The sequence below is a fragment of the Humulus lupulus genome, chromosome 3, assembly GCF_963169125.1.
Source record: "Humulus lupulus chromosome 3, drHumLupu1.1, whole genome shotgun sequence".
NCBI lineage: Eukaryota > Viridiplantae > Streptophyta > Magnoliopsida > Rosales > Cannabaceae > Humulus > Humulus lupulus.
Genome location: NC_084795.1, coordinates 38,238,822 through 38,374,515, shown reverse-complemented (window position 1 = coordinate 38,374,515; position 135,694 = coordinate 38,238,822). Strand labels below are relative to the sequence as shown.

Genomic DNA, 135,694 nt, shown 5'->3' with positions numbered 1-135,694 from the left:
GTATGCTCTTGGACTAGTTTATATGTTTTTATATAGATTTAAAATTTTTGGGATAGGTTAGATTACAGCCATTATGTTGCCAAATTTTTTGTAGATTTAGAAAAACTAAATATTACAACATAGTTTTAAAGTTAGTGTGATTAAATTTTTTAATTAATAAATTTTCAATCAATTAATAAAAATTAATTAAAAATTTGTAAAGTGTAAATTAAAATAATAATTTTATAATTATAAAACATTATCAATATTTTTTTATAAAATACGTAGAAATTAAAATAATAAACTTTAATGGTAAATTAATAAATTTGTAATTATATATTTATTTATTTATTTACTTTTATAATATATCTTTATAAAATTTGATAATATATAGATAAAATAGGTAATTAAGTTAACTTTATTCTTAAAATTAAGTTAAGATTAAAATATTAATTTTAAAATAATAAAATTTTATTGTTTTTAAAAAAAAAAAAAAAGTGAAAATTATATTAAGAATTTGATAATTATTAAATAACATAAAAATAATTATAATTAAATATTTGATTATTTAATAAAACTTTATAATACTTTCATAACTAACAATAATATATATTCTTAAAATTTGATAATATATATTCATAAAATTTAATAATTTATTCATAAGATTTCATAAAATTATTAGCAAATAAAGGTATTATTTTATGATTGTCACATTGTGATAATTTATTTTCCACTTGAATCAGTTATGACGATTGACAAGTGTTAGATAACTAATAGACGACATAACTCTGATGAGTTTTGGAATGGTCTTCAAGCATTTATACAAATGGCCAAAAATCATGTGAATGCTTCGGGAGAAGTCAGATGCCCATGCGTTCAGTGTGTCAATACGCTGAATCAGAAACTGGATGTGGTGGAGGCTCACATACACATGTATGAGTTTCTGCAGCGATACGTGAAGTAGACCTACCACGGTGAAGTTGATATGCCTCCAATAGTGGACGACGGGGCTCCAGTGACTGATGAGATTATTGACATCATCAATGATGTTATTGGTGAACAAGACACTCACGAAGAAGGCGTAAATAAAGGAATTTCATATGGTGGTGGCAATAGTGCGGAGAATCAATTTGATGACCTGTTTCAAGAGGTCGAAGCTGAGTTATACCCTGGTTGTACATGGTTGTCTTCCTTGAAATTCTTGGCGAAGATGATGCACATGAAGGTTATGAATAAATGGAAAAATAATTCCTTTGATGAACTTTTGAAGTTTATGAAATTTTCATTCCCGAAGGAGAATAAGATTCCTGCTTCATTCTATGAGTCTACGAAAAAAATGAGGAAGTTAGGGTTAGGTTATCAATCAATTCATGCTTGCAAGTACGACTGTTGTTTGTTCTGGAAGGAGAATTCCCAAAAACAGAGTTGTCCTGTATGTGGTGAGAGCCGATGGGTTGACAAAGACACAAAGGGGAAAAAAGTCTCCCACAAAGTGTTGTGGTATTTCCTTTTGTCTCCTAGGCTGAAGTTTCTTTATGGTTCAAGGCATACAACAAATGATATGACCTAGCATAGTATGAGACAGTCGAAAGAAGATGGTGTGATGCACCATCCTGTTGATGGGGGTGCTTGGAAACAATTTGATTCCAGATATCCTGATTTTTCCAAAGAACCCAGAAACGTTCGATTGGGTTTGGCTGCTGATGGTTTTAATCCATTTGGCAACATGAGTCTATCTTACAGCATGTGGCCGATAATATTCTGCACGTACAATATGCCTCCTTGGTTGTGCATGAAAGAGTCATCATTCATGCTGACCTTATTGATTCCCGGTCTGAAATCACCTGGGAAGGACATGGATGTCTTTTTGAGGCCTATGGTAGACGAATTGAAGGAGTTGTGGGATGAAGGATTTCAAACCAGAGATGCTGCAACGAATAGTGTATTCAGAATGTGTGCAGCACTATTATGGACTATCAATGATTTTCCAGCCCGTAGTAGTTTATCTGGTTGGAGTGGCTAAGGATTATGGCATGTCCTTCATGCAATGAAGACACTCCTTCATGTCGGGTAATTGGGAAGACGACTTATGTCGGTCATAGAAGATTCTTATCTTCTATGCATAAGTGGAGGAAGAGTCGCTTGTTTGATGGGAATTATGAAAAAGGATGTCCTCCAAGAAAATTCAGTAGTCAAGACATACTCGAACAATTAGCGCATGTTCCAGATCGTTTGCCGGGTAAACATGTTAGTTTCACTGGTGTGAAAATAAAGCGAGATCCAAAAGAGCTTAATTGGAGTAAAAATAGTATTTTCTTTGAAATTGATTACTGGTCTGAACTTGAACTGAAGCAAAATTTAGATGTGATGCATGTAGAGAAAATTTTTTGCGACAGTTTACTCGGTACTTTTCTTATGAATGAGAAATCTAAAGAAACCACCAACACACGAGTAAACTTGAAGAATTGGGGTATCCAAGAATAGTTTCACCTCAAGGAAGACGATATGAAGTTGATCAAACCACATCCTATGTACTCTTTCACACCGGATGATAGATGATTTTTTTGTCAGTTCGTAAAAGGAGTTAGACTTTCTGATGGCTTCAGTTCAAATTTCTCTAAGAAAGTAACTGACAATGATGGCAACATTGTTGGGTTGAAATCCCATGATTGTCACATGTTAGGGTTTTATGCCCTAATTAAAACCCAAATTCTTTGTAATATCATTTTATTATCAACAAAATAATAGAAATCATTTTTTGACTTGGTCAATCACTTTGCTCACAAGTTTTATTTTCATGATTATTTGTTTATTATAAACTTCTATTAAATCCCGAGCATATAGCTAATCATATTTATAGTGACGTAATCACAGTGGAATATAAATATGATTATATGTTCAAAATAAGTTAGTCCTAAGATTAGTCAGTGCACAGGATTTACACTGACTTGCCAATCTACGATATGATCTACTTACACATTGTGGTGTTATGTTCTTTCCAGAACATTACAAAAGTAGATAAGATTGGATGTATTTGTTACATCGGACTGGACCGATATTGACAGTTGATAGGATAAGTAATTATACTGTTATTTTCTATTCTAGTCATATCATATAGTTGAGCATAGGTCAATTCAATCTCAATTATGAGTGGTTAGTATTCTAACTAATTGTATTATTTGAGTTCTTTGACTTGTTCGTTACCATCTTACCCTACGGACTAGCCCATACTTACATCTTGGGAACTCGGTAGTATAATTGCGTGGGAGTGTTAATCATAGATATGAACATTTATAGCTTCTGATGAAGAAGTGAACTGATGGTTTTCTTTTAGTTTGGTCCAATGTGCTAAATGATAGAGATCTCATTTCAGTAATTAATATTAGTTTACTGAAATATCATTTACAAGGAACTAAGTGTTTTAAGGATAAAATACAATGAGGGGTAAAACGGTATTTTAGTCCCATCTCATTGTAGACCGTCTATAGAGGATTGAGTGACAATCATGGCTGTAACAATGGATAATTAATAGCGTATCTATATTTGTTATAGAGTGTTCTATGAATTCAAGAGTGCAATTATGAGTCTTTAGTGGAGTCACGAGGAATTAATACGTTTGTAAATTTATTTGTTAGATTTATGATAACTTATTGGAGCTTGATTTCATAGGCCCATGGTCCCCACTATACCTTGGATAAAATCATCTAGATAGTCTCAATTAATTGATTTAATTATCAATTAGAATTATCAAAGTTGACCAGGTCAATTTTGGATAGTTTCACAGAGTTATGTAATTTTGAGAAGAAAAGAGAAATTATGACAGATTTATTAATTAAGATGAATTGGTATCTAAATTAATAAATAAGTTTAAATCAAGGTTCAAATTATAAATAATTAATTTGACAAAGGATTTAAATAATAATTTAATTAATTAAATCAATAGAAAATAATGTAGGCCTTGATTTTAAGTCAAATTGGCTTATAATCAAATCAAAAATTTCACAGGCCTAAAGCTCATGATAATTTCGACCTAGGGCTGTTTATTGGCTATTATTTTATTGATTTTTTAATTAAATAAATGACCTAAATGAGTCTATAAAAGGAATGTGAAGAGAGTGTTGAAATCAGAAGTCACACAAGTCACAAATCAGATTTTCTGATAGGTTTTAGATTATCTCTAAACAAAAGTAATTTTCTAAGCCTCTTTGTTCTTTTCTCTTCTTCTTCTCTTTGTACCTATCTCATGTGTTGAGAATTTCCCACTCTAGTCTAGGTGATTCTAAGGATACTTTGGAAGAATGTGAAGAAAATTGAAGATCGACTCAGTTTCTTGGTTATACTCTGCGACAGAAAGGATACAAGGGTTAGAGAAACTGAAGGAATGACTCATTCATTCCGCTGCGTATAATGTAAGTATTCTTATCATTGTTTCTCTTTGAATTCAATTTTAGAAACATGTTCTAGGTTATCTCATATTAATTTGTTTAATATTAGATCTACATGAAAATAAATAAAGATCATGTATAAGTTTTCCAACATCATATTCTTATGCAACGTCTGTTGCCAGTTGGAGTTCGAGGCTACTTGGATAAGTCTATTTTGAAGACCATCATTGAGCTTTGCAATTTCTTTAAGCGAATTTGTGCTCGTACATTGGTTGTTAAGGACATGGAGAATGCAGAAGATTAAGTGATAGAAATTTTGTGCAAGATCAAGTGATACAATGTCGTCCAAGTAGCAAAAAGAAAATCATATCCCTTGACTATCTTCATCAGAAAGAAGCAGAGTGGTTTGTAATCAACAATTGCCTTGAAATCCAACCATATATGGTGTAAGTAGCTCAAGACATATATGAATTCATTAAATTTAATTCATGGAAAACTGTTATCTTACCTTAATTGTGCTATACAGTGAATGCTTTCAAGAAAATTCAAACATAAATCTTCAAAAAGATTTCCTTATCTAGTTTAAATTGAAGGTAAATTATTGAAACTGTAGAATTCTTACGAAATTCGTATCGATTAATACTCATCTCATTTTGTTTTATTTTTTGTGTGTCATACTCTATAGATGGGTCATTTGCGGCAAGTACAGTCAATTGAGTGTACTGATAAATTATTTTCTTTACTAAACGAGTCCAATCAGAATGCATACTCCTACACGACTTGCATTGTTAACAGTGTGAAGTTTTTGGTCCATAGTCATGAAGAAAGACGTACAACTCAAAATAGTGGAGTTTCGGTGCCAGCAACTGATGGTTTCACTTTCTATGGTCAACTTGAGGAGATTGTAAAGTTATGTTATTCCTATGGTTACTCGGTAGTATTGTTTCGATGCAAATGGTTCAACACCAATGCAAGCAAGGGTCGAAATGTGACTGAGAATAACATAACTAGTATCATGATTAATTCTAAATGGTACAAGAATAATCAGTTTATTCTTGCCACTCAAGCAAAACAAGCTTTCTTCTTGGAAGATCCTTCAAGAAACAAAAATTGGAAGGCATTAGAAGAAGTCAATCATTGAAAGATATGGGATTATCCAAGTATCAATGATGATAGCAAGGTTGATGTCGTGCATGATAGTACTTCATCAAATTTTGTACTCATTGTGGAATTAGGAGAGTTGGAGATTATGCATTTGGATCGACCTGGTCACACTAGCATAATTAGGGAAATGTCTCGATCTGTTCCGGATGTGGATGATGATTTCATCAATGACGATGATGAAATTAGTGAAGATTATTTAGAATGTACAGATGATGATGTAGGCATCGTCATTGATGAGGAATACTATTTTCTTATGCATATTCATATTTGTATGTTTAATATGTATGTTTTAATTTCAAGACTTTTCAGTCAATATATAAATTGAATTCAACAATGTTTGTTTTTCAATAGTTTCAACTGTATTACCGAAATTATTTAAGTTATGTAATTAACCTCCAACTATAACTGAATTTAAGTTAATAATTATTTAAACTGCAAAGATATGTCTGCTACTATTCCTCGTTCTCATGCCGATGATGGAGCAGATCCTCCTCCTCCCCCTCCAGATCTCATGCGAGTTCCTACTTCCTATGAGATAGGTAATATACTATAATTAATCTATCTTTTATCAATAAATGACAAATTGTTATTATTTTATTCAATTTAATTGTATTGTTTAATTAACATATGTAGTGGTTGCCGCAAAAAGAAGAGGTCGGTCTCGATCCAAAAATTTGCAGCAACTCGTCAACGACAATAAAGGTCTGTTGGCTCTACAATTTGATCTGAAGGAGGGAACCTACAAAGAAGTTGGTGATTTTGGGACGTTGTTCACGAGACTTATTGGTCACCATGTCCCGTTATATTATGACTCAGGGTAGAGTGTTCCGGATGAGCACAAGACTAGATTGATGCAAAAGCTTGAGGTAGATTTATCTACTTATTCACATGTATTGTTTTTTTTAATAATTTAAAAAATCTCACCATTTTTTTTAAGGAATTTATCATTCTTCCCCGAGCTCTCCCTGAGTGTCGACTGATAGAGACTGGGATTGAGCGAGAGTTTCAGGATTGCTACAAGGATAGAAAATGTTGCAAGAAAAGACACTTCGATGAACATGGAGGGTATGATGATATCAGACAACCAGAAAGACTCCACCGGAGGACATTGACAACGAGAGTTGGCAGAAGTTGGTTGACCTTTTCACCACTCCACAGTTCATGGCACGCTCAAAGGAAAATGTTGCCAATAGAGCAAAATAGAAGTATCCAAGTCTCCATGGATCGAATTCTTATGCTTCTGCTCGATTTAAGAAGGTAAATAAAAATATATAGATAATTTGAAATATTTTAAGTTATCTTAATAATAATTTCAATATTTAACTGAGATTTTGTTAAATTTTGTTTTCTAAAGATGAATCCTCAGACTAAGGAACTGCCCAACATTATCGATACGTTTCATGACATGCACAATCATCTGACACGTGGATGGGTGAACATGAATGCTAAGGATGCATATGTAAGTAACTTTCTAAGTTTTGTATCTATGTATATTATTCAATTATATTATGTATTAATTGTCCTGTTTCTAAACTGCAGGATGCCTTGCATCAAGAAGTCTAGACACAATCCCAATCTCAATCTGAATCTGAAGTAGGAAGTGCCACTGCCAATGAGACACAAGTCGTCTCAAAGGTACTTAGTCAACGTCGTGGCCACAACCGAGGTATTGGACAGAATTTTATGGGCACTGGTACCGTTGCCTCAAGCGCCACCGGATCCTCTTCACAATCAGAGGCATCACCATTTCCGTCCACCACAGTTGGCCCCCCAACGATACCACTTGAGGCTTTCCAGTCCATGATTCAACACTTCAGTCAAGCCTTTATGACCTAAAACAACAACTTCCAGCAAATGCAACAATTTTTGAAAGCAACAAATCCGAACATCCAAGCTCCACAATTTCAGCCTGTCAACTTGGACATGAAAATGACACAATCCATGATGGCAAGCTTTCAATCGCAACAACCACATTAGCCACAACCACCACAGCCACCACAACAGCCCGACGATAATGACTTTGGAATTGATTTTGATGACATTTAGTTTTATTATGTTACTATTTTTAAATTATTAATATTTTGTGTTGTTTTTTTTTATTTTGGAGACAATACTACTTACGTTTTGTTATCTTACATTTTGGAGACTATGGATATTGTTAAATTAGTTTTATTATTTAATTAAATAAGTTGGTTTTATTTATTTATTTAATTAAATAAATTTTAATCAATATAATTAATTAAATATATATTTTTTAAATTGTATACCTACAGCGACGACATGTCGTCACCGTAGGGTGAACGTTGAACACGAAATTATGAGTTTTCGTGACACTACAACAACGTTATGTTGTCGCTGAAGGTATATAAACCCATGCACTCTTCAGTGACGACATGGCATCGTTGTAGATGGAGCGGTCGACGAACCTACATTGACCACATGTCGTTGTTGTAGAAGTTTTTGAAATTCAAATTTTCAAATTTTGCAACCACTAACAGCGACGACATATCGTTGCAATATCCCAGTCCAACCGAAAAATAAGGATTCCCTATTGCGACCGACATGTTGTCGCTGTAGTAAAACACTACTGCAACAACTGTGTTTTGTCGTCGCTGTAGATTGCTACACATACGAACCTACAGCGACACCGTTTTGGCGATGACATGTCGTCGCTGTATACCTACAGCGACGACAAAAGTCATTGTTGTAGACTCTTTTTCTTGTAGTGAAGGTGATGCAATTTATGCAGCAGATGAAAGAACATGATGATGTCAGATTCAAACAAGCAGAAGAACGACGACAACAAGCATAAGATCGTCATAAAAAAAAAGAATAGAGGAGATGGCCGCGCAACAAGCTAGGTTGATGATTGCATTGGCTATGATGAGAAAAGAGAGAAAAAGTCACTAAGGGTGAGTTAAAGCTGTTGTAGCACGAGTTATGGATGAAGCCCAGACAAAAGTGAACATAAAGCTGCAGGAGGTGTTGAAGAGCCATCACCATCTTTATAACTTTCCAGAATTTCCTAGAGATAATATATTAGCTAGATGTTTTTAGCATTTTAGGCCAAGCCCATTACAATATTAGTTGATCAAAGATGTCTAGAAATGGAAAAGCTTTATATTTTTTTCTAGAATTTTGTACTAGCACAATATGCTAGAAGTTTTTGCATAGCATAGTCGGTGAACAGAACCGACTTTAAAGCACTATAAATAGGGACCTTGGTCCCTTGCAAGTGTGTCCAAGTTTGTAGAAAAGTGAGTCTAACTGAGTACTATCTTGGTGTGTCTAAAAAGATTGTGATAGAAGTTATTAGTGAGTGCTCCAAAATAAAGTGTGTATGTGTTTAGAGTGTGTTGTGGTCAAAAGTTGTATCCAAGTCTTATTGTAATTACTTTTGTAATAATAAAGTAATTACGTTTTTCACGTGTTGTGATGTTCAAGAAGTGGTATCAAGAGCTAAGGTTGTGAGATCTTTTGAAATTCTGAGTATGCTCTGTGGTTGCAGCTTTGACTGATCTTCCACAACAGAAAATATTTCTTGAGATTGTCATTGAGAGAGTTTCCTTAGAGTCGTTTGTTAATTTTCTTTGGGAGATAGTGTGTGGTTTAGTACTACAAAGTTTATTGTCAAAATCAAGCTTTCTTAGAAAAGATAGAATTTTTTCCAAGCCACGATGGGTGACCGTCAAGTGGTCAGTGGAATTAAGAAACTTAACGGTCAAAATTACAACACATGGTCATTACATATGGAGGCATATCTCCAAGGACAATACTTGTGGGATATCGTTAAAGGCAACGATGTCACACAACCAGAGTATGCAACTGCTATAAAGAAATGGAAGATTAAAGTTGGCAAAGCATTGCTTGCTATTCAGACCACAGTCGAAGATGAAATGTTGGAGCGCATTAGGGAATTGAAGACACCCAAGGAAGCATGGGATACTTTCGCATCACTATTCACAAAGAAGAATGATGTGAGATTGCAGCTTCTAGAGAACGAGCTTCTCTCTATCACACAACGCGACATGATGATTAGTCAATAATTTACCAATATAAAATCTCTTTGCCACAAAATCTCTGCATTAGACTCTACTGCTGGTATGTCAGACTCCATAATTAGAAGAATTATTATTCCTGGATTAAAAGATGAATATAGAAGTTTTATTGCCGCAATACAAGGTTGGCCAAGCCAACCTTCTCTTACTGAATTAGAAAATTTGTTAGCTGACCAAGAAGCATTGGCTAAGCAACTATCTGGAGTCTCGATAAAGAGTGACAAAGAAGCGCTCTTTAGTAGTAATAAGAAAGGTCGACCCTGACCAATTTCTAGCAAAGGTTCTAGAAGACATGATGACAAAGATAGTCATCATGGAAGCTCCCAAACAGGGGGATCTCAAAAGAAAGACAATCAAGGTGGCCAATTTAAGAGTAACGATAGATAGGATGGTAAATGCTACAACTCAGGGAAGAAGGGCCACATTGCTAAAAATTGTTGGTCCAAGAAGAAAACAGCAGAGGGAAATGTAGTCATGGAAAACTCAGGACGGGCAAGCAATGAAGAATGGGATGCTGAAGCATCTTTCCCTGTAGAGGAAGGAGAATTAGCTCTGACAGTTATTGTTCCTGGACCAATTGACTATAATAATGATTGGATAATCGACTCTGGATGCTCAAATCATATGATAGGAGATAAAGAGAAGTTGCAAAGCATGATCGAGTACAAAGGTAGTCGTGTGGTAGTGACGGCTACCAACTCAAGATTAACGATTGCCCATATCGGTAAAACAAAAATTGTGCCACGACTTAATTCAAACGAAGTACAACTTCAGGATGTCTACCATGTACCTGAAATGAAGAAAAACTTACTATCGATGGCGTAACTTATGGCATCAGGTCATCACGTCATATTCGGTCATCATGATGTCAAGATATATCAAGACCTTACAAACTCTGGAACATCGAAAATGAAAGGGCGACGTTTAGAGTTTTTCTATGCAATGTCAGCAGAGCCAGCTTAAGTAGACAAGACTCGAAAGAACAAAACAACAGATTTTTGGCATGCAAGGCTAGGACATGTCAGCTATCATTAACTCAAGGTGATAATGAAGAAGTCTATGCTAAAAGGTCTTCCTCAACTTGAGGTTAGAATAGAGATTGTATGTGCTGGCTGGCAATACAGAAAGGCACATCAATTACCGTATGAAGACTCAAAGTTCAAAGCCAAAGCACCATTGGAGCTAGTCCATCCTAACATATTCGGGCAAGTCAAGAAACCATCAATCAGCGGCATGTGGTACATGGTTACCTTCATTGACGACTTCTCACGGTACGTATGAGTGTTATTTATAAAAGAAAAGTCTGAAACTTTTTCAAAATTCAAGGAGTTCAAAGAAATAGTGGAAGGAGAAGTTGGCAACAGAATTCAATGCCTGCGAACAGATAATGGTGGTGAATACACATCAGAATAATTTTCTCAATTCTTAGGAGAGTGCGACATATGCCATCAATTCACATGTGCAAATACACCACAATAGAATGGAGTATCTGAGAGAAAGAATTGACACCTTACAGAGACATGTCGAAGCATGCTACATGCGAAGAATGTTCTCGGAAGATTTTGGGCAGAAGGTATGAAGATAGCAGTGTAATGACCCGACTAACATAAAGACCTCGGACCATTAAAACTACTAAGACAAAAATATTATTTTCGAATACATACATAAAATAATAGAACTTTATTATAGAAAAATCCAAAATACGGGATCCCATTGTTATTACATAAAATCATAAAGAAAACAAAACAAAATCTTTAATTAAATGTTCAAATACTAAATGTGGAAATCATAAATACATAAATAAAAAAACTCGAAACATGAACGTCATCCTCGATCGATTCCATCAGTCCATTCATTTAGTTCTCACCCAATACACATGCCAAAGCTACCATGGATCCGTCCCACCTTCTATGTTCATTTACCTGCACCATCTAAAATAAAAAGGAATGAGCCTAATGTCCAGTAAGGAAAAACTACTAAAGCATAACATAAAACATAAGACGTAAAAACATAAAACATAAGACTACAAACTAATGGTCATTAACTCATTACCATAGTATGTGATAGAAACCATCTAGGTCCTCTTGCTACTATTTAGAGGTAGGTTTAAATACAACTATAGTCTACGATAATGATAAAAATCTCAGGATTTGCTTATTTGCTATCTAAGCAACCATATTTCCCAAGCGACTACAAACATAAAAACAACATACATACATACACACATACACATACCATATAAACATAACCATAACACATAAAATCTAACTTATTTTCCTTACCAAAAACTAAGGTATTGGAGACAAGTGCGGAATTGGAAACTCCTAAAACCAAATAGTAAAATCATAAGTTTCCTAAAGAGAAGAAGATGAAAATAAGATCTAAACCATCAAGATAAGAACTTACCAAAAACCTTAAGTTTCAAGAAAATCAAACACCTAACCAAAAGCCATTATAACAAGTTAGGATTTGAAGTAAAAGAAAAGAATAAGAGGAGACATGATGAACAAAACTTGAGGATTAAGAGTACCTTAGACAGCCTAGAACTTCGATCTACACCTCAATACCGAAATCACACTTTATCTTACTTCCCAAGTGTTTATAGAAGCTTAGATTTGAAAGTTTTTAACCTCAAAACCCTAGTGTTTCTCTCTAGAATGAATTTAGCAGCTTGAAGGCTCTGAGAAGTGTTTGAATGATGATGCAAATGGCTGAGTGAAGGGTCCTATTTATAGAGTTCCAGGAGTGAAACTAACTCCCTTTAAAGTGAATAAATAAATGAATAAAAAATTGAATTTTATATTCAACAGATGCCCAGAACTCGATCAAAATCGTTCAAGAGCAAGTCCAAGTTGTTGAGGGTCGCTTCTAGCTCAGATTCCACAGAGTTTCAAACTATGTAGGTGGAGCCGATATATCGCCTCCCCCATATTCCCAAGGCTCTGTGGTTTAGTTTATGCGAAGTCGACGTGTTTTCTGTATCATCATAGGCGATATATTGGACCCTATAGCTGCGATATATCGGCTTATGCTGATATATCAAACACGTTTTTGCACACTTTCAGCACACTTGAAGTTATTAAAACCACTTTGGCTGGGTAATACGAGATCCTAACAATTGATGGAAGGTTCTAGACTTCCTAGGTTTATCCTTTATTAATTTATTCATCTAAAATCCTTAATAAACATACATGTGACATTTGTCACATCCTTAATTATTGTATCTAAACCTTAGGTTATAATAAATAATATTTCTAGGACCAACTTCAATAATAAACCCTTATGATAAAATTAATATTTCTAAACTATAGGTTATGTTGGCTGTGTATGCTATGTGTTCGTGCCAAGTCATGTACGTAGCAAATTTGACAAGAAGGCAATTCGGTGTATCTTTGTGGGATACAATAGCCAAAGGAAAGGGTGGAAGTATTGCAGCCCTAATACTGGAAAATGTTATACATCAAGGAATGTGGTATTTGATGAAGCCTCATCATGGTGGTCACCACAAAAGGAAGAGTTGCTAGATTCTAAAGAAATAGAAGACAATTTGCAAAAGAAGATGGGGGAGCAAATTGTTGAGCTACATTCGACTCCAGAAATGGATGAAGAAGAACAAAGCAAGGAAGACAATGAAGGGGAAACACAAAGTCCTTTGAGAACAAGAGTACATCAAAGAGATGATGCAAGTGACAGCCAACCAGAAGCGGTAAGCCCACAGCCTCAGAGATCGACAATAACACGGAAGTTGAATCCCAAGTATGCCAATCTTGCCTTAGCTATAGAAGAAAAGTTCATTGAACCAGATACATATGAAGAAGCATCATAGAATATTAAGTGAATAGAAGCCATGAAAGAAGAGATAAGTGTTATTAAGAAGAATCAAACTTGGGAGTTGGTGCCAAAGCCGAAAGAAGTAGAACCCATTTCCTACAAATTGGTGTACAAGGTAAAAACTTGTCCTGATGGCTCAATCAAGAGATATAAAGTCCGGTTAGTGGCTCGTGGATTCTCTCAACAATATGGGCTAGACTATAATGAGACTTTCAACCCAATTACCAAGATTACAACAGTATGAGTCCTGCTGGAGTTTGCAGCATGTAAAGACTGAAGACTATGGTAGATGGATGTGAAGAATGCCTTTCTACATGGAGAGATAGATCGATATATATATATGGTCCAACCAAGAGGATTTGAGGATAAAGTTCATCCTTATTACGTTTATAAACTGAAAAAGGTGATATATGGATTGAAGCAGGCTTGGCAAGATTGTTGTATTATTAGTGGATAGTGGATATGTCATGGCACATGTAGATTCAAGCTTATTCGTTAAAGTAAAGGAAGCAAAGATCGCAGTTATTTTGGTATATGTTGATGACCTCATCATCATTGGTGATGATGAAGCAGAAATTTGCCAAACAAAGGAGAACCTGTGAGTTTGCTTTCAGATGAAGGAACTTGGAGAATTGAAATACTTCCTTGGATTAGAAGTTGACCGAACTAAGGAAGGTTTATTTCTCTGTCAAAAAAAGTACACAAGAGATTTATTGCAAAGGTCTGGAATGCTCGAGTTCAAGCCCATATCAACACATATGGAAGGTAATGTCATGTTATGCGTGTATGAAGGGAAGGACTTGCAAGATGGAGCAATGTACCGACAACTAGTTGGTAGTCTAATTTATCTAACATTAACTCGACAAGATATCTCATATGTAGTTGGGGTAGCAAGTCAGTATATGCCCAAAGAAACCTCATTTAGAAGAAGTGCAATGAATGCTAAGGTATGTCAAAGATACCATTAACTATGGTCATAAGAAATGTGACAAGGTTAAGATAGTTGGATACTGCGATACTGATTATGCTGGAGATCATGATACTCATCGATCAACTAATGGATATGTATTCAAGCTTAGATCTGGAGCGGTATCTTGGTGTAACAAAAGGAAACCAATGGAGTCCTTGTCAACCACTGAAGCAAAATATAGAGCAGTAGCAATGGAAACTTAGGAAATCACGTGGTTAATGCAACAAATGAAGCATCTACACCAATCCATAGACAATGTGGTGCCACTTTATTGTGATAATTAGTATGTTCTCCGTCTAGCAGAGAATCCAGTTTTTCATTCTCGAACAAAGAATGTGGAGGTGCACTATCATTTTTTAAGAGAGAAAGTACTACAAGAGGAGCTAGAGCTGCATCAAATAAAGAGCAAAGGTCAAGTAGCAGACTTGTTCATAAAATGACTCAACACTACAAGATTCTAGAAGCTAAGAGAGCAACTAAATAAGGAATAAAGAAAGAATGAGTTAGTGCTGAGAAGGAGTGTTGAAGAGTCATCACTGACTCTATAACTTTCTAGAATTTCCTAGAGATAATATAATAGCTAGATGTTTTTAGCATTTTGGGCCAAGCCCATTACAACATTAGTTTATCAAAGATGTCTAGAAAATGGTCAAGCTTTATAGTTTTTTCAAGAGTTTTGTAGTAGAACAATATGCTAGAACTTTCTAGCATAGCATTGCTTGTTAATCGAACCAACTTTAGAGCACTATAAATAGGGACCTTATGTCCCTTGCAAGTGTGTCCAAGTTTGTAGAAAAGTGTGTTTAAAGAGTGTCCCAAAAGTGTGAGTATAAGTGAGTACTATATAAGTGTGTCTAAAATGAGTGTGATAGAAGTTATTTTTGAGTGCTCCAAAATAAACTGTGTATGTGTTTAGAGTGTGTTGTGGTCAAATATTGTATCCAAGTCTTGGTGTAATTACTTTTGTAATAATAAAGTAATTATGTTTTTAACATGTTGTGGTGTTCAACAGGAGGTAGAAGAAAATATCCCTGAGCTATATGAGGAAGAAAGGCAAAGATTATTTGAAAAAGATAAAGAACAATGTGATGAGTAGGCGACAAAGTAGACGGGAACACTGGCCGCTCAGAAACAATCGCAGACTCAACATTCGCCATCTACACCAGTAATACTGCCAGATTGGAAAGAGTAGATGATGAAGGAAGTACTTGACAAAGTAAAAGTGGCGAGTACTCGGTGTCCTATGGAGATGGCATCTTCAAGTCTCCTTTCACTAATTGGATCGTTAGCGAGCCCAAGTGGCGAGTACTCATTATGCCAAAATTTACTCAGTTTGATGGCAACTCGAATCCGTCCAACCATATTTTTCAATTCCAACAAAATATGACAATGGAAACAGAGAATGAAGCAATGCAGTGCAAAGCCTTCGCAACCACTCTAGCAGGGCCGACATTACGATGGTTCAAGCAGTTAAAGCTAAAGTCGGTTAACTCCTTTATGGAGCTAGGTGAAATGTTTTTACAACAGTATGGAGGGGATACTGAAACACAAAAAATGATGGGAGATCTATATTCTGTGTAACAAGGAGTAAATGAACATCCTCGAGCATATCTAAAGCGATATTTGAAGTTGGTGCATTAGATAAATAATGTAGACAAAGCAGTGGCGACGAATTTGTTCAGGGAAGGCTTACAAAAAGTGTCATTGCTAAGCGAACAACTTTATTTGAATCCTCCAAGGGATTTCACAGACATACAAATGAGAGCGGAAGGGGTGTTCAAAATATTGGAGATAAGGGAGGAAGAAGCAAAGTGCATAGCGCTGATAACTAAACTGGCAGAGGGAAACCCTCCTCTGGGGGAAAAGTGAGATAAAAGAAGGGGAAAAAACCACTCATCATAAACAGAAATGGGATAAAATGTACAAGAGAGGAAAATGGGGCAAAATACCCACACATAGAGACTACAGTATCGGCAGATCAGATTTACAGTAAAAATAAGGACAAACCTATCTGGCGTGAACCATTATAGATAACTTTGCCAATAGAAAAAAGAGATCAAACAAAATATTGGGTGTTTGACAAGGATGTGGGCCATACGCTAGCAGAATGTAGGTCGTTGTACAACTAAGTGCAACACATCCTAAGAACAAGAGGATTATGGCAACACATCAAGATTGCACAGAACGTAACGCCCCAACAACGAGCATCACCGAAGTCACATGTGCAGACAATGAATGAACCAAATGTAAATCCACCAGTGATGGTAGAAGAGCAACCACAACAACAACTAAAACAAATTCCAATGATAATTGGATATTTGGAGTCCTCGATAGAAAGATAAGCGAAGATGAAATTTGAGAAAAGAACCGAAGAAAGAGTGAAAAGAATGCGACATCTGCACCACACAGTCAATTACATGGCTCTAGCCGAATGATATTTTCCAGCACATCCAATCATTTTCACCGAAGACAATTTGAAGAAAATAAATTTGCCCCATGATGACGCATTAGTGATTAAGTTGCAGATAGAAAATTGTCAATGGGTCGAGTGCTAGAGGACGGAGGAAGTAGTATAGTGCTTCTATTCTACGATGCTTTCCAAGCCATGGGAATAGTGGAAGAAAGGCCAAGAGCATCCACCTTCCTTATCCTCTCGTTCAACAACTCAAAAGTAGTTCAAAAGGGAGCAATCGAATTGAAAGTGATTGCTGCCGAATGCACCTTGGTAGTAGATTTTGTGGTCATAGATGCTTATTCGAGGTACAATGCGATCATGGGAAAACCATGGGTGCACAGGATGCAAGGTGTGGCTTCAACCTTACACCAAGTATTAAGATGACAGTTGCCATGTGGCAACTATACTATCGATATAAAAGGATGTCAAAAGTAGGCTAAGAAATGTTGCGTATTGTTGAAGGAAGTAAACTAGATGGAGAGTGAGGAAAAATAGGTGAAGAGGAGGCATAGCAATCAAAGGGCATGTTACCAGCTTATTTGAGAACCCTGGAAGACGAGGAAGAATGCATAGAGCCACAATCATTTGTAGATAAGCTAGAAGAAGTATAGTTAGATGTAAACTATGCAGAAAAAATTGTGCTAGTAAGTGCCCAATTAAGCAGTGAGCAAAAAAGAATGGTCAAAGAGTTTCTGACAACAAATATTTCCATGTTCGCATGGACAACTAAGGATATGCCTGGCATAGATTCTGCAGTCATGAATCATCAACTAAACATAGATAAATGATTTCTTGCTGTAACATAGAGACTGCCACAGCTGAGATAGCTTAGGAAGAACAAGGGTTGGACCCTGTTTTTCCACTTAGGATGACTAATTTGTATTCTATTTAACTTTTATCCATCTATAAGTACTTTTTGGGATCCTGCGTATAAACTTATTATTTTTAATGAAAAATAATTACTTGACCAAAATTTTCAATACCTAACCTTGATTTAGTCTTTAATTACACATTTAAGACCAAATGACTTGTTTAGCGAGTTAACTACTATTTAAACACACAGTGTAATGGTATTGGCTAACCAGGGTGTTACATATCCAGTTCGTGTTACTTGTTTAGCAAATGAATATGGAGTATACAAGGTGGGAGCTACAACTAAAGAGGAAGCATACAGATCTAAGTCCAAGGAGATCGATATTGTAGAATACTACCTTACCCCAGAGGCATGTGAGCAAGTGATAAAGACCATACCAGATATTTTCTAGAAATACTTTGGGGAAACCTAACCCTAGATTACCTAGAAATCAATGAAAACATATTTTTGGAGGAATTTGATAAGGAATAGATTAGACACCCAGTAGTTCAAGTTCTTTTTATGTTTTGTCTTTCTTATTTGATGTATTGAACTTTGGTTTCTTTGATTGAATAAATGAATAAATTGTTGTTTTCTTTATTTTGTGTTCATTTTAAATTTTCTCGTATTAAAATTAAGTTGTGTATTGTAGTATATTATAATGGCTCTGGGAAGGGCAACACAGGCTGCAACTAGCACAGGAAGAGGAAGGGGAAGGGGAAGAGGAAGAAGAACAACTAATGCCCCTACTGACATTCCTAATGCAGCTGATACCCTCAATGTTGCTAATGCCCCTGGAAATCCAGCGGAGCTGGAAATTGAGGATCCTCAGACAGAGATAGCTAAGCTGCGTGAAAAACTAAGACTAAACGATGAGGAAGTAGCTCCAGGTGGAAGAGGGCAACCTCCGATACAAGCACCATCGCAGCAAGTGCCTATTGGGCAGGGAGGACACTTGGTAGGACACTTCATACCAGAATTTGAACTTGTATACGAACAATTCAGGAAGAAGCATCCACTCAGCTTCGAAGGGAATGCCAACCCTATTGGAGCAGAAAAGTGGCTCAGGACGGTAGAGTCTATTTTGGAGCACATGTGCCTGAATGACGAGGACAGGGTGTCATGTGCATCACATTTTCTGATGAAAGATAGTCCACAAAGAATGCATGAGGTACAACTTCGGGCTTGGACATGTATAGAAGCGGAAACAAGTAACGCAAGGATGTAAGGTCAACATTTTTTTTTACAAGGGATATACTTACGATTTTGAGCAAAGTTCCGTTTATAGATAGATAGATATAATCTATACCTTGTGGGGTATTTAGGGAGATTTGCTCCAAAGTATCTACCTTTTAGGGGGTGATACTATTACTTAGGTAGATACGTGCGGTAACAAAAGACTTGATCGAGCTGGAAGCGAACAACCATGCCGCAAGAGTGGAGCATTATCAACAAGGAAAAAGGGGCTAAAAGGCAGAGTTACTTCAGGAAAGGTCATGTGATCATCCATGGTGGTTACAGGCAGCTCCAATCATGATAGAAGACAAAAGTGCCTAGGAAAACTTGATTGAATTGGACATGACAGACTATAATGTAATTCTTTGGATGGATTGGCTAGGCAGTATGGAGCAACCATCGATTTTCAAGGGAAATCAGTGGTGTTCAATCTAGATGAGGAAGAGTCATTCATCTTCAAGGGAGAAGTGTCTCGGGACTCCAAACACCGATAATCTTGACATTAAAGGCTCAAAGGATGCTAACACAATGATGGTAAGCATTTTTGGCAAGTGTAGTTGACACCACCAAGGATTCTCAGTTAAGACCGATGGATGTTCAAATTGTGTGTGAGTTCCTGGATGTATTTCCAGAAGATCTACCTGGCTTACCGCCAAACAGAGAAATTGAGTTCGCGATTGAGCCAGCACCACAGGTTGCACCAATATCCAAGCCATTGTATCAAATGGCACCAATAGAGATAAAGCTATAATAGTAGGAGTTGTTGGACAAGAGGATCATAAGACCAAGTTATTCTCCATGGGGCACACTAGCGTTGTTTGTCAAGAAGAAAGTGGGATCATGCGCATGTGCATCGACTACAGAAAACTCAACAAGGTTAATATTAAGTACAAGTACCCTCTCTAAGAATTGATGACCTATTTTATCAATTACAAGGAGCTGTAATGTTCTCAAATATTGATCTACGGTCAGGGTATCATTAGTTGAAGGGTAGAGGACATTCCTAAGACTGTATTAGGACTCAGTGTGGACACTATGAATTTTTTGTGATGTCGTTTGGTCTCACTAATACCCCAGCAACATTCATTGATTTAAATGAATCAAGTATTCAATGATTATTTGGACAAGTTGTAGTAGCGTTGATGGACGATATAATGATAGACTCAAAGGTTGTAGCCGAACATAAAAAGCACATTCGAATGATATTAAGCAGGCTTAAAGGACATCTATTGTATGCAAAGCTGAGGAAATGCGAGTTTTGATTAGAAGAAGTGGCATTTCTAGGCCATATAGTGTCCAAGAAAAGAGTGACGATGGGCCCGTAGAAGATTGAAGTCGTTAGAGACTGACCGAGGCCAAAGAGCACGTCAGATATTAAAATTTTTCTTCGCCTACTAGGTTAATTCTGAAGGATTATATAAGGATTCTTTATAGTTGGCAATGCCACTAACCAATCTCACTTACAAACGGCAGAAGTTAGACTTGTTAAGTGCGAATGGAGTTAGGAAGAACTAAAGAAAAAGTTGATTAAGCTTCAGTGTTGTTGTGTACATAGTAACGATGAGAAGTTGGAGTATACTGACATGCATCCAAAACTAGGAATGGGGTGTGTTTTGATGTAACACAATAAAGTAGTAGCCTATGCCTCAAAAGAAGTCGAAGGAGTACAAGCACAGATACCCTACTCATGACTTGGAGTTGGCGGTCGTATTTTTTTCTCTTAAGATTTGGAGGCACCATCTTTATGGAGAGAAGTGCAAAATCTACATAGACCACAAGAGTTTGAAGTATTTCTTCACTCAGAAGGATTTGAACGTGAGGAAACGAAGGAGCTTGGATGTCATGCCCCGAATTTCCTAATAAGGGTTAGGACCTTGATTAGGAGGTCGGGAGGGCCATAATTGATTTATTATGTCATTTAATGATTATATGCATGTTTATGTGAATTATATTATAATATGATGATAAATATATGCATATGGGTTCATTTTTTATTATAAGGACATTTTGGTAATTTGGCCCATTGAGGGTATAATTGTGAATTTTCATGCATGTGGGTGGATTATGAATATTACCACATTATATGTGGATTGGTTCGAGCCATTCGGCATGAGACGATCATGGTATGCAAGTTTTTGGTCTGGTCATAACGGGGTTAGTTTCAGGGCTCAGGGTTAGTCTCGGGGTGATTTGCGGATTAGAACATTACTAGGAATTAAAGGGTAATGGGATATGATTTATTGGCATTTGAGAATATTGGAAGTAACGAGAATTGGAGGGTGTTAATTAGAATTAACGAGATAGGTGGGAAAGGACGGTTATGCCCTTGGTGGCTGTTAAGGATTTTATGTAGACTTGAGGGCATTTAGGTCTTTTCGGGATTTATATTAACCATAAAGCTGTAGAATGCTTAAGAAAACAGAGTCTCCTTCATCTTCTCTCCCGTGTACCATTTCCTCCTCCATTTCTCTTTGAATTTTGGAGCTCTTTTTGAGGAACCAAGCCAAGGAACCAAGCTGTGAGGGTTTTGGGTTATGCTCTACCATTGAAGAGGAGGCTAAGCTAAGATTGAGGTGAGTTTTTAGCCATAGAATCTCTGGTTTGCTCTGTTTTTCCATTTGAGTTTTAGCTGGTTTGTGAATTGGAAAGTTGAGTTTCAATAGATGTTTTTGGCTAGGGTTCTTGGGGTTGTGATGCCTAGGACATGTGGGGATGGTTTTTGGGTTCATTTGGAACTTAATTTGAAGTTGGGAAGCTTTTGGTTCAGGTTAGAAATGGAGGAGTTGAAGGAGAAAGTTTCAGGGCACTAGCTAGAAAGCCTATACATCCACCCTATAACAAGTCTCTGGCTCTCAATGCTGATATCATGGGTACGCGGGGTCCACATACCGCACCCACGAAGACAAAAGGATCCTCGCCCTCATGCTCAAAAGTCACCATCTTCTTCTTGTAGTCAATAGTAGCCCCATACCTGACCAACCAATCCATCCCTAAGATCATATCAAAATCCTCCATATCTAGCTCAATCAAGTCAAATGAAAGCTCCCTACTATCAACCATCACTGGTAGTGCCCTAATCCACCTCCTAGAAACTACCAGTTTCCCAGTAGGCAATAAAGTCCCAAACCCCGTCGTTCGATACTCACTAGGTCTACACAATCTATCAATCACTTTACAAAAAACAAATGAATATGTAGCACCAGAGTCAATCAATACAGTAAAAGGAGAGCCAGCACTAGAAAGCTGACCTGTCACCACCGAGGGACTAGCCTCAGCCTCTGCCTATGTAAAAGTGAACACTCGAGTTGGAGTCAAGCTGTCCACCTTTCCTACTTCCCCTTTCTTCACTGTTGGGAAATCCTTCTTGAGGTGCCCCACTGTTCCACACACATAGTAGGCCTTGGCCCAACACTTGCCCTGATGGCGTCTTCTGCACCTCAGGCACTCCGAATAACTCCTCCATGCCTCACTACTGCCCTGACGGCCACCCTGACCACCCCGACTCCTCTTATCAGGACCAGCAATGGTTGAAGTGTCAAGTGTCTTCCTCTTCACATCACTAGGGCCTCCGCCCCTACTTGACCCAGAGTAAGGAGGCACCACTCTGGGACCCTCGCGCCTTGCCGCACTTTCCTTTCAAATCTTGTTCTCCGCTTCCTCAACGGTAAGAGCCTTCTCAACAACTTGGGCATAAGTTGTTCCCCCAGGTAATGTTGTAATCCTCACATCCCGGGCTATCATAGCATTAAGCCCTCGAATAAACCTATCTTGCCTGGCTGCATCTATAGGCACAAGATCTGGTGCAAATTTTGCAAGTCTATCAAATTTTAGGGCATACTCAGTAACTTTCATATTGCCCTGCACCAGTCCCACAAACTCATTAACTTTCGCTGCCCTGATGGAAACATTGTGTATTTTTGGCTGAACAGATCCTTAAATCCATCCCAACTCAAAGCAGTAACGTCCTTGGTCTGTGATGCAACTTCCCACCAAATGTGGGCATCCTCTCTCAACATATAAGTGGCACAGGCCACTCTTTCATAACCTTCTATCCTCATGAAATCCAGGATAGTAGTAATCATAGTCATCCACTGTTCGGCCTTCAGTGGATCAGGTCCTCCATCAAAAGTTGGGGGATGCTGCTTCCGGAACTGCTCATACGATGGCTCCCACCTGTTCCCAACTTCTACTGGCTGTATAACTGGTGCCACTATAGGTGGCACAATAGGTACAACATTCCCTGCTGGAGCCTGTTGTCGCAGAAGACGAATCTGCTCATCTTGGCTCTGAAGCCACACTTGCATCTCTGCCATAATCTGCTGCCAGTTTTCAAGGACTGGCGGAGGAATCTGGCCCTGGCCATCACCTGCGGTCCCAAACCTAGTGCTGGCTAGTCGCATAGATTTTCTTGGACGCACAACTATCCAAGTCAATCTGCAATCAACGAATCGACAATCAGACCATGATGACAGGGTAAAAGCTTCAAAATTCCACCAATGGAACATAATCAATAACAAATAATCAAAATATAGGCATTTATCCACATGCACCAGCATTGATAATAAGCATGCCCCAACATCACTACACAACAGTTAAAACATAGACATCCATCCATACATAATATGCAGTTAATCATTCAAATATTCATTCACATGCACATCAATGCAAATAAGCATGCCTCAATATTATTACACAGCAGTCAAGGGCCAGGCCTTATCAGTATCTCATGCTTCCTAACAATTCAATAGATAACAACATTCATAATTCATTCCAGGCATACAAGCATATAAGCACATATACACATTACCAACCCTGAATCGAGCTTGTCTGTAGCAGCGAATGTACATGTCCAACCGGTCTTCCGGAACCCTTAAACCTAGGATGTTCTGATACCAAGTTGTAACGCCCTGGGTAGCCAAGACTGTTACACTGTGTATTTTTAAAGGTGCGAGACTTGCTAATAAAGTCATTTAGTTAAAAACATGTCACTGACACAAAATATACATTTCATATAATTAAACGTTTTACATAAGGGATCCCAAAAGAAATCGTGTTTGAAAGTCAATTCACAAAATTTCCAAAGTACAAACAACCACTAGCCACTCTAAGGGCAAAACAAACATTCATGGTTCCTCAACCGTGGCGGCTAAGTAGCTAACCATGTACATTCTGCCTTCAGAGCTCTCCGATTAAGGGCTGATCAAGCTTGCCCTTGCCTTTACCTGCACCAAGTAGCACCCATGATGTAACGCCCTACTTCCTTAGAGTCGTTACTAAGTGAGTTTAAAACGTGCATTTAACTCGCAAATTGAGATTTTAAGACAAAAGTGTAATTAAACAATAAACAGAGCCACAAACTTTGAAAATAATTCCATTTACTGAAAACCATAAAGCATTTAACATTTGGGATCCCAAAATACTGTTTAGAAATATTTACAACTCAGAAACACAATCAGAGTCGGCTAAGCGACAAAATCTAGGTTTAGTACAATCATCCCCCAAAACTACCCCTGGCCGTGGCAGCCAGGCAGGCCAAACATGTACGCGCCGCTTCATGCTCTCCGTACTCATGGTTGGTCGACCTTCCCCTTGCCCTTACCTGCACCACAGAGCACTCGTGAGCCGAAGCCCAGCAAGAAAACCCTCATAAGCAGATAACACATGCATATCAAACACTTAACATATAAATAAGCCATCATTAAGCTAACCACATACGGCAATGCCGTCCCAGGCGCTTTACCAGGCCCTGGGTTCGCGGTCCACATCGTGAGGATATCCCAGGTATCCTATAGGGTTTTGCCATGGTAACTCGCACTTCGCGAGCTAAACGCTGCTCTCGGCCCCTTGCCGTTCTCGACCTTGCCGCTCTCGGCCTTCTTCGTTCCCAGCCTTCGTCGTTCCCGGTCTTCGCTGTTCCTTGCTTTAGCCATTCATTCACATATATGTACACATATCTTAACTAAGCATATACTTAAACATGAATAAACTCAATTAAAGGGCTACGCCCTGCAACACAATCATATAGGGTCGTGCCCTGCAACAAAATCATATAGGGCCATGCCCTGTAACACAAGCTCTACGGTTACAACAGCTTTTTTATTTGTGTTCCGAGCTTTCCGAGCACCGATGTTTCGAGCATAACCCTCTAGTCTGAGCCTCGCTGAAACCCTAGTCACAACGAACCAACAATATCTATCCATCCATCAAGTTCTAATCACTTAAATAACTTTCGGTCATAATTCTAATTTCCAAGTCTTTGAATTCTTTCAATCCGGGTGATAAAATCCATCCCGAGCCTTAACCTTTGAGTTCCCAAGCCTAAACACATTTTAAAGCCCAAAATTGCACTAAGAGCCGCAGCCCCATGAGGCCATGCCGCGGCCCGCCCCCAAACCCAAGAGCAACCCCAAAATAGGGAAGGCGCGCCGCGGCCTAAGTTAGGGCATGTCGCAGCCCACCCTCCTTCCTGACCACCAAAATGCTTCGGAGGGCCGTGGCTCAGCAAGAACAATGTCGCAGCCCGACCCTTCGAACCCAGAAAAGTCCTCCATTTTTGCCACAGAAACCCATCCAATCAACCCAACAACTCAAGCTAATCACCACATAAGTTATACTATGGATTCACCAACAAAACCCAATAAGAATTCAAGCTCAAAACCTCATCAAACTCCAAGTCAATTTTTCACTCCACACACATGCAATACTCTAGAATTTCAGCTTAAAACCAATATAATTTATTAAGATTAAAGCTTACCTTGAGCTGAGTTGAGTCTCTGAATTAGGTCTTTAAGCTTCAAGCTTCTAGCTCCCAAGATTTCTCAGCCCAATTCCTTAGTTTTGATTAGCTTCCACCAAAATTTCCCTTGATATGACTTAGAGAAAATAAAGAGAGAGAAGAGAAAATGCTTGGGTCGGTTTCTCCAAGTTTCTAAGTGTTTCTTGAATTTTTTTTTATTTAACTTAAGCTTATAAGGTTACCTCAAAGCTTGGGGTGTCAAAAACGTCACCAAGGGCAAAGTGGTAAATTTCCCTCATATTCCCTCCTAAACATTCTAACCTCAAATATATCTCCAAATATTTATTTCCATAACTCGATAACCCCATAAAGCGTCTAATTCCCAAAATATCCCTCGACTCGCCCCGAGTCAGATTTTCGACCCCGTTGTGACTTTCTTACTAACAGCTCCCTAGGACTGTCTCGGATTATCCAACACAGATATAACATAAGTATATCGCATTCATTTATTACATTTATGCCCTCAATGGGCTAAAATTTAGAAGCATGCCCCTAATATCCAAATGGGGCCCACATGCATATTTAATTCAACTAAACATGCATCTCTAATCACATACTCACACAAATTCACATATTAGCACAATAAATCACTTATTTCCCTCCAGGCACGCTAATCAAGGCCCTAAGCCTTATTAGCAAATTTGGGTCGTTACAACTATGCCTCCTCGAGATTACCTAAACAACTCGGGATACCGATCCTGCATCTCTGATTCAAGTTCCCATGTCGCCTCATAAACCTTGCTGTTCCTCCACAACACTTTCACCAAGGCGATGGTCTTGCTTCGCAAGACTTTATCCTTCTGGTCAAGAATCTGAACCGGCTTCTCCTTATAAGACAAATCCTGGTCCAGGTCCAAATTCTCATAACTCAGAACGTGCATCTAATCTGATACATACTTCCGGAGCATGGATACATGGAAAACATTATGAACCCCTGATAAGGCTGGAGGCATTGCCAACCTATAAGCTACCTCCCCAACCCGTTCCAGAATCTCGAAGAGGCCAACAAACCTAGGGCTCAGCTTGCCCCGAACACCAAACCTTTTTACTCCCCTCAAAGGTGAAACCCTAAGAAACACATGGTCACCGACCTGAAACTCTAAGCTTCTGCGTCTCAAGTCCGAGTAACTCTTCTGGCGACTCTAAGAGGCAAGCATTCGAGCTCTAATATTCTCAATTGCCTCATTGGTTCTCTGAACCATCTCAGGACCCAAATAACTCCTATCACCCATCTCATCCTAATGGATAGGTGATCTGCACTTCCTCTCATAAAGCATCTCATACGGAGCCATTCCTATAGTCGCCTGATAACTGTTATTGTACGAGAACTCAATCAGAGGGAGATACTTGCTCCAAGATCCCCCAAAATCTAGCACACCAGCTTGTAACATGTCCTCTAGTGTCTGAATCGTCCTCTCAGACTGTCCATCTGTCTAAGGATGATAAGCGGTACTAAACCGTAACTGTGTGCCCATGGCCTTCTGCAGACTCTCCCAAAACTTGGGGGTGAAGGTGCGGTCCCTGTCGGATACTATCGACCTCGGAGCCCCATGAATTCGAACAACTTCCTTCACATATAACTCAGCATACTGCTCCATGGTATAAGTCATCCTGACAGGTAAAAAGTGGGCGGACTTGGTATACCTATCCACAATCACCCACACTGAATCATGCTGTCCCACGGTTGTCGGCAAACCAACCACAAAGTCCATGGTGATATCTTCCCACTTCCATTCTGGAATCCCCAGAGGCTGCAGCAACCCTGCTAGCCTCTGATGTTCAGCCTTGACCTGCTGACAAGTTAAGCACTTGGCCACATAATCCACCACATCCCTCTTCATGCCCAACCACCAATACAAAGCTCTCAAATCCTGGTACATCTTCGTCGTACCTGGGTGTAAGGAATAGGGAGTGGTATGCGATTCATCTAAGATCTCATGCAGGATATCAGAATTCATTGGAACACAGATCCGACCCTTGTACTTCAGTAACCTCATCTCTGAGATAGAAAAGTCCTTAGCCGCTCTGACTAAGACGTTCTCTCTATGACCTCTCAACTGGGAATCTTTCCCTTGCGCCTCCTTGATCCTCGCCCTCAGGCTCAAAGGTCACAATCTTCTTTCTGCAGTCAATGGTAGCCCCATATCTGACCAACAAATCCATCCCTAAGATCATATCGAAATCCTCCATATCTAGCTCAATCAAGTCAACTGAAAGCTCCCTACTATCAACCATCACTGGCAGTGCCCTAATCCATCTCCTAGAAACTTCCAGTTCCCCGGTAGGCAGTAAAGTCTCAAACCCCGCAGTCCGATACTCATTAGGTCTACACAGTCTATCAATCACTTTACTAGAAACAAAGGAATGTGTAGCACCAGAATCAATTAATATAGAAAAAGGAGAGCCAACGCTAGAAAGCTGACCTGTCACTACCGAGGGACTAGCCTCGGCCTCTGCCTGCGTCAAGGTGAACACTCGAGCTAGAGTCAAGTTGTCCACCTTTCCTGCTTCCCCTTTCTTCACTGTTGGGCAATCCTTCTTGAGGTTCCCCACTGTTCCACACTCATAGCAGGCCTTGGCCCGACATTCGCCCTGATGGCGTCTTCTGCACCTCAGGCACTCTGGATAACTCCTCCATGCCTCACTGCCGCCCTGACCACCCCGACCCCTCCTACCAGGACCAGCAATGGTCGAAGTGTTAGGGGTCTTTCTTTTGAAATCATTGGGGCCTCTGCCCCTACCTGACCCAAAGTAAGGAGGCACCACCCTGCGACCCTCGCGCCTCACAGCACTTTCCTTCCAAATTTTGTTCTCCGCTTCCTCATCGGTAAGAGCCTTCTCAATGGTCTAGGCATAAGTTGTTCCTCCAAGTACCGTTGTAATCCTAACATCCCGGGCTATCATAGCATTAAGCCCCCTAATGAACCTGTCTTGCCTGGCTGCATCTGTAGGCACAAGGTCTGGTGCGAACTTCGTGAGTCTATCAAAATTCAAGGCATATTCTATAACTATCATGTTGCCCTGAACCAATCCTACGAACTCATTAACTTTTGCTGCCCTGATGGCAACATTATAGTACTTCTGACTGAACAAATCTTTAAATTCTTCCCAACTCAATGCAGTGACATCCCTGGTCTGTGAGGCCACTTCCCACCAGATGCGAGCATCCTCTCTCAACATATATGTGGCACATGCCACTCTGTCATGTCCCTCTATCCTCATGAAATCCAGGATAGTAGTAATCATTGTCAGCCATTGCTCGACCTTCAATGGATCAGGTCCTCCCTCAAAGATTGGGGGCTGATGCTTCCTGAACCGCTCATATAATGGCTCCCAACTGTTCCCAACCTCCCCTGACTGTACAACTGGTATCATTTCAGGTGGTACAATAATGGCAGCACTCCTTGATGGAGCCTGCTGTCGCAACAAGCAAATCTGCTCATCTTGAATCTGCAATCGCGCTTGCATATCTGCCATAAGTTGCTACCAGTTCTCAGGGACTGGCAGGGGAATCTGGCCCTGGTCATCACCCTCGGTCCCAGACCTAGTGTTGGCTAGTTGTGTAGATTTTCTTGGACGCATAGCTATCCAAGTCAATTTGCAATCAACGACTCGGCAATCAGACCATGATAATAGGGTAAAAGTTTCTCCAAAATCCACTAAAGGAATATAACCAATCACAAAAAATCAGAATATAGGCATTTATCCACATGCACTGGTGGCTTATAAGCATGCCCCAACATTACCACACAACAGTTAAGGTAAAAGCATTCACCCATACACAATATGCAGTTAATCATCAAAATATTCTTTTACATGCACATCGATGCTAATAAGCATGCCTTAATATTTTCATACAGCAGTCAAGGGCCAGGCCCTATCAGTATCTCATGCTTCCTATTAATTCAATAAATAACCACATTCACAATTCAATCCAGACATACAAGCATAAATGCACATATACACATTACCAAACCCTGAATCGAGCTTGTCTCTAGCAGCGAATGTACATGTCTAGCTGGTCTTCAGGAACCCTTAAACCTAGGATGCTCTGATACCAAGTTGTAACGCCCTAGATAGCCAAGACTGCTACACTGTGTATTTGTAAAGGTGCATGACTTGCTAATCAAGTCAAACAGTTAAAAACGTGAATTCTAAAGTCATTAAAGTGCTAGGGTTAAAAGGTTTTGGTCTCAAAAGATGCTTACCATATAATTAAATATTTACATACGGGATCCCAAAAGAAATAGTGTTTACAAGTCTATTTACAAAATTTCCAGTGTACAGACAACTACCAGCCTCTCTAAAGGCAAAACATAAATGTATGGTATTCTTGTCCCTGTTCCCCCTTAACCGTGGCGGCTGAGCAGTTGATCATGTACATTCTGCTCTTAGAGCTCTCCAAATCAGGGCTGATCAAGCTTGCCCTTGCCTTTACCTGCACCACGTAGCACCCGTGAGCCAAGGCCCAGCAAGAAAACATATCATATTACATAAAAAGCAATAATAATAATATTTGGACAACCCTTTAAGCACGTTCTTACACTTAGCATACCACAATATTCACAAAACATGGAGATTCAACCACAGAGTCAGCTAATCATCACCCAACTATTCAGCATAACAATCCACCAAACAATAATAGCAAACGAATCATATAATAGTCAGGGTCGACACTTAAGGTTGGACCCTCTGTTTACCCCACTGACTTCGGCCTGCTTAAACCGAGCTCAGTGCATAACAATCTGTCCTCAACTACCAGTGGCCGAGCCGCGCCCTATGCGCTTGTGTAAACTTCGGCACTCTTAGGCCGTTGGTTTACTGTTTACATGACGTAATACCATCCTTTACAAATCATACAAAATAGGGAACCCTTATTCGCATTATAATTCCACAACCGGGTGCAGTTTTCATAGCTTTAATTTCCAAGTTCACTGATTACGAGAAACGCCTCTCGAGCACGATCCGCTTCCCGAGACCTAGCTTAATACCTAGTCACAACCAAGATAGGAGTACCATTAATAATCGCATTAATATTTTCGGGTGGAGTTCTAGCTTTCGGGACATCGAATTCCACCAATCACGATAGTGGAATAGATCACGAGCACCCTAGGTTAGGTTCCCACTCTTAAGACCCCCAAAAGATAAAAAATGCTCTTAAGGGCTGCGGCCCCTGAAACCTAGCCGCGGCCCGCCCATGAAACAGAGCCTAAGCCTCTTTGAAGACAAACACGGGCTGCGGCCCTGCCCTGTGGCACCGCGACACTCTAGAACAGAGTCGCGACCCAACCCTTTGTGCCCAGAAAAACCACCATTTCTAGCCTCCCAATCTTGCCAAAAACCACCCCAAAGCACCCCAATTCCAAAACCCATTGATCACAAGACTCCCAACATGGTTCCAGCAACTAAATCCAACAGAAACTTAGTTTAAAAACTCATTAAAATCCCATTTTGATTTCTGAAACCCAATAGCTCAAAAACTCTAAAACCAGTCATGAAAACTCAGAATTTATGCTCTAAACTATGAATTGAAGCTTACCTCCTTTGATGAACCACCTCCTTAACAATTTCTGAGCTAAAACCCAAGCTTCTCAGCTTCAATTCAGCCCTTAATCATAAAAACCATAAACGCTTTTAATACTCAGCCAAAACTCAGAATTCTAATGCTCAAGAATGAGATTCAATTCTTACCTTGATCCTGGTTGAGTGTTCCTTGGTTAGAACTAAGTTAATCCCTCACAAATTCAGCACAAAACACAAAATTCCAACTGATTCTCCTTAGGCTTCTATAGCTTTCTTGAGAGAGGAAAGAGAAGGAAGAGAGAAGTAAAAATTGGTCGGTTTCCTTCTTTTGTTCTACTATTTTCTTAGTCTAATCTTAGCTAATTAAATCAATCCTGAGGCTCAGGGTACCGAAAACGTCCCCGAGGGAAAAATGGTAAAATTCCCCAATATTCCCGCCTAGGTTTCCTAACCTCAAATATATCTCCATATATTTATTTCCATAACCCGATAACCCAAATAATCATCTAATACCCGAATCACCCCTTGACTTACCCCTAGTCAAATATTAAGCCCCGTTGTGACTTCCCGCTAACTAGCTCCCTAGGATCGCCTCGAGTCAGACGCTGCAGACTTACCCACATAATAATGTGGTTCCACAAATATAACATATAATCACATTTACATTCATATAACCATACAACATGTTTATCATATAATCACACATTAACTTAATAAACACACGCATAAGCCAATTATGCCCTCCCAGCACACTAATCAAGGCCCTTAAGCCATATTAGTGATTTTGGGTCGTTAGAGCAGTCTTTGGTATGTCCTCTTCCTTAATCCTTAACTGGTGGTAACCTGATTGGAGATCTATCTTGGAAAACACTGTTCTTCCCTGTAGCTGGTCAAACAAATCGTCTATCCTAGGCAGTGGATACTTGGTTCTTAATGGTCAATTTATTTAGCTCCCTGTAGTCAATACACATCCTAAGAGATCCATCATTCTTCTTGACAAACAACACTGGAGCACCCCATGGCAAGAAAATCGGTCTGACGAACCCTAAATCTAGTAACTCCCGCAACTGAATCTTCAACTCCTTCAACTCCACCGAAGCCATTCTATAGGGTGTCCTAGATACTGGCTCCGTCCCTGGCGCCAACTCTATAACAAAATCAATCTCCCGCTGCGGCGGCAACCCTGGCAAATCCGCTGGGAAAAAATCGGAAAACCCACATACCAATCTGGTCTCACCCGGTCCAACCGACACAACCCTAGAGGTATCGACAACATTCGCTAGGAATCCCATGCAACCTTCTTACATCATGTCCCTAGCCTTCAGTGCTGAAATCATAGGAATTCGCGGTCCACCAACTGTCCCCACAAATACAAAGGGTACCTCCCCTTCTGGTTCAAAAGTCACCATCCTGCGCTTGCAGTCAATCGTCGCCCCATACTTTGATAGCCAATCCATCCCTAAGATCATGTCGAAGTCATCCATAGCAAGCTCAATCAGATCGGCAAACAATTCCCTACCATCTACCTCTATTGGTAAAGCTCTAATCCATCTCCTAGAAACTACCAGTTCCCCAGTTGGCAACAAAGTTTGAAAACCCCTAGCATACAAAACACTAGGTCTACATAGCTGATCTATCACTCTAGCAGACACAAACGAATGATTAGCTCCCGAATCAAACAATGCAGTATAAGAAGAACCAGCACTAGAAATCTAACCTGTCACAACTGAGGGGCTAGCCTCCGCCTAAGTCTGAGTCAAAGTAAACACTCTGGCAGGAGCGAGACTGTCACCCTGCTTCAGCTCCGCTTTCCTGGCTTGTGCGCAGTCCTTCCTCAGATGATTGGCACTCCCACAGATAAAGCAAGCCCTAATCCTGCACTCACCCTGGTGTCGTCGTTTGTACCATGGACACACTGGAAAGCTCCTCCAGTTGTCACCTTCGCCCCAACGGTCACAAAAAACACCCCGTGCCCCCCTATCTGAGCCAGGAGGGACAAAAGAATCTGGGGCCTTTCTCTTCTATTCACTGGAGCCACTACCCCAATTGGATCAAATAAAAGGAGGCACTGTCCTCCTAGCATCGCACCTAACATCGCTCTTTCTCCAAATCTGGTCCTCGGCCCCCTCAGCTGTAAGGGCCTTGTCTACAACCTGAGCATAGGTAGTAGTCTCTGGATCCAAAGTGATCTTTACATCACGGGCGATCATTGTTAGAGAATATATCTTAATACTCCATGGAAATATGGAAAAACCAAATACAACTCTATGCAAAAATACAATGGACAAGATAATATTGATTAAATAAACATTACAACTCAATTGCTCAAAATACAAGTAAATAGAAATAAGATGTAGAGGAAGAAGATTACAAGCTCAATAGTATAATAATATAAATAAATAAGAAGAACAAGAGGAACAAAAGAATGAAAAACACAAACAAACTCTCACACTACCAAAGTGTATAGTAGTTGGGATCACCAACTTGAACAAGGTTTAAAACCTTTGTCCAAAAGCTTATTTCCCCCTAACTCAAGCACTAAGGGATCTCTGACAGATTTTTGGAAATGCTTTCTGGAATAATCAATCTTCAAGGTGTATTTTTCAGCCAAGGGCTTTGTGGATGAAAAATGGTGTGTCTTACAAGTGAGCATTAGGCTCCTATTTATAGAGTTTTGAGACACCCTTTGAATTTCAAATTCCACCAACCCCCATGGCTGTTACCAATGATTAATTGGATGTTTTATGGAATTAAAATATAGATTTTGGAGTTACTTGGCTGTTGGAAACGTTCAAGATTAGATAAAAACCAAAATTCAAAGAAGCTGTCAGCCACCAGGGCCGCAGCGCTTGTTCCAGGCGCCGCGGCCCTCAGTCAAGTTCAGCAACAAATTTTTTTATTTATTTTTTTCAAAACGATCCAATTTATTCCCACTTGATTTTGTAACTTCCATACACAATATGGGAGTTAAAATCACATCTCTATCAGCCATTTCTTATATGGCTTTATGAAATCCAATCTCAAATGTGTAACATATAATATACACATTATTGGGTAATATTTGGGAGTTACAAATTTATAACTGATTTTGTAACTCCAAAATATATCACATTTGGACACACACATGTGTCTAATTTTGTGACTCTCAATAATATGTTACAAGGTGTGACAAATCACATTTTGTCACATTATTTAATCTAATATTATATTATATGAAATAATATAACATTCCCCCACTAGATTAAATAATCACTTTTTGTAACACTTATTTAATCAATCAAACATTATATTAAAATATAATATTCCCCCACTTGATTAAATAATCACTCTCTATAGAAACCTTTGTATCGGTGCATAAAGTAAAATGTCTTTCAACTTGAAATTTACCTTAGTGTATTTATCACAAAGTTTGTTGAAATTTTAGTTGCCGAAGCATTGAACCACTTTCCCTTGATAACAAACCGGTGATAACACACACACACTTTTGCTGTGTTCACTTGAGACCTCAATGTCTTGCTTTTGCACCGTTAATGGCCATGTACAAATTCCATTCATAGACTTTTCTTGAGAATGACTCCCAGTTCTCATGAGAGGCAGCACCACCCCTAGGTCTATATAGGTAGAACTCTTACAGTATTTTTTTACCCTAAAATACTTGTCTTTTCAAGACCGAGTTCTATTAAAAACCCTTTCGGTTTTAGCCCTCATTTTGGTAACACACAAGTACTCATATCTCAGATGGGACAAACCTTTGAGTACTACTATCTATTCACTTGATTGACTTGTTATTACCTATTGAACCTAATACTAGTTTGGTTACTAGTATTAAGATAGGTTACCATCAACCGTGAATCTCTTTAGGGAGTCTAAGTCCCACCCCTTGAGATGTAGAAATGATTCCATTTGAATCATTTCTTTTCTCATGTATGCATACTTATACAATCTCATTATTTTATTCAAACTTTGTTGCTAGCCATCGTTTGATTAAAATAGTTACCCCTTTAAAATAGTGATTTTGACCATAGTCAACACCCCCACTATCTTATAGTTTTATATCCAAGATAAACATTTGAATATTAATTCTAGAAACCTATTTGTTTATAGAATTATCCTTTATGTTTTAAATTGATTCCTTCTTGAATCAACATATTACAAACAATAACATTAGACACCAAACATGTCTAGATTTGTTCATTCTATGCACATATAGCCAATGTAATTTAGAATGTGAAATTCCAAATCACATATTTGATAGGATGACCAAATTAATCATTTGATTAACAACAAAATAAATTGATTAACATTGGAGCATCATCCCCACATTTATCACATAATGATAATAAAATATCACTTTAAAATAGAATTCTCTTCATTTCTATTAAGTCATTTATCCTCCAAGATAAATCTATGTTTCTCAAAGTTCATCATGAGTCCTCTATGCCACATGATAAACTCTCAAGATAAAAGCTCAATGTTTATCTTGATTTATTTACTTGCTAAAGTAAGAAACACTTATTTGAAAGTAACTTTCACTTGGTTGCTTTCTTTTATATATTTCACAAAATAAAAATGTGAACACAAATGTAATGTGAGAATTTCTCAAACAAATAATCACAAAATTTCATTTTTAGTTGTCTAAATAATCTCAAAATCACATAAACAATTTTTGTGTATTTCTTAAGAGTCTCTTTGAGATTCTTTTGAAAACACCAATTTGACATCCATTGTTTTTCTCATCAAAATCAAAATGAAGATGTCAATTTTAAAACACTTTAAATCAAAGAAAATAAACCCCCATTGATTTTTTTTAAACACTTTGATTTCTTTTGTTTAAAATTATCTCCTCATTGAGATTAATTTAAACATATCACCATCTTTTACCAAAATGAATAGAGTTCTCTTTAATTCATCATTGGTGTAAAAATTCAAAATTGATTCTCCAATTTTGTAATGTCACCTTATTGAGACATTAAATATTTGAGAATTATTGTCGCTAAATAATTCTCAAATGTTTTCTCTTTTGACCACACTTTAGAATCCAAGTCTATAGGTCAATATTTCATCCCATAATTTTGGATTCCCTTAATCCATTTTATTGCAGTAGCAAGACACAACTGTTAAAAGATGTAACTCCCTTAGGTTCATCTTTTCTTATCTCATAAAAATGAGATGGTCAACACTTAAATGAGAAATTTAATTTCTCAAATAATTCTCTTTATTTACCAAATAAATGGTAACTCATCACATTGCAATAATATATGATAAACATATTTACATTTTTATCACCTTAATAATCATATTATATGGCATATCATAATAATCATGATAATTCTCATGTATGTATCAATAAACATTTATATATTAACATAATTATGTTTCAAAGAAATTTCACATAATTTGTCTACATATATCCATCATATTAGCATGCATTATTAATCTCATAATAATATTGTAAATATATCATAAATATCATACAATAATTCACATATCCATAAATTGTATATTCTATTGATTCACAAAATCAATCTATAGGCATGTCATATAAAACTCATAAAATTGTCATCTTAATAATTTATCATTATCTCATAATTAGACAATTTTATAACATGCTAGCATATTACCCAATAATCTACTAGATTGTTTACACATTAATCACATATAACAAAAACTCAAGATATTATATTATCTTCTAATCTAACCACTAAAAAACAAAGGAGATTAGAAAACAATGAATCTCATTAATAAACTTTTCTTCTTCTCAATTCTATCACTATATGAAAACCATTAGATCTTCTAAGAAAACCAAAGAAGAGCATTACCTTATCTTACCATCTTTTCGAAGTTGGATCCTCATATGATCTCCATGGTTTCTCCTTCCATTGAAAAGGAAATTAAGCTTTTGATTGTTAGGAAAATATGTATTATTGCTCAAGGGAAATATGGAAAAACCAAATACAACTCTATGCAAAAATACAATGGACAAGATAATATTGATTAAATAAACATTACAGCTCAATTGCTCAAAATACAAGTAAATAGAAATAAGATGTAGAGGAAGAAGATTACAAGCTCAATACTATAATAATATAAATAAATAAGAAGAACAAGAGGAACAAAAGAATGAAAAACACAAACAAACTCTCACACTACCAAAGCGTAGAGTAGTTGGGATCACCAACTTGAACAAGGTTTAAAACCTTTGTCCAAAAGCTTATTTCCCCCTAACTCAAGCACTAAGGGATCTCTGACAGATTTTTTGAAATGCTTTCTGGAATAATCAATCCTCAAGGTGTATTTTTCAGCCAAGGGCTTTGTGGATGAAAAATGGTGTGTCTTACAAGTGAGCATTAGGCTCCTATTTATAGAGTTTTGAGACACCCTTTGAATTTCAAATTCCACCAACCCCCATGGCTGTTACCAATGATTAATTGGATGTTTTATGGAATCAAAATAGAGATTTGGGAGTTACTTGGCTGTTGGAAATGTTCAAAATTGGATAAAAATCGAAATTCAAAGAAGCTGTCAGCCACTAGGGCCGCGACGCGTGTTCCAGGCGCCGCGGCCCTCAGTCAAGTTCAGCAACAAATTTTTTTATTTATTTTTTTCAAAACGTTCCAATTTATTCCCACTTGATTTTGTAACTTCCATACACAATATGGGAGTTAAAATCACATCTCTATCAGCCATTTCTCATATGGCTTTATGAAATCCAATCTCAAATGTGTAACATATAATATACACATTATTGGGTAATATTTGAGAGTTACAAATTTATAACTGATTTTGTAACTCCAAAATATGTCACATTTGGACACACACATGTGTCTAATTTTGTGACTCTCAATAATATGTTACAAGGTGTGACAAATCACATTTGTGTGACAAATCACATTTTGTCACATTATTTAATCTAATATTATATTATATGAAATAATATAACAATCTTGACATTCAACCCCCGTACAAACCTGTCTCTCCTTACTGCATTCGTCGACACCAAATCCGGCGCAAACTTCGCTAATCGATCAAATCTCAAAGCATACTCAGTTACTGTCAACTGATTCTAAGTCAGGCTAATGAACTCGTCAACCTTTGCAGCTCGGACTACAACACTGTAATACTTCTCGTTGAATATGTTTTTGAAGTCTTCCCAGGTCATGACTACCATATTCCTCCTCTGAACTACTACATCCCACCAGATGCGAGCATCCTCTTTGAACATGTAGCTAGCACAAGCTACCCTCTCGTTCCCCTCGACCCTCGTGAAATCCAGGATAGAGGCAATCATATTAATCCACTGCTCTTCCCGCAGTGGGTCTGATCCACCCTCAAAGGTGGGAGGATGTTGCTTCTTGAACCTCTCATATAAAGGCTCCCACCTGTTCTCTGCAATAGGTTGAACCAGCATTCGCGCCACAACCTGCTGAACCGGCAACCCAGTGACTTGTGGAGGGGCCTGCTGCCTCAACTGTCGAAGTTCTTCCTCTGTTCGTTGCAGTCTTGTTTCCATTTTGGCAAACATCTGTTGCCAATTCTGTGGAGCAGGTGGAGGGTCCAGACCCTAGTTGTCATCCTCGGCCCTACTACCGCGGAGTCTAGATGATTGTCGAGGCATCTCAACAAATATGCCTGCAATCAACGATGCTGCTCATCAGGCATGATAACAACATCCAAAACCACCTCCCAATCACATCAGCCAACCATAAACAATGGTCCACATAACATACAGATAGCACAAAACACACAATGGGCCATGCCCTAGCATCATGCATATGTTAACTCATTCATCATGCCCTATTTGAAATAAGTAGGAAAACAGGGCATTTAAGCACATATTCAAGCATAATAGTCAATCATTACCAACCAACCTTGAGTCGATCTTGTCACTGACAGCGAGCATACATGTTCGGTCAATCTCCAAAAACCATAAACCTTGGCTCGCTCTGATACCAAATTGTAATGCCCTACTTCCTTAGAGTCGTTACTAAGTGAATTTAAAATGTGTATTTAACTCGCTAATCGAGGTTTTAAGACAAAAGTGTAACTGAACCATAAACAGAGCCACAAACTTTGAAAATAATTCCATTTACTTAAAATCAAACACTTAACATATAAATAAGCCATCATTAGGCTAACCATATACGGCCATGCCGTCCCAGGCGTTTTAGCAGGCCCTGGGTTCGCGGTCCGCACCATGAGGATATCCCAGGTATCCTATAGGGTCTCGCTCTGACAAATCGCACTTCGCGTGCTAAACGCTGCTCTCGACCCCTTGCCATTCTCGGCCTTGCCGCTCTCGGCCTTTGCTGTTCTCGGCCATCGCCGTTCTCGGCACTCGCCGTTCCCGGCTCTAGCCGTTCATTCACATATATGCACACATAGCATAACTAAGCATATACTTAAACATGAATAAAATCAATTAAAGGGCTACGCCCTACAACACAATCATATAGGGTCATACCCTGAAACACAATCATATAGGGCCATGCCCTGCAACAAAATCATATAGGGCCATGCCCTGCAACAAAATCATATAGGGCCATGCCTTGCAACACAAGCTCTACGGGTACAACAGTTTTCTTACCTGTGTCCCGAGCTTTCCGAGCACCGATGTCCCGAGCACAGCCCTTTAGTCCGAGCCTCGCTAAAACCCTAGTCACAACGCACCAACAACATCCATCCATCAAGTTATAATCCCTTAAATAACTTTGGGTCATAATTCTAATTTTTGGGACCTTGAATTCTATCACCGGGTGATAAAATCCATCCCGAGCCTTAAACTTTGAGTTTCGAAGTCTAAACACACTTTAAAGCCCAAAATTGCACTAAGAGTCGCGGCCCCATGATGCCATGCCGCGGCCCGCCCCCAAACCCGAGAACAACCCAAAAATAGGACAGGCGTGCCGCGGCCCAAGCTAGGGCATGCTGCGGCCCGCCCTCCTTCCTAACCACCAAAATGCTTCAGAGGGCCGCGGCTCAGCAAGAACAATGCCACGACCCAACCATTTGAACCCAAAAAAATCCTCCATTTTTGCCACAAAAACCCATCCAATCAACCCCAAAATCAACCCAACAACTCAAGCTAATCACCACATAAGTTATACTATGGATTCAGCAACAAAACCCAACAAGAATTTAAGCTCAAAACCTCATCAAACTCCAAGTCAATTCTTCACTCCACACACATGCAATACTCTAGAATTTCAGCTTAAAACCAATATAATTTATTAAGATTAAAGCTTACCTTGAGCTGAGTTGAGTCTCTGAATTAGGTCCTTAAGCTTCAAGCTTCTAGCTCCCAAGATTTCCTAGCCCAATTCCTTAGTTTTGATTAGCTTCCACCAAAATTTCCCTTGGTATGACTTATAGAAAATAAAGAGAGAGAAGATAAAATGCTTGGGTCGGTTTCTCCAAGTTTCTAAGTGTTTCTTCAATTCTATTTTATTTAACTTAAGCTTCTAAGGTTACCTCAAAGCTCGGGGTGCCAAAAACGTCCCTGAGGGAAAAATGGTAAATTTCCCCCATATTCCCTCCTAAACATTCTAACCTTAAATATATCTCTAGATATTTATTTCCATAACCCGATAACCCCATAAAGCGTTTAATTCCCAAAATATCTTGACTTGCCCTGAGTCGGATTTTCGACCCCGTTGTGACTTTCTGACTAACAACTCCCTAGGACTGTCTCGGATCGTGCAACACAGATATAACACAAGTATATCACATTTATGCCCTCAATGGGCTAAAATTTACAAACATGCCCCTAATATCCAAACGGGACCCACATGCATATTTAATTCAACTAAACATGCATCTCTAATCACATACTCACACAAATTCACATATTAGCACAATAAATCACTTATTGCCCTCCAGGCACGCTAATCAAGGCAGTGAGCCTTATTTGCAAATTTGGGTCATTACACGTGAGCCAAGGCCCAGCAAGAAAATATAACATTATAGCACAAACAATGATAACAATAGAATAATCCTTAAAACTTGTTCATACACGTAGCATACCAAATTAATCAAATAGTCCATAGACATAACCAGAGAATCAACAAATCAACACTCAGCTATTCAACATAAAAAATTCATCAATGCATAACAACAATCAAGTCATATGATAATTAGGGTCGACGCCCTCTGTTTACTTCACTGACTCCGGTCCGCTTAAACCGAGCTCAGAGCACAATAAGCTGTCCTCAGCTACCAGTGGCTGAGCCGCTCCCTATGCACTAATGTAAACTCTGGCACTCTTAGGATGTTTGTTTATTATTCACATGGCATAATACCATCCTTCAATAAGCATACAAGATAGAGATCCGTTAGTCCCGTTGTCAATTCACAACCGGGTGCAGTTTTCTTACCTTTAATTTCCAAACGTTCTGATTATGAGAGATGCCCCTTGAGTACGATCCGTTTCTCGAGTCCTAGCTTTTACCTAGTCACAACCAAGATAAGGGATTCCATTAATATTCGTATTAAGATTTTAGGATGAAGTTCTAGCTTTTGGGCATCAAATTCCACCAAACACGGTGGTGGAATTGATCCCGTGCACCCTAGGTTAGGTTCCCACGCTTAAAACTTCCAAAAGGCCAAAAATTCTCTTAAGGGCCGCGACCCACCCCTTGAAATAGAGGCTAGGCCTCCCTGAACACAGACACGTGCTGCGGCCCTGCCCCTGTGGCGCCGCGACGCTCCCTTTTCCTCAGAGCCTTCCTGGCTCTTCCTTCCTCCATAGGGCCGCGACACTCTAGAACAGAGTCGCAGCCCAGCCCCTCGAACCCAGAAAATCCACCATTTTTTACATTCAAACCTCATTCAAAACCGCCCAAACCCTTCCTAATTCCATAACTCAATTATCACAAAACTTCTAACATGATTCCAGCAACATAATCTAGCAAAAACCTAGCCTAGAAACTCATCAAAATCCCATTTCAATCTCTGAAACCCAAAAGCTCAAGAACACTAAAACCAGCCAAGAAAACACCATAATTCAAACATTAAATTATAAATTCGAGCTTACCTTCACTGCAGAACCAATTCTCTAAGCAATTTCTGAGCTAACTCCCAAGTTCCTAGCTTCAATCCAGTCTTCAATTTCAAAACCCAAAAATCTCTTAGAACTCAACCAAAATCACAGAATTCTACTGACCAAAAATGTAACTCAATTCTTACCTCAGTCTTGGTTGAATCCCTTAGCTAAAACTGAGCCAATCCTTCAAAACTTCAGCTCAAATCAAAAAGTTTCCAGCTTAATTCTCTTAGTTTTAAGAGGTTCCCTTGAGAGAGAGATAAGAGAAGGAATAAGAGAAAAAGAAGGTCGGTTTGGGGTTTCTTCTACTGCTTTCTAAGCTTTACCTAGTCTCACTTTAGTAAATTAAGTCAATCCCGGGGCTCGGGGTACCGAAAACGTCCCCGAGGGAAAAATGGTAAAATTCCCCAATAGTCCTACTTAAGCTTCCTAACCTCAAATATATCTCCAATTATTTATTTTCATGACCCAATAACCCAAATAATCATCTAATATCCGGAATACCCCTTGACTTGCCCCAAGTCAAATATTAGGTCCCGTTGTGACTTTCCTGCTAACTAGCACCCTAGGATCGCCTCAAGTTGCATGCTGCAGATTTACCCACATAATAATGTGATTCTCACAATTATAACATACAATCACATTTACATTCATATAACCATACAAGCATGCTTATCATAGAATCATGCATTAAACTAATAAATTCACACACAACCAATTATGCCCTCCCGTCACACTAATCAAGGCCCTTGAGCCATATTAGTGATTTTGGGTCGTTACACACTTTGTTTTTGTTATGTTTGATTCTGACCTCACTAAATTTTAAGGATGACCAGTTGGAAATATGCATGTTTGGTTCACATTATATATAATTTCCATGCTACGCATCCAGGATTGATCTATGTCATTTGACTGTATTTGTATATGTGATCATTAATGGGTTTAGTCATGATTAATATGACAAAGACCGCTTTGATCTTATATGGATATGGTTGATGAACAAGATTGTTAAAGAATACCTTTATATGAGAAATTTTTTTGAGCTCATAAGGTTATACATTTATAAGGAAATATATGTTGCCCAAGTGGGAGATTGTTGGATTAAAATCCTATTTGATGGGCACATATGTATAATGTATAATGCTATTATAAAATGTGATACAAAATTAAGTGACCTATTATATCATATGTATTATATGATATTAAAGTGTCCTGGATTTAATGTGTAGAAACAAGAAAAATATTTTTTTAATTTTATAATGGGCAAAATTAGAAATCACTAATTATCTATTAGGGTTGTGGTCCCCTATATATATGTATCATTCTATCATGTCTGTAATCTCATTAACATAGAATAAAATAAAGACTTTTCTCTCATAGAGACACATATTATATAGGAAGTTCTACACCCACTGTTCTTCCAACAATGACTTTAGGTTAGTGCTTCCGCTCTCATGTTCATCTTCTTTTTTTTATTTTGCAAAGGTTCTATTGAAATATGAGTTAGAATTTTTATATTAAATTACTTTTAGTAACATGATTAGATTTTGGAATTTTGTATGTTGCTTGAGTGTTTTATATTCCTAACAAGTTCTTGTTGTTATACTACTTGTTTTATATTTTAATACTTTATGGGGTAAGTACTATTAATTTTATGATAAACATTTTATTTTATTTGATTAATTTAGTATTTGTTGTATTATACCATCTCTCATGCAAATATTGTGCTATATTTAGTACAAAAAGTCTACAAGTGGCATATTTGGTATAACTTTTACATTTGTGCTAGAATGTATAATTGTAAAAATTAATGCAAAAACAAATCATCAATTAATATGCTAATTAGAAATTTATTTAAAATATGAAGAAAATAATAATTGTCTTTCTTATTTTATTATTATCGCATTAAAGAAATAAAAAGAAGTAAAAAAAATCTATATTTACATTTAATGTTGATACTAAAAATAATAAAATGTCATAAACGTAAATAAAAAAATATTGCTCCAATATCGTGCCAAATTTGGCAAATATTAAAGGTTGTGCCAAATTTAACACATGTGCTAAATTTTGCACAACCTTTAGAGCATCTCCAATGGAGTGCTGAAAAGGTGGTATAATGCTATATTTAGCACATCTTACAAAAAAATATCTCTAATGGTGTTCCAAAAAGCTTGTCAAATTTGACACATCAATAAATGATAATTTTTTATTTACCATATTACCACTAATTATTATAATTGAGTAGTTGACAATTAATGACCAACTATATATAATTTTTTATTTGGAGAATACAAAATAATAAGAAAAATTAATATTTGTATGTTCTCAACAAATATTAAATAAATTATTGACTTTTTGTGTTGATTTGCATCTTGTACATTGGAGCACAATTGCAATTATTGGGCCAAATATAATATTAACTCATTTTTTGTGCTAAATTAGACACACAGTTTACATCTTGTATTGGAGATGGTCTTAGTATTTGCCAAATTTGGCATGATATTGGAGCAATATTTTTTTTAAGTGTGCTATATATTTTAGCACTATATGACCAATTTGGCACTTTATTAGAGATAGTTTTATAGTATACATATTACCCTATTATTTGTCCTAGAACTTACCTAATAATTTATTGTTTAATTAGTACTATTTTCAATACTTTGCATATAGCTAGTAAATCAATTCAAAAATGGTACATTTTCACCAATTTTGGTAAGTGTTATTTTTATAATATTTTTTTACAAATATAATGGTAAATCTAAAAGGAGTTTAAATTAAGGAACTTTAAACATATTTCTAAATTTTATTAAAAAAATACTTATCAAAATTGGTAAAATGTACAATTTTGAACTAATAGTAGGTTTTAAGGAAAGTACTAAAATGAAATATTTACTTTAATATATACAATAGAGACTAGTAGTGATGCACACGTGTTGAAAAATTGGTGTGGAGTGCTCCCCAGTCCTCATGTTTCTGTCTCCGTTTACAATTTTAATTATCGTCATCGCTCCATCACCGCTTATTCTCCATCGGGAGTCGGGTAGGGAATTCTCTAGTGGCGAGGAATTCCACAAGAAACTCATATATTTAAAAAATAAATTTTAAAATAAAAATAATAAATTATATATGTAAACTAAAATATTGCATAATATTTATAATTTAAAATACTAAATATTGTCTTAAATAAAATATTAAAAAAATTACTATTATACTACACTCACACATAAATAATATATAAATATTATAAAAATTTAAACCAACTTATTTGCCCATACCATTCCCCATTTAAATATGGAATCCCCACCCTGGTAGGAGGGCTCCTTCCCCGTAAAAAAATGTGCTTCCCTATAAACTAGAGACCTATTGAGAACAATAATTGATATAATTATTGTCTCAATATCTACATATTTTGGAGTAACTTTGTTATTATATTATTAAACAAAACCGAATATTTTCTCTTTATTACTATATTGTATTTATTTGTATATATATATTAATTAATTAACGTATACGCATGGATCACGTGATTTAATTTTTTGGTAGGTAGATAACATTTGCGTTCAAGCTACAAGATCATATGCAAATCCTCTGGTGTTTGTTTTAATACTTTTAGTTGAAATGTTTGTCTGTGGAGCTTCTATAATTAGGGTAAAAATAAATAAATAAATCAAAATATAGTTCTTAACATTTTACATTGTTGGTGTATAATTAAGGGCATTTCACGCTAATATAAGTCCCTTTTTTTGTTAGTTGGAAAAGAGAGTAATTATTAGACTAGAACGAGGTTGCCATTTAAAATGGAGGGACAGTTCTGTTAGAATTTCTAATACACTTAAATAACATGAATAAATAATAATCTCCAACACATAATCCAAAATCATGTCATTATAAATGCATATATGAGAAATCCTAAATTATAATTATATAGATTCTTTGCTAAATTAAAGAAGAAGACTAACACAACAGCGGAAGCACTAACCTGAGGCTATTGTTGGAGATTGCATAGAGGGTTTAGATCTTCCTATATAATATGTATCTCTATGAGAGAATAGTTTTTCTTTTCTTTTCTGTTAATGAGATGACAGACAGAATAGAATGATACATATATATAGGGGACCACAACCCTAATTTAAAATTAGTGATTTCCAATTTTGCCCATTATAAAATTAAAAATTCACTTTTCTGTTTCTACACATTAAATCCATGACACTTTAATACCATATGATATTTATAACATAATTGGTCACTTAATTTTATATCACACTTTATAATAGCATTATACATTATACATATGTGCCCATAATATAGGATTTTAATCCAACAATCTCCCACTTGGGCAACATATGTTTCCTTATAAATGTACAACCTTATGAGCTCAAAATTTGCTATCATATGAAGGTATTCTTTAACAATCTCATCCATCAACTATATCCATATAGAATCAAGGCGGTCTTTGTCATATTAATCATGACTAAACCCATCAATGGTCACATATACAAATATAGTCAAATGACATAGATCAATCATGGATGCGTAGTATGGAAATTACATGCAATGTGAACCAAACATGCCTATTTCCAACTGGTCCTCCTTAAACTTTACTGAGGTCAAAATAACAAAAAACAGAGTGAATGAACTGAAAAACTTAATTTCTGATCAGAAAATAACCAAATACATAAATGTCTGAAATAAACATAAAGCAAATTAAATACAAACTCCCACTAAATCATGATATCCTCAAACAATACCACACCCATATGAGCAATGTGCTCATGAAAGACCTTGGGTGGTAATCCTTTTGTGAGCGGATCCGCTATCATGGAGTGTGTCCCAATGTGCTCTATGGATATTTGTCCACTTTGCACTCTTTCTTTCACAACTAGGAACTTTATGTCAATATGCTTTGACTTGGATGAGCTCCTGTTGTTTTTGGAATACAATACTGCTGAATTATTGTCACAAAATAACTTGAGTGGTCTTTCTACATTCTCCAAAATGCGCAGCCCAGTGACAAAGTTTCGCAGCCATATTCCATGATTCGATGCCTCATAGCATGCTACAAATTCTACTGCCATAGTGGAAGAAGCTACAAGTGTCTGTTTGACACTTTTCCAAGAAATAGCTCCTCCAACTAACATGTAAATATATCCTGATGTAGACTTTCTGCTATCTTGGCACCCAGCGAAATCAGAATCAGAATACCCTACGACCTCCAAACGATCTGATTTCTTATATGTGAGCATGTAACCTTTTGTTCTCTGAAGATACCTCTTAACGCTCTTGGCTACTATCCAATGGTCCATACCAAGGTTGCTTAAATATCTGCCTAACATTCCAACAATGTACACAATATCCGAACGCGTACAAACTTGAGCATACATCAGACTCCCAACAGCTGATGCATAGGGAATCTTTTGCATTTCCTGAATTTCAAGGTTACTTTTAGGGCACTGACTAAGACTGAATTTGTCTCCTTTAGCAACAGGGGTATCACCTGGTCTACAATCTTGCATGCCAAATCTTTTGAGTACTTTATCGATATAGCTCTTTTGTGATAATCCAAGAATACCTCGAGAACGATCTCGATGTATCTGAATTCCTAATACAAAAGAGGCGTCCCCAAGATCTTTCATCTCAAAATACTTAGATAGAAATCTCTTGGTTTCGTGCAATAAGCCTATATCATTAGTGGCAAGCAATATGTCATCGACATATAGAACCAGGAATATATACTTACTCCCACTGAACTTGTGATATACACAATCATCAACAACATTCATCTCAAAACCGAATGAGATAATTACTTGGTGAAATTTGTGATACCATTGACGAGAAGCTTGCTTTAGTCCATAGATGGATTTTGTCAATTTGCAAACCATATTCTTTGGGTCTCCCAACACAAAGTTTTCTGGTTGCACCATATAAATTGTCTCGTCAATGTCTCCATTGAGAAACGCAGTTTTAACATCCATCTGATGTAGCTCAAGATCAAGGTGAGCAACAAGTGCCATTATTATTCTAAAAGAGTCTTTCGATGAAACTGGAGAGAAAGTCTCTGAATAATCAATGCCTTTTTTCTGAGTATAGCCTTTAGCTACAAGACGCGCTTTATACCTCTCCACATTACCATTTGCATCCCTCTTGGTTTTAAATATCCATTTACAACCAATTGGTTTTGCACCGTCTGGTAATGGGACAAGTTCCCAAACTTTATTGTCTTGCATAGACTTATACTCTTCTTTCATGGCATCAATCCACTTTTGAGAGTTAGAACTTTTAATGGCCTGATGAAAATAAATTGGATCATCTTCCATCATTCCATTGTCATCCTCATGTTCTTGAAGAAATACAACATAATCATTTGAAATGGCATTTCTTCTTTCTCTTGTGGACCTTCTTAATGGCTCTGGTTCTTGAGGTTGTTGAGTTTGTTCTTCTGGAACAATTACCTCATCTTGATTTGGGGGTTGTTCAACATTGTCTTGTTGAGGTTCTGGATTCATTTCTTGAACAATGACAGGTGTAGAAGCCTGAACATTGTCAAACATGATAGTAGGAACTGAGTTTGAACTCAATTCCTCCTCAAAAGCAATGTCTCTAACCTTATTTCTCCCCCCAAACTCAACATCCTCAAAAAATGTTGCAGTTCCCATCTCAAAAATATTTTTAATTGTGGGATCATAAAACTTATAGCCCCTAGATCGCTCAGAATAACCAATAAAGTAGCTACTCACTGTTTTGGAGTCTAATTTTTTTGTTCATGTGGCTTATAAGGCCTTGCCTCAGCTGAACATCCCCAAATGTGAAAGTGTTTTAGACTAGGCTTTCGACCTGTCCAAAGCTCATAAGGTGTTTTTGCAACTGCTTTAGTTGGTACTCTATTCAGAATGTAAGCTGCTGTCTTTAATGCTTCTCCCCAGAGGGACTCAGGTAAGGTAGAATGAGCAATCATACTTCTTACCATATCCTTAAGAGTCCTATTGCGTCTTTCAGCAACACCATTCATGCTAGGTGATCCTGGCATGGTGTATTGTGGGACAATACCGCATTCCTCTAGGAATTTAGCAAACGGTCTTGGACGTTGTTCGCCTGAGCCATCATATCTACCGTAGTACTCATAACCACGATCAGATCTTACATTTTTAATCCTTTTGTTGAGTTGATTCTCAACTTCAGCTTTATAAGCTTTGAACACATCCAGAGACTGGGACTTTTCATGAATGAGATATAGGTACCCATAACGTGAGTAATCGTCTATGAATGATATGAAATATTGTTGACCATTCCATGATGCTGTAGGGAATGGCCCACAAATATCTGTATGAATCAATTCTAAGACATCTGAAGATCTGTTGGCACCTAATCTCTTAGTTTTGGTCTGTTTTCCCTTGATACAATCGACACAAAAATCAAAGTCTGTGAAGTCAAGAGATTCTAAAATGCCATCAGACACAAGGCGCTCAACTCTACCTTTTGAGATATGACCTAAGCGCTTATGCCATAATGACTCTGAATTGTCCTTATTTAATTTGCGTTTAGTACCACGTGATTCCTCATGCAAGGTTTCATTATAGGATGCAATTGTTTCTAGCAAATAAAGGTTGTCATAAGCATTCAAGTAACCAGTTCTAATAAAATTTGAATTTAAAGACAAATTAAACTGATTGTTTCCAAAAGAACAAGAATATCCAAATTTGTCCAACAAAGAAACAGAAATTAAATTCCGTCTAAAAGACGGTACAACAAAAGTGTCTTTCAAATCCAAATAAAAACCAGTTCCTAACAACAACCTAAAATGCCCAATTGCTTCCACTTCCACCGATTTTCCATCGCCCACGAAGATGTGTCTTTCACCATCACTTGGCTTTCGGAAGCTCAGGCAACCCTGCATAGAAACACTTATGTGAGTAGTAGCACCAGAATCTATCCACCAAGTGTTCCTAGGTACTGAAGCTAAATTAACCTCAGAACAGACCAAAGTAAGAATCATACCTTTCTTTGCACGCCATGCGTGATACTTGGCACAATCTTTCTTCACATGTCCAGGCTTGTTACAAAAGTAACAACCTTCTGAATCCTTCTGTTGTTTCTTTTGGGCTGGACCCTTAGCAGCTTCATTCTCAGACTTCCTTTTCTTGCCCTTATCCTTAGAGGCAGTGGCCAAGTGAGCACTTTCAGTTTTGTCTTTTTTTAACCTTTCTTCCTCTTGCACACAGTGAGAAATGAGTTCATTGAGAGTCCATTTCTCCTTTTGACAGTTATAACTAATTTTAAATTGGTTAAACTGTGCAGGAAGCGTTAACAAAACCATAAGCACAAGCACATCATCAGAAAGCTCGATCTTAAGTGTCTTAAGTCTTGAGACAATATGATGCATTTCCATAATGTACTCCCTTACATTTCCTTGACCCTTATACTTCATGGTCATCAAAGAACCTAGAAGTGTTGTCATTTCAACCTTATCGTTTTTAGCAAAACGTTCCTCAATTTGTTCAAGGAAATTCTTGGCCTTATTAATTGTAACGCCCCAAACTCCAAGGACCGTTACGGTGTGCCTTGTAAACAGTGCTAAACTCGCTAATCGAGTCATTTGGCCAAAAACGTGATCTAGGTATGATTAGCGATTTAGGGGTTAAACATTTTGGTTAAGATGTAACGTTTCACTAGAACGTTTAGTATATACATTGGGATCCCGAAAATAAAGTTTCAGAGTTTATTACAGAAAATATTTACAACAGGCCGTTCTAAGCGGCAAAACAGGGTTCAACCCTAGTTCCACTTTAAACCTCGGCCGTGGCGGACGAGCAGCTGCATATGTACACTTCATCACCTAAGCTCTCCAACTCAAGGATGGTCCAGTTTTCTCTTGCCTTTACCTGCACCACGTAGCACCCGTGAGCCAAAGCCCAACAAGAAAACACAATAAAGCGTGACATAGTCCCAACGACGATCATAATAACCATTCAGGACTATCAGTCCAAGCAAATAGGTGACAATAGCCAAAAGTCACAATAATGGGCATCGCTCCTTCTATCCATGAGACGATAGGGTCACCAGGGCTCAACTGACAAGTGATCCTTTCGTAAGTTTGATTAGGACAGGTGCATGGTGAATGGTCACCAACATAACCTTCCTCCCGACCCTAGAGTCGTGCTATGGACAGCGTCCCTTGGCCATGTGACAAACAGTCACCGGGGTCATATACCTTGGCCATAAACATCTGGTCATAGACCAGGCAAGCGCTTATAGTTCTCATTGACCTTCCGGTCGGTCTAGCATTAATACCCCATATGAGTCATTCAATGTCGACCTCGATTAGATCTAATCTTTAATCGGCCCGGCTTTCACAACGCACTGTCACATCTGACCCTTGGGTCGGTAAAACACGACCAGTGCTCAGCCCGTGGTGAACTTAACTAATAAGTCACAGCTTCACAGACGGATCTGACACCATTGTCGATTCTGACTAATAAGCCAGCGCCATACACAAGTAAGTCATGCCGCCAATCTTATATCACATGTTCCATATCCATAAACAAGGTACTCAGCATGCTTACTAAACAGGTATTAGTACAACTAGGACCATGCACAAACACAGAGGCTCAAGCTCTGAATGATATCATACCCAGTACACAAAGCATGTCCTAATCACATGTTTCTCATGCATCACATGCAATGAATCCAGCAATCTAACATGCACCAATAACAGCCACGCATGTCATACATAATAATTAATCAACATGCATCAATAATAACCATGCATGTCTCACATACACAGGGTGCAGTTTTCTTACCTCCGGTTCGAGTGAGAATTAGATCAAGAATGACCCCTGAGAACGATCGATCCTTAATCCTTTAACGGTCACCTAGTCATAACCAAAATTACCTCCAATTAATGAAAATTACCAAAGATAGGATCTTAACCTAAACCCCACTCTCGGGACCTCAAAACATGCCCACATAGTGAGTAGATTCGATCCCGGGCCTTAAGGATTGAAACCCCAAGCCAAAAGCCCTTAAAAACACCCAAAACAGGGTTTTGAAGGAACAGGGTAGCGCTACAGCGCTGCCCTTCTAGCGCCCCAGCGCTAAAGACAGAATCACAACCGCCCTACTGAAGCCCTGTGTAGCGCTATAGCGCCCTCTGATGGGCGCTGTAGCGCTACCCCCAGACAGCACCACCCCTGAAACTTCCTTCTTCGACTTCCTCAATTCTAACTCGATTCCAATGCTTCCAAATCCCATTTTTGGTGCCAAATGAACCCAAAGACCATCCCCACATGTCCTAGGGACCACAACCCCAAGAATCCTAGCCAAAACTCCAACCAATTCCCAAGTTTCCAACCCAAAAACCAGCTGAAACTTAACTAAGAAAAACAGAGCAAAACCAAGAGTTCTAGTGGCTAGAAACTCACCTTAATCTTGGCAACACACCCTCTTCAATGGTGGAGCATAACCCTAGCTTGGCTAAGCTTGGTACCTTGGCTCGATTCCTCAAACTGAGCTCGAAAATCCAAAGAGAAAAGAGGAAGAAAATCTATCGGGAGAGAAGGAGGAGAGACTCTGTTTTTGTTACTCTTTTACAGCCTTAATGGCTGATATATATCTCTTGGGGGTAAAAAGACCTAAATACCCTTAGGTCTAAAATGAAACCTTAGCAGCCACCAAGGGCAAAACCGTCCTTTCACACCTATTTCATTAATCACAATTAACACCCTCCAATTCCCGCTATTCCCAATATTCTCAAACACCAATAAGCCATATCCCGTTACCCTTTAATTCCCGGTAATGCTCTAACCATTAAATTCACCCCGAGACTCACCCCGAGCCCCGGACTTAAACCCGTTATGACTAGACCGAACACTTACATCTCATGATCGTCTCATGTCGATAGCTCGAACCAATCCACCTCATAATGTGGCTATATTAATTAATCACAATCATGCACCCAAGATATACAATTACGCCCACAGTGGCCAAATTACCAAAATACCCTCACAATAATAAATTCTCCCATAAGCATGCACTCACCGTCATATAATAATATAATTCACGTAGATATGCATATAATCATGAAATACTATAATAAATCAATTATGGCTCTCCCGGCCTCCTAATCAAGGTCCCAAACCTTATTAGGAAATTTGGGGCATTACATTAATCCCTTCGGATTCTGTGCCCCAAAAGGCTTCTGGAATGCTGTGTTTCATAATCATTAAACTCATGCGATTTGAACGATCCCACCTCTCAAAATCTGTTTTCTCATCACGGGTGCTTTCCTTAGTGAGATGTGCAGGTTGTTCATCCCTTAATGCATGGTCTAAATCCATACATCCCAGAACTATAAGTAAGTTTCTTTTCCAATCCTTGAAATTTTTCCCATTAAGCATAGGAATAGAATTAATATTAGCAGATATTGAGGCAACAGAAGATGAACTAGCTGAATATAGAACAAAAAAAAAAAAAAAACAAGCTCACATCAATTTTCATAATCAAACAATAAATTCAAATTTTGGTTAATCCCATCTCAAGATACCAAGCACAACATTAATATTAAGTCTTTGGACAATAATATTAACTGTAAGCGATACTCTTGTTGTAGCAATCAAATATTGACAATAAATTATGTCAAACAATAAATCAATCTTTGGACTGACATATTGCTCACACAAAATGCATTATAATTGTCACATATTTATCATCACAGGTATGCATGAAACTTGGCCAAATATTAATTTACCTTTGGGCCAGTTAATAAATGCATGAATTACATACACACAATTATCTTAATATTTTAATTAAATTAATCTACACAAAAGAGATCACTTTGGTGATATTTTGTTTCAATTAATTAATTTAAAATATTAGATATTCTTGATAAAATCTAAAACCAAAACCAAATTTGAATTTAATTGTTACTGTATTATTATTATTATTATAATAGTTTCGTTTATAATAATAATAATAAAACAAAAAATCAATACTTTAGTCTGTCCTCGACCGACTTCATTGACGAATGACTCAACTCCATCTCTCATGGAGGAACAAATCTGTGAGGCTTGCAAGCTGAGGCCACACTACAACAAATTTTATATACAATGACTCCCTACAATGTCTTACACCATTGGTGTAAGACATTAAAACTTATCAGGGGTTTTAAATGTCCAATGGTGTAAGACATTGAAAGTTTTTATTAATGACTACAATTGGAAGACATTAAAAATTGTGGAAGACGTTGGAAATAGGTTGAGAAGTGGCCAGGGGGTCATCTAATGTCTCCCACTGGGAGACGTGGGACACGTGGCACGTCTCCCACTGGGAGACATTGAATGTATAGAGGGGTACATCCAACGTCTCCCACTGGGAGACGTGGGACACGTGGCACGTATCCCAATGGGAGACGTTGGATGTACCCCTCTATACATTCAATGTCTCCCAGTGGGAGACGTGCCACGTGTCCCACGTCTCCTAGTGGGAGACGTTGGATGTCCCCCTGGCCATTTAATGAATTTTGGGTCTTCTTCTTCCTCATAACACCAAACAGAGAGAGCACACCAAACAGAGAGCACGAAAGGGGGCTGCGATTTTAGGGTTTTCAAGGTTAGTTTTTTTTAATTTTTATGAATTTTAGTTAATTATTTTGATAAAAAATCATAGGTTTAGCATTAGGATGAGTAATATACATGATTTTGTGTTAGTTTTACATTTTTATGCATTTTTTTCTATACATTGTTAGATTTATTTGTTTTTCCATGGAGGTTTTTTATAGATTTAAGATTTCATAGTTTTTTTTTTTAATTTAACCTATCACATTGTATATATTTCATTATAATATATATGTTCATGATTTTTTTTTATTTTTATCATTATTTATTTCGAAATTTAGATATATTTTTGTATGTATATTTAAACTTTTTTTTTTTTTTAAATTCTAACTATTTTGTTATATATATATAGTTATTATGTTAAAATAAATTTATTAAATAATTATAAAAATATAAATATATGAAAAAATTTATGTTTTTGTTGATTATTGAGATTTTAGGTTATGAAATTTTTTATTGATTTTTTGTTTAGGTTATAATTAGTGGCTCATTGGAGTTTTTTTTTTATTTGTTTACCAATCATTTACTTATTAGGAATTTAGTGATATTTGTTTAGTAATGTTTAACATATTAATTAATTTAATTTCGTAGGTTGTGATTTTGGTGGTGAGATTTTAGAGAGTACTTTGCATCAAAACTTCTATATCTATCAATCACACATTTGAGGTAATTAAGTTTCTAAAATTATAATAATAAGTTATATATTGCTAGATATTTAGTGATATTTTATTTATTATTTATTAATTTATTTATATTGGTTTGTGGATTTAATAGCGAATTCGATTACTACTTGAAGTAATTTTGCTAGCTTTTGGATTATTAGTTGCAAGAGGTAAATATATATTCTCTTACTTCTACTTTTAATATTATTAAACAAATGTTAGAGGAGTTTGAATATCTTAAATATTCATCCATAGTGAAGTAGGTTCTGAGATTAAAATTGTGTGCTGCGGTGATAACAGAAAGTTGAGAACTTGTGTGTATTAGTGAAGTAGGTTCTGAGAAATTTGACTGTGTGCTGCGGAGCTATAAGGAAGAAACTTATTGTATGTTGTTTGAATTGTTTGTTTTGCTATTCACATGTAGATGGTTATGTCACTATTATAGGGGAAATGCTGCCCGATTTTATCTAGGATAATAAACAATTAATTTTATATAGGCATTCTATAAGGAAGAAACTTATTGTATGTTTTTTGAATTGTTTGTTTTGCTATTCACATGCAGATGATTATGTCACTATTATAGGGGAAATGCTGCCCGATATTATTTAGGATAATAAACGATTAGTTGAGAACGGGCATTACTTGATTGAACATGCGAGTCCCGGTCATTACTTGAGAACGATATTATTAATTAAAATTTACAAATTATTTTTGAAACTATAAATGTAATCAAATAATTAATTAATATATTTTACTTTATATTTCTTGCAACTAACAAGCACATCATATACAGAGGCACAAATTGATGAGTTGCGACAATAATGAGCAACATATATGTTGCCGATAATCCAAAGTTACTGACCTCGTTGATAGGTTTTTTTTTTTTAACTCTTTCTTCATACACAATGCAATATTTGTTCATTTTGAATATGTCTAACAAATATTGTATTTCTTGTATATGTCTAACAAATTTATTTTTTTCTTTCAATTTAATTGATTATTAAATCAATTTAAATTTAGATTAAAATAATTTCAATTTAAATTAAAATAATTTCAATTTAAATTAATATTATTTCAATTTAATTAATTATTAAATCAAATTAAAATAATATTAATTATAAATTTATTTTTTTTAAATGTGGGAGACTTTCAATGTCTCCCATTGGGAGAGGTGGGAGACTTCCCACGTCTCCCAGTGGGAGAGGTTGAAAGTCAAACATTGACTTTCAACCTCTCCCACTGGGAGACGTGGGAAGTGACTCACCTCTCCCAATGGGAGACGTTGGATGTCTCCTAGGGACTTCCCACGTCTCCCATTGGGAGAGGTGAGTCACTTCCCACGTCTCCCAATGGGAGAGGTTGAAAGTCAACGTTTGACTTTCAACCTCTCCCAATGGGAGACGTGGGAAGTGAGGCACGTCTCCCAATGGGAGACGTGGGATATATACCTACAATGACCCTAGCAGCAACGTCTCCCCAATTGGGAGACATTGCAGACTTCCAATGTCTCCCAAATAAAGTCATAAAACCTCTATTTTGTTGTAGTGCCATTGTTGGAGATTGCATAGAGGGTTTAGATCTTCCTATATAATATGTATCTCTATGAGAGAATAGTTTCTCTTTTCTTTTTTGTTAATGGGATGACAGACAGAATAGAATGATACATATATATATAGGGGACCACAACCCTAATTTATAATTAGTGATTTCTAATTTTGCCTATTATAAAATTAAAAATTCATTTTCTTATTTCTACACATTAAATCCATGACACTTTAATACCCTATGATATTTATAACATAATTGGTCACTTAATTTTATATCACACTTTATAATAGTATTATACATTATACATATGTGCCCATAAAATAAGATTTTAATCCAACAAGTTCCTTAAATGACAACAAAACAATCAGTGGTCTTTGTGACCATTTGGCCATTGCATCAGCAGTAATTAAGGAGTTATTACATCAAAGTTGCTAATAAAATCGAGAGATTAAATCCACAAGCTGAGAGCCATGTCCATTTTGGAGAATCTAATTTAGTGCAAAGACTACTAGCAACAAGGTAGTTGCGTCAGCCAGGGTTATGGAAGAGCAGATCCTTCAATTGTACAATTTTTTATAACTCGGTGCTCAAAATTTCAATTTTACTAATAAATATATGATGAACTTTAATCTTTATTAAGCAATTTTTTTACTATCATATGTTATTAACTTTTCATTTTACAAAATGAATTAGAAAAAAAAAAGCTAAAAAAGTATTTTGTTCCATACAAATTCTTAAATTCTTTTAAATCTAAAACTTATTATTATTATTAGAATAAATAAGAATTTTGCCTTCCGAACTATTATCCTTGTAAAGTTTTGCCCCCTTGAATTTTTTTTTTGGACAAAGTACCCCCGAACTATAACAATCATTGCAAATGTGCCCCTTTAGTTGCATTCTGTTCATTTTTTTAAACTGTTTGCTAGTCTGAGTACTAACTACAGGTATAGTTGCAGTATGATGATCTATTTAACTAATTTAAACTAGTCAAAACCGAGTTTATTGGCATTAAACATACAAACATTAGCTCTATGCATATATTTCCTGTCTGGACTATTGACTTATGTTAGATTAGCGTTATATCAATGTTACATCAACAAACTGCTTAAAAACAATGAACGAAATGCAACTGAAATGGGACATTTGCAATGGTTATAATAGTTTGGGAGAATTTTTTTTCCAAAAAAAAAAAGTTTAGAGGGCAAAAATCTACAAGGAACAAAGTTTAGGAGGAAAAAATATTATTTATTCTTATTATTATTTGCTGATGGCACTAAATTCTTTTACTTAATATTGTTAATTACAATACTACTACCAAAAAAAATTTATAGCTACAAGAAATCATTAACTATATAATTGTGTATATTTTATTAGGGCTATTTTCACTCTATAGTTATACGTGGACTAAATTAATAACAATAAAAAATTATTTTCATTCTAATTTTTTTAAAATTTCTTTATATATTTTTCTTATCACTTTCCACAAATTACCATATAAGTTTCATTTTTACTCTCTTTTTTCTCATACTACGCCATTATTAAAAATGATATGTATGCCTATAATTTTTTTTATATCCGCTTTATGCCTAATAATCAACAATTGAAATAAAAAATTTATGTGTGTATTTAAAAAGTTAGAAGAAAAATCAGTTTTGTTTTTATTATTGTTATTGATGGACGGGGGTTGGTTTAATTATTAAATAATGGGTGTCAATATAATGTTATTAGTGGTAAAAATTCACCAAAAAAAAAAGATAGAGAAACATTGTGAAATTGTTTACTCACACAGTTCAATATAAATGTATACATATTATTTATGTAATTCATTTTTTTAATAACTTTATTAAATTATGAGAGTTATTAAAAAAAATGTAATGATATGTGCACACAACACTAAAACATGACATATCAATTGGTTGGAAAAACTATTAGTTGTGTAATATTTTGATGGGTCCTTGACTTGTCGATAGGGTTTAATTTTTTTTTTTTTTATTAAAAACAGAATCGACGACAAAACACGTAAGTCAAAGTGATGATTTTGCATCTTTTAAAAGTGATAAGGTACTGAAAAGATATTTTTAATCAATTGATTTACTGCTAGCTATGAAACAAGGCACGATAACGAAGACATACGTGTTAATTTACTAATATCTCATACAATTATTAGCATAAAAATTAACAAAAATACCCCTGACCTACTCTACAAATAGCCATGCACACTGCATAAACTTGTATTGAAAGTGGGTTTGCTACTCTAATGATTATTTCAAATTACTTACAGTAATCAAAGAACCTTATACTCAATGAACTCAATTATTGATCGAACATGAAACACTTGTAATCTTTCAAGAAGATTTATTATAGAACTAAAATCTTTCAAACAAAGTTTACAAAAACAACTTACAAACAGAAATACAGAATATAGATTGAATGCACAATCAAATCAATCTATGTACACCAATTAGTAACCAATTAAGATCTACAGCAAAAACTTGATAGAGAACTTTCTTCGAACTCCCTTCAAAGAATCGACTGAACTCCCTTTAGTGAATGTCTGTACCAAGCTTTAGCTGCTCCTCTTCAAAAGCCCAAGTAGATCACCAGCTTCTTCTCCACACTTATCTCTGCACCACAAAGAAAAGTCCAAGAAACAAGATCTACAATATCTAGGGTTTTTTCTCAAAGAGTTAGTCGCTCTGTTTAGCACAATGATCTATATATAGAAATGACAGAATCAAGTGACAACAGCTTGTCGCGTGGACTGCCAGCTGGAAAAGATCATTATTATTTTAACTAACAACTAACCTGTCAAAACAGTGTTAACCCTTTATAATATTGAGATAAAACAGATCGAAACCTAGACAAGACAAAATGCATAATTTTTGACAACAAACAGCAAGAACTAAAACTTAACATTAACATATATCTTCGTGCAAAACTCATAATGAAGTTAAACATTCTTATACTCTTTTCTTCTTCTCTTCTTTCTCTTTGGTTAGGGATTGCCTTTGCAGATGAACCCCAATGTGGAAGAGACGTAGGTGGTGCATTATGCCGTGATAACTTATGTTGTAGTTATTGGGGCTTTTGTGGTAACACATCTGTCTATTGTGAGGATCGTTGTCAAAGTCAGTGTTGGAATTCACCACCACCCCCAAGCCCAAGCCCTCCTCCTCCAAGCCCACCTCCACCCAGCCCTCCTCCTCCAAGCCCACCTCCACCCAGCCCACCACCTCCGAGCCCTCCTCCACCCAGCCCACCTCCTCCCAGTCCGCCACCACCTGCAGGCCCAGAAAGACCAGATCATAGATGCGGACCTAGTTATGGAAACAGTCCTTGTGGAACAGGAAGGTGTTGTAGCACATCTAATTGGTGTGGTAGCACAAGCCCATATTGCCAAGGACCAACTTGTCAGTACCAATGTTGGGATTTAGCGCATTGGGTTGATCTCCCTCGAGCTTTGCTCCGACATGACAATAATGCTACTAATAATGTTATAGTAAGCAACATTTATTAGTGAACCACTTTTTACCGAAATGTTTAAGCATAGAAAATATTGTCCAAGTCAAAGTTTCTACAACTATGACTCTTTTATCATCGCTACTGCATCTTTCCCTGGTTTCGGCACAACTGGTGATATTGCAACTCGCAAAAGAGAGATTGCTGCTTTCTTTGCTGAAACATCTCAAGCAACCACGGGTTAGTTGAATGTGAATATGTGTTCTACGTTAAAAGCTTATATTACATTTTTTTCTTCTATTATTTGCACTTTTCAAATGAAGAAAAAGTAAGGAAAGTAAGTGCAATAATATTTATAGGTATTTTAGATTTGTTACATAGATATAATTGTTCGATAATCTATTTTTGTAGGAGAATGGACTGATTCGGTTGATCCACGCACATGCATGGGGATATTGTTATATCAGTAGAACTTGACAAGAATCATGAGGCTCCATCTAAAAACCAATTGGTGATTAGTGGAGTTACACATGTTCTTATTAATGGTTCAATATTCTTAATCTTATTCCATGTGGGACATAATAGTCTAATATCACCTTTAAGATTGTGGCGATTTTTCGCTCACCAATCTTGAATTACCTGATCACAAGTGGCCCATTTTTTTTCAGCTCGCTTATTTTTTTGGATCTCAAGTGTCTTTTTGCACTATGCGGATCTCTTGCGGCTTGACTCACTCTTTTGGATCGGTGTGGATCGAATGCCCGCTAGAGAATTAGACTATAGTGTCTCACATGGAATATGTGTAAGAATATTGAACTATTAATAAGAACATGTGTAACTCCACTAATCACCAATTGATTTTTAGATGGAGCCTCATGATTCTTGTCATGGTATCAAGAGCCAATTCCCTAGCGGGCATTCGATCCACACCGATCCAAAAGAGTGAGTCAAGCCGCACGAGATCCGGATAGTGCGAAAAGACACTTGAGATCCAAAAAAAAATAAGCGAGCTGACAAAATGGGCCACTTGTGATCAGGTGATTCAAGATTGGTGAGCGAAAAATCGCCACCATCTTGAGGGGGATATTAGACTATAGTGTCTCACATGGAATATGTGTAAGAATATTGAACTATTAATAAGAACATGTGTAACTCCACTAATCACCAATTGGTTTTTAGATGGAGCCTCATGATTCTTATCAGAACTACCAGTGAGAATGATTATTCCACATCCTCTCGTTGGTTATGTGCTTCTGGTAAAAAATATAGTTGTCGAGGACCTATCCAACTCACTCAGTGAGTATTTCTTTCCATTTTTATAAATACATGTATATAAATAAATTTATTTATACGTCGATGTTAATATTATTCTAATTTTTATTATTCTTTGACCAGCAACTACAACTATGGACTTGCTGGTGGACCTCTAGGAATAGACTTGATAAACGACCCTGATTTGGTAGCAACAGATTCAGTTGTGTCCTTTAAAACAGCCATATGGTTTTGGATGACTCAACACGACAACAACCCTTCATTCCATAACATTCTTGTCAATGCTAACTCTGGACCTAATCAACTCCCAACTTATGGCCATGGCAATTATGGTGGTTTGAGAACTGGTACTAACATTGTTGGGTACTATAAAAGGTATTGTGACATGTTAGGAGTGAGCTATGGAGATATCTTGGACTATTTCTCTGACCAAACCTCTTTCTCTCCAAAAGTTTCTAGCATTTGAATGCCTCTGAAATCGATCAGAGTAGTGCAAGACCCATAGTACTGGGCTACTGGCTCTAGCTAGTTAAGAAAGTCTATGTAATTTGTGTGCATCCGTATCGAAGGGCCTCAACTCATTGTACGGCGTTGAGCTATATTATTAATAAAGAAATAAATGATGCACAAATGCACTTTTAAATATTGTGCCTTATATATTATTTAGACAAATGCTAAATATTCGGCTTTAATTTCTAACAAGAGACACGTGGCTATATCCAACAAGCTTTAGTTTCATATTTTCAAAAATTAAAAAAAAAAAATCACTTTCTCTATTAATTCTTTTCGGCCAATAATAAGCCTTTTAACAGGATGTGACACTGAAAAATTGCTAAGCATAAAAGGAAAGTTTGCAAGTCAATAAGGGCTCTACAGTTGTAATTTTATTGCAACTCAGTAGAACTATAAATTTAGAACTCTTAATTAATTTTATAAATTTTACAATTTGGGGCCGTTGAGCTTGGGTCTGGGTCGCCTTAATTATCCAAGAGCTAGCCCTCACTGTCCTCCTTGGTTTCTGTACATCTAGCGATGCGGCGACTTGTAGATTAAAGAAAGCTTGCGGTATTCTTTGTTCAAACTCTCAAGAAAACCACATATTGATTATGTTATATAGAACGTAAATCTAAGTTCAATTTGGGTGATATTGTTTTAGTAGTAGTCATTTGACAGCATTAATAAAATATAATTAATGAATCATATGTGAACAATGACGAGGCAATAATTTATTATAGCATATTGAATAATTAATTTTGTATTGTTGATCCTGATTTTGGGCAACTGACACGGAGTCAAAATACGTTTGACGTGGATTAATGCGTTGAAAAGAACGTAATGACGAAAATAATAAGAACACGATATTTTATAGTGGTTCGGCCCCAGGATCTGGTAATAACCTACGTCCACTTAGATTGTTATTGATGTGAGATCCAAAGGAGTGATCAAAGAACTAGGGTTCAATGAGTATCACCAACCTCTGAAGAATAATACAATATGATTGATATGATAACTCTTAATCTCAGCGATTTTTAAGTCAGAAAAAGAAAAAGGATCCTCTTCCCTGAGCCTTCTTCTTCTATTTATAAGCTCAGGGAAGATTTACATTGATTTGTTACAGATATTTTTTCATAAATAATCGGATACTCAGGAAATTATGGGAGAGAATTTCAGATTCCATCATAAATGCCTAAAATTTCCTTCGCGTGTTACGTGCATACGACCAGACTGGTCGTATGAAGAGACCGATCGCATAATGCCGAATATCTTCCTGGTCGATAGTCGAACACAGGTTTTGCCAGGTGTCAGCCACGTGCAATTAATTTCTGCCATGTCATTCACTTCTGATTTTTGGGATAACATTTGCCCCCCAAGTTTGTTTAGTGCGACCAGTAATAAAGAAACTTAAGGGAACAACCGTTCGTCTTCCCACGTCTGTCAGAGTCCCCGTGCATTTTCGAAAACCATGTCATAATTATGTCTAATCAAGCCCTTTCGGTTTCCAAAAAGGCACTTTTGACGGCTTATACGCTTCCCCACGTTTCGAAAGTGGGAAGTAATGATTACCACCTTTCTGCCATACCCTCAACCTTTATAAATAAACTTTTCTTTCTCATTAAGAAAATTTGTATTCACCATTTTCGCCCATATTCTCAAGAACTTGCACCAGAGTTCAGAGCTTCGAATATCAGTCCGACGTCTAGCCGAAGGTTTTCCAGCTCGAGTCTTCATTTTCTTCCGAATCTCCTCCTTCTCTCAAGTAAGGATTCCATCCTTTAAGCTCTGTATTACGCCATGCATGCTATTTTTGTGCTCTGATATGTCCGTGTTCTTGAATAGGGTTTTTGGTATAAACCGCCTAATATTCTGTAGAAGCGCGCCTTTATGCCTTGTATGGGTTAGATCAATACTTTGATAGATAGAGTTTCTGATTTGGGGCGTTAGGTTGTCGAAAGATTCAACCTTTAAGCTAGACAAAAAAACTGAAATTTTTTCCCGCCCTTTAGGAGTTGAAAAAAGTTCTTTTCAGAAAATGTTCTTCTTTCCTTTTTTTTTTTTTTTTTTTATTTACCCACGTTGAAGTTAGCGTAGGATTAGGATGCTGCTGGCTATTTAGGCACGAGCAACGTTATCCCAGCTTCCCCACACTAATTCGCGGATTGTGTCTTATCTCCTCCATTGTCTGTTTGCAGTTCATATGCAAGACCCTTAGGGGAGGGGGGGGGGGGGGGGGGAAAGACCTATCGAAGACGAACTCTTAGCCCAACTGCTCGAAGGCGAAGAGAATCCATCCATGTTGATTCTAGAAATTCCATTTTCACGTTCTAACCCAAATCCTCCACCAGCTCTTACCCAGAAAATGGCCAGAATAAAAACCAAGGCCAAAAAAAGATGCAACCCTTCTCCAAGTCAGCCTCCTGCTGATGCCCCCTCGACCAGTGGTCGAGGAGAATTCCCTCCTGAGACCAAAGTTCAGGCACGTGCCCGTCCTCGTCATGCCAACCAGCCGGCTGTCGAGTGGCACGTGGTATCTCCGAGCACGGTGACCATTCGTATGGTCTCCAATTATTTAAATAAGTATAATCTGACGGGAGTGACCCTAGTCAGACCTACCATCGACCAGCGAGCCAACCTGCCAAGGGGGGCTTATAGCGCCTGGTCGAGATACCACATTGAGGCGGGTGCCACCTTGCCTCTGCATTCATTTTTCCAAGGGGTGGTTAATTACTTCGGGGTGGCCCCTTTTCAGATTACCCCGAACGGATATAGGATGCTGACCGCGCTCTATATCCTTTACAAACTCAAGAAATGGCTAGCCCCCTCCCCTCATGAGGTCAATTATCTATTTGACCTCAAGTCCAACCCCAACCAAGACGGTACGGGGTTCTTCCATTTTTTCCATCAGGAGACCGGACGCACCTTCCTGTCCGAGACCACCCATATCTCCAATGTGGGGAAGTATCATCTGGAGTACTTTCTCACACCTGACATTGTTGCGGACAACCTGGCATTCATCCGAGGAGGTAAGGGGAATAACGAGCCTTAAACCAGTAGTTCTTTCCCTTTAAATCTTCCTTGTCATAATACTTTACTGTTCCACTGTACTCCAGGTCCATGGTTGCGCCCAACCCCCACTCCAGGAATGGAGTCGAGGGCAGCACTCTTAGCCGTCATGTCCAATGCTGCTAAGAGTGTTAAAAACTTGATCACTGAGGCTAACCTTAGGTTGGCTGGCCTTAAGGGCTCCCCTCTTGCGACCAGCAAACCTGCGGCGAGTGGTGTCCATGCTGGCGTGGGACGTGAGCAGGGTCCCGAGCAGCAACCTCAGTCACCTCCTCCTAGGAGGAGGCCAACTGGGGTTACAATCAGGGAACCTGCTGCTCCCCACCGAGCAGCAGAACCGTCGATCCCCAAGGCCAAGGGGAAGCAAAAGGCTGCTGAGCCTGTCGAACAGTCTGATGACTCGTCGGATGTATACGGTACACCATTCTCGTTTTTAAATAACTTACCAATTCCCATCCACCTATTTGATGGGGACGACAACTTTAGGAACGCTCCTTCTTTAAATTCAGATTTCTTCCAGGAACTAGGTAGTTCAGTAGATAATGTTACGACCAGTAGGTGTAGCTCGGGTACCTTACTTTTGCAACTCTTATACTCTAACCTCTGTTTCTCTGCGACCCTTTAATCTCATCGTTTGAAATGTCATTCTTTGTGCAGGCATGGACCCCGGGGACTTCTTTGCACACTACCAAGCTGCTGCTGAAGCTTCTGTCAAGAAGAAGGACAACAAAAGAGCTCGTGGGGAAAGTAGCAAGACCCCTTCGAAGAAGGCCCAAACAGAAGATGCTCCCACTGACGCCCCCTCCAAAGAGGACTTAACACATCCGCCTGTCCCCGAGCAACAAACTCCCACGCCTGCCGATCCTCGGTCTTCCTCAAAGGCCGTAGACAAAGAGACCACGGACCACTTGTCCGAAGGCTCCCTGCCCAGCCACATAGTTGGCATGGCCAGGGAGAGAATATATCGGCTCTCCAAGCATAAGCGCTACCAGGTTGCCATCAATGACACTGCCACAATGGATATCAACGAAATCATTAACAGAGGGTTGAACGAGATAGCCAGTGTAAGTCGTCTTTTGCTGCTTTGTCATTTATGCTAAACTTCATTTCTTAACTCATTTTTTCTTCAGGGGTTTTTTTCCTTGACTGCTAGCTGGCGCCGAGCTGGGGCAATGGTCTCTCGAGAGAGAAACTTTGACTCCAGGCTTGCCCAGGCTATGCAAGCGCTTGAGGATGAGAAGACCAAGCTGCTCGAGGAAAACAACAAGTTGCTTGTGGAGAACAAGGAGTTGGCTAAGCTGAACGAGTAGCTATGCGAGGACCAATCTACTCTTACCCAAGAGCTTCAGGAGAGTGAAGAGGCTCGGAATAAAGCCATCGACAAGCGGCACAAATGGAAGGAGAATTGCAAACTCAACACCCAAGAGTGTAAACAGCTCACACTCGATCTGACCGCCAGCAGGGATGAGGTAAAGAAGCTTGAGGAACGGGTGTGCGAGCTCGAGGAGGACAGAGTTAAAACTCTGAAGAAGTATAAGGAAGCCACCTTCCTCTGCTTCTATGACTTCTGGAAACACAATTGGGAGGCAGATATTAGCTATCTCTCCGAGCAGTTGCAAAAGACGCTGATGGCGCAGTGTGCTGCTTGGCTGGAGGCAAAAGAGAAAGCCAAGGCCCAAACTCCTGCTGCTGCTGCTGTGGCTAAACCTCCAGCTGATCAAAATGCTCCTAATCCAGAAGACCCTCCTGCCCCCCAGCAAAATTAATATTTATTTTTTCAGCTTTATGGCCCACGGGTCTTTTTGTAAAGACAATCTTTTTTCTTTTATTGCTGCGAGGGCAGCTCTTTTTCTTATGCTAGAACAATTACATCTGAGCAGTACTGCTCGCGGTGTAAAGGTTTTTTTTTTCTTTTAATTTCATACTTACATCGGAGCACTAATGCTCGCGGTGTAAATGTTTGCCTCTGATATTATAATCTTTTATTATAATACTTGTTCGCATGACCGAACTTAGCATAGTACTTTGGTTTGCTTTTTTCAAAATATTTTTGAAAATTGCTCTAAGTACCGAAGCATGCTTTCACTTATTTTGTTCATGTGTTTACGTACCTCATGGTGGTACACTTTTCTATCAATGTACCTTATATGCCCCCCAAGTGATCGAGGAGCTTTAGGTCCTTGGTCACTTGCCTTGACCACGACTTGAGCGAACATTACTGCTCGTTGAAAAATTTAACACTTGTAATACAGCAAAACAACACACGTAATGAACAAATACTTGTAAAAATAAATTTACAAAAGTTGGCAAGAATGACTGGCTGCGCACAGTCCCTTATAATCTCGTATTAAAAATGGACTAAACGTGTCTTTACGAGTGATCTTAAAAAAGATCTTACATTTATAAGCGATTAGCCATACAACGTGGCTAACCCTTTTTGCAAAACTTGTAAAAAGTAAAATTTAATACAAGCCAGTCCTTTAAACTGCACCCAGTATGTGACATGCATGGTTATTGATGAGGCATGTTGAGTGCTCTATTTGTATATATGGAATGCATATTAAATGCTTAGCAGTTTTGCTTATCTGTGTATGACACTGATCTATGAGTCAGGAAATGGCAATGGTGTCAGTATTGATTGTGAAGCTGTGACTTATTAGTCAAGTTCGGCAGTAGTATTGAGCACCGGTCGTATGGAATTGACCTATGAGTTAAGAACGGTATTAGCGTGTTTAACGCAAGCCGAAAAGATTAGATCTAATCGACATAAGCATTATCAACATAAGCATGAAATGCTTGACTAACCTTAAGTTCGATGAAAACAAAAGCGCTTGTCTAGTCTAAAGGCTAGTTACTTAGATCCAGAGCCAAAAGGCTAAGGTGACCGACACGTTACATGGCTTAGGAAGCAGAACCCCAGAGATGGACTTATTAGCCATCTATTTAAGGAGCAGAACCTTAGAGATGGACTTATTAGTCATCTATACAGGGAATAGATCCTTAGAGGTTGACTTATTAGTCACGTGCACAGTGTGTGACTCAATAGTCACTTATATGATTGGGCTGCAAGCCCTAGAATGATTACCATAATCATTTATTGATTTTCACTTATCTGATTGGGCTGCAAGCTCCAGTATGATTATCATAATCATTTATTGATATTGTATACATGCAGTAATAAGTTTTCTTGCTAAGGCTTGGCTCACGGGTGCTATGTGGTGCAAGTAAAGGGAAAGAAAAGCTCACCCAGCCTTGAGTGGAGAGCTTAGGTGGCGATGTGTACATATGCGGCCGCTTGACCACCACGGCCAAGGTGTTTCTCAGGGGAACTAGTGGTTAACTCTATATTTTTCCACTTAGGTTGGCGGGTTGTAATTTTATATGTAATGACCATTTTGGATTGTAAATAACATTTTATGGGCCCATGTACAATTTTGATGTTTTAAATAAAATATATCCACCCCTTTTGATTGAGATTTTTCACCTTAGCCTATTAATAACTCCTAGATACACATTTATAACCTAATGAATCGTTTAGTGAGTTAAGCATTGTTTAAATTTCACAGTAACGGTCTTGGAGTAACCAAGGCGTTACAACTTGGTATTAGAGCGTGCCAAGGTTTAGGGTTCCTGTAGACTGGCTGGGCATGTACACTCGCCACTGAAGTCAAGCTCGACTCATGGTTTGGTAACTATTTATGTTGTTATGTGTTTAACTGCTTAAATAAATATAAATGCTTTATCTGCCTACATGAGATACATTAATAAGGCTGGCCTTGACTACTGCATCATAAGCAAGAACGTGCTTATTAGTACTGATATTGCTATGACATGCTTATTAGTATTGTTAATCATTGAACTATTAGCTGATAAGTGTTAAATGCTAAATGTTATGATCATGTATCAATTTGTTTATCTGTATGATTGTGGAACATGGATGAATATCTGCTTGTTCTTGGACTGTGAGGCAGTAAGAGGTTTAGTTATCACTACCTAATTGGCCGCATTGATTATTTCAGCACATTATAAGCTATAAGAATGATTCCAAGGCATGCATATTCATCAGCTGGCCAAGATGATCAGGCCCAGAATGATAACATGGTCAAGAGAATGACCAGAGTCAGATTCCACAGTCAGTTCCTGAAAACTAGCGACAGTTGTTTGCTGACTTATAGGCCAGAGTATTGAGGCAGGAAGAAGCACTACACCAAATACCCATTTCCATAACACATGAATATAATACTAATAAAAAAGTGTTATGCTAGAGTACTATAATGGGCCACTTTGTGAAAAAAAAAGGGCGGTAATAATACACCATCCTGCGCGCGCCACTTAGATTTTTTTTCATTTCTGACCTCAAAATTTGTGAGACCCGAGAGAGACCCAATTCTCATACCTTTTTTCCCCTTATCCTTCTCGTCTCTCTCTTCCCTTCGCCCTAGCCGCACTCCCGTAACCACCATCATCCTCAGCTTCGACCACCTAACCACCATCCTCACACCCGTTTTTCTCCGAGCCAAGCTCCAAATCTCAGGCACTCGTGAACCCAACCCCCGAACCAAGTGACCCCAGGTGCGAGCCCACCTCTCTGTGCCTTCGACCCAGTGCGAGCCCACCATTCATGAAGTTGAAAGGCGGCTTTCTTGGACCACTGGTCGTGCAACCGATGCACTTGATACTTTGCTAGATGTAAGTTTTTATGCTATTTTTGCTTTATTTTCCTACCCTATTCTTGTTATGTGATTAAAATCTGACTTGGAACCGTTTAAAAATGAATTCTACAGGAAGGTCTTGCAATGATTGATGATGGCCATAGAGATGGTAGACGCTGATATTGGTTCCCCTGCGTTTCTCCTATTGCATCATCACTTGGAGTCGATTCTTAACAGGTATGGAATGGTATGGAGGAGAAGCATGTATTTTAATTTGATAAGTTTGGTTATCAAAATGGCTCTATTTTATGCTCTTGGAAAATGATAGTTAATTCCATTGTCATATGTTGAATAAACTTGAATATATATAGTTTTGAAATGTTGATGGTTCAGTGGCCTAGCTTAATCCTTTAGAGGTATATCAGTTAAAATGTCAAGCATCAAATTTAAATGCATTTCTGCAATTGTTTATTGTTTATTGTGTGTTGTGTTTAGGTTAATCTCTCTCTCTTTTTTTGTGTGTGTATCTCTTCTCATTCTGCTTTTGTTTTTTTTCTTTCTCTCTCTTCTCTGTTTTTGTGTTTGGCTCAGGGTTGAGGATGTGTGGAGGTCTCAATCGTGAAGTGGTATTATAGAAGTCTTTAAGGATGGTCTTAGTAAAACCAAGGAGACATATAGGGAGATCCTTGTTCTATATATTTTCTCTAGTTTTCTTTGTTATTCTTTGGATTTAGCCGATACAAATGGTGAATCCTTCTGTTAGTTTCTGGTTGTTTGTATTGCAAATTTAATTGTCTCTCATACTCTTGCTCTACCTATGTTTTGCAATCCTTAAGCTCTCGTCCTCACTCGCATTCTCTTGAAAAATCATATTTAATTTCCAACTGAACTCAGTCTCTATGATTATGGCTCTAGTTTGAGCTTTTTTCTTTGCATTTTTATCACTCAATGTTTATTTTGTTGTTCTGGTTTGGTATGTTAATGGGTTCTTTAATAGATGATGGAATATTTTTATGAGTAGTTTTTTTAATGCGTTAATTGATGGACATGCAGCTTAGAAAGCTTTATATGAACCTACCCATTTAAAGGGAGGAACTTTCACTTCATTTTCGTGTTTGTTTCTGCATTGTATTGTTCAATGATCTTTTCAATTGACTTCTAGTGATGATTATATCATGTATAATAGTGTTTCTGCCCTGTGATGGAAAAACTCATTGTTGGAAACAAATTCTCCTTGGTTTTTCATAATTGCCCTTTACATCTTTGCCGCCTCATCATCGCCGCCACCACCATCATATCTATCTATCTATCTATGTCTCTTTCTTTCCTTCTTTACGACTACTACTACTACTACTCTCTCTCTCTCTCTCTATCTTACGAGGTGGGTGAAGATGTAAATGGGCTTTGAAAAATAATCTGTGGTTAATATTGTTAATGATCTGATATAGCTATGAGATCCGAGGGCTCTCTAATAATACATTGTCTACATTTAATGGGTTGCTCTTGTTACTTCCATAATGAATTTGTGTTTCCTCAATGGTTGTTCACATTCATTAGGGATCCTTAGATCATGTAACTTGAGTTGCTGATTTGTGATGACATTTTTACTGTGTCAACATCTTCACTGAGATGGTTCCTGGTCGCATTCCTTATGCTCTCTTCCTCAATCCTATACTCTTGAAAAATTATATGAATGTCGAACTGAACTTAATCCATGATTAGTAACTAATGATGTCTACAATATAACTTATGTACTGATTTTTTATTTGTAAGCTGTAAAGTTGATTTTACTGTATTTTCCTTTTTAATGTTAGTGGGTTTTACAAATGGTAGTATCCTTTGCCCTGTGATGGAAAAGCTCAATGTTGGAAACAATGCCTTGGCCTGATGATTACTTTCCTTTTTTTTTTCCACGGTTCTTTAGTTTGTTTCTAGATTACTTTGTGCCTGATGATGAAAACTTTTATTTTTGTATTGATATGTGCATTGATTTCATTTTGAGCCTCCATCTTTTCTGCTCTCACCATCTTTGGTACTCACCATGATCCATTATTTTATTTTATTTTATTTATTTATTTATTACTATTTTCTCATGTTGGCTGTGGTGATGATGATTTGTGTTTGCTGTTGGTGGTGGTGAATGCCAAAGGTGATGGTTGAAGTGGTGGTGTTTAAACCTTGAAGATGTGATTGGTTCTTAATGAATTTTCAATGTTCATGGAATTTCTAGCATTAATCTCTTAGGGCATTTATATATTAAAATGGTCTCTTTTTACAGCTACAAAATATATATTTTATTGCCTTATGTAATAATATGAAGATATTGTCATTTTTTTTGTTAGTTTGCCCTGTGATGGAAAATCTAATTTTCAGAAGCAGTTTCATGGTTTTGCATTATAAGCCTTGTCTCTCTCTCTCTCTCTCTCTCTCTCTCTCTCTCTCTATACATACATACATACATATATTGCTCTCTCTCTCTCTCTCTACTTTTTCACCAGAAAAAGTCTATTTTACAGAATCTATTGTGAGTGCTCTTAAGGCTTATAATGAAAATTCTCATGTACACTGTTAATGACCATATTAGCTTATGAGATCTGAGGGCTTTTGAATATCTAAGTTTGTTATTCTCTGTTTTATAATGCTTTATTTGCTTTATCACCTGTTAATAGATTAGAGGAAGAATTATTTAAGGATTACCTTTATTATTAATCTGTTTTATAATGCATGTTTTTGAACACTACTTGACAATGCCTTTGATGCTTTTGTATCAAGTAACTTGAACCTGTTTGCAGTGCATTCTTGTTTACATTGGATTTGATTTTGTCGATATCTATTTTGGCCCATCTTTGCTTCTTAGATTATGAACTTTTTTTTTGGCCTGATGATGATAATTTTACACACGAGTCTTCGGTTTGGTTTTATCTTTCTGCTCCCACCATTATCAACATTCATTATAAGCCTCCAAAGGCCATTTGCTGCATATTTTGTGTCAACGTATCGTTACTCTTATTATTATTGTTGTTCTCTAAAGGATAGAATAAATTATCTGTTGGAAGTGCATTTATGGTGGTTTTGGTGAATGTCAATGGCAGTGGTTGTAGTGGTAATGGTTTAACCTTCTGAATGATGTGATTGAATTTTTAGCAAGTTTTGCTACAAGGTGGCTTCAACATTGTTGTTTTCTTGAGGAACTTGTTGGATTGAGTACCACATTGTTGTTTAACGTCTACTCTCATTGATACTTTTCTGGGAATGGATTTCATTCTTTTCAGTACTTTTTTTTATTCAAACCTTTGTTGTAAATATTGTATTTTGTTTCTCTATGTAAAATTGTATTATATCTTTCTTCTTTTGATGTGTTCTCTGGAATTTGTATCTTAGATTGGACAGTTTTAGTCTACAATTTATTTCTAATACTTTACAATACTATTAAAATGGATTTAGTTATGATTTCTTGTTAAAATTCTTTTATTTGTAATTTACTTTTCTAAAATGTTCTTACAGTGGCAAAATCTATTTTTATATGCTAGAGTAAATTGATTTTTTCTTCCCCAAGTTATCATTCTCTTGCATCTGATAATGGTGAAAAGAAATTTTAGAAATTAAATGAATTGTCTTTAATCTCTTATGCCTCTCTAATTCTCTTATTTATGTTATTTTTCCCTTTCAGTTGAAAATTATGAAATTCATGATTATGCTTTGAGCGTATAAAAAAAGATTGTTTTAAAATGATTTTTAAACGTTTGTTGCATCTCTAAAAGCCCTTTTTTATTTATTAATAGCCGTTTGATATCTCAAATTACTGGTATGTTATTCTCTTCTTTGTCAGTCCTTTATGGTGTAATTTTGTTTATCATTTATATAGCAGTTTTTGTATTTTTTTAATCTTAATGTACTTACTAAGGTTGATGTCGATTGATATTTTTTCTCCTAATGAGCAGTATTTAATTTTTCCCTTTTTTTTTCTTATTAAATTTATTCTTTAACAGTTTATAGTGAGTCTACAAATTATTGGTGGTTATTTGTCAATCTTTGGTTTTGCTCGATTATGCAGGTTGCGGGTTTAGCTGTTGTTTGTGTTATATGTTTCAGCTCTAATGCTTTTGCAAGCAGCAAGAGCAGCTGATTATAGTATTGGGAGTAAGTTGTTGCAGCATTTTGTTCTTGAGGAGAACATGTTGGATGTTGACTGTCCCTGTGTCACCCCAGAGGTTGTTCTCAAAGCATCTGGTCATGTTGATAAATTTACTGACCTTATGGTTAAAGATGAGAAAACTGGGACTTTCTATCATGCCGATCACCTGCTCAAGGACTTCTGCAGTGAAAAGCTTCAAAAAGACCTTTCCATAACTGCCAAGGAGGCTGCAGAATGCAGAACTGAAGCGCATACTTGCTGTTTTGGATGATCTTTCAGCTGAAGAGCTGGGTGCCAAACTTAAGGAGTATGGCATTACAGCTCCAGACACTAAGAATCCACTTTCTGATCCATATCCATTCAATCTTATGTTCCAAACATCAATAGGCCCATCTAGCTTGAGCCCTGGGTGAGCACGTTACATTTTGGTACTAATTATTCTTAGCGATTCTTTTTTATTAAGACTCCTCTTTGGTCAGTAATGGTATGTAATTAAATCTCCTCTGCTGTAGGTTCATGCGGCCAGAAACTGCACAGGGCATATTTGTTAACTTCAAAGACTTGTACTATTACAATGGGAACAAGCTTCCTTTTGCTACTGCTCAAATTGGCCAGGCTTTCAGAAATGAGGTTCTTAATTTTCTTATCTTTGGACTTTAGCACTTATGTTTGCATAGGATGCTCATATTTTTTCTAATTGGTAACGGGTCTTTGTAACTAGTATTTTGGTCCTCTCCTTTCTTATAAAAATAGAAAATAGCCCTATAATGTAGCTGTTGCCTTCCTTAGTGCTATGCTTCTTTTGTGCCCAAAACTGTGTCCCATTGATCTGTGATAGTGTTGCAAGGTCCATTTTGTTTTTTAAATAAAACCTTAAACAATATCTCATTCCAAGAATACTGTATATATCTGCAGATTTCTCCTCGACAAGGGCTTTTGAGAGTTCGTGAATTTACATTTGCTGAGATTGAACACTTTGTGGATCCCGAAGACAAATCTCACCCAAACTTTGTAGAAGTTGCAAAATTGGAGTTTCTAATGTTCCCAAGGGAAGAACAAATGTCTGGCGAGTCTGTGAAGAAAATTTGTATGGGTGATGCAGTTGCCAGGGTTTGTTTACATAACTTTTATTCAATATCTTCTTTTCTCTGCTCCCTTGTCTCTAAGCATGTGATGATGATTATAGCGCTACATGTCACTTAGGGAATTGTTAATAATGAAACTCTCGGCTACTTCATTGGGAGAGTTTATCTTTTCCTCACTCGTCTTGGTATAAATGAAGAACGTTTACGGTTCCGCCAGCACCTTGCAAATGAAATGGCTCACTATGCTTGTGACTGTTGGGATGTTGAGATTGAGTGTTCCTACGGTTGGATTGAGTGTGTAGGTATTGCGGACAGGTCTGCATTTGATTTGCGTGCTCATACAGTAAGTATTTTTTTCTTCTTCTCTTTAATGTCATATTTTTTGCTTGATAGGTAAGGATGGTGGTTGATGAGAGCTCAGGAGGATTTGGTTTCACAAGGAAGAATGAGATTATAAATGGGAAGGCAGCTGTAATTGGGTTCTTGCTGTTGTTGGATTTTGAGCTATTGACTAGTAAAGGTATTCTTAAGGGAACAGGCTTCTTGGACTTTATTTATTCTATTTCAAATGCTTTGCAATAGTCTCAGGAATTAATCATATTCCTCTGAAATGAGATGAGGAAGTTTTAAAGGCTTTGTTGAGTTCACTGTGTTTTTATGTTATAATCTTTCTTTATGTTATTGTTTTGTGTAGAAACTAGGATGATCTATATAGTTTCTTCTTCTTCATGTTTTCTACAGTATATATCTTTTACCAAACTGTACAATAACGCTTTTGAAGTAATGAAAATGTGTTTTTATTTTTTTACTTTTGGACATATCACTCTGTTTGTTTGATTTTCTTTTCTGCTTACATAGCCAGTCAGGTGGATAAGTTAATATTTATCTATTACATATTTGGTTTCGAAAAGTAGTGGATACAATAAGTTACTAAAGAGTAACTGAAATAATAAGTTACCTGGCAGAAGAATAAATTCAGATTTTTTAAAAATGTATTCTCTAAATTGGAGCCTCTTTAGAGAAATTTTGTTTGACCAACAGCATGCATTAAACTTTTCCAGCTGTTTTGACTGTTAGTTTCAGTATTTTGATTTTTTTGTACAATTTTTTAGGACTTGGCATTTGGTTTATCACTTTCAGCACTGCTTGGGGATAATATCTACAACTTTGGCGAGCTGTTGGCACATCCTATTGTAAGAATATCTCTGCCCTACTGTGTGTGTGTGTGTATTTTTTCCCTTCTTTCTACTCAACTTGCCTTAGTTGCTCCACTTTTTTTTTTCCATTTTACATCTTGCTATACTCTGCTGTTTCGTCAAGTTTTGGAGTTATTACAAATTTAATTTAAACTTTATATGCTTACAGGTGGAAACTAGCTTAAGTCTTATGTTCTTAATAATAAAAGGACTTTTTTTTTACAATGTCCAGGTATATTGAGATGATTTCTTTGGAGCAATTCTTGACAACATTTGTAGTTGAGGCCTTTAGAATGGAAGAATGTATTTCACTAATTTTTGTATACATTTCTTGTTTTGTATTTAGTGATAAAGGAATCTGAATTGGGCATAAATTATGTTGTAATATGATTTCTTAAGCCTAGACTAGTAGACTAAATATTGTAATTACATTTGAGTAATTAATAAAAATCTATTTATGTTACCTTATTTGGCTTCAACTTTCATATTTGTTTTCCTAGTTTTGTGTAAGTAAAAAAAGATTATGTTTCTCTAAGCTAATATAACAAATGTGTTATACTAAAGTGTAGTATAACACAATAAAAGTGTTATACTAAAGTGTAGTATAACACAAAAAAAGTGTTATACTAAAGTGTAGTATAACACACAAAAAAGTGTTATATAATCGACTATAAATAACATAATTAAACACTTATCTATATATTAAAATAACACAGAAATTGTGTTATCGTTGACAGTACAATAACACATCTGTATAACACTAATAAAGTGTTATGTAAAGTACCCTGAACTACGATAACATAGTCGGTCTTAACACATCAGAAAGTGTTATCGTATGTTTTGATCACACATTTTCGGTGATATTAAAAGCATTTTTTCTTGTAGTGAAGAAATCCGCCTCCTGAGAAAAAACAGGTTCCTGCAGGGAATGTTTTGCCTGAGGCACCAGTTGCAACGGTACCAACGTCTTTATGAAAGGTTCAGGAAACAGCAGCCTTTAGTTTTTGAGGGCAGTGCAGATCCAGCTAAGGCTGAGCAATGTATGAGCGTGATTACAACCATCCTTGACTTTATGAGGGTGTCTGGTAATGACAGGGTGGCATGTGCCACATGCATGTTTTGGGAGGATGCCTGAATTGGGTTGGAAGTTATATCCCAGACCAGAAACGTTAATGCCCTGAGTTGGGAAGAATTTCAGACTCTGTTAAATGAGAAGTAATATAATGATGCCATTAGGGCTGCAAAGGCTGAAGATTTCAGCAGATTACTTCAGGGGAGTCTATCAGTGACTGAATATACTCTGAAGTTTGATAGATTGGCAAAGTTTTCCATGGAGCTGGTGCCCACTGATGGGACTAGAAGGGAGAGGATTATCCAGGGGCTACAACCTAGATTAGCACGGGATGTTCGTATCACCACTGTGGCTGGAGTTACTACTTATGTACAGGTGGTTGAGAAGGCGCTCATAGCTGAGAGCGCAGAGAATAGGATCTGGTGGGACAATGTAGACAAAAGAGAGTTTAGGAGGGCAGGACCTCCATTTGTGGGTTCAGGTAGGGGTGGAGGCCCTAGTGATCAAAAGACGAAGGTTGGCAACACCTTCCCAGCTCCAAGCCCTAACAGGTGACTGCGTGGTATTTCAGTTGGCCGCCAGGGTAGCAGTGAGGCCTGGAAAAATTATCCTGAGTGCCCTAGGTGCAAGAGGCGCCACATGGGAGAGGGTAGGGCAAAGGCTTGCTTCTTGTGTGGGGGCAGTGGGACATTTCAAGAAAGATTTCCCAAAAGCAAGAAAGGAATAACCTAGAAAGGCGGACAGCTCAGCCCCAACTCGAGTGTACGCATTGAATAAAGCAGAAGCTGAGGCTTCACCCTCATTAATTATTGGTTAGCTTTTTAGTGCTAGAACCCCTTATACTGTTTTGATTGATTTTGGTACTACACATTCTTTTGTTACTATTAGAATTATTGATAGACTGTGTAGACCATGTGATTATTATGCTGTGGGGTTAGGGACCTTGTTACCCACTAAGGAGTAAGTAGTATCAACAAGATGGGTTAGATCTTTGCCAATGACAGTAGAGGGCAGAAAATTGTCAGTGGATTTGATAAAGTTAGTTATGACTGACTTTGATATGATTCTGGGTATGGACTAGTTAGTGAAGTATGGGGCAACCATAGATTACAGAAGGAAGACGGTCACCTTTGAGCCTGAAGGTGAGGATCTTTTTATGTTTGTTGGTACTGTGCATGGACCCCGTATACCTACGATTTTTTTAGGGCTAGAGATCTATTGCAAAGAGGTTACATATGATTTTTAGCCAGTGTGGTTGACACCACTCAGGTCATGCCAGTGAGGCCAGAGGAGACCAGGCTCATCTGTGAGTTTCTGGATGTATTTCCAGAAGATTACCGGGGTTGCCACCACACAGAGAGATTTAATTTGTGATAGAATTGGCACCAGGGACGGAGCCAGTCTCTAGAGAACCTTACAGAATGGCTCCAGCAGAGTTGAAAGAATTGAAAGTACAACTACAGGAGCTATAAGACTTAGGTTTATCAGACATAGTTTCTCACCTTGGGGTGCACCCGTTCTGTTTGTGAAGAAGAAAGATGGTTCTCTGAGGATGTGCATTGATTACAGAGAACTGAACAAGTTAACAATTAATAACAAGTATCCTCTACCAAGGATAGATGATTTGTTTGACCAGTTGCAAGGTAAAAGGGTATTCTCAAAGACAGAGCTTCGATCTGGTTATCATTAGTTGCGGGTCAAGGAGGGAGAAATACTGAAGACTTCTTTTCGCACTAGATATGGGCATTATGAGTTCTTAGTCATGTCTTTTGGATTGACTAATGCCCCAGCTACTTTTCTGGATTTGATGAAGAAAGTGTTCAAGGATTATTTGGACTAGTTTGTGATCGTCTTCATCGATGATATTCTGGTTTATTCTCAGTCAGAGTCAGAGCATGGACAGCATCTGAGGTTGGTTCTACAGAGACTGAGGGAGCACATATTTTTTGCAAAGTTAAAGAAGTGTGAGTTCTGGTTATCTCAAGTAACTTTCCTTGGGCACATTGTCAGTAAGGAGGGGATTAAAGTTGATCCAGCCAAGATTGAGGCGGTCAGGGATTGGCCAAGGCCTAAGAGTGCTTATGAAGTTAGGAGTTTCCTTGGATTGGCAGGTTATTACAGACGTTTCATGGAAGGGTTCTCAAAGATTGACACTTCATCGACTAAGCTGACATGCAAGAATCAAAGGTTTGTGTGGTCAGACAGGTGTGAGAACTACTTCCAGGAATTGAAGCAGAGGTTGATTACAGCTCCAGTTCTGAGCGTTCCAACAGATCAGAAGAATTTTGTGATATACTATGGTGCCTCACATTAGGGTTTGGGTTGTGTTCTGATGCAGTCAGGGAAGGTGATTGCTTATGCCTCACGTCAGCAGAAAGAATATGAATAGAGGTACCCCACTCATGATTTAGAGTTGGCGGCTGTGGTCTTTGCATTAAAGGTATGGAGGCATTACTTTTATGGGGAGAAGTGTAAGATCTATACTGAACACATGAGCCTGAAGTACTTCTTCACGCAGAAAGACTTGAACATGAGACAAAGGCGTTGGCTGGAATTGGTAAAAGATTATGATTGTGAGATCTTGTATCATCCAGGAAAGGCCAACGTGGTAGCTGATGCTTTAAGATGGAAGGGTCCGGGACAGACTTACAGTGGGAGAATCAAGAGAGTTAGCAGAGGATATGGCCAGAGCTGGCATAGAGTTGCTAGTGGGCCAGTTGGCCAACATTACGCTACAATCTACATCGTTGGAAAGAATCAAGGAGGGTTAGTTGAGTGATCCACAACTGACCAAGATCAGAGAGGATGTTTTAGCTGAAGTGTCCAGAGATTAAACAGTGTCTGATATAGGTTTGTTGAGATACAAAGGATGGATATGTGTTCCGTTGGACACTGCTATGAGACGAGAGATTCTGGATGAATCTCATACTACACCTTATTCTTTGCATGCAGGCAATACGAAGATGTATCAAGATGTGAGATCATTGTATTGGTGGCCTGGGATGAAGATGGATGTAGAAGAGTATGTGGCTAAGTGCTTGACATGTCAATAGGTCAAGGCTGAGCATTAGAGGCCAGCAGGGTTATTGCAGCCTTTAGATATCCCAGAGTGGAAATGGGAGGACATCACGATGGATTTCATGGTGGGATTACCCATGACTGTGGGTCAACATGATTCAGTATGGGTTATTGTGGATCTCTACACCAAGTCAGCTCACTTCTTACCAGTAAGGACTACTTGTACAGTTGACTTGTATGCAGATCTATACGTGAGAGAGATCGTGCGCCTCCATGGAGCACCGAGGTCGATCGTGTCAGATCGGGACCCCACTTTCACTTCCAACTTCTAGGGAAGTCTACAGAGGGCCATGAGAACACAGTTGAACTTCAGTACTGCTTATCATCCTTGGCTCCGCGACGCTTCCTCACTGAAGAGCCTCCTTGGTTCTTCCTTACTTCGCAGGGCCGCGACACGCTAGAACAGAGCCACAGCCCAACCCTTCGTACCCAGAAAAACCACCATTTGTAGCCTCCCAACCTTGCCAAAAACCACCCAAAAGCACCCTAATTCCAAAACCCATTGATCACAAGACTCCCAACATGGCTCCAACAACTAAATCCAACAGAAACCTAGTTTAAAAACTCATTAAAATCCCATTTTGATTTCTGAAACCCAATAGCTCAAAAACTCTAAAACCAGTCATGCAAACTCAGAATTTAAGCTTTAAAATATGAATTGAAGCTTACCTCCTTTGATGAACCCCCTCCTTAACAATTTCTAAGCTAAAACCCAAGCATCTCAGCTTCAATTCAGCCCTTAATCATCAAAACCATAAACACTTTTAATACTCAACCAAAACTCATAATTATAATTCCCAAGAATGAGATTCAATTCTTACCTTGATCCTTGTTGAGTGTTCCTTGGTTAGAACTAACCTAATTACTCATAAATTCAACACAAAACACATAATTCCAGCTGATTCTCCTTAGGCTTCTATAGCTTTCTTGAGAGAGGAAAGAGAAGGAAGAGAGAAGTAAAAATGGGTCGGTTTCCTTCTTTTGTTCTAATGTATACTGTTTACTTAGTCTAATCTTAGCTAATTAAATCAATCCCGAGGCTCGGGGTACCGAAAATTTCCCCGAGGGAAAAATGGTAAAATTCCCCAATATTCTCGCCTAGGCTTGCTAACCTCAAATATATCTCCATATATTTATTTCCATAACCCGATAACCTAAATAATCATCTAATACCAGAATCACCCCTTGACTTGCCCCAAGTCAAATATTAAGCCCCGTTGTGACTTCCCGCTAACTAGCTCCCTAGAATCGCCTCGAGTCGCACGCTGCAGACTTACCCACATAATAATGTGGTTCTCACAAATATAACATATAATCACATTTACATTCATATAACCATACAACATGTTCATCATATAATCACACGTTAACTTAATAAACACACACATAAGCCAATTATGCCCTCCCGACACACTAATCAAGGCCCTTAAGCCATATTAGTGATTTTGGGTCGTTACAGCAGTCTTTGGTATGTCCTCTTCCTTAATCCCTAACTGGTGGTAACCTGATCGGAGATCTATCTTGGAAAACACTGTTCTTCCCTGTAGCTGGTCAAAAAAATCGTCGATCCTAGGCAGTGGATACTTGTTCTTAATGGTCAACTTATTCAGCTCCCTGTAGTCAATACACATCCTAAGAGATCCATCATTCTTCTTGACAAACAACATTGAAGCACCCCATGGCGAGAAACTCGGTCTGATGAACCCCAAATCTAGTAACCCCTGCAACTGAATCTTCAACTCCTTCAACTCTGCCGGAGCCATTCTATAGGGTGTCCTAGATACTGGCTCCGCCCCTGGTGCCAACTGTATAACAAAATCTGGAAACTCACATACCAATCTGGTCTCACCCAGTCCAACCGACACAACCCTAGAGGTATCGACAACATTCGCTAGGAATCCCATGCAACCTTCCTGCATCAGGTCCCTAGCCTTCAGTGCTGAAATCATAGGTATTCGCGGTCCACCAACTGTCCCCACAAATACAAAGGGTACCTCCCCTTCTGGTTCAAAAGTCACCATCCTGCGCTTGCACTCAATCGTCGCCCCATACTTCAATATCCAATCCATCCCTAGGATCATGTCGAAGTCATCCATCGCAAGCTCAATCAGATCAGCAAACAATTCCCTACCATCTACCTCTACTGGTAAAGCTCTAATCCATCTCCTAGAGACTACCAGTTCCCCAGTTGGCAACAAAGTCTGAAAACCCCTAGCATACAAAACACTAGGTCTACACAGCTGATCTATCACTCTAGCAGACACAAACGAATGAGTAGCTCCCGAATAAAACAATGCAGTATAAGAAGAACCAGCACTAGAAATTTGACCTTTCACAACCAAGGGGCTAGCCTCCGCCTCATTCTGAGTCAAAGTAAACACTCTGGTAGGAGCGAGACTGTCACCGTGCTTCAGCTCCTCTTTCCTGGCTTGTGGGAAGTCCTTCCTCAGATGATTGGCACTCCCACAGATAAAGCAGGCCCTAATCCTGCACTCACCCTGGTGTCATCGTCTATACCGTGGACACACTGGAAAGCTCCTCCAGTTGTCACATCTGCCCTGACGGCCACCAAAAATACCTCGTGCCCTCCTATCCGAGCCAGGAGGGACAAAAGAATCTGGGGCCTTTCTCTTTTGTTCACTGGAGCAACTACCTCAACTAGATCCAATAAAAGGAGGCATTGTCCTCCTAGCATCGCGCCTAACATCGCTCTCTCTCCAAATCTGGTCCTCGGCCCCCTCAGTTGTAAGGGGCTTGTCTACAAACTGAGCATAGGTAGTAGTCTCTGGATCCAAAGTGATCTTTACATCACGGGAGATCATGACATTCAACCCCTGTACAAACCTGTCTCTCCTTGCCGCATCCTTCTGCACCAAATTCGGCGCAAACTTCGCTAACCGGTCAAATCTCAAAGCATACTCAGTTACGGTCAACCGATTCTGAGTCAGGTTGATGAACTCGTCAACCTTCACAGCTCGGACTGCAACACTATTATACTTCTCGTTGAATATGTTTTTGAACTCTTCCCAGGTCATGACTACCACATTCCTCCTCTGAACTACTACATCCCACCAGATGCGGGCATCCTCTCTGAACATGTAGCTAGCACAAGCTACCCTCTTGTTCCCCTTGACCATCACGAAATACAGGATAGAGCCAATCATATTCATCCACTGCTCTTCCCACAGTGGGTCTGCTCCACCCTCAAAGGTGGGGGGATGCTGCTTCCTCAAGCTCACATATAAAGGTTCCCACCTGTTCTCCGCAACAGGTTGAACTGGCACTGGCGCCACAACCTACTAAACCGGCAACGCAGTGACCTGTGGAGGGACCTGCTGCCTCAACTGTCGAAGTTCTTCCTCTGTTCGTTGCAGTCTTGCTTCCATTTTGGAAAACATCTGTTGCCTATTCTGTGGGGCAGGTGGAGGGTCCTGACCCTGGTTGTCACCCTCGGCCTTACTGCCACGGAGTCTAGATGATTGTCGAGGCATCTCAACAAATATGCCTGCAATCAACGACGTCGCTCATCAGGCATGATAACAACATCCAAAACCACCTCCCAATCACATCAGCCAACCATAAACAACGGTCCACATAACATATAGATAGCACATAACACACAACAGGCCATGTGTTGGGGTTTTATGTCCTAATTAAAACCCAAATTCTTTGTAATCTCATTTTATTATCAATAAAAGAATAGAAATCATTTTTTGACTTGGTCAATCACTTTGCTCACATGTTTTATTTTCATGATTATTTGTTTAATATAAACTTCTATTAAATCCCGAGAATATAGCTAATCTTATTTATAGTGACGTAATCACAGTAGAATATAAATATGATTATATGTTCAAAATAAGTTACTCCTAAGATTAGTCAGTGCACAAGATTTACACTAACTTTCCAATCTACGATATGATCTATTTACACATTACAGTGTTATATTCTTTCCAGAACATTAGCAAAGTAGATAAGATCGGATGTATTTGTTACATCGGACAGGACCGATATTGACAGTTGATAAGATAAGTAAACATACCGTTATTATCTATTCTAGTCATATCATATAGTTGACCATAGGTCAATTCAATCTCAATTCTGAGTGGTTATTATTCTAACTGGTTGTATTATTTGAGTTCTTTGACTTATTCGTTACGAGCTTACCCTACGGACTAGCCCATACTTACATCTTGGGAACTCGGTAGTATAATTGAGTGGGAGTGTTGATCATAGATATGAACATCTATAGCGTTTGATGAAGAAGTGAAACGATGGTTTCCTTTTAGTTTGGTTCAAGGTGTTAAATGATAGAGATCTCAATTCAGTAATTAAATTAGTTTACTGAAATATCATTTACAAGGAACTAAGTGTTTTAAGGATAAAATACAATGAGGGGTAAAACGCTATTTTAGTCCTATCTCATTGTAGATCGTCTATAGAGGATTGAGTGACAATTATGGTTGTAAAAATGGATAATTAATAGCGTATCTATATTTGTTATAAAGCGTTCTATGAATTCCAGAGTGCAATTCCGAGTCTATAGTGGAGTCACGAGGAATTAATAAGTTAGTAAATTTATTTGTTAGATTTATGATAATTTATTGGAGCTTGATTTCATAGGCCCATGGTCCCCATTGTACCTTGGATAAAATCATCTAGATAGTCTCAATTAATTGATTTAATCATCAATTAGAATCATCAAAGTTGACCAGGTCAATTTTGAATAGTTTCACAGAGTTGTGTAATTTTGAGAAGAAAAGAGAAATTATGGCAGATTTATTAATTAAGATAAATTGGTATCTAAATTAATAAATAAGTTTAAATCAATGTTCAAATTATAAATAATGAATTTGATAAAGGATTTAAATAATTATTTAATTAATTAAATTAATAGAAAATAATACAGGCCTTGATTTTAAGTCCAATGTGCTTATAATCAGATGGGAAATTTCACGGGCCTATAGCCCATGATAATTTCGACCTAGGGCTTCAAAATGGCTATTGTTTTATTGATTTTTTTAATTAAATTAAATGGCCTAATTGAGTCTATAAAAGGAGTGCTTAGAGAGAAGTCAAAACATAAGTCACAAGTCAGATTTTCTAATAGTTTTAGATTCTCTCTAAACACAAGTCATTTTCTAAGCCTCTTTGTTATTTTCTCTTCTTCTCTCTATATCTATCTCATGTGTTGAGAATTTCCCACACTAGTCTAGGTGGTTCTAAGGATACATTGGAATATTGTGAAGAAATAGAAGATCGGTTCAGTTTCTTGATAATACTCTGCGACAGAGAGGATACAAGAGTTAGAGAAACTAGAGGAATGACTCTTTCATTCAGCTGCGTATACTGTAAGTATTCTATTATTTTTTTCTCTTTGAATTCAATTTTAGAAACATGTTTTAGGCTATCTCGTATTAATTTGTTTAATATTAGATATACATGGAAATAAATAAAGATCCTGTATAAGCTAATCTAACATCATGCATATGTTAACTCATTCATCATGCTCTATTTGAAATAAGCAAGCAAACAGGGCAGTTAAGCACATATTCAAGCATAATAGTCAATCATTACCAACCAACCCTGAGTCGAGCTTGTCACTGACAGTGAGTGTACATGTTCAGTCAATCTCCAAAAACCATAAACCTTGGCTCACTCTGATACCAAGTTGTAATGCTCTACTTCCTTAGAACCGTTACTAAGTGAGTTTAAAACATGCATTTAACTCGCTAATCGAGGTTTTAAGACAAAAGTGTAATTAAACCATAAACAGAGCCACAAACTTTGAAAATAATTCCATTTACTGAAAATCATAAAGCGTTTAACATTTGGGATCCCAAAATACTGTTTAGAAATATTTAAAACTCGAAAACACAATCAGAGTCGGCTAAGCGACAACATCTAGGTTTAGTACAATCATCCCCCAAAACTACCCCTGGCCGTGGCAGCCAGCCAGGCCAAACATGTACGCGCCGCTTCATGCTCTTCGTACTCATGGTTGGTCGACCTTCCCCTTGCCCTTACCTGCACCACAGAGCACCCGTGAGCTGAAGCCCAGCAAGAAAACCCTCACAAGCAGATAACACATGCATATCAAACACTTAACATACAAATAAGCCATCATTAGGCTAACCATATACGGCCATGCCGTCCAAGGTGCTTTACCAGGCCTCGGGTTCGCGGTCTGCACCGCGAGGATATCCTAGGTATCCTATAGGGTCTCGCCCTGGCAACTCGCACTCCACGTGCTAAACGCTGCTCCCGGCCCCTTACCGTTCTCAGCCTTCGTCGTTCCCGGCCTTCGCGGTTCTCGGCCCTCGCCATTCCCGGCTCTAGCCGTTCATTCACATATATGCACACATAGCATAACTAAGCATATACTTAAACATGAATAAACACAATTAAATAGGGTCGTGCCCTGCAACACAATCATATTGGGCCATGCCCTGCAACACAATCATATAGGGCCATACCCTGCAACACAAGCTCTACGGGTACAATAGTTTTCTTACCTGTGTCCCGAGCTTTCCGAGCACCGATGTCCCGAGCACAGTCCTCTAGTCCGAGCCTCGCTGAAACCCTAGTCACAACGCTCCAACAATATCCATCCATCAAGTTATAATCCCTTAAATAACTTTGAGTCATAATTCTAATTTCCAGGACCTTGAATTCTATCAATACAGGTGATAAAATCCATCCCGAGCCTTAACCTTTGAGTTCCCAAGTCTAAACACACTTTAAAGCCCAAAATTGCACTAAGAGTCGCGGCCCCATGAGGCCATGCCGCGGCCCGCCCCCAAACCCGAGAGCAACCCCAAAATAGGGCAGGCGCGCCGTGGCCCAAGCTAGGGAATGCCGCGGCCCGCCCTCCTTTCTGACCACCAAAATGCTTCGGAGGGTCGCAACTCAGCAAGAACAATGTCGCGGCCCGACCCTTCGAACACAGAAAGATCCTCCATTTTTGCCACAGAAACGCATCCAATCAACCCAACAACTCAAGCTAATCACCACATAAGTTATACTATGGATTCAGCAACAAAACCCAACAAGAATTCAAGCTCAAAACCTCATCAAACTCCAAGTCAATTCTTCACTCCACACACATGCAATACTCTAGAATTTCATCTTAAAACCAGTATAATTTATTAAGATTAAAGCTTACCTTGAGCTGAGTTGAGTCTCTGAATTAGGTTCTTAAGCTTCAAGCTTCTAGCTCCCAAGATTTCCCAGCCCAATTCCTTAGTTTTGATTAGCTTCCACCAAAATTTCGCTTGGTATGACTTAGAGAAAATAAAGAGAGAGAAGAGAAAATGCTTGGGTCGGTTTCTCCAAGTTTCTAAGTGTTTCTTGAATTCTGTTTTATTTAACTTAAGCTTCTAAGGTTACCTCAAAGCTCGGGGTGCCAAAAACGTCCCCGAGGACAAAATGGTAAATTTCCTCCATATTCCCTCCTAAACATTCTAACCTCAAATATATCGCCAAATATTTATTTCCATAACCCGATAATCCCATAAAGCGTCTAATTCCCAAAATATCCCTCGACTCGCCCCGAGTCGGATTTTCAACCCCGTTGTGACTTTCTGACTAACAGCTCCCTAGGACTGTCTCAGATCGTGCAACACAGATATAACACAAGAATATTGCATTTATCACATTTATGCCCTCAATGGGCTAAAATTTACAAACATGCCCCTAATATCCAAACGGGACCCACATGCATATTTAATTCAACTAAACATGCATCTCTAATCACATACTCACACAAATTCACATATTAGCACAATAAATCACTTATTGCCCTCCAGGCACGCAAATCAAGGCCTTGAGCCTTATTAGTAAATTTGGGTCGTTACACGTGAGCCAAGGCCCAGCAAGAAAATATAACATTATAGCACAAACAATGATAACAATAGAATAATCCTTAAAGCTTGTTCATACACTTAGCATACCACATTAATCAAATAGTCCATAGACATAACCAGAGAATCAACAAATCAACACTCAGCTATTCAACATAACAAATTCATCAACGCATAATAACAACAATCAAGTCACATGATAATCAGGTTCGATGCCCTCTGTTTACTCCACTGACTCTGGTCCGCTTAAACCGAGCTAAGTGCACAATAAGCTGTCCTCAGCTACCAGTGGCTGAGCCGCTCCCTGTGCGCTAATGTAAACTCTGGCACTCTTAGGCCGTTTGTTTATTATTCACATGGCATAATACCATCCTTCAATAAGCATACAAGATAGGGAGCCCTTAGTCCCGTTGTCAATTCACAACCGGGTTCAGTTTTCTTACCTTTAATTTCCAAACGTTATGATTATGAGAGATGCCCCTTGAGCACGATCTGTTTCCCGAGTCCTAGCTTTTACCTAGTCACAACCAAGATAAGGGATTCCATTAATATTCGTATTAAGATTTTAGGATGAAGTTCTAGCTTTCGGGACATCAAATTCCACCAAACACGATGGTGGAAATTATCTCGAGCACCCTAGGTTAGGTTCCCACACTTAAAACTTCCAAAAGGCCAAAAATTCTCTTAAGGGTTGCGGCCCTTGAGACCCATGCCACGACCCGCCCCTTAAAACAGGGGCTAGGCCTCCCTAAACACAGACACGCGCCGCGGCCCTGCCCCTGTGGCGCTGCGGCGCTCCCTTACCTCAGAGCCTTCCTGGCTCTTCCTTGCTTTGTAGGGCCCAGCCCCTTGAACCCAGAAAATCCACAATTTTTGACATTCAAACCTCACTCAAAACCGCCCAAATCCATCCTAATTCCATAACTCAATTATCACAATACTTCTAACATGATTCCAGCAACATAATCCAGCAAAAACCTAGCCTAGAAACTCATCAAAATCCCATTTCAATCTCTGAAACCAAAATGCTCAAGAACACTAAAACCAGCCAAGAAAACACCAGAATTCAAACATTAAATTATAAATTCGAGCTTACCTTCACGCAAAACCAATTCTCTAAGCAATTTCTGAGCTAACTCCCAAGTTCCTAGCTTCAATCCATTATTCAATTTCAAAACTCAAAAATCTCTTAGAACTCAACGAAAATCACAGAATTCTAATGACCAAAAAATGTAACTCCATTCTTACCTCAGTCCTGGTTGAATCCCTTAGCTAAAATTGAGCTAATCCTTCAAAACTTCAGCTCAAATCACAGAGTTTCCAGCTTAATTCTCTTAGTTTTCAGAGGTTCCCTTGAGAGAGAGATAAGAGAAGGAAGAAGAGAAAAAGAAGGTCGGTTTGGGGTTTCTTCTACTATTTTCCAAGCTTTACCTAGTCTCACTTTAGTTAATTAAGTCAATCCTGGGGCTCGGGGTACCAAAAACGTCCCCGAGGGCAAAATGGTAAAATTCCCCAATATTCCCACTTAAGCTTCCTAACCTCAAATATATCTCAAATTATTTATTTCCATGACCTGATAACCCAAATAATCATCTAATACCTGGAATACCCCTTGACTTGCCCCAAGTCAAATATTAGGTCCCGTTGTGACTTTCCTGCTAACTAGCTCCCTAGGATCACCTCAAGTCGGATGCTACAGATTTACCCACATAATAATGTGGTTCTCACAATTATAACATATAATCACATTTACATTCATATAACCATACAAGCATGCTTATCATAGAATCATGTATTAAACTAATAAATTCACACACAAACCAATTGTGCCCTCCCGGCACACTAATCAAGGCCCTTGAGCCATATTAGTGATTTTGGGTCGTTACACACTTTGTTTTGTTATGTTTGATTCTGACCTCACTAAAGTTTAAGGATGACCAGTTGGAAATATGCATGTTTGGTTCACATTACATATAATTTCCATGCTACGCATCCATGATTGATCTATGTCATTTGACTGCATTTGTATATGTGACCATTAATGGGTTTAGTCATGATTAATATGACAAGGACCGCTTTGATCTTATATGGATATGGTTGATGAACAATATTGTTAAAGAATACCTTTATATGAGAAATTTTTTTGAGCTCATAAGGTTATACATTTATAAGGAAATATATGTTGCCCAAGTGGGAGATTGTTGGATTAAAATCCTATTTGATGGGCACATATGTATAATGTATAATGCTACTATAAAGTGTGATACAAAATTAAGTGACCAATTATATCATATGTATTATATGGTATTAACGTGTCCTGGATTTAATGTGTAGAAACATGAAAATATTTTTTTTAATTTTATAATGGGAAAAATTAGAAATCACTAATTATCTATTAGGGTTGTGGTCCCCTATATATATGTATCATTCTATCATGTCTGCAATCTCATTAACATAGAATAAAATAAAGACTTTTCTCTCATAGAGATACATATTATATAGGAAGATCTAAACCCACTGTTCTTCCAACAATGACTTTAGGTTAGTGCTTCCGATCTCATGTTCATCTTCTTTTTTTATTTTGCAAAGGTTCTATGGAAATATGAGTTAGAATTTTTATATTAAAGTACATTTAGTAACATGATTAGATTTTGGAATTTTGTATGTTGCTTGGGTGTTTTATATTCCTAACAAGTTCTCGTTGTTATACTACTTGTTTTATATTTTAATTCTTTATGGGGTAAGTACTATTAATTTTATGATAAACATTTTATTTTATTTGATTAATTTAGTATTTGTTGTATTATACCATCTCTCATGCAAATATTGTGCTATATTTAGTACAAAAAGTCTACAAGTGACATATTTGGTATAACTTTTACATTTGTGCTTGAATGTATAATTGTAAAAATTAATGCAAAAATAAATCATCAATTAATATGCTAATTAGAAATTTATTTAAAATGTGAAAAAAAATAATAATTATCTTTCTTATTTTATTATTATCGCACTAAAGAAATAAAAAGAAGTAAAAAAAAAATCTATATTTACATTTAACGTTGATACAAAAAATAATAAAATGTCATAAACGTAAATAATAAAAATATTGCTCCAATATCGTGCCAAATTTGGCAAATACTAAAGGTTGTGCCAAATTTAACACATATGCTAAATTTGGCACAACATTTAGAGCCTCTCCAATAGAGTGCTAAAAAGGTGGTACAATGCTATATTTAGCACATCTTACAAAAAAAATATCTCCAGTGGTGTTCCAAAAAGCGTGTCAAATTTGGCACATGCTAAAAATTGTGCCAAATTTGGCACATCAATAAATGATATTTTTTTATTTACCATATTACCATTAATTATTACAATTGAGTAGTTGATAATTAATGACCAACTATATATAATTTTTTATTTGGATAATACAAAATAATAAAAAAAATTAATTTTTGTATGTTCCAACAAATATTAAATAAATTATTGATTTTTTGTGTTGATTTGCATCTTGTACATTGGAGCACAATTGTAATTATTGGGTCAAATATAGCATTAACTCATTATTTGTGCTAAATTTGGCACACATTTTAGATCTTGTATTGGAGATGGTCTTAGCATTTGCCAAATTTGGCATGATATTGGAGGAATATTTTTTTTAAGTGTGCTATATATTTTAGCACTATATGACCAATTTGGCACTTTGTTAGAGATAGTTTTATAGTATACATATTACCCTATTATTTGTCCTAGAACTTACCTAATAATTTATTGTTTAATTAGTACTATTTTCAATACTTTGCATATAGCTAGTAAATCAATTAAAAAATTGTACATTTTCACCAATTTTGGTAAGTATTATTTTTATAATGTTTTTACAAATATAATGGTAAATCTAAAAGGAGTTTAAATTAAAGAACTTTAAACATATTTCTAAATTTTTATTAAAAAAATACTTATCAAAATTGGTAAAATGTACAATTTTGAACTAATAGTTGGTTTTAAGGAAAGTACTAAAATGAAATATTTACTTTAATATATATAATAGAGACTAGTAGTGATGCACACGAGTTGAAAAATTAGTGTGGAGTGCTCCCCAATCCTCCTGTTCCTGTCTTTGTTTACAATTTTAATTCTCCTCCTCGTTCCATCCCCGCTTATTCCACATCGGAAGTCGCGTAGGGAATCCTCTACTGGCAGGGAATCCCACAGGAAACTCATTTATTTAAAAAATAAAATTTTTTTAAAAAATCATAAATTATATGTAAACTAAAATGTTGCATAATATTTATGATTTAAAATACTAAATATTATCTTAAAATAATATTAAAAAATTACTATTATACTACAATCACACATAAATAATATATAAAAATTTAAACCAACCTCCTGTTTGCACATACCATTCTCCATCTAGATATGGAATTCCTATAAACTAGAGACCTATTGAGAACAATAATTGATATAATTAATGTCTCGATATCTACATATTTTGGAGTAACTTTGTTATTATATTATGAAACAAAACCGAATATTTTCTCTTTATTACTATATTGTATTTATTTGTATATATGTATTAATTAATTAACGTATACGCATGGATCACGTGATTTAATTTTTTGGTAGGTAGATAACATATAATAATACGTAAATCGCGTTCTAGCTACAAGATCCTATGCAAATCCTCCAGTGTTTGTTTTAATACTTTTAGTTGAAATGTTTGTCTGTGGAGCTTCTATAATTAGGGTAAAAATAAATACATAAATCAAAATATAGTTCTTAACATTTTACATTGTTGGTGTATAATTAAGGGCATTTCACGCTAATATAAGTCCCTTTTTGTTAGTTGGAAAAGAGAGTAATTATTAGACTAGAACGAGGTTGCCATTTAAAATGGAGGGACAGTTCCTTAAATGACAACAAAACAATCAGTGGTCTTTGTTACCATTTGGCCATTGCATCAGCAGTAATTAAGGAGTTATTACATCAAAGTTGCTAATAAAATCGAGAGATTAAATCCACAAGCTGAGAGACATGTCCATTTTGGAGAATCTAATTTAGTGCAAAGACTACTAGCAACAAGGTAGTTGCGTCAGCCAGGGTTATGGAAGAGCAGATCCTTCAATTGTACAATTTATTATAACTCGGTGCTCAAAATTTCAATTTTACTAATAAATATATGATGAACTTTAATCTTTATTAAGCAATTTTTTTAATTTCATATGTTATTAACTTTTCTTTTTACAAAATGAATTAGAAAAAAAAGCTAAAAAAGTATTTTGTTCCATACAAATTCTTAAATTCTTTTAAATCTAAAACTTATTATTATTATTAGAATAAATAATAATTTTGCTTTCCGAACTATTATCTTTGTAGAGTTTTGCCCTCTTAAATTTTTTTTTGGACAAAGTTCCCCCGAACTATAACAATCATTGCAAATGTGTCCATTTAGTTGCATTCTGTTCATTTTTTTAAACTGTTGCACTACTACAAAAACACATTTTTAGGACACTCACATAAATGTGAGTCCTAAAAAAGTCTCCTGGACCTTTTAGGACTCGCGTTGCGAGTCCTTATAGAATTTGTTTTAGGACTCGCGGAGCGAGTCCTAAAAACTATGTGTGTCCTAAAAGTTTTAGTTTTTTTTTTAAACAAACACCTCCTGGACTTTTTAGGACTCGCAACGCGAGTCCTAAAAACTTATGTGTATCATAAAATTTTGAATTTTAAAAGGTTGGAGTTTTTTAGGACTCGCGTTGCGAGTCCTAAAAGAATGTTTTTAGGACTTGTATTCCGAGTCCTAAAAACATTCTTCGCGAGTCCTAAAAACTTATGTGCATCATAAAATTTTGAATTTTGAAAAATTTCGAATTCCCACCAATTTTTTTAAGTGTTCTCATTTAATTAATTATTTATTAGGAAATAATTAATAAAAAAAATTATTATGTGTTGGGAAATAATATTTAACAATATGTTTTTTTTTTAACATTTCATTTTTATTTTTTAAATGTTATATCATATACATAATACCTAATATCCTAATAACCTAATAGATCTGCCGCCTCCTTCCTCTCAGCTGCCTCCTTCCTTCTTCTTCTTCTTCAACAGAAAGAACTCAACCGCCTCCTTCCTTCTTCTTCTTCTTCTTCAACAGAAAGAACTCAGCCCTTAGCCACTCATCATCAACAGTTGCGGACGACGACCGACGGTGGCGCAAATCTTCGGGCTGGGTGGTTCTCGGCAATGGCGGCGGATTCAAGCGACGCAGGGGAGAGAACTTTCGGGCTAGGTGGTTCTCGGCAACGACTACAGCTTCGAGCGACGCAGGGGCGACGACTTCAAGCTTCGGCCGACGCATGCTCGGTCTAGGTGGTTCTTCTCGTCAACGGCTTCGGGCGATGTAGGGGCTCATCGGTGCAAGGCTTCTGGCTGGGGCTCGACGTCGACAGCGACTGGTGGTTCTCGGCGCCTCCGTCCACCACGGTAGTTATTTCTGAATGTTATATATATATTGATTTAATATTTATTTAATATATAAATGTTATTTCTGAATTATATATATTGATTTGAATTTTATTTTGGGTATGTTTTTAGTGTATAGATAATAATTTCAGATTATCAAGGGTATGTTTTTAGTGTAGAGATTAATATTTCAGATTATCAATTTATTTTATTTTGGGTATGTTTTTAGGGTATATTAATAGTTTAGGTATTTTGTGTTTCATTTTCAAATTAGTTAATGTTTAACTAATATGTTGTGTTTGTTTTTAGACTGTCTAATTTTGTTTATATATTGTGTTTGCAGGTTTTTAAAATTTGGGGATGTCCGATTTGCAGTTGATATGCTGCCGGTTTTTCTAAGAAAATTTATGGACTCATGTAGATTTAATTATATAAAATTGTTGTTTATCTTTATAATTAATTAGAATGGCTGTTAATTGTTGTGTCTCATTGAAAATAATGTACAAATTTTGTTATTTTAATTTATAAGTTTTCAAAATTGTATATAAATGTTTCATTTAAAAAGTTATTTTTAAATATCTGATTTCTTAAAAGACTCAACGGTTTTTCTTTCTCTCTCTCTCTCCTTCGGTGTCTACACCGGAGCTATGGCGAAAGGAGCGAAGGCAGCCGGAAAAACCAAATCGAAGCCGAAACCTAAGAAAACTGGTCCATCTTCTTCGGATAGGATCATCAAAACGAGATCAATGGATGATGTACTGGGAGTAAAAGAGTTGGAAGTTGACAATGAGAAGGAGCCGGATGAACCATGGGTGGAAACTCTATACTCTCCAGAAGAGACAGAGGAGTTGTTCAGAAATCGAAGTGCAATTCGACAGAATTTCTCGGACTGGGTATCGATAGCGAACCGCACGGCCCAGGATGTAAGCTTGGGTAAGAAAGTTTCTCCTCCAATATTGCGTTCTAATATTGTTAAGAATTTGGAACCCTGTTTTGCTGGTCCCTCATCTGAGCTGGGGGATGTTCAAGGATCTACTGATGGTGCGAATGGTATGGGGCAGTCGATGACCCAAGGTGATTGTCTGAATATATCTGGAAATGAGGGTGTTCAGGAGCGAGTTTCTTCCCCTAAAGTGAAAATTAGTTTTGATGATATTGCTGAAGAGGTTAGCTACTGGCAACCATCTATAGTCTGTTTTGTAATGGGAGTCAATCCACCACTCCATATACTTGATGGCTTTGCTAGAAGAATGTGGAAAGAGGCTGTGGTTAAGGTGGGTTTGATTGCTAAGGGGATCTTTATCATTAGATTCCAGAATTTGGAGCAGAGAGATCAGGTCTTACAGGGAGGGTATATTTTTTTTTATCGGAAACCAGTGGTTATGAAACCTTGGAACCCGATAGATGATTTCTCTAAGGATGATATCACTAGTGTGCCGACTTGGATTCAATTACAGGGGTTGGACATCAAGTATTGGGGTGAGAAATCCTTATTCAAGATAGTAGGGCAGATTGGTAAACCTTTACAGGTTGATAATATAACCAAGCACAGGGATATATTGTTGTATCCTCGTGTGCTAATAGAGGTTGTGTTTGCTCAGGAATTCCCTAACTCAATCTCATTTACAGATGAGTTTGATAGGGATATTGAGTTGGAAGTGAAATATGAATGGCTACCCCTTGTTTGTTATAGCTGTTCAGGTTTGGGGCATGAGACTAAGCAGTGTAGGAAGAAGACCACAGATAAGGAAGCAGAGAAGCAACAATGGGTGCCTAAAGTAAAAGTGAATAACATGGAGAAATTGATACCAAGTGTAGATAAGGAGGGCTTTCAAAAAGTTGAGGAAGGGAAAAGAATAGAAAAAGAAGTTATTCCAGTTAAGACTCAGGTGGCGAATAGGTTTGATATACTGAATAGTCAAGAGCAGGAGACTGTCATTTGTCTTAGGGGAGAGGGGGGAGTACCCTCTACTTCTAATGGATAAGATATTGTGTTGGAATGTTAGGGGGATCAATAGCCATCAAAAACATCGAGAAATCAAGCAATTGATTTATTCAAGAATAGCTGGGCTAGTGAGTCTCCTTGAGACGAAGGTTAAGAATAAAAACATGGGTTCTCTATATTCTAATCTTTTTTCGAATTGGTGTTTTACAAATAATAATCCTTGGATTGATAAAGGGAGGATAGTTGTTGCATGGCTGCCAAGTGTGTTTACTGTTAATATTAGCTTATGTACAGCTCAAGTAATTCACTGTGTTGTGCACCCAAGACAGAAACAGGACAGATTTGAGGTTACTTTCGTGTATGGATTTAATGAAGATAAGAAGAGAGGCCAGCTTTGGATGGATTTGGAAGAGATTTCACTGCAAATCCAGGGGCCTTGGATAGTTATGGGGGACTTTAATGATATTTTGTTTAGCAATGAAAGAGTGGGAAGAGGATCTACTAAAAGTCCTACTCAAGATTTTCGAGATTGTGTGGCAAAGTGAGCTTGGATGATCTGAAATACTCTGGGATTTTTTACACCTGGAATAATAAGCAGAAACCAGAGGATCGAGTTTTCTCTAAGTTAGATAGAGCCTTAGTTAATCCTCAATGGACAGATTGTTTTCAATTTTCGGAAGCTAACTTTTTACTTGAGGGAAGCTTTGATCACAGTCCCATTTTAGTCTCGATATATCAGGATGTGATAAGTGGCAAGAAGCCATTTCGCTACTTTCGAATGTGGAAGGATACAGATGATTTTGGTGAGCGAATTGCTAAGTGTTGGCAGGAAGGAGTGGAGGGCACGGAGATGTACCAGTTGACAGCTAAACTTAAACGCCTAAAACAAATTCTTAAGAGCATTAATAAGGAAGGTTTCCATGAGATTCACAAAGCAGAAATGATAGGAAAGGAGGAATTACTGGTTTTGCAGGAAGAAGTGAATAAAGATCCACACAACTCTTGTTTACAGCATGAGGAACAAGTGGCTCGGGGCAAATATGCTAAAGTTTTTAAGGCTTATTCTCTCTTTTTAGCTCAGAAAGCCAAAGTTTCTTGGGCTAAAAATGGAGATGAAAACTCAGCAATATTCCATGCGTCACTAAAGGCAAGGAGAATCCAGAACATGATTTTTTTCAATAGAGGATGCGCAGGGGGTCTGGTGTGATACTCCTCTTGCTGTTCAGGAAGCCTTTTTACAATACTATCATCAGCTCCTTGGATCTGAGATGCAGAACAGGCATCGGGTGAAGAATTGTATCATCAACCTTGGGCCTAAACTTTCTGAGGTGCATTCCAGCTTACTTAAAACCGAGTACACACCTCAGGAGATCAAAGATGCTATTTTCTCTATTCCTGGTTTGAAGGCTCCAGGTCCGGATGGTTTTGGAAGTTGTTTCTATCAAGATAATTGGGCATTGGTTGGTTCAGAAGTGGTATCTGCTGTTCTATCATTTTTGAGATCAGGAAAAATCCTTAAGGCCATTAATACAACCACCATTACTCTTATTCCTAAGAGCAGTTGTCCGCGAAGTGTGAGTGATTTTCGGCCTATCTCATGTTGCAACGTGATATATAAGGCTGCATCGAAAGTGATTTGCGCGAGATTGAGACAAATTTTGCCTGACTTAATTGCTGAGAACCAGGGGGGTTTGTACATGGAAGATATATTGCCCATAATATCATGGTATGTCAGGATCTGGTGAGACTATATGGGCGTAGCAACTGCAAACCTAGCTGTATGATAAAAATTGACTTAAGGAAAGCGTATGACACAATAGAGTGGGGGTTCATTGAAGAGATGCTTAAGGCTTTTGAATTTCCTCAATCTTTTTCAGATTTAATAATGGCATGTGTCATAACTCCCAAGTTCTCATTGCTTCTCAATGGATCTTTACATGGGTTCTTTGCATCAAAAAGAGGACTTAGACAAGGAGACCCCATTTCCCCCTTATTGTTTGTGCTTGGGTTGGAGTACTTGTCTCGAATTATGATTAAGGTGGGGTCATTACCTGGGTTCAAGTACCATACTAAATGTTCAAATCTGAAGTTGAATCATTTATGTTTTGCAGACGACCTTCTTATCTTTTGCAATGGAGACTTTGTTTCAATAATGCTTATGTTGAGAGGTTTGAAGCTATTTTCTTCTTCTTCGGGTTTGCTTCCTAATGCTGAGAAAACTGCTATATACTGTCATGGAATCTCTGATACTGTTGTAGAGAGAGTGCTGGCGGCTTCTGGTTTCACTCGAAGTTACCTGCCGTTCAGGTACCTCGGGATACCTATTTGTTCTAAACGAATTTCTGCAGCAGATTGTCAATGCATCGTGGAGAAGATGACTAGTAGGATTCGTTCATGGAGCACTCGGAATCTATCTTATATGGGGAGAGTGACCTTGATCAATTCAGTCCTCATCTCAATGCATTCATATTGGGCTCAAATAATGATTCTACCAAAGAAATTGATAAAAGATGTTGAAGCAATTTGTAGGGCTTTTCTTTGGAAAGGCATCTCAGAATCCCATTTACCAGGATTGATTGCTTGGGAGTATACTTGTGCATCAAGGGCAGCTGGTGGATTGGGATTTCGGCGATTACATGATTGGAATTTAGCTGCCATGGGGAAGTATGTTTGGGCAATTGCCAAAAAGAAAGATAATCTGTTTGTTAAGTGGATTAATAGCGTGTACCTGATGGACAAGAATTGGTGGGATTACAAGTGTCCCTCAGATTGTAGTTGGTATTGGAAGCGCTTAGTAGCTGTGAAGGACTGCTTTAAAGCCAAAATCTCTGCTGTTTCTTTCTCATCACAGAGGTATCATATTCAACTTGGTGTAAATCTGCTGGTTTCTCCTGAAGTCCGAGTACCATGGAGGAAATTTGTTTGGGATAGATTTATCACTCCCAAACATCGTTTTATCATGTGGTTAGTCATGTGGGATCGGTTGCACACAAAGAATCGAATTGCTAGATATAATACTAATATGGATCTGGTTTGTCTGCTGTGTGGAGCAGAGAATGAAGACATAGAACATCTTTTTTTCAAGTGTACATACAACAAGAGATGTTTAGAAGCTATCAAAGGCTGGCTCCATTGGAATGCACAGTCCATCAATCTCCACAGGCTCCTGCATTGCATTTATCATGCCAAGCATGTGTCGAGTACATATAAAAGTATATTCTTCTCCTGTCTTGCTGCGACAGTATACCATCTTTGGAGAGTAAGAAATGATGTACTTTGGAATCAAAAATTGTGGCAAGTGCATCATACAGCTAGTAGAATTCAAAGAGATTGTAAATTTCGATTGCTTAGTATATTTCCTTGTAAAGCTTCTAGGAAAGATAGAGATTTTTTTACCAGGTTGCTTTGATCTGTATTAGCCAGATATTAGGAATGATGGGTCTGTTATCCTGGTTGACTACTGTGGGTTCTTGTATATGTATTGGGTGCACAAGTGGTGGTTGTATTGGTTTGTTTTTTGAGTAATACAATGGCTTATTCATCAAAAAAAAAAAAAGTTATTTTTAATTTAAAATAAAAATGAATTATTTTTAAAAAACTAAAAATAAAATTTTTTAGGACTACCAATGCGAGTCCTAAAAACATTAATTTAGGACTCGCAATGAGAGTCCTAAAAAATTACTTAAAGGCACTCAACCAGATTTTTTAGGACTTGCATTGTGAGTCCTAAAAGAATGTTTTTAGGACTCGCACATTCTTTTAGGACTCGCATTGCGAGTCTTAAAAACATTCTTTTAGGACTCGCAATGAAAGTCCTAAAAACCTTAGTTTTTAAGGCTCTCAAATAGAGGACTTGCGGAGCGCGAGTCTTAAAAACTATTTTAGATCTCGCAATGCTAGTCCTAAAAAACCTTTTTTGTAGTAGTGTTGGCTAGTCTGAATACTGACTACAGGTATAGTTGCAGTATGATGGTCTATTTAACTAATTTAAACTAGTCAAAACTGAGTTTATTGTCATTAAACATACAAACATTAGCTTTATGCATATATTTCCTGTAAGGACTATTGACTTATGTTATATTAGCGTTATATCAATGTTACATCAACAAACTGCTTAAAAAAAATGAACGAAATGCAACTGAAATAGGACATTTGCAATGGTTATAATAGTTTGGGGGGTTTTTTTCAAAAAAAAAAAAAAAAGTTTAGAGGGCAAAAATCTACAAAGAACAAAGTTTAGGAGGAAAAAAATATTATTTATTCTTATTATTATTTGCTGATGGCACTAAATTCTTTTACTTAATATTGTTAATTACAATACTACTACCAAAAAAATTAATAGCTACAAGAAATCATTAACTATATAATTGTGTATATTTTATTAGGGCTATTTTCACTCTATAGTTATACACGGACTAAATTAATAACAATAAAAAATTATTTTCATTCTAATTTTTTTAAAATTTCTTTATATATTTTTCTTATCACTTTCCACAAATTACCATATAAATTTAATTTTTACTCTCTTTTTTCTCATACTACGCCATTAATAAAAATAATATGTATGCCTATAATTTTTTTTATATCCGCTTTATGATCAACAATTGAAATAAAAAAAATTTATGTGTGTATTTAAAAAGTTAGAAGAAAAAGCAGTTTTGTTTTTATTATTGTTATTGATGACGGGGGTTGGTTTAATTATTAAATAATGGGTGTCAATACAATGTTATTAGTGGTAAAATTTCACCAAAAAAAAAAGATAGAGAAACATTGTGAAATTTTTTACTCACACAGTTCAATGTAAATGTATACATATTATTTAGGTAATTCATTTTTTTAATAACTTTATTAAATTATGAGAGTTATTAAAAAAAACGTAAGAGTTTATACTTTTTTAGATGTATTTTGTCTAATTATTTGTTTGGACTTTGTGTTTTGATAAATTAATTTTTGGACTCTGTATTTTCTAAAATAATTTAAATAGATCACTAAATCCGATTTTGATCAAAGTTTTTTGAACTAAAATCACAAATAATTCATCAAACTAACAACATAGAACAAAAATACAATTATCCTGCTTAAAAACTGTATTATTATATTAAATTTTATGTTCATCAAAATTATATTTATGACTTATTTAAATTATTTTACAAAATACAAATTACAAAATATAATTTATCAAAACAAAAACAAGGGATAAACCACGACCTATAAAAAGGGATAAACCCAAAACGTAACCATATGTGGACACAACACTAAAACATGGCATATTAATTGGTTGGAAAAACTATTAGTTGTGTAATATTTTGATTGGTATCACTCCATTAAAAAAACTGATCATTTATTATTCTTTGTCAATAATATAGTGGGTCCTTGACTTGTCGATAGGGTTTAATTTTTTTTTATTAAAAACAGAATCGACGACAAAACACGTAAATCAAAGTGATGATTTTGCATCTTTTAAAAGTGATAAGGTACTGAAAAGATATTTTTAGTCAATTGATTTACTGCTAGCTATGAAACAAGGCACGATAACCAAGACATGCGTGCTAATTTACTAATATCTCAAATAATTATTTGCATAAAAATTAACAAAAATACCCCTGACCTACTCTATAAATAGCCATGCACACTGCATAAACGTATATCTTCGTGCAAAACTCATAATGAAGTTAAACATTCTTATACTCTTTTCTTCTTCTCTTCTTTCTCTTTGGTTAGGGATTGCCTTTGCAGATGAACCCCAATGTGGAAGAGACGTAGGTGGTGCATTATGCCGTGATAACTTATGTTGTAGTTATTGGGGCTTTTGTGGTAACACATCTGTCTATTGTGAGGATCGTTGTCAAAGTCAGTGTTGGAATTCACCACCACCCCCAAGCCCAAGCCCTCCCCCTCCAAGCCCACCTCCACCCAGCCCTCCTCCTCCAAGCCCACCTCCACCCAGCCCACCACCTCCGAGCCCACCTCCACCCAGTCCACCACCTCCGAGCCCACCTCCTCCCAGTCCGCCACCACCTGCAGGCCCAGAAAGACCAGATCACAGATGCGGACCTAGTTATGGAAACAGTCCTTGTGGAACAGGAAGGTGTTGTAGCACATCTAATTGGTGTGGTAGCACAAGCTCATATTGCCAGGGATCAAATTGTCAGTACCAATGTTGGGATAAAGCGCATTGGGTTGATCTCCCTCGAGCTTTGCTCCGACATGACAATAATGCTACTAATAATGTTATAGTAAGCAACATTATTAGTGAACCACTTTTTAACGAAATGTTTAAGCATAGAAAAGATTGTCCAAGTCAAAGTTTCTACAACTATGACTCTTTTATCATCGCTGCTGCATCTTTCCCTGGTTTCGGTACAACTGGTGATATTGAAACTCGCAAAAGAGAGCTCGCTGCTTTCTTTGCTGAAACATCTCAAGCAACCACGGGTTAGTTGAATGTGAATATGTGTTCTACGTTAAAAGCTTATATTACATTTTTTTCTTCTATTATTTGCACTTTTCAAATGAAGAAAAAGTAAGGAAAGTAATTGCAATAATATTTATAGGTATTTTAGATTTGTTACATAGATATAATTGTTCGATAATCTATTTTTGTAGGAGAATGGACTGATTCGATTGATCCACATGCATGGGGATATTGTTATATCAGTAGAACTACCAGTGAGAATGATTATTGCACATCCTCTCGTTGGTTATGTGCTTCTGGTAAAAGATATAGTAGTCGAGGACCTATCCAACTCACTCAGTGAGTATTTCTTTCCATTTTTATAAATACATGTATATAAATATATTTATTTATACGTCGATGTTAATATTATTCTAATTTTTATTATTCTTTGACCAGCAACTACAACTATGGACTTGCTGGTGGAGCTCTAGGAATAGACTTGATAAACGACCCTGATTTGGTAGCAACAGATTCAGTTGTGTCCTTTAAAACAGCCATATGGTTTTGGATGACTCAACACGACAACAACCCTTCATTCCATAACATTCTTGTCAATGCTAACTCTGGACCTAATCAACTCCCAACTTATGGCCATGGCAATTATGGTGGTTTGAGAACTGGTACTAACATTGTTGGGTACTATAAAAGGTATTGTGACATGTTAGGAGTGAGCTATGGAGATATCTTGGACTATTTCTCTGACCAAACCTCTTTCTCTCCAAAAGTTTCTAGCATTTGAATGCCTCTGAAATCGATCAGAGTAGTGCAAGACCCATAGTACTGGGCTACTGGCTCTAGCTAGTTAAGAAAGTCTATGTAATTTGTGTGCATCCGTATCGAAGGGCCTCAACTTATTGTACGGCGTTGAACTTTATTATATATAAAGAAATAAATGATGCACAAATGCACTTTTAAATATTGTGCCTTATATATTATTTAGACAAATACTAAATATTCGGCTTTAATTTCTAACAGGAGACACGTGGCTATATCCAACAAGCTTTAGTTTCATATTTTCAAAAATTAAAAAAAAAATCACTTTCTCTATTCTTTTCGGCCAGTAATAAGCCTTTTTAACAGGACGTGACGCTGAAAAATTGCCCAACAAAAATGTTTAAGCATAAAAGGAAAGTTTGCAAGTCAATAAGGGCTCTACAGTTACAAGTTTATTGCAACTCAGTAGAACTATAAATTTAGAACTCTTAATTAATTTTATAAATTTTACAATTTGGGGCTGTTGAGCTTGGTTCTGGGTCGCCTTAATTATCCAAGAGCTAGCCCTCACTGTCCTCCTTGGTTTCTGTACATCTAGCGATGCAGCGACTTCTAGATGAAAAAAAATCTGCTGTCCGCAATTGTCTGTCTCCTCTATCCTTTATGTTCTATTAATTATTTTAAGACACCACATTTATATATAGTTGAGAAAAGAGAAAGTTGTAAATAATTTAAATGTATATTAAATAAATAAATGATGTGTCTTTAAATAATTGGTGAGACATGGAGGAGACAGAAAATTTAGGGACAGGTGATTTTTTTTCCTTGTAGATTAAAGAAAGCTTGCGGTATTCTTTGTTCAAACTCTCAAGAAAACCACATATTGATTATGTTATATAGAACGTAAATCTAAGTTCAATTTGGGTGATATTGTTTTAGTAGTAGTCATTTGACAGCATTAATAAAATATAATTAATGAATCATATGTGTACAATGACGAGGCAACAATTTATTATAACATATTGAATAATTAAATTTGTATATAGCATAAGACAATTAATAATAGTAGAAGTATTATATATAAGAAATGCTAAATATATTCTATATTATATATTTTTTGTACTTTATATATAAAATGCATTTTATTGAAGTGTTAAATTTAACCCATATCATATTTTATGTGTTAAATTTGACACAAATTTTAACATGGTTTAATTTTGGATACTTTTTAACACAAGATGAAAAAATATTTTTTTATTACAAAACTACTAAAATGTAACATTGCATCACAAATTTGACTTAGAGATACGATATGTATTATATTTTTTTTCTAACTTATCACATTTCTTTAAAATAAGTCCTACTAAATGAAAATAACTTATCATGTAATTGTGTTCAATGTTTTGATGTAAATTGTGTCTTTACATGTCATTCTTTATATATTAGAATAAGCAGATATGGTCGCCAATACCATTTAATCTCATATACCAACTCTCATTAATTTATAGGCATGGATTCTACTAAAATAAAGATAAATTTATTGGATATTTAACGTGATCTAGTGTTGGGAAATGTGGCCAAAATACAAAAATATATTATCATGGTGATAACATTCCAATAGTGATGGTCTCTTTTTCTGTGAGGTGGGGGGGCTCTAGTTAGTTCTATCAAGATTTCCGCGTAGTTTTTTTTTTTAAAATATATATATATATATATATATATATATATATTACACGCGTTCCTACCCGCTCTACAATTAAATTACATGCATAAGGGCCATATTTTTTTTATTTTATCTTTTATTGTGTGTGCATTATAATATTTCATTCTCATTCAACATGTGCACCCCAGATTGTGCCACCATCCTCAGTGGCCTCTTCGCCGCTGGAGCAGCCTCCACCACGTCTTTGTTTTCGGGCCATGTTTTGGATTTCCTTTAGAAAAGTTATTTTTGTAAAGGAAATTAAAGATGTCACGTTTTTATTGGTATTATTTATTTTATTTAAGGAGTACTTTAATGAAATTAACTAATCATATCAAATTAATTATTTTTAAACAACTACACAATTTATCATATTTTAATTGTTATTAAACAAAAAATGAGATTATTAAGCTAAAGAATTATTTTAATGAATTAAATATTTTTGTAACAAAATTTATGGATAGCTAAAGTATGATTTAAAGGAACGATGTGGTAGTAATCAATTGGCTATTCATTTTATGCTTGCTGAATTTTTGTGAAATTGACAAGAAAATAAAAAAATAAATATTACCAACTTCAAAACAAGTTTTAAAAACCATCTCACGTGTGCATGTTACATACAAGCTAAGTTTTACGTTCAAATATACGTCATTTGATTAAGTGTATGATTCTTGTTTTGCAAACATAAAAATTCACTAGTAGACTTGAGTATATTCTTTTATGATTTTATGTGAAATTTATTGAATGTTTATAGTGTGGTGCAACATGTGCCACGTGTGGGTATGTATGTTGGACATGTGTAGTCTTATATTATTTTAAGATGAACATTTGATTGTGATTCTAGTCTCATTGTGAAGTACCTCACACTTTATTTTTGTTTAGACTTGAGGTAAGAAAGCTAGCTAGAATTTTCTATAAATTATGTTATGAAAAGTATGAACTAATATGTTGCAAGAGCTCTTGTGTTATGAAAAATATGAGCTATGGTAAGATATTGCGTTATGAATAATATGAGGTATGTGAGCTAATGTGTTATGAAAAGTATGAGCTTCTATGTTATGATATGAGTTGTTGTATATCTGCTTGTATGTTGTATGAAAATCAGTAGGTTGTTAGCGTGCTGAATGCGACACAGCAAATGAGTTACTAAGTGTACGCCCTAAATAACCGCGAGCTATTGGCGAGCTGGAAAATGGCCTAATTCAATCCGCCACGTGTAAATCGTCCACCCGGAGCTGTTGTTACGGGTTTCCACCTGTCCAGCCCGAGCTGATTAGAGAGTTAGCAGTTTACTCGAAGGCAGCGGGTCAGCGGTATGGATATCACGAGCTGGCGCTACATCAAGCTCGTGATGCGGAATAGATCTGACACCAGAATCCTTGTAAAGACAACCACGCAATGTAAACGTGCATATATCAGACATCACGTGTCTATTCCATTCCTGAATTCTCGGACACGCACTATAAACGTGCGTAATCAGACATCCCACGCCTGGTTTGGGCCATGCGACCCATTATCCCTCCTTACCTATTGATTAGACCACACTTCACTGTCAGGTTTTAGGAATTAATCATCAGTGTCACAGAGATGACGTGAAGGATAAAGAGGTCACGGGATGATCCCCTTGCCAACCCAGGTATCCTCCCCCTATAAATACCAAGACCCTGGGCATTACAAGGGGTTGGCATATTTTTTGTAAAGAAGTACTCTGTAAGGATTAACCAAGAGATATCAATAATATCGACTGGTGGGCTAGAGGGATTTTAACCTTCGAACCACCTAAAAAGAAAGGGGTGATCATCCCTCCCATGTTACTAATTTCTCCAGTCTAGTATTAAGTTATTTTCACATTACGATTCACTAATTCGCACTAATCCATCATGTTTATTCGTAAAAGTATCTGTTGGTGAAGAACCACGTCAACACTAAGGATATGACGCAACTCATAGGGCGGACGCGCTGAGGTTATTCGAGGACTTGAGTTCCTGTTTATCTCATAGAGGAAGTTTTATCGATTAGTGCTTTTACTGGTTACCTCATGATGTGACATGGACAATAAAGGTACCATGATCACATGATGTATGATTATGCTTATGATTATGATATGATTATGTTTTATTATGATATGCCATAGGTTTATGATATGCACGTAGTTTGCTTTGTGTTACTTATAAATTGTTGTGCTTTGTTTGTACTTTCTTACTCTTATTTTAGCCCACTCTCTTACTTTCCCCTCTTTCAGGTAAGCAATAGTGTTTCTTCTTGGTAGGCATTGTGATGCGGAGAGTTCAGATGTCTAGGCATGTATGACGCGGGGTGTCCATGAGCGATTAATGATCTAGACGAAATTGATGAACACAAAAAAATATCAATATATCTATATATATAGACACAAATATATTAATAGATATATATACACATATATACACCTATATTTATATATATGCACACACATATACTCGACTGCATACAACTTTTTTTATATATATATAAACAAAAAAAAAACAAACTAAATAAAAACTCAAAAAAAAAAAAAAAACAGAAAAAAAAATCAAATCTGAATATATATAGTTATATATACCTATATATATGGTGGTGGTGGATGGGTGGTGGCGGCGATAGCGTGGTGGCGCTCGGCATGGTCGAGGTGGCGGCAATTCGAGGAGAGAGAGAGATAAAGAGAGAGAGAGAGAGAGAGAGAAAAAGGTTGGGGCTATGGTATGGGGGGTCGAGGTACACATTTATAGGTTTGGATTTGAGGTTTGGGGGGTCGGAAAGGAGTTTTCCAAGGGCCTGAGTGTACCAAGCGTCGGTTTGGGGGGTTAGGGTTCGTCAATGCGAAATGAGGTAGATGAGGGAATTGGGCCGGGTATACACTACTATTAGTGGCGACACTTTTTAATTAACGTAGTGAATAATAGCGGTGACACATGTCGTCGCAAATAGTCGAAAAAAATATTAGGTGGGTAAATACCCACATTTTTTTAAATATTTTGAAATGTATTAGCGGCGGCAATGACTCCCTTAATATTGACACTTGTCAATATTAGGGGCGACAATGTCGCCCCTACTAGTGTTTTTTATTAAAATAATTATCTGAGGTGATATCAGGGGCGAATATGTATTGTCGTCGCTGATAATGACATTATTGGCGGCGGTTTAGAGTCACCCCTAATAGCGTTGCCCCTAAAAATATTTGTTCTTGTAGTGAATGATATAAGCAACATTATTCCTGAACCACTTTTTAACGAAAATGTTTAAGCATAGAAAAGATTGCCCAAGCCAACAATTCTATAACTACAACTCTTTTATCATTGCCGCTACCTCCTTTCCTGGTTTTGGTACAACTGGTGATGTGGCAACTCGTAAAAGGGAACTCACAGCTCAAACCTCTCAAGCGACTACAGGTTAGTACGTATGTAATGCGATAATTTGTTAACCTCTCAAGCGACTTTTTGCGTCAGTTTTAAAAGTGATGCGAACTTCCATGACTCAAAACAACCTGGCATTAGCGTTAGTGGAACACTGATGCAAACCTGACATTTGAGTCAGTGGGACATTGACGCAAATGCAGACATTTGAGTCAGTGGAGCACTGACTCAAATGTCAGGTTTTCATCAGTGCTCCACTCACACTAATGCCAGACATTTGTGTCAGTGCTACAATGACTCAAATGTCAGGTTTGCATCAGTGCCCCACTGAAGCGAATGCCAGACTTGTTTGCATCAGTTCTCCACTGCCACAAAAGCTAAAAAACGTGATTTTTTGCATCATTTAGGAACTGTCACATAATGTTTTAACCAGGAAAACTGCAAATGTTTATGCCAATTCCTATGGTCTATTTGATAAAAAAAAACACCAGCGAAAACAGAAAAAACTGTGTAAACATAAATAAAAAAACACCATAGATCAATAAAACATTTGTATAGCTAACATTTGTGATTAAAACCTACAAAAGTAATTCAGATTTCAAAGTTAATCATTGTATGTAGTTATAACTATTGCATTCTAAAATTCTAAGCATTAAACACTTAAACCAAAGTTTCCTCACCAAACTTTCTAATTTGCTAACTGAGATACGCCAAAATTGATTCAGTCCACTCATCCCGTATCTCATTGATTTCGTCAGTCGTATATGGTGCTGAACTCTTAAACTATTTAAGAAATATTTAAAATAATAAGTTAGAATTAATTCATCCAAATAAAATCATAAGCGATAGTTTAAATAAAATTCCAAGAGTAAAATAATACCTCATTTTTCAAGTAGGTCTTCGGTCTAGGCTGTGAAATCAAATCTCTAGCAAACTTCATAATGTAATAGCCACACTCGGGAGACCCAGTTTGGTTTTGACACTATTACAACATAGTTATACAAATGTAAGTATCATATTTGGCAAGTTATTATAATAAAAATATGTCCAAAACTTTAATAAGATAAATAATAATTTACTTACTTTAGGAATATAAACTTTTAGTTTACTATACTCTTTTTGTCTTCGGTGTGTATCATATTGATCTAATGCCCTGCACAAAATATTAATATCTATCCAGATGTGAGTCCGGTTGTAATCATAAATTGATTTAGTAATATGTATAACTTACATGATAGTTATCTCCAAACGAACACAACATCTTCTTTGCTTCATAAAATGAAGACGACATTTCATTACCTTCTGGTAATAAATCTCCTAAAAATGATAACATCTCTGTCATTCCCTTATCACTCCACCCATGTTTGACTTTTAAGTTATACAACCTAAGCAGTGCTGATAATTTTATGAACCTTTTACAATTAGTGTAACGACCCAAAATCCCTAATGTGGCATAATGCATGGATTAGGGGGCCAGGAGGGTCATAATTGATTTAATATGCAATTAAATGATTATATACATGATTATGGGAGCTATATTATTATATGATGATAAATGCATGCATGTGGGTCTGTTTTTCATTATAAGGGTATTTCGGTAATTTGGGTCGTTGATGACATATTTGTATATTTTCATGCATGTTGGTGAGGTATGAATGAGGCCACATTATTATGTGATATGTTCGAGTCATTCAGCATGAGAAGATCCTAGGATGTAATTTAGCGGTTTTGTCATAACTGGGTCAATTTGTGAGATATTGGATAATGAGAATGATTATTTGATTATATATTGGGAGTTAGTGAGATCGGGAGGAAATTCTGAGAAATTTGACTATTTTACCCCTGGGGGGCATTTTTGGGACCCTGAGCATTAGAATTTACTTGAGGTTACTTAAGCTTGAAGTAACCTGTCAGAAGGAAATTACACTCAAACACTTTTCTCTTCCTCCCGTTATCGCTTTTCACTGTTCATCGCATTTTCGAAGGAAACTTGAGTTTTAGGACTCAGATTCAAGCGAGGATCAAGTTATAGCAATTCTAGGGAAGATTAGAAGCTTATTAATAGGAGGATTTAGCGAGAAAGGAATCAATTTGAGGTAATTCAAGCTTTAAGTTTTGAGCTTTTGAGTTTCTAAGCTTTGAATTGGATTTTATGTGTTGATTAGTTTTTGATTTGTTTGAGCCTCGGGATTTGATGGTTTAGGCCATTGGGATGTTTGAGAACTTTGATTTTTGGATTTGGAGATGTTTGAGTAGGTATTTGGAATGATTTAAAAGAGGAAAAATGAAGGATTTTGGCTGGGTTCCAGGTGGGGCCGTGACCCTGTACTTGGGCCCCACGGCCCGAGCTTAGTGAAGAAGAGAGGTGGAGCCGAAGGGCCTTGGGGCCGTGGTGCCTGGGAGGCGGGCCGTGGCGCATGGTGCAGGTGCTTGTGGCTGGCGCCTCTGTTTGGGAGGCAGGTCGCAACTCAGTAGGGTGGGGTCACGACGCTTAAGGGCATTTGTGGCCAAAATGATGTTTTAATCATGAGAACTCAAACCTTAGGCCTCGGGATTGTTCCTACAACCCAGTTTAGTAGGATTCGACATCCCGGAGGTTAGGTCTTGGTCCAGGAACCTTTTATTACTCATTTTTGTTGATGGGAGTTTATATTTGGTTATGACTACACTAAAAGAAAAAAATGCTGTTAATAACACCGAAAATGTGTTATCAAAACATACCATAACACTTTTTGATGTGTTAAGACCGACTATGTTATCGTAGGTCAGGGTACTTTACATAACACTTTATTAGTGTTATACAAATGTGTTATTATATTGTCAACGATAACACACTTTCTATGTTATTTTAATATATAGATAAGTGTTTAATTATGTTATTTATAGTCGATTATATAACACATTTCAATACTTATAAATTTGTGTTATACTACACTTTAGTATAACACTTTTTTTGTGTTATACTACACTTTAGTATAACACTTTTTTTGTGTTATACTATAGTTTAGTATAACACATTTTTTGTGTTATACTACACTTTAGTATAACACATTATTTGTGTTATACTACACTTTAGTATAACACATGTGTTATATTAGCTTAGAGAAACATAATCTTTTTTTACTTACACAAAACTAGGAAAACAAATATGAAAGTTGAAGCCAAATAAGGTAACATAAATAGATTTTTTTAATTACTCAAATGTAATTACAATATTTAGTCTACTAGTCTAGGCTTAAGAAATCATATTACAACATAATTTATGCCCAATTCAGATTCTTTTATCACTAAATACAAAACGAGAAATGTATACAAAAATTAGTGAAATACATTCTTCCATTCTAAAGGCCTCAACTAAAAATGTTGTCAAGAATTGCTCCAAAGAAATCATCTCAATATACCTGCACATTGTAAAAAAAAAGTCCTTCTATTATTAAGAACATAAGACTTAAGCTAGTTTCTACCTGTAAGCATATAAAGTTTAAATTAAATTTGTAATAACTCCAAAACTTGACAAAACAGCAAGGTATAGCAAGATGTACTACCATACAAAACAATGACTGAAGCAACAAAACATGCAACTTAAAACAAAGCTTGTGAAATGTGTCAAGATAACAAATATATCTATAAGAGCAACACAGACAAACATCAACATTTAGAAATGGTCAGAGAGAGAGAGAGAGAATGAAAGAAAGGACCTATAACAACTGTTATATGCTTGCAGTGATCACTACTAAGATACCAAAATGAATTAAAAAAAATCTGAAGCTTGAGAAGATGAGATTTTCAGATAACCAATACTAGACTAGTTAGAATCTCACATCCATTACTGGAGGAAGAAACCTAAATAATTAACAAGAAACTAAGAGATACCATAAACAACATGACACAGGCATTATTTGAAGAAAAAATTGCTCATGAAACATGACCCATGGCTGGCTATAACAACAGGCATATTCATATAACAACAGAAGAAAAAGAAATCCCAGACCAGATGCAATATTCATATATTTCATAAAATTATGCATAAAACAATATGAATCTACTTTCTCTAGTATAAGTATAGCTGTAATATCACAAAGATATCTTTCAAGTATAGCTGTAACAAATGACTCTATACATGAATATTAATGCTTTCTTTAGTTTCTTCTTCTTTAGACTATAAGTATCTAACTTTAAAATGTTTCTATATCTTGGTTCCCATAGGTATCATGTCCCGCTAGTAGAGGGAAATGTTTGCTCTTCTAATGAGTTAGCCATTTACTTAAAGATCATCTAAGTTAATTCTGTTTGATCATCCAGAAATAGTCTTGTACATTTTTGTGACAGTAGAGTATAAATGTTTTTTTTGTTTTATTCAACCTTTTTCAGTTTGTTTAATGAGAAAGGACAATAGTTATTATTACAGCTTCTAGATAGTTAAAAGCCTCACCTTCTCTAGCACTAGTCAAGCACAAAATAATGACAGAGTAAAGAAAATTTTGAACTTTTCTATCCTAAAGTTTACAGTATATGAACTAGTTACACATTGGAATAAAATTAGTGCAAGTAAAATATATCAGAGAGAGCATAGTTACCAATGTCTCTTTTATTCCACAGCTAAACTCTCAACAGAAATTTAAAAGAATAAATGACAAACACGAGATCACTTCACATGAGTATATGTAGAAAGCATAAGCTTAGATATGACCACGAACTATGACTTTAGATCATTAAGAAAACATGTAAACAAAACCAGAGAACTAGATAAATGATATTAGAATGTCAAACTAGGAATGCATTGCAAGAGAAGGGAAGCTTATAGATTACCCCTAACAATGTGACCAAGATACGAGCTCCACTGCATCCTAATGGGTGTCCCAATGATACAGCCCCACCATGTACGTTAAGGCTTTCCTGAGATATTTGGAAATTGGAAGAGTAAAAAATTGTAGATAAGGATAGTGACAAAATGGAGCAAAGCTGAAATGCATTGTGGACAGACGAATGACTATACAAATTGCAGAAAATGGAAGAGTGATCACATTTAAAATATCATACATTTCAGACTTAAGAGTAAATCAACTTGAAAGAAATCATCTAGTTTTCTCCAAACTCACAAGATTAAGACCAAGCAGCTTTTGATTGGCTAGAGCTACAACCTAGAGAGAAGAAGGACAAATATAAATGAATGAAAAAAAAATGCCTACTAAATCAGGAACAGTATAGGGATTACAAGTACTAAAGTCTTACAGAAAACGCTTCATTTATTTCATAGTAATCAATATGAGAAGCATCTAAACCAGCATTTGAAATAGCTTTTGGTATCATAAGGGCTGGAGCAGTTGTAAAGAATTCAGGTGCCTGCAAAGATAAACCAGCATTTGAAATAGCTTTCTTAATTTTGCAGCATCAAACTATGAAGAGAGACAAAAAAAAATTAAAAGTACTGAAGCAAGTATTGAAAAATTTGACTTAAAATCTACTTTTAACTAGAAAACCTTACTATGACAGAAGCAAAAAACCAGAGTTTGCAAGCAGAAGCAACTAATGTCAAATGCAAACTAAAATCTTTGAATAGACTCCCAATCTTCAAAACTTAGTATCATCGCTACCCTTTAAATAAGCATGGAAATGAGTAGAATTTTTGGTACAATAATAACTTACCCGGAAAATAGAAGCAGACCTTGATAGAAATGGCAGATGTTCTGGATATCGCATGTAATATGAACATTCTTTCTCACCCTGTGATATAAACCACATAAGATGACCATAAGCAATTATTGCAGCTTTTATATGTTGAAAGGTTAAAATATAGACAGAACAATGATGTTATACCACTCAGATTGGAAGACCAACAAAGTTAAACTCTAGAACTGGTGCTAATGGTGCTGCAGAAGTCTTTCCTCTAGTGTGGTTATATTTACACACTTTTCCAAATTTACATCCCCCTGACCTCAAATAATACTGCAAAAAGCTCAAGATTTTATAGCACCATAAATCTATTATTAGTCCAAAAGACACATTGCAGTCAAATATGTGGTATTAAAAGAGAGTAAAAAAATATCCTGAAATCTCATAATACATAACTTTTAGTAGAGTACATCATGAGTAGAAGAATGTACTTAGTAAGAGAGCATGAGGGAAATAGTAAAAAAAGAGAATCAGAATTTTTTGGAAAAATCTCTATTTCTCTTCTGAACTATAAGTGCTATAATAATGACTCAAAATATCTATTTCCTAAGCTACTATCTAGCTCTAGAAGACAAACAAGCTTCTAAAAATAAGCTAAGAAACTATACATACTCAATAAACTAACCTTGCATTGCCTAAAGTTTCATGAAAAGTTTAAGAGAAACAGTCAAGAATAGACATAAAAGGGAAGAGAGGAAAACAAGAGAAGCTTACATGACAGAGAATGACAGAGGTGGAGCCATTATAGCCAACCATAAACAAAAACCTCATGTGGCAGCTACTAGCTTAAACTTAAACTCTCTAGGCCATTTATTTTTTTATTCTTCAGAATTTTCACTTAAATGTAGTCAAAGCTCAAAGGCCTCTAAACATAAGGAATATCACCACAAATAGAATATAGATTAATATGAGGAAAGCATCAAAAGATTTAAACAAAAATTGAGTCACGGCTTGATTATCACAATTTCCAAGTTCGAGAGCTAAAACTAAGAAACAAGCAAAACAAAAGCCCAAATCTGGAGGTTAGCCAAAGCCACATTCAAGATGCTAAGATATATTAGAGCTTTGTTTTGTTTGAAGAAAAACAAGCACTTTCAACTTACAAGCATCTTAAATCTAGGCTTCCTTGGCAATATTTTTATCATATAAAGTATATTTCAGCCACTTGTTAAACCTCTGTTTCGAAAACGCTAAATGTGATTGAGGCTAAATGTGTTACAGTTGAGAACAACAACAAAAGGCTAGCTACTATAGAGTGGAAAAGAAAACGCTACCAGCAAGAACCAGCCCACTGTGGCATTGTGCTTGTTTCACGTTGAGCAAGTTTTCCAGATAAAGGATCTGTGGTTTTAACCTGAAAATTAGTGATAGAAGTCAAGGGATTTGAATTCTGAAGGCACTCAGAAAAAAATAAATGCAAAATCATTTATAAAACAATGATAATAAACTAACGTGTCTTGTTATTGAACAACTAATTCAAAACTTTTGCATGCAACTTGTAATTAATACCAATTAGTTTTATGAGGATTGACCTTAAATTAAACCACATAAAAGAGTTTCAAAGAAATAGAAGGATCAACACTAATGTTTAAACATAAAACAAGAGAAACATATCCCGTTTTCATTTGCATAGTGAATAAATAAAATAAGAAAATAAGTTAAAATGACAATGATATCATAAACTAAACTCACTCGATAAAATTAACTTCCATTTAAAAGTAAACATTTCCAATAGATAGACTTCAGCAATTGATGATTTCAGATTTTTATAATCTTTAAGAACAGTAGACTTTTTTCTTTCTTCTTCTTTTCTTATTTGGCCTTATTGAATAAATGTAAAGTAAGTATAGACTTGGAAATGTTTATCACATTAAATAGAAATAAAAAAGACTTTTTTCTTTCTTCTTCTTTTCTTATTTGGTCTTATGTTCATCTGTTGTTAAAAGTGGCTTTTGTTACAAGAAGAAGACTGAAAAGAACAAAGAATAAATTTAGACAAAAGAAGGAGGTTATATAATATTGAACAACAAATCCAAGAAAAAAGTTTTAAGCAGTAGACACTTGAAACATATTTATTAAGTGCAGTTCAAATAAGAGCAAAAATGAAGGAAGCTATTCTAAAATGCTGAGGAAAATTACCTGTTGTTTGAGCCATTCATTGTAAAGTTGTTGCCAAAAAAAATGACAGTTTTTTTTAGACAGAAAGAGTTAACCAAATGTACCAGTGAGTTTCTTAATTAACTTACAGTTTTTGTAACTGTTGGAGCTCTCCGTTATTCGATGGAATTGTACCAGTGATATTGTTGTTCCTAAGTACTCTGCAGTTTTTTTTAATAGTTGTTAGATTATATCCCAAAGCAGAACAGCACGGAAGAAAAAAGATATGTTTGAATTTGAATGATTTATTAGAAAGGGTGTAATAATGTGTTGAAACCATGTTACTTACAAGGTACTTAGAGACTTCATATCCTTGATAAATGCAAGAGAAGAACTTACATTAGATATTTCACTTAACCGCGTACAAATAATTCACACTAAAGATTGTTAGCATTAAAAATGTGCATATAAATATGAAAATGATTATTAAATATAGTACTCACAAGTCTAATAGGGAAGTCAGATTCGCGATCGTTGATGGTATAGGTCACATATTTAGTATTATTAATCAGACCAAATATATGTAAAAATTACACACAATAAACACAATTTTTTAATTAAATTAATAAAATGGTTGAAAAAGGTGTATGAATAAATTCATGGAGAGGAATCTGATATTGAGAAAAACAATCAAATTTGGAAACAATATTGAAATTCCTTCTGTTTGAAAATTAAAAAGGCATTCAGATCTATTTTTTTTGTTCCTACGTGGACTTTATCTTTTTTGTTTTACAAACGGTTCCATCATCATTTATGTAAAATCCTTAGATATGCTAGTCATATTTGCTAGTCACCATGAACATCATATGTAGACCACAATTCAACAAAACAGGTAGAAGTAAAGTTTAAAATTATAAAAATTTGACAAAAAACTTACCAACTAGTAAGGACTGTCTACTCAAAACAGGTTTAATTAATTAGAATTTGTAAAAGTAATGTCCCCACAAAATTGAGCTTCAATCAAAACATTTAAAATTATGATTATTTTAGCACTAGACATATATATCCTTAAAGTCATAATGCAGTTAAGAAAAATACAAATTTTGAAATAAAAAAAGTAATAAGAACACTTACAAAAAAAAAAAAATTGCAACATGAAGAACTAACACATAAACGAAATCAAAACATAGTAGTCATTTGAGATAAAGCCCTCAGTTCTTTTAGACATACACATTTTAAAAACATATTAAAATGGAGCCTTTTTTATACTCAAGCACATAACCATGATTTTCATTAAAACCAGTTTGCATCTTCACCAATCTAGAGAGAGAATGCAAAGAAAAAAAAAAGATCATCTTGTTACCATCTAAAGATGGAAACGGTTATGATGAAAAATCATGGACCTATTTGAAACTACTACTATTTTCATTATTGGGCTAATGAAACTACAATCCTCAACATTAAAACAAGAACATAGACAAATACATTTTACTAAGCTATACACAGATTGAATTTAGTTCAACAATTCAACTCGTTCACTTGTTCAGAACAATTCACATGAAATAAGATTTTACAATTCTCCTGATTCAAGTAATGAATTTTTCATGTCAATCGATGATAACACATAAAGGGGGTTAATGTAGTGCACTGAGGAACATATTAACATACAACAGTACATGTAACATATAATAGTTATTAAAAGCCCTCAGATCTCATAGCTAAATCAGATCATTAACAAAATAACCACTGACTTTTCATCAACGCCAATCTACATCTTCAATAACCTCGTAAGAGAGAGAGAGAGAGAGAGAGAGAGAGAGAGAGAGAGAGAGAGAGAGAGAGAGAGAGAGAGAGAGAGAGAGAGAGAGAGGATAAAAAAAGAAGAAGAGGATGATGATGATGATGAAGATGAAGATGATGAGGCAAAAAAGACGTAGCGGCTCATGATGAAAAGCCAAGGCATTGTTTTCAACATTGAGTTTTTCCATCACAGAGCAAAGAATACTACCATTTGTAAAACCCACTAACATTAAAAAGGAAAATACAGTAAGATCAACTTTACAGCTTACAAATAAAAAATCAGTACATAAGTTATATTGTAGACATCATTAGTTACTAATCATGGATTAAGTTCAGTTCGACATTACATATGATTTTTCAAGAGTATAGGAGTGAGGAAGAGAGCATAAGGATTGCAACCAGGAACCATCTCAGTGAAGATGTTGACACAGTAAAAATGTCATCACAAATCAGCAACTCAAGTTATACATGATCTAAGGATCCGTAATGGATGTGAACAACCATTGAGGAAACACAAATTCATTATAGAAGTAACAAGAGCAACCCATTAAATGTAACAAATGTATTATTAGAGAGCCCTCAGATCTCATAGCTATATCAGATCATTAACAATATTAACCACATATTATTTTCAAAGCCCATTTACATCTTCACCCACCTCGTAAGAGATAGAGAGTAGTAGTAGTAGTAGTAGTAGTAGTAGTAGTAGTAGTAGTAGTAGTAGTAGTAGTAGTAGTAGTATAGAAGGAATGAAAGAGAGATAGATAGATATGATGGTGGTGGTGGCGATAATGAGGCGGCAAAGATGTATAGGGCAATTATGAAAAACCAAGGAGAATTTGTTTCCAATAATGAGTTTTTCCATCACAGGGCAGAAATACTATTATACATGATATAATCATCACTAGAAGTTAATTGAAAAGATCAGTGAACAATACAATGTAGAAATAAACACAAAAATGAAGTGAAAGTTCCTCCCTTTAAGTGGGTAGGTTCATATAAAGCTTTCTAGGCTGCATGTCCATCAATTAACGCAACAAAAAAACTACTCATAAACATTTTCCATCATCTATTAAAGAACCCATTAACATACCAAACCAGAACAACAAAATAAACATTGAGTGAGAAAAATGCAAAGAAAAAAGCTCAAACTAGAGCCATAATCATAGAGATTGAGTTCAGTTGGAAATTAAATATGATTTTTCAAGAGAATGCGAGTGACGACAAGAGCTTAAGGATTGCAAAACATAGGTAGAGCGAGAGTATGAGAGACAATTAAATTTGCAATACAAACAACCAGAAACTAACTTATTGATGTTATTTAGAAGATGTAAACAACTGGGAATGGGACAAGTTAAAATATCATCACAAATGAGAAACTCAAAGTCAGACGTGATCTAAGGATACGGTACAAAGTAACAGATGTGATCATCCACTGATGAAACAAACAGGCATTAGAGAAGTAACAAGAAAAACCTATTAAATGTAATCACTGTATTATTAGAAAGCCCTCAGATATCATAGCTATATCAGATCATTAACCTTGTTAACCACAGATTTTTCTTCGAAGCCCATTTACAACTTCACCCACCAATGCTCATAGATAATTATCCAAAAGAGAAAAGGCAACTTTTAAGCTATTGTTTGCAAAGTGTCAATAAGGACAACACAAGGATTCACCATTTGTATCGGCTAAATCCAAAGAATAACAAAGAAAATTGTCGTGAGCCAAACACAAAAATAGAGAAGAGAGAGAAAGAAAAAAAACAAAAGCAGAATGAGAAGAGATACATACTGTCGTGCCTACCTTCGTTGAGCCCTTCGGCTATGCTGAGCTCTGCCACGGTCGAACCCCACCGATGCACCTGCCCCAACGAGCCCCCAAGCCTCCACGTCCTGCCCAGCCCCTGCGCCGTCGAGCCCAGACCCGAGATCCCCCCACCCACCGTCGAGCCCAGCCCTCGAGCCACCAGTTGTTGTTGTCGAGCCTAGCCCCGAGCCACCAGTCGTTACTATCGAGCCCAGCCCCGAGCCCCCTGCCGCCGAACAGCCCGACCCCGACCCCCTTGCCGCCGTTGACCACCATTCCCCGAGCCCCTGCCGTCGTCGTTCGGGCCTAGCAGAAAAAATGCGATAGAGAGAGGGAGAAAGGAAAGTATAAGGATCGGGTGGGAGAAAGGGTTTCTTTCTTCTTTATTTTATTTTATTTTACATGTGAAAAAGTAGAGAAAGACTATATTATAGTCAGACCAAAATGCTTTCAATTTAGCGGGAGTCCTAAAGGTGCCGCCTTTTTTTCAGACTTTACCGCTTTTTAACCCTCCTTACTATAATACTTTTTAAATAGTCTTATCTTCTTGTGTTATGGAAAGAGGTGTTTGGTGTAGTGTTAGGTGACCGCTACGGGAGCAAAGGATTGATCGTTCTCAAGGGTTGCTCTTTTATTATTTCATGCTCGAACCAGAGGTAAGAAAACTGCACCCAGTATGTGACATGCATGGTTATTGATGAGGCATGTTGAGTGCTCTATTTGTATATATGTAATGCATATTAAATGCTTAGAAATTTTGCTTATCTGTGTATGGCATTGATCTATGAGTCAGGAAACGGCAATGGTGTCAGTATTGATTGTGAAGCTGTGACTTATTAGTCAAGTTCGGCAGTAGTATTGAGCACTGGTCATATGGAATTGACCTATGAGTCAAGAACGATATTAGCGTGTTTAACGCAAGCCGAAAAGATTAGATCTAATCGACATAAGCATTATCAACATAAGAATGAAATGCTTGATCGACCTTAAGTTCGATGAAAACAAAAGCGCTTGTCTAGTCTAAAGGCTAGTTACTTAGAGCCAGAGCCAAAAGGCTAAGGTGACCGACACGTCACATGGCTTAGGAAGCAGATCCCCAGAGATGGACTTATTAGCCATCTATTTAAGGAGCAGAACCCTAGAGATCGACTTATTAGTCATCTATAGAGGGAATAGATCCTTAGAGGTTGACTTATTAGTCACTTACATAGTGTGTGACTCAATAGTCACTTATCTGATTGGGCTGCAAGCCCCAGAATGATTACCATAATCATTTATTGATTTTCACTTATCTGATTGGGCTGCAAGCTCCTGTATGATTATCAGAATCATTTATTGATATTGTATACATGCAGTAATAAGTTTTCTTGCTGAGGCTTGGCTCACGGGTGTTATGTGGTGCAGGTAAAGGGAAAGAAAAGCGCACCCAGCCTTGAGTGGAGAGCTTAGGTGGCGATGTGTACATATGCAGTCGCTTGACCACCAAAGGCCAAGGTGTTTCTCAGGGGAACTAGAGGTTAACTTTATATTTTGCCACTTAGGTTGCCGGGTTGTAATTTTATACGTAATGACCATTTTGGATTGTAAATAACTTTTTATGTGTAGAGTCCCATAATTTACTTAGCTAGTTAGATAGTAGTAGTAGTAGTAGTAGTAGTAGTAGTAGTAGTAGTAGTAGTAGTAGTAGTAGTAGTAGTAGTAGTAGTAGTAGTAGTAGTAGTAGTAGTAGTAGTAGTAGTAGTAGTAGTAGTAGTAGTAGTAATAGCTAGTATTAGTTATAGTATGTTCATTACTATGGATTTTGGTTCAAGCCGGGACTTAGTTGGAAACTCCTAGCAATAGTTATGGATTTTAGAAGTTTAACCTATAGTTTAAGAATATTAATTATAACATAAGGTTTGATTAATATTGCTGGTTATTAATATGATAATTATTATAACCTAAGGTTTAAATAGAGCTAATAAGAATATGACACTTGTCATGAGCATGGTTATTCCTAAGGTTATGATTATTAAGGAATTATTATTTTAATGATAAAATAAGAGAAATATAAGACTTAGTCTTCACCAAAATCTGATAGGAGCATGATATTTGTCACAATTTTATTTATTTGTGGATTAGGATGTAAATAGATTTTTCGTAACTTTAGGTTACTGTAACTTCCGACCTATGTTTGACCCAGTTATGTTATGAATTTCGAAAAATAGTATTTCTAGAAAGTTGTAGATAATTTAATTAGATTTCTAACGGTATAAAGAGAGTCCAAATCGGAGTTCTACAGCTCCAGATATTTTGATTTTACTGAGTTTAGAGTTACGAGATTTAGGGAGTTAGAAGTTAGGATTCTATTTGTTTTTATTATTTTAAAAATCAAGCTTTGAATCCTTAAATCTCTCTGAAAAATTTGACCAATTCCTAAGCCTTTGGCTGAAGGATATTCAAATATTTTCAATTAAATTTATTATTTTTATTCAAAGCCAAAAAGAAGATTTTTATTCCTAGAACTCTATAAATAGGACCTAGCACCAAGCCTTTTCATTCATTCTTCAAGCATTGATCAGAGCCTTCCATGTGCTAGTGAGACTATAGAGTGATAAACACTTGGATTGGGGTTATAAGCTTAATCATTATAAGCTTAATAAACACTTGGGAAGTAAGGTTATAGTGTATTTCGGTTTCGAGGTATAGTTCGGTCATGGAAGCATTCAAGGTATTCCTAATTCTAGTTCCTTTCTGTATTGATTCTTATAGTTCTTCTCTACTCAAATCATAACTCAGTCTTTTCTATTCTTAGGCATCTAAGTTCTTCGAACTTAAGGTTTTCATTGGTAAGTATCGTTTCGATGGTGTAGTTTATTCTTTCCATCTCTTTTCTTTAGTATAATCACCTCTATATTATGGTTTTTAGGAGTGTTCCAAAATCTCGACTTTGTTCTCATCATCCCGGTATATTGGTAAGGAAAATAGGATAGGATTTTATATGTTATATGATATGTGATATGTTATGTTTTGTTATGAAATGTTATATTGTGTATGTTTGTAGACTTGGGCATATGACCTGTACACTAACAAGCCCCAATAAATTTATGGGCATATGACTTGCTTAGCTAGCAAGCCCCACAAATCTAATGGGCATATGACTTGTTTAGTTATGGGACCCCAAGTAATGATGGCCATTATAGTATGTGTGACATATGTTTATGATATGTTTTATTATATGCTACATTATGAATTTTATGTATATGAGTTATGTGTTAGGTTTTCCTTGTTGGGCATTAGGCTCATTCCTTTATTTTTTTAGTGTGATGCAGGAAACTAGATACGGAGGCGGAAGGATTCTTGGAAGCTTGGCATGTGTGTTGAGGATGAACGGACTGAGTGGACTGCGTGTCGATCGAGGATGAAGTTATTTATATTTAGTCTTTTAGATCATGTTTTTCCGCATTTAGTTTTTTTAAACAATTGAATTAAAGTTTATGTTTTTCTTTTAAACAATAGGTACACATGCCATATTTTCTATTATTATGTATTTGATACAATATTTTGAGATTTAATAAAGTTATATTATTTCTTATGTATCTTTCCCAAAATAGTAGCTATGTATAGTAAATCTAATGGTCCAAGGTCATAGAAATAGTTAGGTCATTAAATTATGGGCCCATGTACAGTTTTGATGTTTTAAATAAAATATATCCACCCCTTTTTATTGAGATTTTTCACCTTAGCCTATTAATAACTCCTAGATGCACATTTATAACCTAATGACTCGTTTAGTGAGTTAAGCACTGTTTAAAGTTCACAGTAATGGTCTTGGAGTAACCAGGGCGTTGCAACTTGGTATCAGAGCGTGCCAAGGTTTAGGGTTCCTGTAGACTGGCTGGGCATGTACACCCGCCACTGAAGTCAAGCTTGACTCATGATTTGGTAACTATTTATGTGGTTATGTGTTTAACTACTTAAATAAACATAATTGCTTTACCTACCTACATGAGATACATTAATAAGGCTGGCCTTGACTACTGCATCATAAGCAAGAACGTGCTTATTAGTACTGATGCTATGACATGCTTATTAGTATTGTTAATCATTGAACTATTAGCTGATAAGTGTTAAATGCTAAATGTTATGATCATGTATTAGTTTGTTTAATAGTATGATTGTGGAACATGGATGAATATCTGCTTGTTCTTGGACTATGAGGCGGCAAGAGGTTTAGTTATCACTACCTAACTGGCCGCATTGATTGTTTCAGCACAGTATAAGCTATAAGAATGATTCCAAGGCAGGCTTATTCATCAGCTGGCCAGGATGATCAGGCTCAGAATGATAGACATGGTCAAGAGAATGACCAGAGTCAGATTCCAGTCAGTTCCTGAAAACTGGCGACAGTTGTTTGCTGACTTACAGGCCAGAGTATCGAGGCAGGAAGAAGAAATCCGCCTCCTGAGACAAAACAGGTTCCTGTAGGGAATGTTTTGCCTGAGGCACCACTTGCAACGGTACCAACAGTTGAGTAGCTTCTAGAGGTTAGGAGTAAATGGGAACCTCTTTATGAAAGGTTCAGAAAATAGCAGCCGCCAGTTTTTTAGGGCAGTGCAGATCCAGCTAAGGCTGAGCAATGGATGAGCATGATTACAACCATCCTTGACTTTATGAGGGTGTCTGGTAATGACAGGGTGGCATGTGCCACATGCATGTTTTGGGAGGATGCCCGAATTTGGTGGGAAGTTATATCCCAGACCAGAAACGTTAATGCCCTGAGTTGGGAAGAATTTCAGACTCTGTTCAATGAGAAGTACTATAATGATGCCATTAGGGCTGCAAAGGCTGAAGATTTCAGCAGATTATTTCAGGGGAGTCTATCAATGACTGAATATGCTCTGAAGTTGTATAGATTGGCAAAGTTTGCCATGGAGCTGGTGCTCACTGGTGGGACTAGAAGGGAGAGGTTTCTCCAGGGGCTACAACCTAGATTAGCACGGGATGTTCGTATCACAACTGTGGCTGGAGTTACGACTTATGCACAGGTGGTTGAGAAGGCGCTCATAGCTGAGAGCGCAGAGAATAGGATCTGGTGGGACAATGTAGCCAGAAGAGAGTTTAGGAGGGCAGGACCTCCATTTGTGGGTTCAGGTAGGGGCGGAGGCCCTAGTGATCAAAAGAGGAAGGTTGGCAACACCTTCCCAGCTCCAAGCCCTAACAGGTGACTGCGTGGTATTTCAGTTGGCCACCAGGGTGGCAGTGAGGCCTGGAAGAATTATCTTGAGTGCCCTAGGTGCAAGAGGCGCCATATGGGAAAGTGTAGGGCAAAGGCTTGCTTCTTATGTGGGGCAGTGGGACATTTCAAGAAAGATTGCCCAAAAGCAAGAAAGGAATAACCCAGAAAGGCGAACAACTCAGCCCCAACTCGAGTGTACGCATTGACTCAAGCAGAAGCTGAGGCTTCACCTTCATTAGTTATGGGTCAGCTTTTTAGTGCTGGAACCCCTTATACTGTTTTGATTGATTCTAGTGCTACACATTCTTTTGTTACTAGTAGAATTATTGATAGACTGTGTAGACCATGTGATTATTATGGTGTGGGGTTAGGGACCTTGTTACCCACTAGGGAGTTAGTAGTATCCACAAGATGGGTTAAATCTTTGCCAGTGATAGTAGAGGGCAGAAAGTTGTCGGTGGATTTGATAGAGTTAGTTATGACTGACTTTGATATGATTCTGGGTATGGACTGGTTAGTGAAGTATGGGGCAACCATAGATTGCAGAAGGAAGATGGTCACCTTTGAGCCTGAAGGTGAGGATCTTTTTATGTTTGTTGGTACTGTGCATGGACCTCGTATACCTACGATTTTTTTTAGGGCTAGAGATCTATTGCAAAGAGGTTACATATGATTTTTAGCCAGTGTGGTTGACACCACTCAGGTCATGCCAGTGAGACCAGAGGAGACCAGGCTCGTCTGTGAGTTTCTGGATGTATTTCCAGAAGATTACCGGGGTTCCCACCATAGAGAGAGATTGAATTTGTGATAGAATTGGCACCAGGGATGGAGCCAGTCTTTAGAGAACCTTACAGAATGGCTCCAGCAGAGTTGAAAGAATTGAAAGTACAACTACAGGAGCTATAAGACTTACGTTTTATCAGACATAGTTTCTCACCTTGGGGTGCGCCGGTTCTGTTTGTGAATAAGAAAGATGATTCTCTGAGGATGTGCATTGATTACAGAGAATTGAACAAGTTAACAATTAAGAACAAGTATCCTCAACCAAGGATAGATGATTTGTTTGACCAGTTGCAAGGTAAAAGGGTATTCTTAAAGATAGACCTTCGATCTGGTTGTCATTAGCTGCGGGTCAAGGAGGGAGATATACCGAAGACTGCTTTTTGCACTAGATATGGGCATTATGAGTTCTTAGTCATGTCTTTTGGATTGACTAATGCCCCAGCTACTTTTATGGATTTGATGAACAAAGTGTTCAAGGATTATTTGGACTAGTTTGTGATCGTCTTCATCGATGATATTTTGGTTTATTCTAAGTCAGAGTCAGAGCATGGACAACATCTGAGGTTGGTTCTACAGAGACTGAGGGAACACATATTTTTTGCAAAGTTAAAGAAGTGTGAGTTTTGGTTATCTCAGGTAACTTTCCTTGGGCACATTGTCAATAAGGAGGGGATTAAAGTGGATCCAACCAAGATTGAGGCAGTCAGGGATTGGGCAAGGCCAAAGAGTGCTTATGAAGTTAGGAGTTTCCTTGGATTGGCAGGTTATTATAGACATTTCGTGGAAGGGTTCTCAAAGATTGCCACTTCATTAACTGAGCTAACATGCAAGAATCAAAGGTTTGTGTGGTCAGACAGGTGTGAGAACAACTTCCAGAAACTGAAGTAGGGTTGATTACAGCTCCAGTTCTGAGCGTTCCAACAGATCAGAAGAAGTTTGTGATATACTGTGATGCCTCACATCAGGGTTTGGGTTGTGTTTTGATGCAGTCAGGGAAGGTGATTGCTTATGCCTCATGTCAGCTGAAAGAATATGAACAGAGTACCCCACTCATGATTTAGAGTTGGCGGCTGTGGTCTTTACATTAAAGGTATGAAGGCCTTACCTTTATGGGGAGAAGTGTAAGATCTATACTGACCACATGAGCCTGAAGTACTTCTTCATGCAGAAAGACATGAACATGAGACAAATGCGTTGGCTGGAATCAGTAAAAGATTATGATTGAGAGATCTTGTATCATCCAGGAAAGGCCAACGTGGTAGCTGATGCTTTAAGATGGAAGGGTCCGGGACAGACTTACAGTGGGAGAATCAAGAGAGTTAGCAGAGGATATGGCCAGAGCTGGCATATAGTTGCTAGTGGGCCAGTCGACCAACATTACGCTATAGTCTATATTGTTGGAAAGAATCAAGGAGGGTTAGTTGAGTGATCCACAACTGACCAAGATCAGAGAGGATGTTTTAGCTGGAGTGTCCAGAGATTATACAATGTCTGATATAGGTTTGTTGAGATACAAAGGATGGATATGTGTTTCGTTGGACACTGCTATGAGACGGGAGATTCTGGATGAATCTCATACTACACCTTATTCTTTGCATGCAAGCACTACAAAGATGTATCAGGATGTGAGATCATTGTATTGGTGGCCTGGGATGAAGATGGATGTAGTAGAGCATGTGGCTAAGTGCTTGACATGTCAACAGGTCAACGCTGAGCATTAGAGGCCAGCAGGGTTATTGCAGCCTTTAGATATCCCAGAGTGGAAATGGGAGGACATCACGATGGATTTCATGGTGGGATTACCCAGGACTGTGGGTCAACATGATTCAGTATGGGTTATTGTGGATCGCTACACCAAGTTAGCACATTTCTTACCAGTAAGGACTACTTGTACAGTTGACTAGTATGCAGATCTATATGTGAGAGAGATCGTGCGCGTCCATGGAGCACCGAGGTCGATCGTGTTAGATCGGGACCACACTTTCACTTCCAAGTTCTAGGGAATTCTACAGAGGGCCATGGGAACATAGTTGAACTTCAGTACTGCTTATCATCCTTGGCTCCGCGGCGCTTCCTCACTGCAGAGCCTCCTTGGCTCTTCCTTGCTTCGTAGGGCCGCGACACTCTAGAACAGAGTCGCGGCCCAACCCTTCGGGCCCAGAAAAACCACCATTTCTAGCCTCCCAACCTTGCCAAAAACCACCCCAAAGCACCCTAATTCCAAAACCCATTGATCACAAGACTCCCAACATGGTTCTAGCAACTAAATCCAACAGAAACCTAGTTTAAAAACTCATTAAAATCACATTTTGAGTTCTGAAAGGCAATAGCTCAAAAACTCTAAAACCAGTCATGCAATCTCATAATTTAATCTCTAAACTACAAATTGAAGCTTCCCACCTTTGATGAACCACCTCCTTAACAATTTCTGAGCTAAAACCCAAGCTTCTCAGCTTCAATTCAGCCCTTAATCATCAAAACCATAAACACTTTTAATACTCAGCCAAAACTCAGAATTCTAATTCTCAAGAATGAGATTAAATTCTTACCTTGATCCTGGATGAGTGTTCCTTGGTTAGAACTAAGCTAATCCCTCACCAATTCAACACAAAACACAGAATTCCAGCTGATTCTCCTTAGGCTTCTATAGCTTTCTTGAGAGAGGAAAGAGAAGGAAGAGAGAAGTAAAAATGGGTCGGTTTCCTTCTTTTGTTCTACTGTATTCTGTTTACTTAGTCTAATCTTAGCTAATTAAATCAATCCCGACACTCGGGGTACCGAAAATTTCCCCGAGGGAAAAATGGTAAAATTCCCCAATATTCCTGCCTAGGCTTCCTAACTTTAAATATATCTCCATATATTTATTTCCATAACACAAAAACCTAAATAATCATCTAATACACGAATCACCCCTTAACTTGCCCCAAGTCAAATATTAAGCCCCGTTGTGACTTCCCGCTAACTAACTCCCTAGAATCGCCTCAAGTCACAAGCTGCAGACTTACCCACATAATAATGTGGTTCTCACAAATATAACATATAATCACATTTACATTCATATAACCATACAACATGTTCATCATATAATCACACATTAACTTAATAAACACACACATAAGCCAATTATGCCCTCCCGGCACACTAATCAAGGCCCTTAAGCCATATTAGTGATTTTGGGTCGTTACAGTAGTCTTTGGTATGTCCTCTTCCTTAATCCTTAACTGGTGGGAACCTGATCGGAGATCTATCTTGGAAAACACTGTTCTTCCCTGTAGCTGGTCAAAAAAATTGTTGATCCTAGGCAGTGGATTCTTAATGGTTAACTTATTCAGCTCCCTATAGTCAATACACATCCTAAGAGATCCATCCTTCTTCTTGACATACAACACTGGAGCACCCTATGGCGAGAAACACGGTCTGATGAACCCCAAATCTAGTAACTCCTGCAACTGAATATTCAACTCCTTCAACTCTGCCGGAGCCATTCTATAGGGTGTCTTAGATACTGGCTCCGCCCCTGGCGCCAACTCTATAACAAAATCAATCTCCCACTGCGGCGGAAACCCTGGAAAATCCGTTGGGAACAAATCTGGAAACTCATATACCAATCTGGTCTCACCCGGTCTAATCGACACAACCCTAGAGGTATCGACAACATTCGCTAGGAATCCCATGCAACCTTCCTGCATCAGGTCCCTAGCCTTCAGTGCTGAAATCATAGGTATTCGCGGTCCATCAACTGTCCCCACATATACAAAGGGTACCTCTCCTTCTGGTTCAAAAGTCACCATCATGCGCTTGCAGTCAATCGTCGCCCCATACTTCGATAGCCAATCCATCCCTAGGATCATGTCGAAGTCATCCATCGCAAGCTTAATCAGATCAGCAAAAATTTCCCTACCATCTACCTCTACTGGTAAAGCTCTAATCCATCTCTTAGAGACTACCAGTTCCCCAGTTGGCAACAAAGTCTGAAAACCCCTAGCATACAAAACACTAGGTCTACACAGATGATCTATCACTCTAGCAGACACAAACGAATGAGTAGCTCCCGAATCAAACAATGCAGTATAAGAAGAACCAGCACTAGAAATTTGACCTATCACAACTGAGGGGCTAGCCTTCGCCTCATTCTGAGTCAAAGTAAACACTCTGGCAGGAGCGAGACTGTCACCGTGCTTCAGCTCCTCTTTCTTGGCTTGTGGGCAGTCCTTCCTCAGATGATTGGCACTCCCACAAATAAAGCAGGCCCTAATCCTGCACTCACCCTGGTGTCATCGTCTGTACTGTGGACACACTGGAAAACTCCTCCAATTGTCACCTCCGCCCTGACGGCCACCAAAAACACCTCGTGCCCTCCTATCTGAGCCAGGAGGGAAAAAAGAATCTGGGGCCTTTCCCTTTTGTTCACTGCAGTCACTACCCCGACTGGATCCAATAAAAGGAGGCACTGTCCTCCTAGCATCGTGCCTAACATCGCTCTCTCTCCAAATCAGGTCCTCGGCCCCCTCAGCTGTAAGGGCCTTGTCTACAACTTGAGCATAGGTAGTAGTCTCTAGATCCAAAGTGATCTTTACATCATGGGCGATCATGACATTCAACCCCTGTACAAACCTGTCTCTCCTTGCCGCATCTGTCGGCACCAAATCCGGCGCAAACTTCGCTATCCAGTCAAATCTCAAAGCATACTCAGTTATGGTCAACCGATTCTGAGTCAGGTTGATGAACTCGTCAACCTTCGCTGCTCGGACTGTAACACTGTAATACTTCTTGTTGAATATGTTTTTGAACTCTTCCCAGGTCATGACTACCACATTCCTCCTCTGAACTACTACATCCCACCAGATGCGGGCATCCTCTCTGAACATGTAGCTAGCACAAGCTACCCTCTCGTTCCCCTCGACCCTCATGAAATCTAGGATAGAGGCAATCATATTCATCCACTGCTCTTCCTGTAGTGGGTCTAATCCACCCTCAAAAGTGGGAGGATGCTTCTTCCTCAACCTCTCATATAAATGTTCCCACCTGTTCTCCGAAATAGGTTGAACCGGTACTGGTGCCACAACCTACTAAATCGGCAACCCAGTGACCTGTGGAGGGGCTTGCTGCCTCAACTGTCGAAGTTCTTCCTCTATTCGTTGCAGTCTTGCTTCCATTTCGGCAAACATTTGTTGCCAATTCTGTGGGGCAGGTGGAGGGTCCTGACCCTGGTTGTCATCCTCGGCCCTACTGCCACGGAGTCTAAATGATTGTCGAGGCATCTCAACAAATATGCCTGCAATCAACGACGCCGCTCATCAGGCATGATAACAACATCCAAAACCACCTCCCAATCACATCAGCCAACCATAAACAACGGTCCACATAACATACAGATAGCACATAACACACAATGGGCTATGCCCTGGCATCATGTGTTGGGGTTTTATGCCCTAATTAAAACCCAAATTCTTTGTAATCGCATTTTATTATCAATAAAAGAATAGAAATCATTTTTTGACTTGGTCAATCACTTTGCTCACATGTTTTATTTTCATGATTACTTGTTTAATATAAACTTCTATTAAATCCTGAGCATTTTGCTAATCTTTTTTATAGTGACGTAATCACAGTGGAATATAAATATGATTATATGTTCAAAATAAGTTACTCCTAAGATTAGTCAGTGCACATGATTTACACTGACATGCCAATCTACGATATGATCTACTTACACATTACAGTGTTATGTTCTTTCCAGAACATTAGCATAGTAGATAAGATCGGATGTATTTGGTACATCGGACAGGACCGATATTGACAGTTGATAAGATAAGTAAACATACCGTTATTATCTATTCTAGTCATATCATATAGTTGACCATAGGTCAATTCAATCTCAATTCTGAGTGGTTAGTATTCTAACTGGTTGTATTATTTGAGTTATTTGACTTGTTCGTTACCAGCTTACCCTACGAACTAGCCCATACTTACATCTTGGGAACTCGGTAGTATTATTGAGTGGGAGTGTTGATCATAGATATGAACATCTATAGCTTCTGATGAAGAAGTGAAACGATGGTTTCCTTTTAGTTTGGTTCAAGGTGTTAAATGATAGAGATCTCATTTCAGTAATTAAATTAGTTTACTGAAATATCATTTACAAGGAACTAAGTGTTTTAAGGATAAAATACAATGAGGGGTAAAACGGTATTTTAGTCATATCTCATTGTAGACCGTCTATAGAGGATTGAGTGACAATTATGGTTCTAACAATGGATAATTAATAGCGTATCTATATTTTTTATAGAGCGTTCTATGAATTCAAGAGTGCAATTTCGAGTCTATGGTGGAGTCACGAGGAATTAATAAGTTAGTAAATTTATTTGTTAGATTTATGATAACTTATTGGACCTTGATTTCCTAGGCCCATGGTCCCCATTGTACCTTGGATAAAATCATCTAGATAGTCTCAATTAATTGATTTAATCATCAATTAGAATTATCAAAGTTGACTAGGTCAATTTTGGATAGTTTCACAGAGTTGTGTAATTTTGAGAAGAAAATAGAAATTATGGTAGATTTATTAATTAAGATAAATTGGTATCTAAATTAATAAATAAGTTTAAATCAAGGTTCAAATTATAAATAATTATTTTGATAAAGGATTTAAATAATTATTTAATTAATTAAATCAATAGAAAATAATACAGGCCTTGATTTTAAGTCCAATGGGCTTATAATCAAATGGGAAATTTCACGGGCCTATAGCGCATGATAATTTCGACCTAGGGCTTCAAAATGGAAATTATTTTATTGATTTTTTAATAAAATTAAATGGCCTAATTGAGTCTATAATGAAGTGCTTAGAGAGACGTCAAAACATAAGTCACAAGTCAGATTTTCTGATAGTTTTAGATTCTCTCTAAACATAAGTCATTTTCTAAGCCTCTTTGTTATTTTCTCTTCTTCTCTCTATATCTATCTCATGTGTTGAGAATTGCCCACACTAGTCTAGGTGGTTCTAAGGTTACATTGGAAGATTGTGAAGAAAATAGAAGATCAGTTTAGTTTCTTGATAATACTCTTTGACAGAGAGGATACAAGAGTTAGAGAAACTGAAGGAAGGACTCTTTCATTCTGCTGCGTATACTGTAAGTATTCTATTCTTTGTTTCTCTTTGAATTAAATTTTAGAAACATGTTTTAGGCTATCTCGTATTAATTTGTTTAATATTAGATATACATGAAAATAAATAAAGATCATGTATAAGCTAATCTAACATCATGCATATGTTAACTCATTCATCATGCTCTATTTGAAATAAGCAAGCAAACAAGGCATTTAAGTACATATTCAAGCATAATAGTCAATCTTTACCAACCAACCCTGAGTTGAGCTTGTCACTGACAATGAGCGTACATGTTCAATCAATCTCCAAAAACCATAAACCTTGGCTCGCTTTGATACCAAGTTGTAATGCCCTACTTCCTTAGAGCCGTTACTAAGTGAGTTTAAAACGTGCATTTAACTCGCTAATCGAGGTTTTAAGACAAAAGTGTAATTAAACCATAAACAGAGCCACAAACTTTGAAAATAATTCCATTTACTGAAAATCATAAAGCGTTTAACATTTGGGATCCCAAAATACTGTTTAGAAATATTTAAAACTCGAAAACACAATCAGAGTCGGCTAAGCAACAAAATCTAGGTTTAGTACAATCATCCCCCAAAACTACCCTGGCCGTGGCAGCCAGGCAGGCCAAATATGTACGCGCCGCTTCATGCTCTCCGTACTCATGGTTGGTCGACCTTCCCCTTGCCCTTACCTGCACCACAGAGCACTCGTGAGCTGAAGCCCAGCAAGAAAACCCTCACAAGCAGATAACACATGCATATCAAACACTTAACATATAAATAAGGCATCATTAGGCTAATCATATACGGCCATGCCATCCCAGGCGCTTTACTAGGTCCTGGGTTCACGGTCCGTACCGTGAGGATATCCCAGGTATCCTATAAGGTCTCGCCATGGAAACTCGCACTCCGTGTGCTAAACGCTGCTCCCGGCCCCTTGCCATTCTCAGCCTTCGCCATTCCCGGCCTTCGCCGTTCTCGGCCCTCGCCATTCCCGGATCTAGCCGTTCATTGACATAAATGCAAACATAGCATAACTAAGCATATACTTAAACATGAATAAACTCAATTAAAGAGCTACGCCTTGCAACACAATCATATAGGGCCATACCCTGCAACACAAGCTCTATGGGTACAACAGTTTTCTTATCTGTGTCCCGAGCTTTCCGAGCACCGATGTCCCGAGCATAGTCCTCTAGTCCGAGCCTCGCTGATACCCTAGTCACAACACACCAACAATGTCCATCCATCAAGTTATAATCCCTTAAATAACTTTGGGTCATAATTCTAATTTCCAGGACCTTGAATTCTATCAATCCGGGTGATAAAATCCATCCCAAGCCTTAACCTTTGAGTTCCCAAGTCTAAACACACTATAAAGCCCAAAATTGCACTAAGAGTCGCGGCCCGCCCCAAACCTAAGAGCAACCCCAAAATAGGGCAGGCACGCCGCGACCCAAGCTAGGGCATGCCGCGGCCCGCCCTCCTTCCTGACCACCAAAATGCTTCCAAGGGCCGTGACTCAGCAAGAACAATGCCGTGGCCCGACCCTTCGAACCCAGAAAAATCCTCCATTTTTGCCACAGAAACACATCCAATCAACCCCAAAATCAACCCAACAAGTCAAGCTAATCACCACATAAGTTATACTATGGATTCAGCAACAAAACCCAACAAGAATTCAAGCTCAAAACCTCATCAAACTCTAAGTGAATTCTTCACTCCACACACATGCAATACTCTAGAATTTCAGCTTAAAACCAGTATAATTTATTAAGATTAAAGCTTACCTTGAGCTAAGTTGAGTCTCTGAATTAGGTCCTTAAGGTTCAAGCTTCTAGCTCCTAAGATTTCCCAGCTCAATTCCTTAGTTTTGATTAGCTTCCACCAAAATTTAACTTGGTATGACTTAGAGAAAATAAAGAGAGAGAAGAGAAAATGCTTGGGTTGGTTTCTCCAAGTTTCTAAGTGTTTCTTGAATTCTGTTTTATTTAACTTAAGCTTCTAAGGTTACCTCAAAGCTCGGGGTGCTAAAAACGTCCCCGATGGCAAAATGGTAAATTTCCTCCATATT

General features: G+C 37.2%; 2 protein-coding genes, 1 long non-coding RNA gene and 2 pseudogenes across 3 annotated transcripts; all 5 read left to right on the top strand.

The window, feature by feature from the left end:
- The first annotated feature begins 60,042 nt into the window (after positions 1-60,042).
- LOC133822541 (mulatexin-like) lies at positions 60,043-62,324 on the top strand (annotated as a pseudogene).
- A 3,180-nt stretch (positions 62,325-65,504) lies between these two features.
- LOC133823946 (glycine--tRNA ligase, mitochondrial 1-like) lies at positions 65,505-76,085 on the top strand (annotated as a pseudogene).
- An 18,778-nt stretch (positions 76,086-94,863) lies between these two features.
- Positions 94,864-95,455, top strand: LOC133821064 (uncharacterized). Its single transcript, XR_009887295.1, has 2 exons — positions 94,864-94,955; positions 95,278-95,455. It is a non-coding gene; the product is annotated as an uncharacterized LOC133821064 (long non-coding RNA).
- A 3,309-nt stretch (positions 95,456-98,764) lies between these two features.
- LOC133823945 (uncharacterized) lies at positions 98,765-100,288 on the top strand. Its single transcript, XM_062256803.1, has one exon. The coding sequence runs from the start codon at positions 98,765-98,767 to the stop codon at positions 100,286-100,288; it is 1,524 nt and encodes a 507-aa protein (XP_062112787.1).
- Positions 100,289-102,530: 2,242 nt separating this feature from the next.
- LOC133822540 (mulatexin-like) lies at positions 102,531-104,252 on the top strand. Its single transcript, XM_062254909.1, has 3 exons — positions 102,531-103,314; positions 103,486-103,633; positions 103,733-104,252. Exons 1-3 carry the CDS (start codon positions 102,546-102,548, stop codon positions 104,073-104,075), a joined length of 1,260 nt encoding a protein of 419 aa, XP_062110893.1. The 5' UTR covers positions 102,531-102,545; the 3' UTR covers positions 104,076-104,252.
- Positions 104,253-135,694: the final 31,442 nt, after the last annotated feature.

Coding starts and splice junctions, on each gene's coding strand:
- LOC133823945 (XM_062256803.1), top strand. CDS start 98,765: ATGGCATGTGTCATAACTCCCAAGTTCTCATTGCTTCTCAATGGATCT.
- LOC133822540 (XM_062254909.1), top strand. CDS start 102,546: ATGAAGTTAAACATTCTTATACTCTTTTCTTCTTCTCTTCTTTCTCTT. Junction 103,315..103,485: donor AACATCTCAAGCAACCACGG/GTTAGTTGAATG, acceptor CTATTTTTGTAG/GAGAATGGACTGATTCGATT. Junction 103,634..103,732: donor GGACCTATCCAACTCACTCA/GTGAGTATTTCT, acceptor TTCTTTGACCAG/CAACTACAACTATGGACTTG.